Source organism: Homo sapiens, chromosome 8, assembly GCF_000001405.40.
Source record: "Homo sapiens chromosome 8, GRCh38.p14 Primary Assembly".
Lineage (NCBI taxonomy): Eukaryota > Metazoa > Chordata > Mammalia > Primates > Hominidae > Homo > Homo sapiens.
In genome coordinates this window covers 114,256,177-114,400,355 of record NC_000008.11, presented here as the reverse complement: position 1 = coordinate 114,400,355, position 144,179 = coordinate 114,256,177, and the positions used below count along the sequence as shown (strand labels likewise).

At 34.4% G+C, this 144,179-nt stretch overlaps 1 long non-coding RNA gene and 1 pseudogene across 1 annotated transcript, besides 4 other annotated features; both read left to right on the top strand.

Moving 5' to 3' along the window:
• Positions 14,085 to 14,586: an enhancer, noted in NCBI's record as "H3K27ac-H3K4me1 hESC enhancer chr8:115397999-115398500 (GRCh37/hg19 assembly coordinates)". NCBI's record gives its function as "activates a minimal SCP1, AML or CMV promoter by ChIP-STARR-seq in primed H9 embryonic stem cells {active_cell/tissue: H9 hESC(primed)}" and the evidence as "EXISTENCE:reporter gene assay evidence [ECO:0000049][PMID:30033119]".
• Positions 81,425 to 82,059, top strand: LOC100420746 (NADH:ubiquinone oxidoreductase complex assembly factor 7 pseudogene; annotated as a pseudogene).
• Positions 88,522 to 88,816: a silencer, noted in NCBI's record as "tiled region #9676; K562 Repressive non-DNase unmatched - State 24:Quies". NCBI's record gives its function as "represses a minimal TATA promoter and a strong SV40 promoter by Sharpr-MPRA in K562 cells {active_cell/tissue: K562}" and the evidence as "EXISTENCE:reporter gene assay evidence [ECO:0000049][PMID:27701403]".
• LOC105375710 (uncharacterized) lies at positions 89,000 to 109,440 on the top strand. The gene is made up of 6 exons (XR_928545.3): positions 89,000 to 89,263; positions 95,861 to 95,949; positions 97,212 to 97,305; positions 101,679 to 101,794; positions 103,870 to 103,908; positions 104,782 to 109,440. It is a non-coding gene; the product is annotated as an uncharacterized LOC105375710 (long non-coding RNA).
• Positions 117,929 to 118,851: an enhancer, noted in NCBI's record as "OCT4-NANOG-H3K27ac hESC enhancer chr8:115293734-115294656 (GRCh37/hg19 assembly coordinates)". NCBI's record gives its function as "activates a minimal SCP1, AML or CMV promoter by ChIP-STARR-seq in naive and primed H9 embryonic stem cells {active_cell/tissue: H9 hESC(naive and primed)}" and the evidence as "EXISTENCE:reporter gene assay evidence [ECO:0000049][PMID:30033119]".
• Positions 123,164 to 123,355: a silencer, noted in NCBI's record as "fragment chr8:115289230-115289421 (GRCh37/hg19 assembly coordinates)". NCBI's record gives its function as "represses an EF-1alpha promoter that drives an FKBP-Casp9 reporter gene in an ReSE screen in K562 erythroleukemia cells {active_cell/tissue: K562}" and the evidence as "EXISTENCE:reporter gene assay evidence [ECO:0000049][PMID:32094911]".

Sequence of the window (144,179 nt, the reverse complement as noted above, 5' to 3'; positions counted from 1 at the left end):
CATGTATCAGTCTTTTGTTTCCATGATTAGAGCTCCCTTAAGGATCTCTTGTAAGGCTGGTCTAGTGGTAATGAATTGTCTTAGCAATTTCTTATTTGCAAAATTTTATTTCTCCTCCACTTATGAATCTTAGTTTGGTGGGATATAAAATTCTTAGCTGGAATTTCTTTTATTTAAAAATGATGAAAATAGGCCTCCAATCTCTTCTGCCTTGTAAGCTTTCTGCTGAAAGTCTACTGTTAACCTGGTGGGATTTTCTTTGTATGTGACCTGATCTTTTTCTCTAGATGCCTTCAAAATATTTTCTTTAGCATTAACCTTGGACAATCTGATTACTATATGGCTTGCTGATGCTCATTTTGTACAGTATCTTGAATGTGCACAGCATCTTGCATCTGGATTTCTTGTATCTAAATGTCTACATCTCTAGCAAGATTAGGATTTTTAAAAAATTATTTCCTCAAATACATTTCCTAAGCTGTTTACTTTTTCTGCTTCTCTCTCCGATGTGCCACAAATGTGTAGGTTTGTTTGCTTTACATAATCCCCTATGTCTCAAAGACTTTGTTTTTACTTTTAAATTTCTTTTTCTTTAAATTTATCTGACTGGATTTCAAGCTTTGAAACTGTTATTCAGGCTTTGAAATACTTTCTGCATTGTCTGCTTTATTGACAAAACTGCAAACTGTATTTTAAAATTTCTTCAGTGAGTTTACCAATTCCAAAATCTCTGATTGATTTCTTTTTACGATGTTTATCTCTTTCTTAATTCCCTGGATTCCTTTAGAAATTTCTTTGTGTTCATTTTCAACCTTGTCTTAGATCTCATTGAGCTAACTTGTAACCCATAGTTTGAGTTCTGTATCCATTATTTCTGAGTTTCCATTTTGATTAGGGTCCATTGCTGGAGAGTTTTATGATACTTTGGTAATGTCACAACACTCACATTTTTTATGGTGCCAGAATTCTTGCACGGGTTCCTTCTCATTTAGAGAAGCTGGGACTTATCGTTGTTGTAATTTTAGTTTTGTATGGGTAGAATATTACAAAATCTCTGGAATGCAACAAAAGTTATGCTGTGAAACACCTTCATCAAGAAGTTATAAAGATCTCAAATTAACAATTTAATATCACTCCTAGAGAAACTAGAAAAACAAGAAAAAACAAGAAATAACTAACCCCAAAAATAGTAGAAGAAAAGAAATAACTAAAATCAGAACGGAATTGAATGAAATTGAGACACAAAAATCTCTACTAAGGATTGACAAAACCAAAATTAGTTCTTTGAAAAGATAAACAAGGTCAATAGACTTCTAGCTAGATTAGCAAGGAAAAAAAGAGAAGTTCCATGTAAACAAAAATCAATAACAACACAGGAGATGGAAATCAAAAGATCCTCAGGGATCATTATGAAGACCCCTATGCACACAAACTAGAAAATCTGGAGGAAATGGGTAAATTCCTGGAAACACACAACTTCCCAAGATTGAATCAGGAAGAAATTAAAAACCTAAACAGCAATATCAAGTTCTGAAACTGAAACAGAAAACAAAAACAAAAAAACAAACAAACAACAATAACAACAAAAAAGCCCTTGACCAGATGGATTCACAGTCAAACTATCATCTATACAAAGAACTGGTACAAATTCTACTGAAACTATTCCAAATAATTGAGAATGGACCCATGCCTAATTTATCCTGTGAATCCAGCATCATGCAGATATCAAAATATTGCAAAAACATAACAACAAAAAATCTTCAGGCCAATATTTCTAATCAATACAGATGCAAAAATCATCAACAGAAAACTAGCAAACTCAATCCAGTAGCGCATCAAATAGTTAATTTACCATGATCAATTAGCTTTATTCCTGGGAGGTAATTGTGGTTCAACATATGCAAATCAATAATTGTGATTCACCACATAAGCAGAATAAGAACAAAAACCACATGATGGTTTCAATATATTCAGAAAAAGCACTAAATATTACTCAGTAGGCTGAGGCAGGATAATCACTTGAACCTGGGAGGTGGAGGTTGCAGTGAGCCAAGATTGTGCCACTGCGCTGCACTCCAGCCTGGGCGACAGAGCAGGACTCCAAAAACAAAAAAAAAAAAAAAGAAAAAAGAAAAGAAAAAGCATTAAATAAAATACAATTTCCCTTCATGTTAAAAACTCATAAAAAACTAGATATTGAAAGAACATACCTCAACATAATAAAAGCAATCTATGACAAACCCACAGCCAGTATCATACTGAACAAGCAAAACTGGAAACATTCCCCTGAGAACTGGAACAAGACCTGATTACCTACTCTCACCATTACTATTTAAAATAGTACTGGAATTCCTGGCCAGGTTAATCCAGTAAGCAAAAGAAATAAAAGGCATCCAAATAGAAAAAAATGACAAACTAGCTCTATTTGGTGATGATATGACTTGATACCTAGAAAGCCCTGAAGACTCCACCAAAAGGCTACTGAAACTTATAAACAACTGCAGTAAAGTCTCAGGATACAAAACAAGTGCATAAAAAATTAGTATTATTTCTATACATCAATAACAATCAAGCTGAGAACCAAATGAAGAGCCCAATCCTATTTAAAAGAGCCACAAAAATATCTAGAACTACATGTAACGAAGGAAGTAAACAATCTCCACAAGGAAAACTACAAAACACTGCTGAAAGAAATCATAGGTCACACAAATAAATAAAAATATATTCCATGCTCATAGATTGGAAGAATCACTATCATTAAAATGGCCATGCTGCCCAAAGCAATCTTCAAATTCAACACTATTTCTGTCACAGCCCAATGTCATTTTTCACAGATTTAGGAAAAAACTATGACAAAATTCATATAGAGTCAAAAAGAGCCTGAATAACCAAAGCAATTCTAAGCAAAAAGAATAAAGTCAGAGGTGTTACATTACCTGACTTTAAACTATTCTGTAAGGCTACAATAACAAAAACAGCATGAAACTGGTACAAAAACAGACATATAGACCAGTGAAGCATAACAGAGAACCCCAGACTTAAGCTCCACACAACAACCATCTGATTTTAAACAAAGTAAAAAAAAAAATAAGCAATGAGGAAATGTCTCCCTATTTCATAAATGGCACTGGAATAGCTGGCTAGCCCTATGAGGATAAATAAAACTGGACCCTTATGTTTCACCATACACAGAAATTAACTCAAGATGGATTAAAGATTTAAATGTAAAACATAAGCATATAAAATGTAAAAATTCTAGAATAAAACCTAGGAAATACCATTCTGGACATCGGCCTCAGGAAAGGATATATGACTATGTCCTCAAAAGCAACTGCAACAACAACAAAAACATTGACAAGTGGGACATAATTAAAGAGCTTCTGTACAACCAAAGAAACTATCAACAGGCCGAGGTGGATGGATCACCTGAGGTCAGGAGTTTGAGCCAGCCATAAAAAAATGAACAAAGTAATGTTCTTTGCAGAAACATGGATGCAGCTGAAGGCCACAATCCTAAGCAAATTAATACAAGAACGGAAAACCAAATATTGTATGTTACCACTTGTAAGTGGGAGCTAAACATGGGTACACATGAACAACATGCACATGAAGACAGAAAAATAGACACTGGGACTGTTAGAGGGGAAGAAAAAGCTGAAAAACTACCTATTGGATACCACGCTCACTACCTGGATGATGAGTTCATACATATCCAAAACCTTAGCCTCATACAATATATGCATGTATCATATCTGCACATATACCTCATGAATGTAAAATAAAAGTTGAAATTATAAAAAAGCCATATTATAAAAGTGTTCATTTTTTTGTAACAAGGTTGTTCTTTTGCAAAGCCATTCTGGCAGAACATAAATATGCAATCAATGTGTTTTTTACATTTAGTTTGGCAGAGAGCAATGGTATTTTCAAGCTTTGAATCTTACTAGAATATATGGTGACAATAATAATGTTCCCAAGGCTTGTTAATATAACTGAGAAGCTTAAAATGCTCTCTTACATGGATAGTCATTTGATTAAAAATCTTGAAATTCTTTAAAGATAAAAAAAGGAATATAAAAGACCTAACTCACAGTTAACTTAAATCACTATGAATGATAAGGAAATATGAATTTAGGAGGATATTGAAGTTAACAGCTGAAAAAGAAGAGTCAGTTATAAAGGCTTAATATACAGAAGAAAAAAGTATTAATAATAAATAAAAGTAGTGTTTAAAATACTTTTGTCTCCTGAATATTCTGAGTTAGATTTCTCAGAGTTTAATCATTCTGCACAGGGAATGCAGCTTCCAATAATAAATTTTTCTTCAAACAAACAAACAAACCAAAAAACAAAACAAAACAAAAAAAACAAAAAAAACCCAGCATCACATATTATAATACTGATAACGAAAATAAAAACAAAGAAATAAAATTGTATTAAAAATAAATACTACTAAGATACAAATGAGGAGTAACATTAAATCTAATTAATTTTCAGAAATTTACAATGAAGGACAGATTCCTTCAGTAGAAATAATGGAATATTTTTATTACAGTCATTTATGTGTAAATATTTGCCTGATATTGATTAATGTTAAGTGAAGAAAAGAGTAGGCGCTAAGAATGTGATTTTGTTTCTTAGATTTTATTTTACAAAACATCAATTATTCCAACAAATTTGGGAACATATTTGTAAAATAAAAAAAGAATTAAAAGTTTAATTACATCTCACTGTGAACATAATTTCCTAATCTACTTGATTTAAGTAACTTTTATTCAAGAAATCATCTGAAAGAATACTGAGAATCTGCTCTTCTGAAAGTGTCAGCTTATGTGGTAAAATCTCCAGTGTGATGGAAAACATAAATCTTCACTTATTACTTATGATCACAGGGCTTAAAAAAGTATTTATATACTCCTTTTTACCTGGAAGATAATGTTTTATTCTTGATCCTCTTAATTTACAAGTTCACTTTTGATATTTACTTATAAAATTTTGTCATAGGGTGTAACAATGTTAACCTGATTGATCACTATTTACTTATTTTCATTTTTTAAAATGACTAGAAGTAACTGTTGTGTTAGTATCAGAGATATCATAAAAACATGATTAGCTAGACATATTTTAGTGTTAATACTAATGCAAAAATAAAATGAAGGCCAAATATTTATATCTAGAAATCTATCTATTTTTACGCACTTCATACTCCTATCAAAATATGCCATTCCTCTTAGGAAGTTAATGTTACATTCTAATTTCATAATTTATACCACAACTATGAAAATATGGACAACCATTTTATATTTTCGCTGCTATATATTTAATTTATTTTTATTCTTATTTTTTTCAACTTTTATTTTCAATTCAGGAGGTACATGTGCAGGTGTTTTACCTGGATCTATTGGATGATGCTGATGCTTGGAATACAAGTGATTCCGTCACCCAGGTATTGAGCATAATACGCAATAGTTTTTAGCACTCTCTCCTCTCCCTAACCCTCTCCTCTAGTAATCCCCAGTGTCTCTTATTGCCGTCTTTGTATTCATGAGTACCCAATGTTTAGCTCCAACTTAAAATTGAGAAGGTGCACTATATGGCTTTCTGTTCCTGCATTAATTTGCTTAGGATTATGGCCTCCAGCTGCATCCATATTGCCATAAAAGACATGATTTTGTTTTTTTTATGACTGTGTAGTATTCCGTGTTTTCTTTATTCAATCCACTGTTAATGGGCACCAAGGTTGATTCCATGTCTTTGTTATCGTAAATAACACTGAAGTGAACATACAATTGGATGTTTCTTTTTGGTATAATGATTTATTTTACTTTGACTACCTATCCAGTAATAGGATTTCGGGGTCAAATGGCAGCTCTGTTTTAAGTTATTTGAGAAATGTCTAAACTGTTTTCCATACTAGTTGAGCTAATTTACATTACTACCAAAGGTATATAAGTGTTCCCTTTTCTCTACAGCCTTGTGAGCATCTGTTGTTTTTTGACTTTTTAATAGTAGCCATTTTGACTGCTGTGAGATGGTATTTTATTATGGTTTTGACTTGCATTTTCCGATGATTAGTGATGTAGAAAATTTTTTTCATGTTGTTGGCCATGAGTTTGTCTTCTTTTGAGATAAGTCTGTTTTGTCTTTTGCCCACTTTTTAATGTGGTTCTTATTATTTTGCTTGTTGATTTAAGTTCCTCGTAGATTCTGGATATTAGATCTTGGTGTTGGATGGATAGTTTGTGAATATTTCTTCCCATTCTGTAGGTTGTCTATATACTCTATTGATAGTTTCTTTTGCTGTGCAGAAGCTCTTTAGTTTACTTAGGTCCCATGTGAATTTTCATTTTTGTTGCAATTGCTTTTCAGGACTTAGTCACAATTTCCCGAGTCCAATGTCCAGAATGGTATTTCCTAGTTATTCTTTTAGAATTCTTATAGTTTTAGATCTTACACGTAAATTTTTAATCTATCTTGAGTTAATTTTTGTATGCGGTGAAAGGTACGGGGTGCAGTTACTTTTTTCTGAGTGTTGCTAGCCAGCCATTCCAGCACCATTTATTGACCTTTTCCCATTGCTTATTTTTGTCGACTTTGTCAAAGATCAAGTGGCTGTAGGTGTACGACTTTACTTCTGAGTTCTTTATTCTTAAACTCCTTTTATAATTTACTTCAAACACCTCAGAACAACCATGTTGGTCCTATAAAAAAATACGTATTTTTTTGGTCAATTACAAGATATGCTAATCTACTAAGAGAGCTCAAATCATACTTGTCATAGAAATAACGGAAGTGTTTTTCTAGAAATTACTAAAACTCATCTTACAACCCAGTGAAAAAACGAGTGATTTTAATGTAAAAAACAAATAGTTTTTGAATTTAAGAAAATGTTAATTTTGGACGTTGCCTTCAGAGGATGAAAAATTCAGAATTTACTGGCCACTCTGAAAATATGTAAGAATTTTAGCCATTTCACTTAATATTCCTATTATATATTTATGTATATCAATGACAGCTATGTTTATTGTGATAGCAGTTGATTGTAGAATTTGCTGCTGGTGCAATGTCTTTTGTTTAACAGAAGGATTCTTACTAAACAAGTATGTCTATAATTCTTTGAATATATTGATTTGAGGTAATGTTTTATTTGGCATTCAAAAATATGTGATCTCAAATGAATGACTAAAAATTGACCAAGTGAAATGTTTCCCTGAACAATAAAAACAAGCCTAGAAAAGTTAACAATATTTGTAAATACATAAATTTGAATTAAAATGATAAAATTTGGCTGGGCGCGGTGGCTCACGCTTGTAATCCCAGCACTTTGGGAGGCCGAGGCGGGTGGCTCACCTGAGTTCGGGAGTTCGAGACCAGCCTGACCAACATGGAGAAACCCCATCTCTACTAAAAATAGAAAAATTAGCTGGGTGTGATGGCACATGCCTGTAATCCCAGCTGCTCAGGAGGCTGAGGCAGGAGAATTGCTTGAACCCAGGAGGTGGAGGTTGCTGTGAGCCGAGATAGTGCCATTGAACTCCAGCCTGGGCAACAGAGCTAGACTCCATCTCAAAAAGAAAAAAAAAGATAAAATTTGCCATACTGTTTAATATTTTTCCTGATTTCCTGTTCAGCTGATGTTCATGCTGCTGTGAATCTGTATTATGTAAGATAAATCACTCATTATCTGTTTTCTTTCTTCATCCTTCACTTTTTATTGCACTCTTTCTTTGGCATTTTTTGATAAAACTTTTGCCAATCACTTCCACATCTCTGGTGTTTAAAATTATATTGGATCCTTTAACAATGAGACCTTTCATGACTTTTGAATTTTCATTGCCTGTTACACTGCACATTTCAATTCTATGATGTTATATGTCTACACCCCTTATTAATACCTATTATATATTCCTCATAGTTTCCTTTATATCTGACACTGTGGCTGAATGATTTTACTTCATAGTTTATTTCTTGCGTTTAATGCTTAAACACAACTTTACATCCCTAAAAGGATCCATAGATTGCTACGTATGTTTCTACCTTGTTTAATATGGAATTCAGTTTGAAGCAGGTAGAAATAAGGATCTGTACCTATTTTTCGAAATAGCTAAATGTCCCAGCACCTTATTTAATGATCTTTCTTTCTCATTATTTTCCTGTGCCACTTGTTATCATATTATCTCAGAGATGTCCATAATTTTGGCTTGTTTTATCAATATGTAATCAAATGACATAACAGCTTTAATCATCATATGTTTTGTTTAACTAATATTGTCAAATATCTTGTATACATGTGCTTCCAATTATTATTTTTACATGTTTTCTTTTCAGTGCAATCTATTTATTTTTCCGGTTTCAGATGAAATTGTAAACTGCCTTATTATTTCTTGAAAGCTGGCATCTTCTAATCTCTCCCACCTGCTCAATTAAAAGAAAAATACTAGTGTTTTGAAAAACATTTTATTAGAATTACAAGTTAATTGAGAAAAATGGAAAAATTTGCATCAGTCATTAAATACCTTCAGGAACATGGCACAACCCTTGATTTCTTAAAATTGATAAATGATACGCATATGCTTCACCACAACAATGTAGATGTCGCCACATAGGTCCTATCTATGTCAAGTAATAGTATCCTTAGAATTTGTATATTGTGAAAGATGAGTATATTTATATATTACTGAAAAGTATTTTTCTGGTATAATTGTTATTTATGAATGTTGGAATATATGAAAGCTGTTGCTTTTCTAAATATTGCTTTTTAACTGACTACCTTACTGACTTCTTAGGAATAACTATTTTTATCATATTGCTTTTGTGGAACACGGCTAAATCATTCATAACTGATAATAATTTATCTTTCTTCTTAGGGTCATAATTTTCATTATATTTAATGCATTAAAAAACTCACATTTTTATGAGATGATTTAACAATTTTATATGTAGACCTGAGTAAGGAAGATGTGTAATTAATTAATACAGATTTAAACTGTTAATGATAGAAAAATATGTACAGTTTTAAGGTTCAGAAATTTTAAGGTCAATAAAGCAAAATTTTGAATTAAACTTAAAAGCATAAAAAGTTTAATGAAAACTTACAAAGCTCTAAAAGAAAAGACAATTCGAACCAGATAACATAAGGACATCATCAGAGCTGCTATTTTCTTGAAAATATTTATTAATCCCTGCAAATGCAAGCTTTTTGTTTAATATTCCCATCAGTAAAGGTGAGTAGATATATAAGCCCAAATCCACACAAGTGAAGAAATATAATAGGAAATTGTCATCATAATAAATTAAGGCCAGAGGGTGCTGTACTCTGAAAGAAAAGGTGAACCAGAAATAAACCTGAACTACAAGGCAAAATAAACAACATCATAGCATAAGATTTTAATAGATATGTCCTAACATATTTGTTGATCCTTATTTACAGGTAGAACAAGCAGGCCAAAAAATAAGTAAAGGTATACAAAATGTGAATAGCAGGATTAACAAATTTCATGTAAATGACACATGTAGAACTAGGAACACAACAAAAGCAGAACTGTATTTTATTTTATATTTTAGTTTTATAAGCCCATGTGGAACGTTTACAAAGGTTGACTGGTGCTAAGCCATAAACTTTACCTTATAAGAAATTAAAGATTAAAATCATATATCAAAGTGATATATGATTTTGATAATACAATTAACACCCAAATCAACAACAAAACAAAAACACATCCCCATATGTTTGAAAAATCAAGAATTTTAAATGTATATGAAAATTGTTTCAAAAAGGTTTCCACACAAGAAACTAGAACTATTATACGGTAATGATTATTAAAAATATTTTATATTAAAACTTGAGAGATGTAAGTAAATTGTATTTAGAGAGATATTAGAATTTATATACATATTTATATACATACATTTTGTGTGTATATACATATATACTTAATGTGACTATTAGAAAAGATGAATGGCTATATATTAAGGAGCAAGCATCCATCTCAGGACATTATTTTTAAAAATGTAAAAAATATTCTGCACAAATAAAGGGAAGAAATAATATAGTCAGAAATTAGTGAACTAGACCCAAAGTCATACAAAATTTGGCAATGTCAATGGTTGTTTTTTCAAAAAAAATTGAAACAACTTATAATGAAATTTATCAAGAAAAAAGACAGGAGACCGGGCTCGGTGGCTCACGCCTGTAATCCGCCTGTAATCCTAGCACTTCGGGAGGCCGAGGCGGTTGGACCACCTGACGTCAGGAGTTCAACACCAGCCTGGCTAACATGGTGAAACCCCATCTCTACTAAAAATACAGAAATTAGCCTGGCGTGGTGGAGACCGCCTGTAATCCCAGCTACTCCAGACGCTGAGGCAGGATAATGGCTTGAACCCAGGAGGCGGAGGTTGCAGTAAGCCGAGATCGCACCATTTCCCTCCAGCCTGGGCGACAGAGCGAAACTCTGTCCCCAAAACAAAACAAAACAAAACAAAAACAGGAAAAGAAAAATGACAGGAAATACAAACAATGTTAATAATGCAATGGTATACAAATACTGATAATAACAAATATAATAAGCATGCTTATGGCAACAACATTTAATATTTAGATGAAAAGGCCATATTCCTAGAAACAGACATAAGAAGAAATACAAAGAAAAAGCAAAACTAAAATAAAACTAAACAAAAACTGTATAAGGCAATTTAGAAAATGAAGTTTATGACCTCACAGTAGAAATTACTAGAAACAAAAATTAGAAACTACATATGTAAACTATCTTTATATTTATAGTTAACATAAATATTACCACAATAAATAATTGTGAGATTAGGTGTCTGATGGAAGTCTTCAATAAACTTAAGAACAGCATAAACCTAAAACTACACACATATATATGAAGAAAAAAAATAAATAAAATGAAAAATATATAAATATATTCTACAAATCAAGTAGAATACTAACATTAAAATTGAACAAATAGCAAATATGATTAGTAGACAAACATAAGTAAATATGTAAATAGGAATTTAAAAAAGGTGGAAACACTAAGAATCCATTAATGTATGTGATGTTGTAAAACCTTTAGTAGTCATTAGAAAATGAAACTTAGTATCAATTAAAATATCATTTCACAATCACCAGGTAGGTGGTAATTAAGAGTAGGTCTATATTAATTGTCAGGGGGTCAATTTGGAGCAAATAGAACTCTTATCCACTGCAAGGGATGTGTAGATTCATTTAATTATTTTGACAATCAGGTTACAGTTTCCTAGTGAAGCTCACCATGTGACTACCTTATGATTTATCATTTCCTCTGATTTCTTGCATGTGTGCACCAGGAAAAGTGTACTTACATGTCTATAGTAACGTTGTTCGGAATGACCAATAAAAACAGAAAGTTTTCGTGTAATCCCAGCTGCTTGGGAGGCTGAGGCAGGAGAATCACTTGAACCGGGAGGCAGAGGTTACAGTGAGCTGAGATCATGCCACTGCACTCCAGCCTGGGCAACAAGAGCAAAACTCTGTCTCAAAAAAAAAGAGATCAAGTTTTGTGGCATATTAAAAAAATAGAAAAATAGAATACACAATAAAAATATGAGTGAACCTCCAATACAATTTTGAACAACAGAAGTGAGTCACAGAAATCATTCTGTATAGCTTCATTTATTTAAAGTTTAAAAACAGACAAAACTGTACAATGTGTTGTTTAGTAACACATACGTGTTTCTGGTGATTTTCCGATATTTTCCACATATCCCTGCTTTGTGTTGTGTTGGGTAAAGGTGAGACACAATAAAACTTTTCATGAGATTTAAAATACAGCAGAAGACATTAATGGTAAAGGACATCCTGGGTGAAGGCAGTGTCGAACAGAAGCAGAGGTTCTGGCTTTCCTTATTGACGTCAACCCCACTGTGTGATAGCAACCCCAGTTCCATCCAGACATTGGCTGCAAACTCACAGAGCTGGTAATCTTCCCTTGACTGTTTACACCAGGCATTGTGCTTCCATTCCAGTGCTGGACATACCTCACTTCCTGTAAACACCAATGTGTTAATGAAGCCAGGCATGGTTAGTGATATTTTTCTGATTGTTTTTGGACCTCTCCTTCCCCACCTAATTTCACAATTACGTAAGTTCCAGTTTCCTATTATAAATTTTATATTCCTTTGCGTATAGTGGTTTTCCTTCCCTCATTGCAACCTTACTGATAAAACATACATATGTAGTTTTAAAACTATGTAGAAACAGAAAGATATTAATATAAATTCAGAATCGTGGTTACTCCTGAAGAAGGAGGAAAGAGTGTTATTGGGAAAGGCACATGGAGGGTTTTGAGAATAAATTAATATTTTATGTATTGTCCTGGAGTGTGGATATTTTGTATCATTTTTGTTTTATTATTGTTTTTAAAGCACATATATTTTTCATAAGCTTTTTATGATATATTTTACAATTCACTGCTCAGTATATTGAAAAGTAAACTTCTTATTGCTTACTGTCTTGAAAAAGTTTCTTTAAAAGGCCTAGTATGAAATAACAAAGTGCAAGAAACAACAATAAAACACACATAAACTAAATAACATTGAAGCAAGTTCGAACTTTTTTTATGACTAAAAGTATCGATTTTAACTGGCTCACCTCCAAAAGATTTGAAATATAAATACATTTGAGATAAGCCACAGTGTCTTTTACTACTAACTACGTAAACCAAATATGAAACAACAATTAGCTTTTTTGGCAGTAAAAATGTTTTATCAAAGGCCAAAATTATTTGGCTCACATCTAAGACATTTATAGAAGGCTAGAAAGTTGGGCATACATGAATGCCTTCTTATCATTTGATTAATGTACAGCTATTTGGAGGAGTAACGGGTCCATTTTACATGCAAGCAAAGAAATAATTTTGCTTTCAATTTGTTAATTTCTATTTGCTCTGACATTTGCTTTGTCTAAACAAGATGTTTCCAACGATCTGGTTTTGAGAGCTAAGATGAATTGCCTTTTGGAATGACTTTTTTATTAAACTATAAATTAAAGCAGAGAATTAAATCAATTCTTTTGCCAAAAAGGTACAACTGGTAACTGTTCCAATACATTTTCTCAGGGGCTACTTTTGCAGAATTACAAGGCAAGCAATATTGTGTCCGGAATTGGTGGGTTCTTGGTCTCACTGACTTCAAGAATGAAGCCGCGGACCCTCGCGCTGAGTGTTACAGCTCTTAAAGCGCGTGTCTGGAGTTGTTCGTTCCTCCTAGTGGGCTCATGGTCTCGCTGGCTCAGGAGTGAAGCTGCAGACCTTCGCAGTGTGCTCATAAAAGCAGTGTGGACCCAAAGAGCGAGCAGTAGCAACATTTATTGCAAAGCGTGAAAGAACAAATCTTCCACAGTATGGAAGGGGACCTGAGCAGGTTGCCACTGCTGACTGGGGCAGCCTGCTTTTATTCTCTTATCTGGCCCCACCCACATCTTGCTGATTGGTAGAGCCCAGTGGTCTGTTTTGACAGGGCGCCGATTGGTGCGTTTGCAATCCCTGAGCTAGATACAAATGTTCTCCACGTCCCCATCAGATTAGTTAGATAGAGAGTATGCACACAAAGGTTCTCCAAGACTCCACAGGAGCAGCTAGATACAGAGTGTCCATTGGTGCATCACAAACCCTGAGCTAGACACAGGGTGCTGATTAGTGTGTTTACAATCCCTGAGCTAGATATAAAGGTTCCCCACGTCCCCACCAGACTCAGGAGCCCAGCTGGCTTCACCCAGTGGATCCCGCACCAGGGCTGCAGGTGGAGCTGCCTGCCAGTCCTGAGCCATGCGCTCGTACTCTTCAGCCCTTGGGCGTCGATGGGACTGGGCGCCATGGAGCAGGGGGCGGCGCTCGTCAGGTAGGCTTGGGCTGCACAGGAACCCACGGAGGCGGGGGAAGGCTCAGGCATGGCGGGCTGCAGTCCCGAGGCCTGCCCCCGCGGGAAGGCAGCTAAGGCCCTGTGAGAAATCGAGCGCAGTGCCGGTGGGCTGGCACTGCTGGGGGACCCAGTACAACCTCCGCAGCCGCTGGCTCAGGTGCTAAGCCACTCATTGCCCGGGGTCGGCAGGGCCGGCCGGCTGCTCCGGGTGCAGGGCCCGCCAAGCCCACGCCCACCCGGAACTTCAGCTGGCCCGCAAGCGCCGCACGCAGCCCTGGTTCCCACTCGCGCCTCTCCCTCCACACCTCCCTGCAAGCTGAGGGAGTGGGCTCCAGCCTTGGCCAGCCTGGAAGGGGGCTTCTACAGTGCAGCGGTGGGCTGAAGGGCTCCTCAAGTGCCGCCAAAGTGGGAGCCCAGGCAGAGGAGGCGCCCAGAGCGAGTGAGGGCTGTGAGGACTGCCAGCACGCTGTCACCTCTCAATATGGCTGCCTTTACTCAAGCATATGGATTTAGTGGAAAGATCTGATGGAAGTCTTCAGCTTATAAAGATAATAAAAGCCATTCTCCAATTCAATCAAAAGGAAAATATGAGTATTTTATGAAAATATCCAAAATTTAATTTTCATTCTTCAAAATATCAAGTCGTGTATTATGTCTTCTGCACAAATTTGTAAGTACTGTTTATTACAGACTATTTAATTAGTTGTTTCATGGTTGAGGCTTCCAACTGTAAGCTTACATAAGAGCTGTGGCTATAGTTCTCTTTTATTCTACATATCACACTCTAATAACTTGACTGTTTACATATATGTGTTTTCATTAGTTCTACATTAGTAGGGTTTTTTTTTAATTTTGATATTTCACCCTGAATTACAGCCTTATTTCTCTTTTTCCAGAGAATAATCACCATTCATCGTCTTCTTCATTCCCCCTTGTCCCTTTCTCTTCGGAACCTAGGTTTTTTGAAGGGGAGAGGGGAGGCACTCCCACACATTCCTCGGAATTGCAACTTGGCAGTAACCTCAATGATGTTCATATTACAAAATCTAAATGCCAGTTTCTTTCCCTTATCCACCACAATTAAGTGATATTTACAGACAAGTATTTCAGACTTCCTGAAATACATTTCTGTATTTCTTTCAAGAAGTTACTCTCCTTCAATTCTGCTTCTACCTCAGGTAACCTTAGAAAGAATCGTAACTTTGGATTGCTGATCACAACAATGTGCTCTGTGCTCAGCCCTTGGATAACTTCTTGCCTCTATTTACACTCACACTCGAAGGGACCTTATGTAGTCAGCATATGTAGGCGAATGCTGACCTCTCCCAAATGCATAACTGCAATCCTGACAGCTTCTCTGAAATACAGGCTCATCTATTCAATTATGGATTCAATGTCTCTACATGAATGTCTACTAGTTTTTACAAACTTAAATTGTGCCACACAGAACTTACTATTTCTGCCCTTCCCACATGCAAATTATTTTTTCTTGACCTTTCTCATTCTTCTGTCCTTGATACACCAATAGGTGCTGGCAGCTCTACCTTCAAATACTTCTGGAATCTGACTATTCTAACAACTCCTGTCAACACAACCATCATTTCTTTCTATGAATATGAACAGTTTTTCCCAATGCTTCTGCCTCTTTTCATCATGGTCTCACCATCATATTCTACTTTATACGCACTTGTTTAGGCTATCCTTTCAAAATATAAGTCTTTGTCATTCTTTACTGAAAATCCTTGTCTTCACTAGACAACTTTGGTATTTTAGTTCTTATCATGGACTACGAGGCTCTACCTTTCCCTCCTCCTATTTTAATTTTTACTTTTTGTTATTAACATTATCATAATTTATTTTTAGCATAACAACAATTATTGTTATGATGATGATGTCTCCATCTTTCACAAAAAGAAATTGAGTTGTCTTAACTCCAAAGACATATGTATTAAAGTAAATTAAATAAAAATTGGTGATAAAAGATAAAAAGAGGAAATACCCATATTTTAATGTACATTGAATTAGGCTCTGAGCTTTGTGCCAGCCAGAGTAAATAGGGAAACATAATTGCTTTCATACTTATCAGAAATATGCTCACTTCTCAGGGAAGTACTTTTTTCCTGATACTGAAATCTGAAATAAATGTTCAATGAGATTTGTATGGATGATACTGAACTATGCATTATTATATACCTTCAACTTTAGTTTACAGAAAACACAGAAGTGTGTTCACAAGCTCATGGATTGAAACCTAGCATTTAATGCTGAAACATTCAGTCAGTGGTGGTAGCTGCCTGGACACAGCTATGATACAGGGGGGCACAGCCAGGAAGAGTCAGGAGGCCAGGTTTTCCATGTGTTCTTAGGCAGGTCATCTGGTTTTCTGGTTTCCAGTTTCATCATCTATAAATTAAAAGAGTTGTGGCTTGGTAATCTTTTGTTCCTGATGTTAAGTGCTCTTTTAATACATTCATAATTTGTTAGTCTGTTCTTCTGTTGCTATGAATACCTAAGTCTGGGTAATTTGCAAAGAAAAGAGGTTTAATTGGCTGACAATTCTGCAAATGCAAGGTGTACAGGAAGCATGGTAATGTTACCTGCTAGGCTTCCAGGGGAGGCTTCAGGAAGCTTTTACTGAAGCGAAAAGGCAAAGCAGAAGCAGGCACATCACATGGCAAAAGCAGGAGTACAAGAGAAAGCAAGGGGAAGATGCCACACACTTTTAAACAATCAGATCTCACAATAACTCACTCACTATCAGTAGGAAATCACCAAGGGGGTGGTGCCAAACCATTCATGAGAAATCCACCCCCATGATCTAGTCACCTCCCTACAGGCGCGACACCCAACACTGGAGATTACGTTTCAGTATGAGATTTGGAGGACACATCCAAGCTTTAGCATATGGTGTGATTTCAAAGCCGGCTTCCTAACCTCTCTCAATTCGTTGTCTTCTGTATGAAACACTATTTGTAAAGTGAACTAAAGTAGAAGGAAAAATAAGAATCACTTTCTGTCTTCCGGTTTTCTAAAGAAAACCAGGAGACAGAAAACTGGGTTCCAACTCCCATTTTAACTGCCGCCTGTATGTTGGCAAATCCCTTCCTCTTTCTGGGCCTCAGTGTCTGCATCAGTAAATGTTGGACATGAATTAAAGAAATTCTAGGATTTTATCCTTTTCATCTACTAACTGTCTCAGATGATCCCAGTAGTAGCGTCTGGTGCCATGACGGGCTACTTTAGCCTGTGTGTGTGACCCCGCTTAGGGCAGGATAATCTCTGCCTTTGGCCTTTTCAGCCTCAATGCCAGCCTGTCATGCTGGGCATGCTCAGTATAGAGACCCATAAGCCTCTGGGCATCTTCCTTTTGGACCCCTTCATGGAACAGGTATCCTGACTTCTTCTCAGATCTGTTAACTAGAGACATAGAAGTATATTCAAAGTCTTTTCTTCAGAAGCACATTCGAACACAAGTCTCCATCAGACACAGCCACACATATTATATTAACTCAACAAGTCCTTAACCGCCCAGGAAATAGTTTGGGCAGGACAATATGAAGTCTGACTTACTTATCATTTCCATTATGCACCAAATATTCTGCAGGTTTCTCAAAGTGACCATCTAGCCAGACAAATCAGGCAGGAGCAAGAAATAAAAGGCATTCAAATAGGAAAAGAAGTCTACTTATCTCTCTTCACTGATGTGATTCTATACCTAGAAAATCCTAAGCCTCTGTGAAAAGGCTCCTAGAACTGATAAATGACTTTAATACAGTTTCAGGATACAAAATTGATGTCAAAAATCAGTAGCATTTATATACACCAAGAATGTTCAAGCTGAGAGTCAAATTAAGAATATAATCCCATTTATAATAGCCACAAAATAAATGAGATACCTGGGAATACAGCTAACTAAGGAGGTGAAAGATCTCTACAAGAAGAACTACAAAACACTGCTGAAATATATCAGAGATGACACAAAGAAATGGAAAAATATTTCATGTTCATAGATTGGAAGAATCGATATTGTTAAAATGGCCATACTGCCCAAGGCAAGTTACAGATTCAATGCTATTCTTATCAAACTACAAATATCATTCTTCACAGAATTAAATAAAATTATTCCAAAAGTTCACATGGAACCCAAAAAAAGTCCAAATAGCCAAAGCAAGCCTAAGCAAAAAGAACAAAGCTGAAGGCATCATATTACCCAACTTCAAACTATACTTTAAGGCTACAGTAACCAAAAGAGTGTGGCACTAAAACAAGAACAGATAGAACACATGCAACACAAAAACACATAGAACAATGGAACAGCATACTGAACCCAGAAAAGCTGCACATGTACAACAATTTGATCTTTGACAAAGCTGACAAAAACAATTAATGGGGAAAGAAAAAGCTATTTAATAGATACTGCTGGGATAACTGGTCAGCTATATGCAGAAGAATGAAACGGGACCCCAACCTTGCACCATATAAAAAATTAGCTCAAAATGGATTAAAGATTTACATGTAAGACCTCAATATGTAAAATATAAAAATTCTAAAAGAAAACCTAGGAAATAGCATTTTGAACATTGACCTTGTGAAATATTTACGACAGTCTTCAAAAGCAATTACAGCAAAAACAAAAATTGACAAGCATTGCCTAATTAAATTAAAGAGCTTCTACACAGCAAAACAAAGTATCAACAGAGTAGACAGACAACCTAAAGAATGGGAGAAAATACTCCCAAACTCTGCACCTGACGAAGGTTTAATATCCAGAATCTATACGAAACAAACAAATCAATAAGCAAAAAAAAAAACCCACATTTAAAAAGTGGGCAAAGGACATGAACTCCAAAGAAGATACCCAAATGACCAGCAAACATGATAAAATGCTCATCATCACTAATCTTCAGAGAAATGTAAGTCAAAAACTACAGCTTGATACCAGTCACTGTAAATACAGTGACCCATTCTCAAACCAGTCAGAGTGGCTACTATAACAAATAAAAAAATAACAGATGCTGATGAGGCTATGGAGAAAATGGAATCCTTATACTCTCTTTTGGGGAATGTAAATTAGTTCAGCCTCTGTGGAAAGCCATTTGGACATTTCTCCAAGAGAAACAGTGCTACCATTCAACCCAGCAATGTCATTACTGGGTATATACCCAAAAGAAAATAAATTATTCTACCAAAAAGACACAGGCACTTGCATATGCATCACAGCACTATTCACAATAGCAAACACATGGAATCTACCTAGGTGCCCTTCAGTGGTGGATCGGATTGAATAAAGAGAATGTGATACATATATTCCATTGAATACTAGGCAGTTTGGAAAAGAATGAAATCATGTCTTTTGCAGCAACATATATGCAACTGGAGGCCATAATCCTTAGTGAATTAACACAGAAACAGAAAACCAAATACTACATATTCTCACTTACAAGTGGGAGATTAACACTGAGCACACATGAACATAAACATGGGAACAGTAGACAGTGGAGCTAGTAGAGGAGGGAGGGAGCGAGGGTTAAACAACTACCTATTGGGTACTATGCTTACCACCTGGGTGACAGAATCCATACCCCAAACCTCAGCATCATGCAACATATTCATGTTAACAAACTGGGACATGTACCACCTGCCCCTCCTATTTGAACACTGTCTTCCTTCATCAGGCAACTCCAGCATGATGATCCCTCTGTGATGAATCAAATATATTGTGCCCTCTTCTTGGGATATATTTCATTAGTTATTTATATGACTAGTGGTTATATATTTTTCATTTGCTATGTCTTCCTTTATTCTTTTATTTTTTGTTTTTAGCATTTTGTATTCATTTCATTTATTTATATGCTTATTTATTTACTTATTTATTTTATCATAGTCAAACATTAGTATTTTCTTTCCTTCAAAATTTAAGTAATGTACTATAAAAATAGTAATACTTAATGTATATATTTAGACATATTTGACCCTCACATATTAGTTTGCATGTGTATGTATACATACATATATATAAAATATAAATATACACATATATAAATTGTTAATTTTTAACATATTCTAGTTGCCATGATTTAGAAAATGTTTAAAATAATTATGTCACATGAACATTTTCCAGAAACATTTGGTAGATTCAGAGACTGTAATATTCTTAGTGTGGAAATCTTCAACTCCCATGTAGCTCTAGTTAAAAGTTATTTTTAATCTTATGTTTTCCACTTGATAATATTTTTGAAGTCAGAAATCTAAACGTTCTTACTTAACGTATATTTTATGCTTATTGATGTGTTGACATATATTATCTATTTACAACAAATTATCACTCATATGGTACAATACTGTCAGATGAAAAAGGATAAAACAAATTCCCTCATAGTGTAGATATTTAGATTAAAAGATTTAACCAAGATTAAAAGAAAAAGATTACATAGGTGGAAGTATAATAATCCAGCTACTAGATCAATACTTTTTCAATTGTATGATGCTGTTTCCTAGTTATCAGGATAAAAAAAATCCACAGTGACAAAGCAGGTTTTTAAAAACATATATTTGTGCTTTATTTTAAAAAGTGAGAAGGTAGGGGAAAATAGTTTTTTAAATGTAAAAAAATAATATTAATGTTATCCCTATGGATAAATACATCAAAGTTTTCTTACTATGTATTTGTTCTAACATACGAAATTTTTATCACTTGACGTATTTTAAGCATAAATATCAGTCATTAAACTCAAAATGTCATATTATACTTTTGATATAAGAACTTTTAATTTGTGAAAATATATATTTTTAGTGCCAAAATAATAGTCTAACAATAAATGTCAAAAATGTATTAAGTAGGCCTTGATCATTGAGCATTGGTGTCATTTTGAAGTTTTGATTCTGTGTTTAAATAATGTATTTTATTTTTGTCAATTTTGTTTTTCGTAAAATGCTTTTTCAAAGTATTTTAATGACTTTATAATATTCTATTATATAAAATCTAAAACAATCTCATGTCTTCTATATTTTTCATTACTATTAAGTGTGTTAGTTACCATTAAGTGTGTGTTTTTTCAATAAAGAAAGCATTCTTTACAAAGCAGGTCCCTGGCATCTGGCATTTACTACTTGTCCGTTAGCCCTACAAGTAAGGGACAACCATTATGACAAGAGTGCAATCTTTGAATATTTACATATTTCACAAATCAAAAACAATAATTTAAACATGATTAAAATTCAGATCACATATTGGGGAAATATTTTAAGAAAGGGATTTTTATTTCAAACCATTAAAATACAATAGTATACATATACACACATATACATAATATTAATTATAGATATAATAATGTGTTATATATACCTATTTATAGATAAATACCATTAAAATACAATTGTATATATACACACATAAATATATATTAAATAATTTAATATATTTTAATTTATGTAAATATGTATGTAAATACACACTTAAGATATTTACATATGATTATATAAATATATGTAAATATATATTTATATTTGTGTGTATATATACAATTATGTTTTAATGTATATTTTATACAATTATGTTTTAATGTATATTTTATACATTAAAGGATATTATATATATACCTCCTTTCAGTTTGCCTGGCTAAGATTAAATAAAATGATATAGCAACAATATATGGCAAATATATGGCAGAGTCTTAACAATAGTGGCAGAGTCTTAATGTTAGAAACTTAAAGTGGGACAGAAAGTGTGCCAATAAACTTTGCCACATAGATGTAGAGATCTTTAAAAATATCTTTATTTTTAAATCAAAACTATCTGAGGTAATTACTTGACAGGTATATTCCTGAGACTGAAACTGAATATACTGAATCAAAACCTCTGAGAATGGTATCCCTGGACATATATTTTATATAAGCTCCTAGGTTATTCTTGAACAAACTAAATTTTGAGAACTATTTTGAGTTGTATTTGCATGCTAAAATGTGTTGTAAAAAATGTTTAATTAATGTTAATTGTGATAGCATTAACTCAAAATGTTACACATCCAACCATAGAAAATTGTAGAATTCAGGCTTTTTAAAAATTTTATGTCCTTTGCCCATTTTTTAAAAACGGGGTTATTTGGTTTTTCCTTATTTGTTTAAGTTCCTCATAGGTTCTGAATATTAGACCCCTGTTGGATGCATAGTTTATGAATATTTTCTCCCATTTTGTTGATTGTCTCTTTACTCTGTTTATAGTTTCTTTTGCTGTGCAGAGGCTCTTTAATTAGGTTCCACTTGTCAATTTTTGTGTTTGTTGCAGTTGCTTTTGAGGACTCAACAAAAAATTCTTTGGCAAGGCTAATGTGAAGAAGAGTAATTCCTAGGTTTTCTTTTAAGATTTTTATAGTTTGATGTCTTGCATTTAAACCTTTAATTCATCTTTACCTAATTTTTGTATATGGCACAAGGTAAGGATCCAGTTTTCTTCTTCTGCGTGTAGCAGAAGTTTTCATAGCATCATTTATTTATGGGGAAGTCACTTCCTAATTGCTTGTTTTTGTCAACTTTTTCGAAAATCAGGTGGTTGTAGGTATACAGCTTTATTTCTGGATTCTCTATTTTGTTCCATTGGTCTTTATGTTCTAGTAGTGTGCTGTTTTGATTACTGTATCCTTATAGCATAGTTTGAAGTCAGGTAATGTGATACCTCTGGCTTTGTTCTTTTTGCTTATTATTACTTTGGCTGATCAGGCTCTTTTTTGGTTCCATATGAATTTTAAAATAGTTTTGTTTAATTCTGTGAAAAAATGATACTTGTCATTTGACAGAAGTAGTGTTGAATCTGTAAATGGCTATTTTAACAATATTGATTCTTCTAATTCATGAGCATGGAATGTTTTTCCATTTCTTTGTGTCATCTCTGATTTCTTTCAGTAGTGTTCTGTGGTTGTCCTTGTAGAGATATTTTACCTCCTTGGTTAGATGCATTCCTAGGTATTTTATTTATTTTTTGGATATTGTAAATGAAATTGTGTTCTTGATTTGACTCTCAGCTTGAACATTATTGGTGTGTAGAAATGTTACTGACTTTTGTACATTGATTTTGTATCCTAAAACTTTACTAAAGTCATTAATCAGTTCTAAAAACCTTATGGCAGAGACTTTAAGGTTTTCTCAGTACAGAATCATATCATCAGTGAGGAGAGATATTTGGACTACTTCTTTTCCTATTTGGATGTCTTTTATTTCTTTCTCTTGCCTGATTACTCTGGCTAGGAATTCCAGTGCTGTGTTGAATAGGAGAGTGAGAGTGGGTGTCCTTGTTTAGTTCCATTTCTCAAAGGGGCTGGTTCCAGCTTTTGCCCTTCAGTGTGATGTTGGCTGTGAGGTTGTCATAAACGGCTCTATTTTTTTGAGGTATGTTTGTTTGATACCTAGTCTGTGGAGGGTTTTTATCGTGAAGAAATGTTTGATTTTCTCAAAAAGATTTTTCTGTCTCTATTGGGATTATCAGATGGTTTTTGCTTTTAATTCTGTTGATGATTCACATTTATTGATTTGTGTATGTTGAACTAGCCTTGCATTCCAACAACAAAGCCAACTTGATGGTAGGGAATTAACTTTTTGATGTGCTTCTGGATTTTGTTTACTGGTATTTTGTTGAGGAGTCTTGCTTAGACTAAACAGAAATATTGGCCTAAATTTTTTTGTTGCTCTTTGCCAGATTTTGGTGTCAGTCAGATACTGGCTGCATTAAATGAGTTAGGGAGGAGCCCCTCCTCATCTATTTTTTTGAATAGTTTTAGTAGAATTGATACCAGTTCTTTATACATCTGGTAGAATTTTGCTATTAATCTATCTGGTTCCAGAGCTTTTTATTTGGTTGGTAGTTTTTAAATTACTGATTCAGGCAAAGAACATAACAGATGCTTTTCAAAAAAAGACATGCAAGCACTCAATTAATATGAAAAAATATTCAACATCAATAATCATTAGAGAAATGAAAATCAAAACTGCAGTGAGATGCCATCTCATATCAGTCACAATGACCATTATTAAAAAGTCAAATAATAACAGATACTGTCAAGTCTGTGAAAATAAAGAGAATGCTTATAAACTGTTGGTGGGAATGTAAATAAATTCAGCAACTGTGGAAAACAGTTTGGAGATTTTTCAAAGACTTAAAACTGAACTACCATTTGACCTAGCAACTTCATTACTGGGTATATACCCAAAGGAAAATAAATTATTCTGTCAAAAAGACATATGCACTCATGTGTTCATCTCAGCACTACTCACAATAGTGAATCAACCTAGGTACTTATCAATGTTGGATTGGATAAAGAGAAGGTAATATAAACATACTATGGAATACTATGCAGCCATGAAAAAAAGAATGAAATTATGTCCTTTGCAGCAATATTGATACAACCGGAGGCCATTATCATGAATGAATTAACAGGGGAATAGAAGACCAAATAGTGTGTGTTTCTACCTTTAAGTAGGAGCTGCGTGCTCATGGACATATAGAAGAGAACAGTAGACGTTGTGGTCTACTGGGAAGTGAGGGAGTGGGGGGGAGAAGGAGGGAATGGACTGGAAAACTACTTATTGGATACTATGCTCACTATTTTGGTGAGGTACCCCAAACCTCAGCTTCACACAGTATACCCATGTAACAAATATGTACATTTGCCTCCTGAATCTAAAATAAAAGTTGAAATAATAATAAGAATTAAAAAATAAAATATCCCCCTTCCTATTCTGTAAAATAGATGGAATAAAAATAGTCAAAATTGTTCAAAGTGGGAAAAAATAAAGACAGAAGATTGCATATGAAAATTCTTAACCTTTATTGCACATTAAGTGTATTATTAATAAACTCAGTATGCATGAGTTATGTTCATTACTGATTTTCTAAAGCAACTAACAATTGATGGAGGTTTTCAGTTCCACAGGTACAATCACAGAGGTCTATGGTTGCAAAGGAGTTATATAAATATAAATGAAAAGTGTTTAGAAATATATTCCAATAAATTTACATCCATTTGTATTTAAATACCCTAACTTCTGGTAAGAGTAATTGTTTCTCGTTCTCTCTCTCGCTCCCCCCTTTTCTTTCCCTCTCTGTTTGTATTTTTTCTCCTTCTACTCTTACCTTTTATGCACCTTTCTGCCAATCTTCATCTCTGCTTTGAAAAAGCAGATTTAAGGAGATATTCAGGTGTTTATTATTTTAGAATAAATTTATTTTAATTCCAGCTTTATACAGCTGTTTATGTTATATTAGTTGTTTTTCCTACTATACAGATACTTCATTTTCTCTGCTAAATACTGATTTAGGATGCCAAGTATACATTTATGTACAAAAACTAAGAGTGAGTATTAAAATCTAATTAGGTAACATGAGTTTTTAAATATTTTCTCTTACTTCTTTCCAATATTCTCATCTTAATATCATGATTTTAATATTTACCATCCTCTTACCCTGAAATGTCTTATTTTTACAACAAAGTTTTAATCAAATACAGAACTATGGCATGATTCCATAATGTCTTAGTTCATTTTGTTCTGCTATAACAGAATACTGCAGACTGGATAATTAATAATGAACAGTAATTTATTGGCTTACAATTCTGAAGACTTGGAAGTCCATCATTATGACAGCAGCCTCTGGTGGGGGCCTTTTTGCAGAGTGATCACATGGCAAAAGGCATTACATGGAAGAAGGGAAAAGAGAGAGAGGGCAATAGGGGGCTTATCTTGCCTGTCTGTGGTGGCATTAGTCCCAACCCTTAGGGCAGAGCCCTTATAGTCTAATCACCTTTTAAAGGTCCCAACCGTTAATACTTTTACAATGGCATTAAGTATATTTCAACTTGAGGGAACAGACATCCAAACCATAGCAAATGTGAATACCATAAAGCATTTAAAATTCATGCCCTGTGGATTTTAGATTTTTACAGATTACAGTTTAAATTAAAGCGAAGCCATTTACTCTCTATGAGAGGTTAACTCCCTAGGCTAAAATTTTCTCAAGATTATAAATGGAGAAAAATAATACTTGCTTCTTACATTTATACTAGGGGTAAAATAATATTTAAAGTAGGCATAATTTTTGACATAAAATTATTTTTTAAACAGACTACTCATTTTCAAATATGCAAAAATTTCACAAGTTAATTTTTTCCACTTATTTATTGCATTGGTTTTGTGTCTTTCCTCAGATGTAATAAAATCTTTGATTAAACTTTTATGGATGTTTTATATGTTCTTAAATATTGTCTCACATATACACACTTCAATCATTATTAATTGATTCAGAGATTCTTACATCTCCATACTCTCTTAATATGCATTTTCATTTTGGATCTTATTTAAATTGTGGTGCAATTCCTAGTTTATCTTTTAAATTTCTTCAACTGAATCAGTGAAGCAAGTGACTATATTTTGTTATTATTAATCATTAGATGTTAGCTCCATGCCTATCACAATAAAAGTACAGACAAAACATATTCAAATAAATGACTAATCATACATGAATTAAAATCAAAAGCATTCATTTGAATAATCTTACCCTTGAAGAACTTCATTTGACCATGAACAATATATAGTTTTTACTGAGACAGAAATTAAATACTCATTTAAATGGATTTAGGTCCAAGTTACTGAATACTTTAAGGAGTATCTGGCAAATAATACATGAACGAGTTGTGTTGAATCAATATTATTAAATATCCATTAATTAAATATTCATTAATTGAGTAATCAACAAACAATAAAAAATTCTCTATATACCATAGTTTATAATACTGATATTTGCTGATGTTTATATCACTTTTTAATTTACTTAGTTAATAATATATTCATATGGTATACCAGGTAGTCTGTAAGAGCACAAGAATGTAAAACTTTAGAGATTACAAACCTTTCTTTCTATGGGATTTACCTATCTGTTTTCTATTCTATATTCTGAAAATCTCAAAAGCTAAATTACAAGACTCTTCTCTTCGAATATCTAGGATGTAATAGAGAGCATCGTGTAGACTCTGGTATGTAAGCCAAGTCTCTACAACCCTCAGGATTAAAGCACTCCTTCTCCCAGCAACTGGGAGCATCGATAGCCAACAGCATGCAGCTAAGTTCCCTCTCCCAGACTATGTCCTTGGCTAAACAGAGTCAACTCACTTCTTAGCCCATTTGCTTTGGATGAAGGAGCCTCCTTGCCTCATCCAATGGCATGAATGCAGGGAGTATAAGCACTCTCTTACTTCATCTGGAGCAAATTTGCAGGGCTATCCCAAATCCAGAGATTTCTATCGCAGAGTCTGGGGCCTTTGACTGTGATGCTGCCCAACTGTGATGTTTAATTGTATATGTCACCTGGCCCATATATTGTGCCCAGATATTTTGTCAACCATTATTCTGGGTGTTTCTATGAGAATGTTTTTGAATGAGATTGACATTTAAACGGGTAGACTAACTAAAGCAAATTACCCTCCCTATTGTGGGTAAGGTCCTTCCAAAAAATTGAGAGCCTGGCTAGCTTTCCCTCGAGTAAGAAGGAATTTTTTCCTGCCTGATTGCCATTAGCTGAGATACTACTTTTGTTTTGCTTTGTTTTGTTTTCTGTCTTTGAACTAGAATTGAAATTATGACTCTTTCTGGGTCTCCAGCCTGCTACATTAAGACTGGAATTATACAATCAGTTGTCCTGGGTCTCCAGCTTGCCAGCTATAGATCTCAGGACTTGTCAGTCTACATAAAATTATAATAAATCTCTATGTCTATCTATCTATCTATCTATCTATCTATCTATCTATCTATCTATCTAACTATTATCCATCCATCCATCCATCTATCCATCCATCCATCTATCCATTCTTCCATCCATCCATCCATCCATCCGTCCATCTCCTATTGGTTCTGGTTCTGTTTCTCTGAAGAACCCTAATACCCTGTTTTTTACTTCTTTTAGCTCCTCAACTTTTCACAGGTGTGGTTACCAAGAGTAGTTTTCTTGGTAAGTAGTAAGAAGTAAACTTCCTGCATGTGCATGGGTCTCAGAGTTGCTTTTTGGGAACCCAATTTGTAACTGTGCTTAGCATCTAACCTTGCACTAAACATCACAGATAAATTCTTTTATCATTTTGCAATTTTTGAATGCAAAAACTATGTATTTTTTAAAAATCTCTAACATTCTTGTCATGCAAAAATATATGCAAATTATTTATCTTAAATTAGATCACTCAGTGATTGTCACTATACTAACCTATTAGCGATTTACGCCTAGTGTTCCAATAGTGGAACGCTATGCTTATGGGAGTTATTTACATCCTACTGCTCAAGGTCATCATCAAGGTCTGATTTTTCACACAAAAAAATTTGCAACCTCTGGCATAAACGGGTAAATCTCTGGTTTTTGAACACATTGTATACATTTTATACTTTACTTATTTAAAAGTTTACTTTATTCTCCTTTTTATATTTCCAATATAATTTCTTCTGCTCATTTAACTCCTACTGCTACTAAACTTTTCATCTTCTGTCATTCCAACTACATCTTATAATTCTGAGAATAAGTAAAACCACAAAAAGCAATTTGACCCTCCTATTAAATTATATTTTTAAAATGATGACTAAACAGATGATGAATATTGGGTCTCTTTATAAAATTGATGCAAAATTACCCTATAGAGGATTCTGGATTTTTGTTTTTTGAAGGGGTAGGGTGCTGACGGAGGGAGTGGGGAGGATTGGGAATATAAAAGAAGACACATGAAAGGTGAGGAGTGTTCTTTCCTTTCTTATTTTGCCAAGTATCCCCAGTGTTCTCTTGTTGACAATACATCTCCAATAGTTATACTAAAGGTGTTTAGGGCTGATAAACTATATTGTTCTTTTGCCTTGGTTTTGTTCATCATTTGCTGTCCTGGGCTTTCCAATTTTCCACAGCCAATTCCTTAATTTCTTCAGTTCTCCTCATCTGATTTCCCTAAAATTTATCTGCAAAGAGCGAGGAGGACAAGAAACAAAGAAGATGAAATACATATGAGAAACATGAAAGATGTCTTTCCCTGGCTAACTTGTTTTTAAATATTAATTAGGGATACTGATGATGACTCTCTACTAATATTTTAAAAAATCCTTTCAAACTCTGGCACCTTCCTGTCTGGTTTGACAGTCTTTTATTTTTTCTATTAAAAATTATTCTTTTAATTTTTATTTTGTGTTCAAGGGTACATGTGCAGATTTGTTATATAGCTAAATTGTATGTTGGGGGCTTTGGTGTACAGATTACTTTGTCTCCCAGGTAATAAACATAGTACCTGACAAGTAATTTTTTTTAAGACGGAATTTCGCTCTTTCACACAGGCTGGAGTTAAATGGTGCGATCTCGACTCACTGCAACCTCGGCCTCCCCAGTTCAAGTTATTCTCCTGCCTCAGCCTCACAGATAGCTGGGTTTATAGGCTCCCGCCACCATGCCTGGCTAATTTTTGTATTTTTAGTAGAGACAGGGTTTTGCCATGTTGGCCAGGCTGGTCTCGAACTCCTGACCTCAGATGACCCACCCTCCTCGGCCTCCCAAAGTGCTAGGATTACAGGCGTGAGCCACTGCACCCAGACCTGATGAGTAATTTTTTATCTTCACCTTCCTCCCACCTTCCATCCTCAAGTAGACCCCAGTGTCTGTTGTTCTCCTTCTAGTATTTATGTGTTCCCATTGCTTAGCACTTATAAGTGAGAACATGTGGTGTTTGGTTTTCTGTTCCTGTGTTAGTTTGGTTAAGATAATGGCCTCGGCCGGGCACGATGGCTCACGCCTGTAATCCCAGCACTTTGGGAGGCCAAGGCAGGCAGATCATGAGGTCAGGAGTTGGAGACCAGCCTGACCAACATGGTGAAACCCCATCTCTACTAAAAATACAAAAATTAGCTGGGCGCAGTGACGTGTGCCTGTAATCCCAACTATTCAGGAATCTCAGGCAGGAGAATTGCTTGAACCTAGGAGGTGGAGGTTGCAGTGAGCTGAGATCACACCACTGCCCTCCAGCCTGGGAGACAGAGCAAGACTCCGTCTCAAAAAAAAAAAAAAAAAAAAAAAAAAAAAAAAAAAAAAAAAAAAAAGATAATGGCCTCCAGCTCTATCCCTGTTTCTGTAAAGTACGTAATATTATTGTTTTTTATGGCTTCCTAGCATTCCATGGTGTATATGTACCACATTTTCTTTGTGCACTCATTCATTGATGAACACCTAGGTTGGTTCCATGTCTCTGGTAGTAAACTGCATGATGAAGAATATATGAGTGCATGTGTTCTTTTGGTACAATTATCTATTTTCCTTTGAGTATGTACCTAATAATGGGATTGCTGGGTCAAATGGTAATCCCGTTTTAGGTTATTTAAGTATTCATCAAACTGCTTTCCACAATGGCTGAACTAATTTATATTTCCATCAGCAGTGTATAAACATTTCCTTTTTTTCAAAATCTTTCCAGCATCTATTATTTATTTACTTTCCTTTTAATAATAGCCACTCTGACTCATGTGAGATATTATCTCATTGAGGTTTTGATTTGCATTGCTCTAATGATTGATGTCAAGCATTTTAAAATATGCTTGTTGGACATATCTATATCTTCTTTTGAAAAATGTATGTTCATGTCCTTTGCCTACTTTTTAATGGGGCTGTTGTTTTTTGCTTGTAAATATGTTTAAGTTTCTTCTAGATTCTGGATATTAGACCTTTGTCAGATGCATAAATTGCAATATTTTCTCCCATTCTGGAGATTTTCTGTTTACTCTGTTGATAATTTATTTTGCTGTACATAAGCTCTTTCATTTAATTAGATCTCATTTATTAATTTCTGTTTCTGTTGCAATTGCTTTTGGTGTCTTTGTCATGAAGTCTTTGCCAGCAAAAAATACTCAACAAATTACTAACAAACTGAATCCAATAGCACATCTGAAAGCTAGTCCACCATTACCAAGTAGGCTTTATCCCTGGGATGCAAGATTGGTTCTACATACACATATCAATAAATGTTACTCATCATATAAACAAAAAACACATGATTATCTCAGTAGATATAGAAATGGCTTTTGATAAAATTAAACATTGCTTCATGTTAAAAACCCTCAACAAACTAGGCACTGAAGGAAAATACCTTAAAATAAAAGCAGCCGTCTTTGAAAAAACCCACTGACACCATACTGAATGGACAATAGCTGGAAACATTCCCCTTAAGAACCAAAACAAGACAAGAAATTCCTCTCTCACCAGTCCTATTCAACATAGTATTGGAAGTCCTACCTACAGCAATTGGGCAAAAGAAAGAAGTAAAATGCATCCAAATAGAAAGAGAGGATGTCCAACTATCCCTGTTTGCAGACAATAAGATTGTATACCTAGAAAACCTCATAGCCTCTGCCCAAAATTTCCTTGATCTGATATGCAGCATTTGTTATTGACTGTCATTTTGATATAAGCCATTTTAACTGGAGTGAGATGACAGCTCATTGTAATTTTGATTTGCATTTCTTTGATAATCAATGATGTTGAGCAGCTTTTCATATGCCTGTTTGCCATTTGTATGTATTCTTTAGAGAAATGTCTATTCAAATATTTTTCCCATCTTTAGATCAAATAGTTAGATTTTTTTCCTATGGAGTTATTTGAAATCCTCAGATAGTCTTTTTATTAAGCCCTTGTCTGATGGTAGTTTGCAAATACTTTCTCCCATTCTGTAGGTTTTCTTGTCATTTTGTTAATTGTATCCTTTGCTGTGCAGAAGTTTTTTAACTTGATGTGATCCCATTTGTCCATTTTTGCTTTGGTTGTCTGTGCTTCTGGGGTATTGCTCAAGAAAGTTTGGCCCAGACTAATGTGCTGAACATTTGCCTTGATTTTTTATAGTAGTTTCATTGTTAGAGGATTTAGATTTAAGTTGTTAATTCATTTTGATTTTATTTTTCTATAAGGTAAGAGATAGGAATCTATTTTCATACTTCTGCATACGGATATCCAGTTTTCCCAGCACTGTTTATTGAACAGATTGTCTTCTCCTCAATGTATGGTCTTGGTACCTTTGTAAAAAATAAGTTAACTATGGGTGTATGGATCTGTTTCTGGGTTCTCTACTCTGTTCCACTGATGTATGTATCAGTGGATGTATGTATCATGCTATTTTGTTTATTATCACTTTGTAGTATAATTTGAAGTCAGGTAATATAATTCTGCCAGCTTTGTTCTTTTTGTCTTTTTGCTTAGGATAGCTTTGGTTAGTCTAGGTCTTTTGTGGTTCCATGTAAATTTTAGAATAATTTTTTTTCTTTGTCTTTGAAGACTGTCACTGGCATTTTGAGAGGGATTGCATTGAATCTGTAGATTGCTTTGAGTAGAATGGACATTTTAACAGTATTGATTCTTCAATCCATGAACATGGAATTTTTTTCCATTTTATTGTGTCTTCTTAAATTTCTTCTATCAATGTTTTATAATTCTCATTATAGAGATTTTTCACTTCTTTGGTTAAGTTTGTGTATGGGCATTTAATTTCATGTGTGGCTGTTGTAAATGGGGCTACTTTTTAATTTTTTCTTTTCACATTGTTCACTGTTGGCATATAGAAATACTACTGATCTTTGTATGTTGATTTTGTATCCTACAACTTCACTGAATTTATTTATCAGTTCTAATAGTTTTCTTGTGGAGTCTTTAGGTTTTCCAAATATAAGATTATATCATCGGCAAACAAGGATAATTTGACTTCTTTCTTTCCAGTATGGATGTCTTTGGTATATTTCTCTTGTTTCCTGCTCTAGTTAGGACTTCCAGTACTGTATTAAATATGAGTGGTGACAGTAGGCATCCCTTTCATGGTCCAGATCTTAAAGGAAAAGGCTTTCGCTTTTTTCCTATACAGTATGATATTAGATGTGGGTTTGTCATATATGACTTTTATTATGTTGAGGTAAGTTCCTTCAATCCCCAGTTTTTTGAAGGCTTTTATTATAAAGGAATGTTAAGTTTTATAAAATGATTTTCCAGCATTAATTGAAATGATCATATGATTTGTAGCCTTCCTTTGTTTGACATGATGTGTCACCTTCATTTATTTCCTTATGTTGAAGCATCTTGCATCACAGGAACAAATCCCACTTGTTCATGATAAATGATATTTCTAATGTATTGTTGAATTGAGTTTGCTAGTGTTTTGTTGAGGACTTTTGCCTCAATATTTATAAAAGGTATTGGCCTGTAGTCGTCTTCTTCTTCTTCTTCTTCTTCTTCCTCTTCCTCTTCCTCTTCCTCTTCTTCTTCTTCTTCTTCTTCTTCTTTCTTCTTCTGAAATGTCTTTTTCTGGTTTTGGTATCAGCGCAATACTGGCTTCATAGAATGAGGTTGGAAGCATTCCCTCCTCCTCTGTTTTGTGGAATAGTTGAAGTAGGATTGGTACTATTTCTTTAAGTGGTTGGCAGAATTCAGCAATAAAGCTATGAGGTTTTTCTTCTGGGAGAATTGTTTTCTTTTTTTTTTTTTAGACGGAGTCTTGTTCTGTCACCCAGGCTGGAGTGCAGTGGCGCGATCTTGGCTCACTTCAAACTCCGCCTCCCGAGTTCAAGCGATTATTCTGTCTTGGCCTCCCCAGTAGCTGGTATTATAGGCATGTACCACCACACCCAGCTAATTTTTGTATTTTTAGTAGGGACAGGGTTTCACCATGTTGGCCAGGATGGTCTCTATCTTTTGACCTCCTGATTGTCCCGTCTTGGCCTCCCAAAGTGCTGGGATTACAGGTGTGAGCCACCGTGCCCGGCCCCTGGGAGAATATTTATTATGGCTTCAATCTCGTTACTGGTTATTGATCTGTTCAGGTTTTGGATTTCTTCCTGCTTCAGTCTTGGTAGATTTTACGTGTCTAGTAATTCGTCAATTTTTTTATAGGTTTCCTAATTTATTGACATATAGTTGCTCACAGTAGGTACTAATGATCTATTGCATTTCTGCAGTATCAGTTGTAATAGCTCCTTTTCTGTTTCTGATTTTATTTATTTTGATCTCTCTTTTTAGTTGGTCTGGCTAAAGGTTTTTCAATTTTGTTTAACTTTTCAAAAAACCAAATTTTTGTTTCATTGATCTTTTGATTTTTATTTTCTTCATATCAATTTTATTTATTTCTGCTCTGATCATTATTATTTCTTCACTTCTACTAATTTTGATTTGTTTTGCTCTTTCTTATCTAGTTCTTTAAGGTGCATTGTTAGGTTGTTCATTTGAAGTTCTTTCTCTTTTTATGTAGGCACTTGTAGCTATCAACTTCCCTCTTAACACTACTTTTGCTGTATCCGTAGGTTTTGGAATATTGTATTTCCATTTTTATTTGTGTCAATAAATTGTCAATTTCCATCTTAATTTACTCATTGACCCACTGGTCATTCAGGAGCATATTGTTTAATTTCCATGTATTTGTATAGTTTCTAAAATTCCTCTTATTATTAATTTCTGGTTTTATTCCATTGTGGTCAGAGAAGATGCTTGCTATTATTTCATTTTTTTCAAATGTTTTAAGACTTGTTTTGTGACCTAACCTGTGTTCTATCCTTGAGAATAATCTATGTGTTGATGAAAAGAATGTATATTCTGCAGACTTTGGATGAAATGTTATGTAAATATTAGATCCATTTGGTCTATAGTGCAGATTAAGTCTGATGTTTGTTGATTTTCTGTCTGGAAGATCTGTCCAATGCTGAAAGTGGGGCATTGAAGTCTCCAGTTATTATTGTATAGGAGCCTATCACCCTGTTTAGCTCTGATAATATTTCCTTTATATATCTTGGTGCAACAGTGTTGGGTGCATATATATTTAAAATTTTTATATGTTCTTGCTGAATTGATCCCTTTATCATTATATAGTGATCTTTTGTGTCTCTTCTTGCAGTTTTTGTTTTGAAATCTATGTGGTTTGATATGAGTATAGTGACTTCCACTTTTTTTGTTTTCATTGTCATAGAATATTTTTACGTTTTATCATTTTCAGCCTATGTGTGTCTTCATAGGTGAAGTGTGTTTCTTGCAGGTAACAGATCAATGGGTCTTGTTTTTTCATCCATTAGGCAAGTCTATGTCTTTTGATTGGAGAGATTAATCCATTTACATTCAACGTTATTTTTGATAAATGAGGACTTATTTCTGCTATTTTCTTATTTGTTTTCTGACCTTCTATTCCTTATTTATTTCCTTCCTGTCTTCTTATAGTGAAGATGATTTTCTCTGGTGACATGATTTAGTTTCTTGCTTTTTATTTTTTGTGTATCCATTGTATGATTTGTGCTTTGGGGTTACCATAAGGCTTGCAAATACTGTCTTATACTCATTATTTTAACCTGATAACAACACTATTTGCATAAACAATCAAAAAGAAAACTAGTAAAAACTTTATGCCTTAACTTTGTCCTCCCACTTTTTAAATTTTTATCATTTCTATTTATAGCTTATTGTAATGATTATGTCTTGAAAAGCTGTTGTAGTTATCATTTCTGATTGATTCATTGTTTAGTCTTTCCGCTTAGGATGAGTAGTTTATACACCACAGTTACCGTGCTATAATATTCTATGTTTTTCTATGTACTTACTATTTCCAGTGAGTTTTATACCTTCCAGTGATTATTAATATTTATTGTTATTTTCTTTATGATTGGTATACTCCCATTAGCATTTATTGTAGGACAGGTCTGTAATTTATGAAATCCCTCAGCTTTTGTTTGTCTGGGAAAATGTTTATTTATCCTTCATGTTTGAAGGATATTTTTACTGGATATACTATTCTAGGGTAAATTTTTTTTTTTTTGTTTTTTCCTTCAGTACTTTAAATATGTCATGCCACTCTATTCTGTCCTGCAAGCTTTCCACTGAAAAGCCTGTGGCCAGACATATTGGAGCTCCATTGTTTGATATTTGTTTCTTTTTTCTTGCTGCTTTTAAGAACCTTTATTTATTCTTGACTTTTGGGAGGTTGATTATTAAATGTCTTGAAGTAGTCTCCTTTGGGTTAAATCTGCTTGGTGTTCTACAACCTTTGTGTCCTTAGATATTGATATCTTTCTCTAGGTTTTGGGAAGTTCTCTGTTATCAACCCTTTGGTGTTTTTCTTCATTTTACTTCAATAGTTTTTGAAGAACAGGTGGTTTTTTTGTTACATAGATATGTTCTTTAGTGGTGATTTCTGAGACTTTGGTGAACCCATAACCTGAGCAGTGTACACTGTACACAATGTGTAGTCTTTTATCTATCACACCCCTCCCGACCCTTCCCCCAAGTCCCTAAAGTCCATTATATCATTCTTATGCCTTTGTGTTCTCATAGCTTAGCTCCCACTTATAACTGCGAATATATGATAATTGGTTTTCTATTACTGAGTTACTTCACTTAGAAAAATGTTCTCTAATTCCACTCAGGTTATTGCAAATGCCATTATTTCATTCTTTTTTTATAGCTGTGTGTATATATGTACACATATGCATACACACACACACACACACACACTCATGGAATACTGATATGTGATATATATGTATGCATATACATCTCTCTCTCTCACATTTTCTTTATCCACTCTTTGGTTGATGGGCATTTAGGCTGGTTGGTTTCATATTTTTGCAACTGCAAATTGTGCTGCTATAAACATGTGTGTGCAAGTGTCTTTTTCATAAAATGACTTATTGCCCTCTGGGTAGATACCATAGTGCATAGTGGGAATGCTATATCAAATGGTAGTTCTACTTTTAGTTCTATAATGTATCTCCATACTGTTTTCCATAGTGGTTGTACTAGTTTATATTTCTACCAACAGTGTAAAAGTGTTGCCTTTACACCACATCATGCTAACATCTATTAGTTTTTAATTTTTTAATTAAGGCCATACTTCCAGGAGTAAAGTGGTTATCACATTGTGGTTTTGATTCACATCCCCTGATCATTAGTGATGTTGAGCATTTTTTCATAGGTTTGTTGGCCATTTTTATATCTTCTTTTGAGAGTTGTCTATTCATGTTCTTTGTCCACTTTTTGATGGGATTATTTGACTTTTTCTTGCTGATTTATTTGAGCTCCTTGTAGATTCTGGATATTAGTCCTTTGTCAGATGCATAGTTTGTGCATATTTTCTATTTTCTGTTACACTGCTGATTATTTCTTTTGCTGTGCAGAAGCTTTTTAGTTTAATTAGGTCTCATCTATTTATTTTTGGTTTTGTTCCATTTGCTTTTGGGTCATGAACTCTTTGCCCATGCCAGTGTCTAAAAGAGTTTTTTTTTATATTATCTTCTAGAATTTTTATGGTTTCAGGTCTTAGATTTAAATCTTTGATCCATCTTGACTTGATTTTTGTATTAGGTTGGTGTAAAAGTAATTGCTGTTTTGCTGTCACTTTTAATGGCAAAACTGCAGTTACTTTTGCACCAATCTAATCTAAGTTGAGAAATGAGAATCCAGTTTTATTCTTCTGCATGTGGCTTGCCAATTATCCCAGGACTATTTGTTGAATAGGGTGTCCTTTCCCCATTTTATGTTTTTGTTTGCTTTGTGAAAGATCAGCTGGATATAAGTATTTGGCTTTATTTCTGGGTTATCTTTTGTGTTCCATTGGTCTACCTGCCTATTTTTATGCCAGTACTATGCTATTTTGGTAACTATAGCCTTGTAGTATAGTTTGAAATTGGGTAATGTGTTGCCTCCAGATTTGTTCTTTTTGCTTATTCTTGCTTTGGCTATATGGGATCTTTTTTTGTTCCATATGAACTTTAGGATTGTTTTTTGTAGTTCTCTGAAGAATAATGATGATATTTTGATGGGAACTGCATTGAATCTGTAGATTGCTTTTGGCAGTATGGTGCTCATTTTCACAATTTTGATTCTACCCTTCCATGACCATGGGAAATGTTTCCATGTGTTCAAGTTGTTGATAATTTCTTTCAACAGTGTTTTGGAGTTTTCCTTGTAAAGATCTTTCACCTCCTTGGTTAGGTATGTTTCTGAGTTTTATTTTTTTACAGCGGTTGTAAAAGGTATTGTGTTCTACATTTCATTCTGGTTGTTGGTGGTGTATAGCAGTGATACCTATATGTGTGCATTAATTTTGTATCCTGAGACTTTACTGATGTCCTTTATCAGATCTAGTAGCTTTTTGTATGAGTCTTTAGTGTTTTCTAGGTATACAGTTATATAATCAGCAACAGTGACAATTTGACTTCCTCTTTACTGATTTCGATGCCCTTTGTTTCTTTCTCTTGTTTGATTGCTCTCGCTAGAACTTCTAGTAATATGTTAAATAGAAGTGGTATAAGTGGGCATCCTCCCTTTGTTCAAGTTCTCAGGGGGAATGATTTTAAGTTTTCCCTGTTTGGTATAACATTGGTCGTGGGTTTCTCATAGGTGGTTCTTATTACCTTGACATATGTACCTTCTGTGCCAATTTTGCTGAGGGTTTTAATCATAAAGTGATCCTGGATTTTGTCAGATGTTTCTTGTGCATCTATTGAGATGATCACATGAGTTTTGCTTTTAATTGTTTATGTGATGTATCAAATTTATTGACGTGCATATGTTAAACCACCCCTGCATCCTTGCTATGAAACCCACTTGATTATATCTTTCTGATATGTTATTGTATTTGGTTAACTAATATTTTGTTGAGAATTTTTGCATTGATGTTCTTCAAGGATATTGGTCAGTAGTTTCTCTCTTTTGTTATGTCCTTTCCTGGTTCTGGTATTAGGGTGATACAGGCTTCATAGGGGGATATTGGCTTCACAGAATGACCTAGGGAAGAGTCTCTCTTTCTCCATCTTTTGGAATAGTTTCAAGAAGTTTGGTACCAATTCTTTTTTGAATGTCTGATAGAATTCAGGTGTGAATCTATCTGGTCCTGGACTTTTTATGTTGACATTTTTTTAAATTACTCTCTCAATCTCACTACTCGTTGATCTATTCAGAGTTTCTATTACTTTCTGATTTAATCTATGATGGTTATATATTTCCAGAAATTTATTCATCTTCTCTAGATTTTCTAGTTTGTGTGCATAAAAGTGTTCATAGTAGCCTTGAATGATCTTTTGTATGTCTGTGGTATCAGTTGTAATACCTCCCATTTTGTTTCTAACAGAGCTTATTTGGATCTTCCATCCTCTTTTCTTGGTAATTTCATTAATGGTCTATGAATTTTGTTTATCTATTCAAATAATCAGCTTTTCTTTCATTTATCTTTTGTATTTTTTGTTCTGCTTCATTTAGTTCTGCTTTGATATTTATTATTTCTTTTCTTCTGCTGGATTTGAGTTTGGTTTGTTCGTGTTTCTCTAGTTTCTTGAGTTGTGACCTTTGATTGCCTATTGGTGTGCTTTCAGACTTTTTCATGAAGGCATTTATGCTGTGATCTTTCCTCTTAACATTGCTTTTGCTGTATCCCAGAGGTTTTGATAAGTGGTGTCACTGTTATTGTTCAGTTCAAAGAATTTTTTAAATTTCCGTCTTGATTTTATTGTTGATCCAAAGATTATTCAAGAGCAGATTATTTAATTTGCATGTATTTGTATAGTTTGAGGGTTTCTTCTGGAATTAATTTCCAGTTTTATTTCACTGTGGTTTGAGAGGATATCTGATATAATTTTGACTTTATTACATTTTTTGAGACTTGTTTTGTGACCTACCATATGGTCTGTTATGCAGAATGTTCCATGTGCTGATGAAAAAAATGTATATTCTGCAGTTGTTTGGTAGAATGCTCTGTAAATATCAGTTAAGTCCATTTGTTCTAGGATATAGTTTAAACCTATTGTTTCTTTGTTGACTTTCTTGATGACTTTCCTAGTGCTGTCAGTGGAGTATTCAAGTCCCCCACTAATTATTGTGTTGCTATCTCTTTTCTTAAGTTTAATGGTAATTATTTTATAAATTTGAGAGTTCCAATGTTAGGTGCATATATATTTAGGATTGTGATATTTTCCTGTTGGGCTAGTCTTTTAGAGTTATGTAATGTTTCTTTTTGTTTTTTTTTTACTGTTGTTGTTCTAAAGTCTGTTTGGTCTGATACAAGTATAGCTACTCTTGCTAGCTTTTGGTTTCTATTTGGAATATCTTTTTCCACCCCTTTACCTTAAGTTTATGTGGGTCCTTACGTGTTAGATGAGTTTCTCGAAGACGGTAGATACTTTGTTGGTGGATTTTTATTCATTCTGCCATTCTGTATCTTTTAAGTGGAGCATTTAGGCCATTTACATTCAACATTAGTATTGAGATGTAAGGTACAGTTCTATTCATTATGTGAGTTGTTGCCTGTATATCTTGCTTTTTTTTCTTTTTTCATTGTATTATTGTTTCATAGGCCCTGTGAGATTATTTTGTTTCACAGGCCCATTGCATTTTGTATTTCTCTAAGTGTGTCTTTCATTTCCAGAATTTGTGATTATTTTTTCTTTACGGTATCTATTTCTCTAGAAAATTTTTCATCCATACCCTATTTTTTTTATATTTCTTTAAGGTGGTTTTTAACTTTCTCTGGTATCTCCTTGAGTAACTTAATAATCAACTTTCTGAATTCTTTATCTGGCAATTCAGGGATTTCTTCTTGGTTTGAATCCATTCTTGGGTAGTTAGTATTATCTTTTGGGGATGTTATGGAACCTGCTTTGTCATATTGCCAGAATTACCTTTCTAGTTTCTTCTCATTTGGGTAGACTATTTCAGTGGAAAGATCTGGAACTTATACCTTGCTGTTCAGATTTTTTTTATCCCATCAGGTGATCTCTTGATGTGGTACCCTCCCCCTTCTTCTAGGGATGGGGCTTCCTGAGAGCCAGACTGTAGTTACTGTTATTACTCCTCTGGGTCTAGCCACCCAGCAGGGCTACCAGGCTCTGGGCTGGTGCTGGGGAATGTCTGAAAAGAGTCCTGTGATGTGTGTGATGTGATCAATCTTCAGGTCTTCCAGCCATGGATACCAGCACGTGCTCTGGTGGAGAGTGAATAGATTCTGTGAGAATCGTTGGTTATAGATATGTTTAGGATACTGGCTTTCTTGAATGCTGGTTATGTTAGCAGTGAAGTTGTCATGGTGACAGACTCAGAACCTCTGGTTAGCCAGGATGTTGCAGGCAGTGATATTAGCTGCTGTTTTCTTCTTCCTGGGAGCAAGGTTATTCTGTAATGAGCTGCTGTAATGGCCCGAGTTGGTTATCCTCCAGCCAGGAGGTGGTGCTTTCAAGAGAGGGTCAGCTATGGTAGTAGTAGGGGCATATAAGCTTGCCCTAAGTTGGCCAGGATAAGTAATCTGGTTTATCAGGCAATGGACAGAACCATAAAGCTCCCAAGAGTTTCTGTGTTTTGTGTTCAGCTACAAGGGTGGGCAGAGAAATACCATCAGATGGGGGTAGGGTTAGGTGGATCTAAGCTCAGACTCTCCTTGGGTGGGGCTTGCCAGAGCCACTGTTGGGGATGGAGGGGTGGTTCTCAGGCCAATGGGGTTATATGTTCCAGAGGGGATTATGGCTGTCTCTGCTGTGCCATAGAGTTCACCAGGGAAGTGAGGGATATCTAGTAGTGAGAGTCCTCCCCCAGGTCACATGCAGTTGGCATAGAACTTAAGGCCTGCTGTTCAGACTTAAGTCTCACTCCTGCAGTGCTCCATTAACTGTGTCAAGTTTCAATGGAGGCAGCCTGCACACAGAACTCAGACCTTGCCACTGGTCATAAGCTTCCCCACTGAGAAAGCAAGCATGGCTTTCAGGCCTTGCCCCTCCCCATTTGCCCACAATGCTTGCAGCATTCCTACAGCAGTTGCCATTCACCCCCTTGACTCTGCTCAAGAAAGTTTGTGCCTAGTCGAAATTATTACAAAATCCAGTTGGAAGCGTCTCTCACCCTGTGACCCCTCCCTAATTCTGCTGGCTGCGTTCCCCAAGGGCCACTGTGACATATAGTCAGGGTTGGCTTCCCTGGGATCAAGCTGGACACTGGGAGTGCCTACAAGGCTCTTTCTGCTGCTGCTTCTACTTATATATTTCACACAGCTCCTTAAATCCATTTCATCTCTAAGTAAGGTTAAATCCTTCTCCTGTGATCTGGATTTTCACATTCCCCAGTGGGGATGTGTGTTTGGAGGCAGGTTTTACCCTTCTCACACTTTGGGAACTCACAGTTTTTTGCCTACCCTGTGGAATTTGCAGTATCATGTCATTTCTTTCAAAGGATCTGTGAATTCGTTCAGTTTTCCTGTTAGGTTCCTGTGGTGGTCCTTGGAGCAGAAGTTCACAGTGTGAGTTTCAACACACTGCTCTTTGAATTCAAGTGGGATCTGCACATTAGCCCTGCATCCTATCCCCCACTTTCCTCCACAATCTGTTTTTAACCCTTTGAATAAACTACTCCTATCTCTTTCTCTATCTCCTCTTTAAGGCCAATAACTCTTAGATTTGCTCTTTGAGGCTATTTTCTAGATCCAATAGATGTGCGTCATTGTTTTTTATTCTTTTTTCTTTTGTCTCTTTTGACCACATATTTTCAAATAGCCTGTCCTCAAGGTCACAGATTCTTTCTTCTGCTTGATACATTCTTCAGTTTGCCAATTGAATTATTCAGCTCCAGAATTTCTGCTTGATTCTTTTTAATTACTTCATTCTCTTCATTAAATTTATCTGATAGAATTCTGTATTCCTTCTCTGTGTTATCTTGAGTTTCTTTGAGTTTCTTCAACACAGCTTTTTTTTAAAAAAAAAAATTCTCTGTCTGAAAGGCAACACATCTCTGTTTATCCAGGATTAGTTCCTGGTGCCTTATTTAGTTCATTTTCTGAGGTCATGTTTCCTGGATGGTGTTGATTCTAGTAGATGTTCTTTGGTATCTTCACATTGAAGAGTTAGATATTTATTATAGTCTTTACTGTCTGGGCTTATTTGTAGCTATCCTTCTTAGGGAGGCTTTATAGATATTTGAGTAATGCTGTGGTTCTTGCAGACTTGTAGAGGCACCACTTTGCTGTTCTTGGACAAGATCTGGAAGAATTGTCTGTATTACTAGGCAGTAACTCTTGTTCTCTTCCCTTACATTCTCCCAAACATAGAGCCTCCCTCTGTTCTGAGCTGCCTAAAGCTGGAAGTGGAGTGACACAAGCACTTCTGTGGCCAACATATAACTGTGGTGGGTCAGACTTGAAGCCAGTGCAGTCTGCCTTCATATGAATACTGCCCAGAGTGTTTTTTTGTTTTTGTTTTTGTTTTCAAGGCAGCAGGTTCCCTTCTGGTCCAAGTGAATGCTTCAAGTGAATGCTTCCAAGTGAGTGCTGGCTTCAAGTGAATGCTGCCAGGACTATGTTCTTTCTTTCAAGGCAGCAGGTTCCTTTCTGGCCCATGGTGTGTCTGGAAATGTCATCTGGAAGTTAGGTCCTGGAACCGGGGCCTCATGACTCTGGTCATTTCCCTATCCTGCCATGGCTGAGCTGGTATCCTAGATGCAAGAAAAAGTCCTGTCCACTCTTTCTTCTCTTCTCCTCAAGCAGAAGGAAAGAGCCTCTTTTGGAGCTGTGAGCTGTGTAATCTGGGGTTAGAAGAGTTTAGAGGAGGAGTGATGCCCTCCCTTAGCTGCCCCAACTTATGTCTCAATATGTTGCATGCCCACCCTCACCCCAGTCAACTGTCTCTGGCCTAGTTCAGCATTAGGACTTGCCTAAGAATTGCAGTCCTTATGGCCTGGACAGGCTTTCACATTTACCTGGAGACACAGTGCCGTATCCCTTGGTGGCAAGTTTTGCAGGTTTGGAACACTAGCATCAGTGATTCCCCTCTGGCTAGGGCTGGTTTAGATGCTTCCTCATCAGGCAGGTATCCTTTGAGTTTGGTTCCGTTTTCCTTTCTGCTTTAACAGGACAGCACTGAGTTCAATGCCTCACAATTGCTATGTTCTTCTCCCTCTGTGCCCAGAGAAGCTCTCTGCCTGTTGCTGCAGCTAGGGGTGAGGGAAGGGTGGCATTCGTGATTCAGGACTACTTTTTCTATGTCTTGAGTGACTCTTCCGGCGCTATGAAGTTAAAAGCAGGTACTATGAGTGCTCACCTGATTTTTGGTTCTTATGAAGGTGTTTTTTTTTTTCTTTTATTTCTTTTTCTCCATGTAGATAATTGTTAACTTGATGTTCTTCAAGAGATAGGGTGCAATCAGTGGAACTTTCTGTTCTGCCATCTTGCTCTGCCTCCCTCCCAAACTTTAGTTTTGATTTCAGTAAGACTTGTCTCATACCTACTTGCTTTTTATTATCCTAGGAGATTAGGAAATATGTATTGTGTTTACTTTTATTTATGAAATTGTAAAATTAGTGTGTGTGCACCTTCCTGTGTTGGGCATGTGCTCATGTGTGCTTGTTTGTGTGTGAGTGTGTCTGTGTGTACTTTACTATAAAAGTATATTTTACTAATAGCAAATAACTGGTAGAGTAAAATATATACATTGTTAGTGGAGTTTTCTTTTCTAAGTGTATTTACCTTTGGCCTTATTACAAGACATAAAATACTAGCAGTAACATCAAGTAGAAAACTGAAGTTCTTTCAATTGCCCCCGCTAACAATTTCAAATGAAATCATTACATTCTATTTCAGATTGTTTTCAAATTGAAGCATTCTGAATCAAATGACATGAAAGAAAGATGAGCAATAAATGTTCAAAGGCTTTTAAAAGTTATTGCTATTACACTATCTGACATGGATTGTCATATTGATTATAGTTGAACAATGAAACATAACCACAAGCAATCATATGTATTTTAGCTGATGATTCACTTTGTAAGCTTCTCTTCTCATTCAAAAAGTATTTGCCTTAGGAGTTTGAATTGACTTTCTATATTTTCTTCCCTCCTGTAATGACAGTCTTGGATATTACGTCTTCATTTCAAACCCCTTGATCAATATGGTGCTTGGTTAAGTGGTGGCTCTAATAAATGTTAAACTGAACCTTTGCATTTATTATAAAGTCAAAATAGATTTTAATAAAAAGCACAAAAGCACTATATAGTGCTATACAGAGTATAGGAGAACTGCAAATTTACCCTCTAGATGCTTATAACCATTTCTAAAAATTGGTTTGAACTAAAAAGTACTATGAAGCATATTATATAATATTTGAATATATTAAAGTCCATCATGTTACAAATAAACATGTTAAATCCTTACTTTTTAAAGTTTTGTTTTCATGTCACCATGTTTATTTCTACTGCTAGAGCCAATATAAAATAAACACTAATTGCATAAGCACTACATGAGCAATGGAAAACGAAATAATTTTTATGTAGTTGAGTAAAGCTTCATTTTTAAAAAATTGTTGAGTTTTTATTGGGTCTTTATCAAACAATGTAGGAAATGAGCCTTTCATAAGTGCAAGGAGCAATATTACTAGATTCTGAGAACAACAGGAAGAAATGAATGCACAGAAGTGGTGCGCAGTAGATTGCAAAGAGAAATACGGATTCTGAATGGAGAGCCTTGGTCTTATACATTTGTACATACATTAAGCAAATGTCAAAGGCACTTTACATGTTCTTTATATTCTGATTAATAAAGCAGTTACAAACATGGAGGGGATACATTGGGGTATTTCCAGAAATTGCTTCATTTAGTCCCACATGTGTACTAATCAAATCTTTCCCAAGTGAGACGCAATAATATTAACAGCATAATGTTCACTAATGAACCACCTACTTATAAAATTAGCCTCATTCCAACATGTCTCTCCTTTAAAAGTATAATCAAACCACATCTTCCGATTGTTAATTCTTTATAGGCTGCTATTTCTAAAAGTCCAGTATTTGAATGTCTCACAATATAATTCAATTACCTAAAGTAATAAAAATATAAATATTAATATCTTGTAAATAAGGCTTGATATAATGAAGTTTATGGGAATGACTTGTCCAACCTCACAGAAAGAGTTTCCCACAGATGAAAGAGTTTCTCATAGTCCTGTAAATATCTAGAATAAAAAAAAGCAAAAGTGCTATAGTCAAGAATATCATGGAATTTATTTTTAATATCAAGGTATTAAGAAAGACCTGTGGGAAAAGAATTCTTAGAATATTGGTGCAAAATGGCTTTTATATTCACTTTAAGAGAGAATTCAGTATAAAGTAAAACATGTTTGATCTTGGTATCTTTTTAAAAAAATTCCAGGAAATAGAACTAAATGAGTATTTTTTTTCTTTCTTTAATTCCTAGCCCATAGGTATGGTTTAAACAATATTTTATAATGGAAAAAAATAAACTTTAAAATATTTGCTAATGTAGTTTCATAAGAAAATGTGCAAATTAAACATTAAAGATAACTATTTAGTAGAATATTTTAAAACTTATTTCACATGCATTTGCTTTATATATATTTTACTACTATTATCCATACCAAATACTTTTTTATATTTTGTTCATATCAGCACAGCCCACAATTGAAGCCTTTTAGATACATATAACTCTAATTTGAAAAGGGTTACCAAGCTACATTTCTCTTTGCAATCTAAAAACCCATTTACTTATTTCTGTACCTGTTTGTTCAGTTTAACACCTGTATAAAAAGAATCTCTTGCTCTCAAGAAAATTTAGAATATAGTAAATTAACATCAGTACATTGTGTAAAGGACCTAGGCAGCAATACTTCAATCACAAACTGCTATGGAAAAACATCAAACAAAGAATCTTCAATATTTCCAGAGGCTGGAAAGAACTGCAACTGTGTTAATAGATAATGGTGTTAATATTTATATATAGATAGACTGTTGCTCTATTACACATTACGATAAACTTAAAAATCTTTATCTCCAAATATCCAAGTCAGCTCTTTCCCCTCTAGATTTCTCTTTTTTTAACATTCATACCAAATCTATCAATTATTGGTGCAAAGCATAACTACCTTTGGCATTTTTGCTTCTCTTTCACACCCCACCCCCTTGAATCAAGAAAGTTGAAAAAAAAGTCTTGCTTACTCTTCTTTAAGGTTTGCTGTTGACTACTTATTCAGATTTGAATTTCCAATGAGACAACATTATTGTAAGTGCTCATGGTCTCATTAATTCAGTCATCAAAATAGCTACTGAGTACCTATTAATTCATTCATACTCAAAATATCTATTGAGATTGCATGGGAATGACAGAGAATAACATGTTTGTTTCTTAATGTTTCTTGTGTATCAAAATGTGTTAGTTTGAAAAAGAGATCACTCAGAAAGTGATTAGCTATTCATGAAAAAATAAAAACCAAAGATAGGTAAAGATCATATAGGCAGAAGCTTAGATGCAGCGAAAAAGTACCAGTTAAGCAATAATCATAAGAATAAAAACCAAGGAACCATAAAGCCTCCCCTTATCTCATCTACACATATATTTTTAAATACATATCTACTACTTATTTTAACCATTAAATCATTCATCCTCCCTCTCTGTTTTCACATCACCTTTTACTTAAAATATGGCACATTCTTTTAAAGACACTGATTTGGAGCGTACTCTCTTCATATTTAAGTCTGGACTGATTGCTTGTATATCTACAGTGACCTTTGCTTGATGTTCACTGTTTTTTTGCTGAATGTGCCTTCCTAAGAAATGATGCATGGGAAAAAATTCTGTTTGCATTCTTATATATTGGAAAATGTATTTTATTTTATATTGATTCTTGAAAGATAACATTTAAGGGTATGAAATTGGTGAAACAGAATTATCTCACCTCAGAACTTAGAAGGCATTTTCAGATATCATCTGCTGTAGTTTTGCTGATGAAAAATCAGATATCAGAATATTTTTATTTTTTTCTGGAAGTTTTAGAATTACATATTTATCCTTAGAAGTCCTAGTATATAATTAAGATCTACTTATGCTTCAACATTGCTTTACTTTTGCAGATATACTGATTTTTTCATACACATGTGCACACACATATATGAAACAGTTGTGTTGTCTTATTGCACAACAAAAATCATGAAAAAAAATCAAAGAAGAGTATTCATTTAAAAATTTATAAAAATAAGACTCCTTACCTACATGAATTATATATTTATGTGCACATATATACATACATATATGTAGACTATGTCTATAGAACACATATAGACTTCAATGGATTCATGCTTTATATTCTCCACAGTTTTGAAAATAGTTATCAATGTATCATAAATACTGAATGAATCCATTTTGTGGATTTGTGACATAATGTAGCAGAGGGGAGTGAAATTTGTTCTTTATGATTTCTGAAGTACAATTTATATAATATAACTTATAAGTCAGTATTTACTATTTTCATCTGTGAAAATAGGAATCTGTATATACATATTTCATATGTTTCATATTGAGGAATTTGACTGTCATGTATTACCCCTCCTAACACATTTGCAGTGTCATTTAGAAACTCAAAATTCTTTCATCGGATATAAATATTCACATATCTAATTATACATTGGTAGGATTATATATATGAGGTTTAACTCAAGGTATTTGCACCTTAACACTTTGTTATTTTTTTCTTGATATATAAGATCAGTATGCAAGGCTATGTCACTTTTGACTGCACATTAATAATCAAAGAGTAGTTTTTCCTGCAGGAGTTGTGTCAGGGCAATTTGACAAACAGTACTTTGAAGGATCATGACCTTGGAGGTTTCTAGCAAGCCAATTTCTGAATTTGAAGAGGCTGTCAAGTTGAATTTCAAAGAACAGTATATTAACACCCATGATTAAGACTAGAGATACCCAAGCAATGGTTTTTATTTCTCAAAATTAGTCTGTAATTAGATCATAAGATCCATACACAACTAATTAGAAACAAAATTATCTAATGAAAAAAGCATAGGGTAAAGAAGAGTATTGATGCCTTTGCTTACATCTGTTTTTTTTTTTAAATGAGTGTAGGAAATGCCATAGGTGTGGCTCAGTTTTCACCTAGTTTAGCTTTACTATGTGATCAAAACACTGAATAACTATGCTATTCAAATCGTAAGTTTCATCATTGTGAAAGTAAAGCTGTGTGGCCTACAAGGTTAGAACTCCAAGTGTTAGCTTAACCTGTTAGAATGAGATCCAAGCAATTTTATTTCTTGCAGCAGAAGTGATAGTGAGCAACGTATATGGTAAAGACACCATGTTATAATTTCTCCATAAATATATGAAATAACATTTTTATGATTTATCCATTTCAGGTAACTACTATAAAAGATCTTGAATTTCTTTAAAATTACTTATTTTATTTTTAGAAAAAGATAAATATTTAGCAAAAGAAGACTTTCAAGATTTAAAGCTTCAAAATAAAAGGTATGCCTCTATGGCATTTGAAAACACTTTTATGACAAATGGGTAAATATAGCATTTATGATGAAACTTTGAAAGCCATCTTACCATTGCAATACACATACGCATACATAAACATATACATACATATATTTTACATGTACAAAACAGACCATTTTTCCTATGTAGCTGATATAAAAAATTAATGTTTTGGAAGATAATTATTGCCTAACTTTGAATTTCACAAAAACACTTTTATTAAGTGAGAATAATTTATGGAAGCTATATGTATGAAAATATTTTCCCATGTATATAGTCATAAAGTTTATATATATTCTGTTAATTGAATAACTGTTATTTGAGTTAACTGAACTGTTGTCCATGTTCATAAAATCATAAATGATTTTAGTATTTATAGATTTATAAATTTATAGTATTTATAGATTTATATTTTAGTCCAATTCATAGTTCAATATTGACACATAAAATATCAAAGTTGTACTGCTAAATATAACAATGACAATTGTTATAGTTAATCCTTAACTTGTCACAAATATAAGAACCAAAATAGTCCCCATGATACAAAGACACTAAAAGAATGTGTGAGAGGACAGTCTTAATAATAAAGTAGTATTCATGAATCATAAATGCTTTTTACTCTAAGTTGTTATTGTAATGGCATTTCTATTTAAATTTCTAAGCCATAGCTTCATTTCTATTTGTTCAATGTTTCTTATTTCTCAAAATATGAGAATTTCCACATTAAAAATACAGCCTTAACCATGGAGTTATTTCATACATATAGTCAGTTAAAGTATATATTAGGTTTATACCATGTGGCAGGATCTTTGCTATGCAGTAAGGATAGAGCACTGTATAGTTCAGTCATGTTCCATGGTTATTTGAAGCTTATAACTAGGATAGCTCATGCAGAACCTTACAGATCAGAGATAAACATTTAGATTGTATTCCAAGGGTAATGGGAAGCATTTCAAAGCTTTTAAACTTTCTAAGATTGGGATTGTATCAATAATAAAGCATTAGAATTACAATTGGAAAATTCAAAGATATGTAATAGAATCAAAATGCACACATCTTTACAGAATTGCACAGTGTAAAATATTCAGGACTGAAATATTCAGGAAGCCATGTTCTAAGCACATTCATGAATGTATAAGATAATGTCTGAAAAGTTACATTGAAAATGATGATAAGGTGGTTACATTTTCAGGTAAAAGTAGTAAGAAGGGTTGGCAGTATTTTCACATTTTAGAGTTTTAATCTTTTAAAAACTAATTAATATAATCATTATTTAATTAAAAATAAATTTAAGAAAAAATAACAAAGAAAATTACATCTGAGAATGTCTTCCAAGATGTCCATGATGTTATTTCACAATAGAAATTATTTGAGTAAATATTTGAAGAAACTTACATATTTTATTCAATCGGTTCACAAATATTCAATTTTAAATATTTTGAATACTCAAGAATAATCTAGTCAAACTCTAAGCTCATATTTTCAGAAATATTAGAGTGGTCATTGGTGTAATGAAGTATTGTTAAAATCTTTTATTTACTGTTTCCAATGAGAAACATCTATGAAACTTTCAGTGTGTACTTTTCTCTCTCCCATCTTATTTTTTAAAATTTAAAGTTACTAGTTTTTAAAATTAAAACAAACTTTTACTTTCTATCCTGTTTTTTTTCTACATCACATACATTTAATTTTCTAGGAATAAATTTATTTTTTTCTTCCAATAGAGTGGGAGAACATTTTTGCTCCCCATGTATCCTTGGTTTTTGAGGTGAACATGTTTATTTTTTTCTCACAGTCCTTTGGAAGATTCTTCTAATCCTAAATTTTGTGGTGCAGCATCATATTGCATCATAATGTATCTAAATATATAGTATATTTAGGTATCTAATATAAATACTTGATAATATTTGTGAGTAATTCATAGTTGGTAGAACTTCATTATTTAAATAATAAGCTTTTTAAGTCTCCATTTTTCATAGGCAAATCTGAAAGTATTAGTTTTATATAATTAGATGATCTTTCGAATTTTTACAGTATCTATATATGAAAATGTCTCTAAATATTGACACAGAATTCTAATATCTATGTTCTCCAAACTGTTTCAAAAACATTTTTAAAGGGGCTTTATTCTCAAATACACTTGTGAGCATTTCAAATGAACACTTTAAATGACCATTTTATTATGGGGCAATGTTATTTGTTGTTTAAGATTAATTTTACTCAGAAATCACTGCTAAAGAACTTATTCATATAACCAAACACCACCTGTTCCCCATAAACCTATTGAAATTTAAAAATAAATGAAATAAAATATAAAAAAAAATCTATTGTATAACATGGTGACTACAGATGATAACAGTGTATTGTTTACACTTGAAAATCACTGAGAGTAGATTGTGTTCTTATTTCAAAAAATAATAAATATATGAGGTTATACATATGTTAATTAGCGCGATTTAGTCATTCCACAATGTACACATATTTGAGATCATGTATCACGTTGTTTTAAATACATACAATAGGCCGGGTGCGGTGGTTCATGCCTGTAATCCCAGCACTTTGGGAGGCCGAGGAGGTAGATCAGTTGAGGTCAGGAGTTCGAGACCAGCCTAGCCAACATGGCGAAACCCTGTCTCTATAAAAAATACAAAACAAAACAAAAAAATTAGCTGAGTGCTGTGGTGTGTGCCTGTAATCCTAGCCACTTGGGAAGCTGAGGCAGGAGAATCACTTGAACCCGGGAGGTGGAGGTTGCAGTGAGCTGAGTTTGCACCACTGCACTCTAGCCTGGGTGACTGAGTGACTCTGTCTCAAAAAATAAAAATAAATATATGCAATAAATATATATAATAAAAAGATTAATTTCACTTAAGAGAAATCCAAATTTTCTAAACTGATAAATGTTCACCCAATTTAGGTCTGGTGGCATGTTATCATATTATAAATCTCTCTTCGAGGTAGGCCTTTTTAATTCACATAGGTTAATTATGTGAATTAACCCCAAAAATATTTCACTTGAGGCTTAAATGCCATTGGAAAAAGACTTGCATAAATTAACACTGGTACCTTCTTAATAATGTTTTTGCAGAAAGTTATAAATGATAATATTTAGTGTTTGTAGGCATTTTAACCTTTTGCTATTCTTGTGAATTTCAGTTTTATTGAATTCTTCCAAAATATAAGAACTAAATTCTTCTTTGCCAAAATAGTTTCTGTTGCTAACAGAGCTGTAACAGAAGCATGATGCATGATATTGACAGGACATAAAATGTGCAATAAAAAATGTTTAAAATCTCTTTAAAATTTTATTATAAGTTTAGGGGTACAAGTGCAGGTTTGTTACATAGGTGAACTTGTGTCATGGGAGTTTGCTGTGCAGATTATTTCATCACCCATTTTTTTCCTGATCCTATCCCTCCTTCCACCCTCCACCTTCCTAAAGGCCCCAGTGTGTGTTGTTCCTCTCTATGTGTCCATGTGTTCTCATCCTTTAGTTCCCACTTGTAAGTGAGAACATGAGGGATTTGGTTTTCTGCTCCTGCGTTCGTTTGCTAAGGATAATGGCCTCCAGCTCCATCCAAATCTTAATTGTTTCATTTATTTTTCAGTTGTATGGATTTGGGTACCTCATTTAAATTTCTGAATCTTAAATATTTTATCTGAAAATGTTACATTATTGAGTTTGGAGAAGTGGGAAATGTAAAAAGGAAGTGCAGGGGGAGAAGGAGGAAGGGAAGAAGGAGGAGGAAGAGGAGGTAGAAGAAGAAAAGGAAATAGAAGGAGGAGAAAGAGGAAGACGAGGAGAAAAAGAGAAAGAAAAGCAGCAGCAAGAGGGAAACAAAAGTTCCACAGTAATCCAGTTGCTAGAAACATCAACATTAAATTCTAAATTTGTAAGAGAGTTAAGGTTATGAACCCACATTTGCAAATTTTGAAGCGCTATCATCTGAAAAGATGAGGTTTCCATTAAAAAAATATATCCTAGTATCATTTTATAGTTATTTATTTACTTATGTATTTATTTATTTTTTGGAGATGGAGTCTGGCTCTGTTACCCAGGCTGAAGTGCAGCAGTTCAATCTGAGCTCACTGAAACCTGCAACTCCTGAGTTCAAGTGATTCTCCTGCCTCAGCCTCCTGAGTAGCTGAGATTACAGGCGTGTGCCACCACACCTGGCTAATTTTTTTTCTTTTTTTGAGATGGAGTCTCGCTCTGTCACCAGGCTGGAGTGCAGTGGCACAATCTCGGCTCATTGCAACCTCCACCTCCCAGGTTCAAGCGCTTCTCCTGCCTCAGCCTCCCAAGTACCTGTGACTACAGGCACACACCACCATGCCCAGCTCATTTTTGTATTTTTAGTGGAGATGGGATTTTGCCATGTTGGCCAAGATGCTCTCAATCTCTTGACCTCATGATCCGCCCACCTCAGCCTCCTATAATGTTGGTATTACAGGCGTGAGCCACTGTGCCCGGCCTAATTTTTGTATTTTTAGCAGACACGGGGTTTCACCATGTTGCCCAGCTGGTCTCCGAACTCCTGACCTCAAGTGATCCACTCGCCTTGGCCTCCCAAAGTGCTGGGATTACAGCTGTGAGCCACTGTGCCAGCCCATTTTATAGTTTTGAACTCATTGTACATAAAATGAAGAAAAGTATGCTTTTGTTTAAAAACTCAGACTGTATTTTTAAAAAATAAATCTAGCCCACACATTTAGCAATTTTTGAAGACTGTAGACATTTATATGAAGGCAAATCTATCATGTAACAGCCAGCCATCAGAGCCCCCACAGATAATAACCCTGTTGAAGAGTCATCCTACATTCCCAGGCTGTTTTCTGCTCAACTGCCTGATATGTATAGGGCTCTACATGTAAAATGAGCCCACAGACGATGTCACATTATAGAAAATGGTAGGACTCTTCCCAAGTCTGAGGTGTGAACCCATTCTTTGTTACATTTTTCTAGCTGTATACATGATTGTTTCATCATAGACCTTTTTTGGTTTCTACCTTCATTTAGTATCTGAATTACCAGGCTTTTATATCAAGTGACAAAACCCTACAATTATTTCTATCTATGATAATTCTGGTTGCACTGTAGGAAACTGACTGGATTAAAAGTATTGCTATTTATTGAGATTGAAAATCTAGGAACAAAGTATGTCTGGGTCTCATTTGAACTAGTTCAGTCTGAGATATCTACTAGGCATCCAAGTAGCAATTAAGAAAGGGGATTTTGGATATATGAAAATCAACTCCTTGAAAATTTTCTTCTTCTTTTTTTTTTAAACATGGTTTCACTCTTTTGCTTATGCTGGAATTGATCATAGATCATTGCAGTCTCAAACTCCTGGGCTCAAGCAATCCTCCTGCCTCAGCCTCCTGAGTAGCTAGGACTATAGGCACATGCCACCATCCCTGGCTATTAAAAAAAAAAAAATTATAGAGGCCAGGTGCTGTGGCTCATGCCTGTAATCCCAGCACTTTGGGAGGCTGAGGCGGCTAGATCACAAGGTCAGGATTTTGAGACTAGCCTGACCAACACGGTGAAACCCCGTCTCTACTAAAAATACAAAAATTAGCCAGGCTTGGTGGTGCACGCCTGTAATCCCAGCTACTCAGGAGGCTGAGGCAGGAGAATCGCTTGAAACCGGGAGGTGGAGGTTGCAGTGAGCCGAGATTGCACCACTGCACTCAAACCTGGGTAATAGAGAGAGACTCCACCTCAAAAAAAAAAAAAAGAAAAAAATTATACGCATAGTGTCTCGTTATGTTGCTCAGGGTGGTCTTAAACTCCTGGCCTCAACTGATCTTCCTATCTCAGGATCCCAAAGTACTGGAATTACAGGTATGAGCCACCATATCCGGCTGAAGATTTTTCTTAAAGGCAGTAAGAATATTAGGTTTAAACAATTTGTCTTTGCTTAAAGAAATATTTATTGAGGGTATTTTTTTGACAAATATCTTATTTTCTCCTCCTATTCTCCCTTAAAACTTGTTCATTTAGCCACTCTTTGAAAATGATTCTGATGAACAAGTCCCAAAGATGGTTATGTGGTTATGTAACTGTGCTGGCTTTTCAAATTAACTTTTAAAGTAATAGTTCCTTTATAAAACAAATTCTACAAAAGGGAATAGAAAGGAAAGAATCCTAAATGGTAGAGAAGAAACTATGGGAAAAGAATAAAGTTAGGTTATGATACAAAAAGTTTGAGCCAGATAGAACTGGCTTTAAATAATTACTCCACAACCAATACATGATAACAGAAAGTTCATAATCTCTTTGAGCCAAATCTTTCATTTTTAATTATTAATATGATAATCAGTTGCATTTTATTAAATTCTAATTGAGATTACATTATCAAACATGGAAAATTTTGTATGGCATAACCTACTATTTAACTTACAAGACTCAATGTTGTCAAGGTTAATGAGAAATACAATATAAATCTTTTGGTCATAATAGAAACCCATTGAATTTAATACACTCTAACACATCCAAAGACGATGTTAGCTTTCTCAAAATATCTGATGTTGGTGACTACTTCTTGCAAGACAGAAATAATTGCTTGCTCATGTTCAAGCAGTTTTACAAACATGAAAAAAGCACCATTAAGATATCAAATTGCTTTACTATTAAATGAAAAAGAAATGATTAATAAATAGAGGTAAATAAAAATGTAACTAATGTTTTAGAGAATCAAGAGAATATCAAAACAGGAAAAAACTTAGAATTTTAGGCTTGGGAAAGTTCAATAGGTCATGCAGCCCCATAATAATTCAACTGTATTTCCTAATCAATTCCCTTTTATTTGTCAATGTTTACAAACTGTACTAAAAAATAATGATGATAATAATAATGATAAAACAATTTTAGTAAGATTATATCTTAAATAGATACAATCAGTCACTTCATAAAACTCTGTACCTATGAGTCATATGTGCAAGAGATGTGAATCCAGGTATAATTAGAAAGTTGAAATCACTCTTTTGAGATTGTGTTTGAAATCATACATGCTACGCTGGATTTGTTAATCCATTCAACAGATATCAAATAAACAGTATTTTAAAGAAATTTTTTAACTATTGGAGCAATATCGGTAAAGTCTCTGCCTTTACAGACGTTTCATTCTGGAATATTGATATTTATGTTAAATTAAATTATAATGCTTAATTATATATGTCTGTAATAAGATAGGTAAGGATTGATAAACAATAATAGCTAAAATTTGATGGGTATTTGCATTGTGGCAGGCACTGAGCCAAACAGTATTCTGCATTATCTAATTTAAATCTAATAAAACCCATATAACTTGCTTAGCACATTTTTCTAAGTTTATAAATGAGAAGACAGGAACATAAAAAATTAACTAGGTTAGATAATGTCTCTCAGAAAAGAGACTATCAATAAATGAGTATGAGACAGAATTTGCTTTGCAGTATTAAAGTATTAAAGGGTTTAAAACATTAATAAAATATTTTTCAATGTTTATGCACTATAAATTGAAAAATAGTTTATAAGACCAAAAATGGCTTCTACTTTAAAACTGTTTCAAACGCAGTGAATTGTTTAATTGACTTTCTTTTCTAATCTGTTCTTCTGTGCTGTGTATTCACAGTATCCCAGTAGGCTGACAAGAGCAATATGTATTTTACGAATAAACATCTGAAGAAACCAAGATATACAGCTGTTGCACATGTCAGTTTCTATCATTTATGATTCTCACATATTGTTCATTATGTGTTTCCCTTGGAAGGTACAGGATGCAATCATTACTCTCGTGGCAATAATACAGGGACATTGTATAGGCTCCAGAGGAGGCATTCTGCTGATCACGGTGGTATCTTCTACCTTAATTATGCACTGTATTTGCATTATTGAGAGCACAATTGCTGCCAAGGAACTGTTATGATGTCAATGCAATTACACTGATATTATGCTGTCTCAGCATTTGTTCAAATGCAAAATCCTTACTATGCAAAATTTGATCAAAAAGGCAACTGGATATTTATATCATCCCTATCAAAAGATGTTTGATGTAAATCAAATGTGCATATTTAAAGTTTCCTAAAGAATTTAGTGTTTTAAAAGCTTGATAGTTAATGTATATGCAGATTTTTTCTGTACTGATATTTAGTTTAAAACGTAATTGCTTATATTCACACATTTGTGGATATTAGAAAAATGGCAATTTCACATGATTAAAACTAGTAAAAACAATGGCCACTAAATTGCCTATGTTCTTATAAATACTGTGTTTGAGAGCTGATATACTTTTTATTGAATTTATACCATTTGTTGAAAATATAGACAAAATGTATGTTTTAAAGAGACTCGAAATTTACATGTTACTTAAGTTCTTTCAAGTTTGTACATACCATGATATTACGCCTTCCAGATAAGACACCTGCCATAAAGCTAAATGATCATTTAGTTATTCACACTTTCAGCAATCATTTTAATAAATACTTCCTTATTTTAGCAACAGTATTAAATGATAGAAAAACAAACAAAAAACAAGAGTCACTGATGTTACCAGTGGAAGAGGTCCGAGTTATCCCGAGTTACTGGTATCCATGCGGGTCTGCAGCAACTTCAGTTCTTGCCTTCTCAGAATGAAGAATTCAACTGGGCGGGGGGGCATAAAGCAGAAAAAGAGACCAAGGCAAGTTTCAGAGCAGGAGTGAACATATACTTAAAAGGCTTTAGAACAGGAAAGAAAGTTAAGCTCACTTGGAAAAGATCCAAGAGGGTGCCTGAAGGTCAAAGACAGCATTTAACCTTGATTCCAGGACTTTATAGACTTGCCTGTTTCTCATGATTCTTCCCTTAGGGTGGTCTTCCCGCATGCACAGTGCGTTCCTTACCCCGGGGAACTGAGCCTGTGCAGTGTGTTTAGGAAGTTGAATGCACGTCTATCAGAAGCTTTCTTCCATTCAATGGAGTGCACCCGGAAGGTCGTACTTCGCCATTTTGTCTCAATGCGCATGTCCAGGAAGTTTCTTCTCCCTGGCATCTACATTCAATTAACACTTAAATGTTAATAACCATGGATCATCCGGAGATTGTCTCTGCCTGGTACCTTGGCACTGGCTGCCGAGTTATCACTGTTAGAGAGGCAGTGTGATAATTGTCAGAACATCATCTGACATGCCTAGTGGGTGGGGGAAGAGCCCACGCCTGTCCCTGCTCATGCCTATCTAACTACCTGTAACAACTGGTAAAATTGCAAGCTAAAAAATAAGACGAATACGTAAACTATATAGAATGCCGAAAGTCAGTAATTTACAAAGAAGAAATATTAATAAACTTTTGTGTATATACAGATAAATGTGAATAGGGAAATATAGGTAAGCTTAATTGATGAGATGACATTGAACTGAGTCTTAATGAATGATAGAAATCGAAAAGATGTTTTAGGAGAGAAAAATATGTATAAAAAGAAAAAGGCATAATTCAGGCTAGTGAGTAAGAGCAGTTAGATCCTCAATGTTGAAAGATCCTCACCCACACTGGGTACAAAAATAATGAAGTGGAAGCCATACAAGAAAGTTAAGGCCAGGCGCGATGGCTCACGCCTGTAGTCCCAGTTCTTGGGGAGGCCGAGGCCGGTGGACCACCTGAGGTCAGGAGTCCAAGACCAGCAGGGACAACATGGTGAAACCCCGTCTCTACTAAAAATACAAAAATCAGCTGGGAGTGGTGGCGCATGCCTGTAATCCCAGATATTCAGGAGGCTGAGGTAGGAGAATCGCTTGAGCCATGGAGGTTGCAGGGAGCCGAGATCACGCCATTGCACTCCAGCCTGGCAACAGAGCAATAATCTGTCTCAAACAAAACAAAACAAAACAAAACAAAACAAAACAAAACAAAAATTAAGGGTGAAAAAGTGGGATAGAAAATCACATACCTTAAATGTCGATTCAAGGAGTTTCAATTTTCTATTGTAGTCAACAGGGTTCCATGAGAGCTTTGTAAGACAAAAAGTGCTGTGATCATTTTATACAGGAAACTTTGAGCATCACGGAGAGCCTCTACAAACAGCAGTCATAAAATGCTGCTTCTTCCATTAAATGAGAACTAGAAAAATGACACCTATCTGTCTGTGGAAGGAATACATATGTGTTGATGAAGCACAAAGTTAACATTAGAAGTTAGAGTAGCAAAGATCAGGGAAATCTTGGTAATGTCCTATAAAGTAGAAAGTAGAATCACTGAAGAGAACTTCTGAGTATCTCAGCTGCCAGTAGCACAAAGGCAGGAGGTTTTCAGGCAGCAGTGTAGAGACTCACATGCTGGAAGCTGGCAAAATCTCTCATCCAACCCATAAAAGTCAGGAGGCACCCTGCTCTATGTGAAAGGGATTTCCACTTGTCTTCCACCTTCCAGTCTAAGTCCTCATTCACGAGATAACAAAATCCATATGGATAATCCTTCTAGCACTCTGATCATATCTTCACTTCCAACTACCTCTTCCTCACCCAGTCTCACCCACCAACTCCCATCAGTAATACTATTGTTGCTATCATCAGTATTAAGTATAGTGTCCAAAAATCTATATTTGAAAAGTTCAACTCTCCCCAACATCCTCTCTTTAGAGTTTACTTGCTCTAAAACTCGACTCTTTATATTATTCAATCACGTTTGTACCCTATCATCATTTTCATTTTCCACCACTACCCTTATTTGCCTTTACCCAACCTAGATAAGAAATTCTATTCACTTTTATGTGTACATCCTCAATTCTTACTTTTCTCTTATTCTACTACATTTCTCCATTAGACTTTCCACCCTAATTACAATCAGCCTTTGGTTAACTCTCTGCTTTCAACCACGCGGTTGAAAATGGCTGTAGAAAAGCACACAGGCAACTGGTCCGACAAAGAAATCTCAAGTGATCTCTCAGTGATACTCAGTAATACAACTATATTCTTCCATAGATTTACTCTCCTATCCCTCAGATAAGTATTTGTCTCCTTATTTCTCTCTTCAGATCTAATGCTTCCTGCTCCCTATAGTTTTCTCATAGAATGAACACACCTGTGAAATGACGAGTCACCAGAGAACTCACTCAACTTTACACCATTCAATAAACTAATGTTTTAAATCTGTTGCCATATACTCTGCTGATTTCTACCCAAATGGATAAGCTGTCCTAGTGAATACATAGGGTATAAACTTTCACGTTGTTTGCTGGGCAACACTGTCTCTTGCCTTCTCTAGTTCTTTTCTGCAATATTCCTTTCGATCTCTTAAATTGTCACATTTTCCCCTTCTATCGGATTGTTGCCTTTGTCATAAAGGCATGCTGTAATTTAACCCAAAAAACACTGTCTTTACTCCATAACCTAATCCAATTATTGCCTCACTTCCTCCTCTTTAGGGCAAATATCTTTAAAAATGTCTGTTGCCCAAGTCTTTGGTTTCTCATGTATCATTCTCTTCTCAATTCACTCCAACAGGTATCCATTCAATTATCATCAAGATCCTCAACTAGTATTCACTTCTCAGTCCATGATGCTCTATGCCTCTCAGCAACACTTGACCACTTCATCAGACATTTTCTTCTTAGTTTCCAGGATATAATAGCCTTCTTGCATTTCTTTTTATCTTTGCTTTTTCTCAATAGTTTTTTTCTATTTCCTCCTCTTCTTTCCAACCTTTAAATGTTTGTGTTTCCAGGCATCCAGTCCTCTGTTCTCTTCCATTCTCCCTCGACATTTAATCCCTAGATCAGTGTTTGTTTTTCAAACTGATGCCTAATACAAAACTTTATGAAATTAATTTTGTAGGCTATGACTATTACATAAATATGGCCATTATTAAATAAAATAAAGTAGAAATTCACTGAAAATATCAGTGAACACCACACATATTAAGTGTGTAAGAAAGAGCTATTTTATAGCCAGACTGGGACTGCACTAGATTAATCTCTGAGAATGTCTGAAATTTTGTATGGAATCTTGGTCAAGATAAGAATGAGTTTGAGGCCAGGCACCTGGCACGGTGGCTCACACGTGTAATCCCAGCACTTTGGGAGGCTGAGGCGAGCAGATGGCTTGAGGTCAGGAGTTCAAGACCAGCCTGGCCAACATGGCAAAACCTGGTCTCTACAAAAAGTACAATATTTAGCTGGGTGTGGTAGCGCATGCCTGTAATCCCACCTATTTGGGAGGCTGAGGCAGGAGAATAGCTTAAACATGGTAATCACTTGAACCCGGGAGGCAGAGGTTGCAGTGAGCCGAGATCATGCCATGGCACTCCATTCTGGGTGGCAGAGTGAGACACTGTCTCAAAAAAAACAAAAACAAAAACAAAAAAACAATGAGTTTGAATAACTAGTAGTATATAATGTGTACTTTAAGTGTAAAACATTTCCTGAAAGCAGCCAAGGCAAACTTATTGGCATTACTTACCAATATATAAATTGATAGCTTACACCTAATTAAACTGCTTAAACAATCTAGTTTGGGAATGTGACCAGGGAGGTAAGACAAATCCCACTGGAAACTCCTGGACTGCCCTAAGACAAAGATGCTATGTGCATGTCTGAGTGAAATACATAAAAGATGATGTGCCTTCAGTGAAACTTATAAAGAACTCTAGAAAGCTGCCTAAAAATCTCTCCACCACCGAGGATTGCTTGTACTTTCTTTCTTCTGTTGTACTGCATTATTTAACTTTGTTAAAGCTTTAGTAAGTGTATGACTTGCAAAGCCTTGTGGGTCTTTAAATATTCAATCCTGCATAATCAATGCAAGCAATTTTGTGAAACTTTTGTTTTAGTAGTTATACATGAATATGAGTTAAGAAGCAAAATGCTTTTTATTGTGGATCAAAAAAAAAAACTTGACAGACACTGCCTCAGATAATGGTATCCAGCTCCATGATTTTAATTTGTATGTGGTGACTCCCACATTTATATCTACAATTGCTTCTCTAAATTTTAGATTTGCATAATGTACTGTATACTTGACAATGAATATATAATAGCCACTTCAACTGCAACATATCCCAGAGTAAATTTTAGTTTCCCCTATCAAATGTTTTGTGGCATTTTTTCCATTATTACTACATTGAATCATGAGTTATTCAATTGTTCATGAATAAAAAGGACTTTAAACAATATAAACCAGGAGTTACCTTTGTCTCTTTGCTTTTCATTACTCATTTTCTGTACTCAAATCTATCAGCACATTAAATATAATTGGGTTCAAAATATATCTCAAATCTAACACTTCTCTCCACTGCCCCGATACTGTCCTTGGCCAGGTAACATCCCCCTCCTGCCTAGGCTAATAACAGCCTCCTGATCTCTCTATTTTTCATGTGCTTTTCCTGCTTCTTCATTTCTCCTTCTGCACATTTCCTAGGTTTTTTCAAACTGAGGCTTAAGACAAAGATTGATGATATTAATTTAATAGATTATGACCAGATTTTCTTTTAATAAAATAAAACAAAATTTCACGAAAAATATCAGTGAATATCACACATAGTAAGTGTGTAAGAAAGAGAATTTCCTGTCTAAGGCACTCATTTTCCCAGCTGCTGGGAATGTTGGCTGTTGATGGCTCACAGCTGTGTACTTCTCGCAGCACTGCCTTTACCCAAAGGGAGGTGCCTTGCCCATAGAGCAAATGACATCTAGTTACTGTCTGATGTGAGGGTATAAAGGCCCAAACACCCTTGATTCCCTTTGGGACAACTCCAGAGGGCCAGCTCCTGAGCCGCATGTGGGATTGTCTGAGCCTTCTCTTTCACCTTTATCACAGTTTGTTTTCTCCCTCTGCCCAATCCTGCTTCCCTTATTTCTGTTTGCAGGGAACCAAACCTAAGATACTGTATTGGAACCCTTTAATCACAGAATGGCTAAAATGTCTTTTCATTAAAATCAGATCAAGTAACTCCTCTGTTCAAATATCCAACGTCTTTCTACTACACACATAAAAGCACATGGTATGACTTTTAAGTCCCTGATAAATAATGACTCAGATTATCTCTCTTTTTAAAAACATTTTGCTTTTTTACTCATCCTGTTTTAAATACTCTGGCCACTTTTTATTATTTATTTCTGGCAAAATTTCTTTATGTTAGGGCTCATGCACCCACTGTCCCTGCTGGTTGGAGTGTTTTTATTCCTAATCTTCAAAGGTTTAGATTGATCCTGTCATTTTAGATCTCAACTTCAATGCAACCTAGCCCTTTGGCAGAGACCTCCTCTGACTAAAAATCTGAAGCATCATTCCAGTTCCTTTCTATGACATTCTAATTTAGCTTTTTTTTTTTGGATAGTACTCATCACTAGATTATTTTTCTGTTTTTATGATTTATTTATGTATTTATTTTTTACCCGAAGCATATATGTGTGTACACATATGTGTATATATTTACTTATTTGTATATGTCTCCAAACTGGAAGAGAAACTCTATAAAAACAGAAACTTTATCTATTGTATTTACTGTTACATCTCAAGTACATAGAACATGACCAGGGCTTTAGTAGGCTGACAATGAATATATTTGATACAAAATGATCTCGTGGCTGATTGTAACTTATATGAGTATAAAACACTCTGATTTATATTTTGTCTGGTGTCAGTACCATCACACTTGAATTCTTTAGTAAATATAAGTTGGACTTTCGGGACGTCAACAGAGAGGAACATTTATGTGGAAGTAATTTAGTCGTCCCCACAAAAAAACAGATTAGATGAAAGAAATTGGGACAAGAAAGGGAAGAAGCCAAGCAAGGGTGCAATATCAGCGAAAGTCCCAGAAAGGGTATTTCTGGCTCATGCTGGGGTGCTCTGGGGAGTGTTGGTCACACCATGGAGTTGTCTCAGTCAGCAGCAAGAGACCTGGAGAATTAATACTTCCTCACCTCTCAGGCTTTAGTTATAATCTGTCATCTGTGACATAAGGTTCTGGTCACTTGTGCAAAAAACCACAAGTACAGTGGGCATTGGCAGCCTGAGGGCAGTTCTTCTACATAGAGAAACAAGAGCAAACTGTAAGAAGTAGAAGGACACCCATGGGAAAGAGATTTGAAGAAATATGAGGGAAAGCCAAGAAGACACTTGGTATATAACAGGTTTTTGAATAGAAGCTTTAAAAAGACCTAAAGCGCTAATTTTCCTTTATTAAATAGACAAAGTCAAAATCAGAGCTTATCAAAAGTGTGGCACTAACACAAAAATAAACATTTCCATGTAAAACAGAATACTGATAAACATGGTCCCATTAGATATTGCAATTTGATTTATGGTAAAAATGGTGAAATGTAGTTGGAAACAATGAATAGCCATATGGGACAAAGCTAAACTTGATCTTCAATGGACTAAAATATTTATTTCAAGGTAGAATAAAGATAAATTAGAGTGAATCATAGTCTGAGGTTGTTTTGCCTTTACTATACATATAACAGAAAATAGAAACCATAACATATTGAGAATTTTACTATGTTACATTTTATGTAACATACATAATTAAAACCAAAACAATAACTAAAATGACAACACATTAAGGTAGTCGAAGCAATCACATTATATGCTTTTAAAAATCAATTAATCTAACATGAAATATTAATATGTATTTTGTTGTAATTTATCTTCTCTTTTCTGCTAAAAATAAGTCTATGAGTCAACATTTCACATAACTCATATTGTTTTCTCTCTGAAGATTTTAAAAGACATCAAATTTCATTTTTATTGATGTTTATTTTTAAAACGAAAGGAATCCTTTTGCCCTGTCAAAAGATGCTACAAATAGTATTCTTTTTTCTTCCTAAAAATACTTTGTCCTCAATGTTTTATTTTTCAGATTGCATAGGAGTACATAAGTATATGCATATTTTAATTTATATACATACATATGTATCACTGTAACTTGGAAATTAAGAATGTCATAGAAGAATAGTTAAAGGCAATGAGAAAGTGTTGATGAAAAAGGAGGAGCCTATGGGGAAACAAAATAATTATATGCAAATACCCGAAGGTAAGAAATATGGAAAAGGCAATTGTCTTGCTCTAGGTTGTCACAGACAAGAGAATTGTACTAATTGGGTAAGAAATAAATTGCATGTGAGTTTTTTAAAAATATTTCTATTAAAAAGTTAAAGATCATTTTTTCTATCATATCATTGACCTCCTTTTTACAATAGCTATGGATTATTATTTCACCTCTATTTTCAAGAAAAATTAGTAAAAGTTAAAGATTATATCAACAGCTTCATGGAGGTAGCTGATTTTGCTTATATACACCCTTATTACGTTACTTGTATTAATAAATGGCTTCTAGTTTTCTGAAACAGTTTACAAATATGCCCATATTAATAAATATTTTGCTATAATTCAATTAGCATTTTTCAGATATCTTTATGCAGCTAGATATCATTCATTAACCATTAATGGTGTGAATTTATCTTCTTGAAAACAAGATTCAATTGACACTATATACGTATTACTTATTGTGTATTTATGGTATTTGAAAAATAGAAAAAAAAAACCTAGTTTAAAAAAATAAGTAATTCAAAATTCAGTCCACAATTTACAATTAAAGATGGCTGTCTATGTATGACTTATGGTCTGCATCAGGTCAATTTCCTCATTCATATGGAAACTCATAAGAGGGTGAAATATATTGGGACTATTTATAATGTGGACACAGGATCTGTAAATTCCCTACTTGCATAATGATTTGTAACATTCTGAAAATTCATGTACAAGGACACATGCAAAGCACTAGTTAAAATAATAAATACTAACTCATAAACTTTGGAGTCACGGGTATTTAAAATAATTAAATATGAAAGTAGAGTTGAATAGTAGCCATTACTTAAAATTTGAATATTTCTGCACAGATATAACACAATTTTTGTATAATTAAAAGTTATAGAGAATATCAGAATACTTAATGAAAACAAAAAATTCCTGCTTCCCATTTACATTTGTCATCATCACTGGAATAAATCTGATTAATTTTTCAAGTTTTCAAGGTTGAGAACAGCAAAACAATTAAAAGTTTCACTTTTAGATATCTTAAATAAAACTAACATGAAAAATAGTTTCATTGTTAAGCATTTTTTGAAATTTCAAGATCATTTATGCATAAAAGCACAAAAGACATTATATAAGAGAATAAAAATCCCAGTCTTCAAAACAAAAAAATTTAAGCTCTCTTATCAAGGTGATAACCTTTTGATCCTTTGCCACCTAGGTAAAAGAAAGATGAAATAAAATACCATTTGTGAGAATTAAATGATATATTCGAAATTCTCTATAAACTCTAGATCGCTACATATATTAGTTAACCATAAAATTTAATATTACACAAAGTTTGAATGTTCTATGTGTCACTGACACAAAGAAGAAATTTATATGTATTTTTATCAAACATCAATAGAAACTGCATAGATGTTTTATATAAAAGTTAGTTTATGATATTTTTCAATTAAGTATTTTAATAGAATGCTGTTTTTACATTTAGAAAATTCAGAATATCCCATTCAGGTGTATATTTCAGAAAACAAAAAAAAGAAATACCAGATATTTGGTGCCATAAATATATATCACAAGGACTTTGGCAAGACAAAATTTAAAAAAAGATTTTACCTAATATCTATGCCAAATTAGAATTAGACTATTCAGTAAATTCCAAGTAATCACATTCCCTTCACAATATTATTAACAAAGTTACCACCAGAGAAAGAAGACAGCATTTGTTTAGTGAACATTCTAAAAAAATCTGAGAGAATCCCAATAGTTTAGAAATAGATGGTAGTACAATGCAATAACTCCTTATTCCTTTTCTAATAAAAAATATTTTCATCTATGAATCAAAAACAAGTTTGGAGACATAACAAGGGAAAATAAAACACTGAAAGAAAAATAAAAGAAAACTTCTACCAAAAGGTAAATAAAAATGAGGACCACAAAATCAAAATAACCAAAAAAAGATAAGAATAAGTAGAGAAAAATAATATTGTACAGATAAATTATTAAACCAGTCTATGGACTGAATTCAATCCTAATTAATATCCCAGAAGATTAGTTTTTAAGCTATAACAAAATAACTTTACATTTAACTTTGTATACGCAAAAAACATTTAAACAGAAAAGAAATTTAAAATTGAGCCTTTACTAAACAAAAAAAGACACAAAATAAATCTACAACATCGGAGCCACTTGAGTGTTAGGCATAAAATCATCATCATCATCATCATCATCATCATCATCATCACTCATTTATACACCATACATTTGAGGATCACTTGTCTTCTAACTAGGGATGATACTGTAGTTGAATAAAACAGACTTAATAAACCAGATAACTTCCACTGAATGCTTTTTACATAACAGGAACTCTATTGTCTCCCTTCTGCTTCCAAAAACATATAAGATTACAGGGTCAGAGATAAATAATTTTATTACAAAACAGCAAGCTTCATAGGTTTTCTGTTTGTGCTTGCCCACCCTGTCCACAAGGGTGGTGCAAATGTTCCTAGATGATGGTTGCACATATATTTGTTTTGTGTCACAGCTGACGAACCCTAAATTTAGAAAAACATAATCTACTATAATGAGATAACAAGTAGCCCTGCCCAACCATTGTTCCCATTGGAGACATTATCTTTGTTAAACTGGACAGAAAGCAAATACACATTTTGAGGAGACAGTATCTTTTTCTTCCAAAAATGTTATCTGTACCAACAACTTAAAAAAACTAGCCCAGAGCAAGTCTGTCAATGTCTCTGCTCACACAATATGTTTAGAAATAGAAGAGATCCATGGAGGTTCCTCCTTATAACTACAAATATTCAAAACCCCAATTCTTGGTGACTTAACACAATAGAAGTTTATATTTAAATTATATGTACACATACAGATATACATACATATATATACACACACACATATATATATACACATATATACACATATATACACATATATACACATATATATATACACATATATACACATATATATATACACACATATATATATATATATATATATATATACACTCACACATACACATTTCAATACTGCTTCACTCATTTGTTCAGGGACAAAGGCTGGTGAAAGATTGACCACTTTTCATTGTTGTGAGCTTAGGAAAGAAAGAGAAGATAGTTCACAGGATGTTTTTATAGACCAGACCTAAAGGAGATGTGCTTCATTTTATTTGTATTCTGTTGGACTAGAGCTCATACACATGGCCACACATAACTGCAAAGGAGACTAGGAAAGTTATTGTAACCCAGGAATTAAGGAAAATAATCTTTTTTTATATAGCTAGTCAGTCTCTGCTATGGGAGATAAATTTGCTTTAAGGCTTTGATCATCTTGGAAGCTAGAGTTACTATTTCTTGTGATAGGGAATACTGTAGGAAGATTACATTGGGAGGAGGTCAGAAATGTGGTTTTAGAATTTTTTTTAAAAGGAGATTCTCTTTAGGTATACAAATAGTGTTGTTTAAGAATCTATATCTATATCTATATCTATATCTATATGAAGTCATCAAGGATGTGAGTGGATAGAGAGAGGAAAAGATCAAAGTTGGAGATATTTGTCATTCCAACAATAAGAGGCATTATCTTGGTATTTATAATAAGAACCTAACAAAAGTGACTCAAAGGGGAAGTCAATCAAGCAGGAGGAAAGCCAGGAGGATTTAGGGTCCTTAAAGGTAAATGAAGAAAATGTTTTAACAACAGAGAAGTGATCGACTGTATCAAATATGGCTGAAAGCAAGGTAAGTAGGAATCATTGACTAGATTTAGAAAGATGAAGGTCATTCATGACCTTGCAAATGCAATGTTGATGTAAAAACCTTTTAAACAGAAAAAAATGTAAAGTCAGGCTTTATTAACAGAGCAAGACACAAAATAAAACTATAACATCTGAGTCAGTTAAGTGTTAGGCATAAAACCATCATTGTCATCATCATCATCATCATCATCATCATCATTCATTTGTACAGCATACATCTGAGGACTGCCTATGGAGTGCAGAATGTGTAAATCTGATTGGAGTAATTCAAAAGTAGATGGGAGAAAGGAATTAAAGACAGCAAATCTAAGTAATTATTTTTTTTAAAAAAGCCTCTCTGTGAAGGGAAAAGGAAATTTGGGGCTATAATTTGAGGAGGAAATGAGTAAAATGAGATATATTTTTAAGATTGGTGAAATAATAGCATGTTATTTGTTAAAAACAAAATGGACTAGCAAGAAGTATAAATTCATGACATTGAAGTAGGGGGAGAAAGTCTCATTGTCCATGTTACAGAATTGATTATTGTGGTACCATGTAGCTCACCTGTGTTAAATTCACCTCACACATAACACTATAATTTTTTAAAAATCGAAACTTATATGTATGTGTTCCTTTCTTAAGTACAAGTGAAATGGTTAATAAGTTAACAGATTATGTTATTATCTAGTCTAAAAAAATACAAAATTGATAGAAAACATGTTACCTTGTAGCCAGTGTTATTTTCAGATGAAAAATTATTTGTTTGTATATATTATGCTGTATTGTTTTAGATATTGTACTGCATTCATATAAGTGCTATACTAATTTATACTGAAAAAAATGCTCATATAATCAAAATAAAACACAAAAATCTAATGAAAAGACAATTGAATAAGTGATGGTAAGAACTTATTTCAGGAAAAGGGAATTGGAATACAGAGATTTTAGAAATGCAAGAGCCTAGAGGTGAATATGGTTTCTCTCCTCTGTTTGTTTTTATGAAGTGATATTTTTTTAACAAGGCTCAGAAAATAAAGAGAATTTTGATAAAAACTTTATAATGAGGATAGAAAGTTTTCGTCGTGTACCTAGATCAGAAAAAGGTGTTTAAAGTAGAAAAGGGAAAAAAAAAAAAGTGAGGTAAAATAAAAGGTAGTGGGTGGGTGGAAGGGAAGGGAAAGACAAGGATTGTAGCAACAATGTGAGATTTGTTTAAGGGGGCAGTGGCAGTGCTAAGAGTGAAAGGCCCGGGGAGGAATTCAGAGTCTGAACAGTATTAGAGATTATCCCATTCGTTGTTTACTAAAAGACTTGCAGGATATATTTCTCTTAATGTACTGTTGAGTCAACAGATATTAACTTTTTTCAGAAAAAATAAATTTACAGGACTAGTATAAATTTTCTTCATTTTTTGCTCTCTCTCAAGTTACTTTTGGACCTGCCTGGGAGTCACCTATTTTCCCCAGAAATCCTTAACTACTTTTGGTAATAAGCCAGTGTTGTGCTTTTTTATATAATCTTGGTGTGTGTGTGGTGTCATCAGTTAGAAGATTTGAACCACATTTTGGGTGGGGTTCATCTTTTTTCTGCGGGTGGCTATCATACACATATACACATTACATACCTGCATTTGAGTATGCGCATGTGTATGCTATATATCACATAGCCCCAAAACAAAATCTTTTAAATGGTAATCTATGCAAAGAGGTCTTCTCCAGTGCATTTAGGAAGGTAATATGGTTTGGGTATGTCGCCACCAAAATGTCATGTTCAATTGTAATCCTGAATGCTGGAGGTAGGGCCTGGTGGGAGGTGGTTGGATCATGGGGGTGGATCCTTCATGAATGGTTTGCTACCATCCCCTCGGTGCTGTTCTAGTAATGGTGAGTGAATTCTCATGAGATCTGGTTATTTAAAATCGTGTAGCACCTCCCCGCTCTCTCTCTTCCCCCTGCTCTGCCATGTAAGACATGCCTGCTTCCTCTTCACCTTCTACCATGATTGTAAGTTTCCTGAGGCCTCCTCAGAAGCAGAAGTCACTATGCTTCCTGTACAGCACACAGAACGATGTGCCAATTAAATCTCTTTTCTTTATAAATTACACAGTCTCAGGTATGTCCTTATATCAGTGCAAGAATGGACTAATACAGAAGAAAAATTTTATAAGCACTTGGAAAGTTTTTATTATAATCTTAGAGTGAGAAAAATATTAACTATGACATAAATTCAAAAAGCATTTAAAGAAACAATAGTAATATTAAAAATAAATGCATATGAAATTCATTGTTTCATAGTACTGAGTGTAACAAAGTAAAATAAAATTTACAAAGTGGAAATAAATAATTTCCTCATTTGTCACAGAAAAGGGCCATAAACTACTCCTAAAATTTCTGAGGGATCAACGACTGAATGAAAAAAAGAGAAACTGCTATAGACTGAATGTTTGTGCCACCCCTCATCTCCAAATTCATATGTTCAGGCCACAATCTCCAGAGTGGCTGAATTTGGAAATAAGTTCTTTATGGAGGTAATTACGATAAAGGGAGATCAGAAAGGTGGAATTCTGATTCAATAGGATTTGTGTCCCTATAAGAAAAGAGAGCTATCTCTTTCTCTTTCTCACTCTCTCTCTTTCCCTTTCCTTTTCCCTGTCTCTGTCTCTCAGTGGTGCATGTGAGGAGATAGTGAGATGACAGTTTGTCTACAAGCCAGGAACAGAGCTCACTCCAGAAACTGAATCATCTGGCACCTTGATCTTGGTCTTCCTAGCCTCCAAAACTGTAAAAAGATGCTTTTCTGTTTGTTCAACCATCCAGCAGCCTGTGATGATTTGTTACGGCAGTCTAAACAGACTATAGATCTGAAGAGACACTTCACAAAAGGGAGAAACAAATATTACAAAATAAAAAGAGATATTCAGCCTCTCACAGAAAAATCAAAATGTGACAACAGTGATAAACTACTTCCTAGTGATTAGATTAGAGAAAGTGCAAAAGTTTGGCAACATGCATTGCTGCAGAGGCTGAGGGAAGCAAGCAATCCGGTGTTCCCCACAATATTCATTGTAGGAATTGTAAAGAAAATTAGTACTATCTAGCAAATTTACCCATGAATATCCACTTTGACTTAACATTTAAATGTCAAGAAACAAGTGAAAAATATAAAATAAATTATGTATTAGCTTTATAATTTTAGCATTACTTAAAATAATACAAAGTTTGAAAATATTTTTTAAATTAGTTGGTGACTGAGTAAAGTATGCTGTGTCTACACAGTTAAGTATGTATGGGACTACAAATGGAAAGAAGGAAATGACTATATATATTTTTTTGAAATACATCCAGGATATATCAAGTACCAAAAAGCAAGCTTGTCCAGGCATGGTGGCTCACACCTGTAATCCCAGCACTTTAGGAGGCCAAGGCAAGTGGATCACTTGTGCTCAGGAATTGAAGCCCAGCCTGGCCAACATGGAGAAGCTCCATCACTACTAAAAATACAAAAAATTAGCTGGGTGTGGTGGCGTGCACCTGTTATACCAGCTACTTGGGAGGCTGAGACAGAAGAATTGCTTGAACTTGGCAGGCGGACTTTGCAGTGAGCCGAGACCAGCGACTGTACTCCAGCCTGGGTGACAGAGCAAGACTGTGTCTCAAAAACCCAAAAAAAAAAAAAAAAAAAGAAGCAAGCTGCAAATCAGTCAATATATGAAAATCCAACGTGGCATGCTACTACTTTTCATATAAAAAAGAGAGGATACTATATATATATGAAATACATGACTTTTTAATATTTATATCTTATATTAATAACACTTATTTACTACTTTTAGTTTATCTTTTATTATTTTTATATATTATATACTACATTTAATTACTTTATGTATAATATACTTTTCATGTTATATATTATAAAATGTAACTTATATAGTCGACCTTTGAATAACACAGGTTTGATTTGCATAGGTCCATTTATATGTTAATTTTTTTCAATAAACATATTGAAAAAAGGGAGAATTGGAACAATTTGAAAAAACTTACAGAAAAACCACATAGCCTAGAAATATTGCAAAAGTTTAGAAAAACCCAGATATTTTACAAATGCATAAAATATATGTTGATAATAATCTATATTATCATTTATTATAAAATATGTATAAATCTATTATAAAAGGTTAAAATTTATAAAAAGATACACACACAAACACTTATAGATGATACATTGCAAAATTCCAGGTTAATAAAAATGTAACAAGTGTAAAGATGCAGGTTTAAATTGTAACTGCATAAAATTAACTGTAGTGCATACTGTACTGCTGTAATAATTTTGTAGCTACTTTGTGTTGCTATTGCTGTGAGTGCCTGTTATGAGTATCTGTTTAAAATGCCTTGTGACACTAATCATCTCTCCTTGAGTAGTTCATCTCTTCAGTAAATTGTATATCAAAATAAAACGTGATCTCCACAGTTCTTACATATTTTTTATGTTTAGTGCAATATCATAAACCTTGAATAACACCATAAGGCCCATCCAAAGTGCCACTAGTGATGCTGGAAGTGCTCCCAAGTGGAAAAATCATCACATTATATGAAAAAGTTTAACTGCTTGATATGTACTATAGATTGAGGTCTTGGAGCCACATTTGACAGCCATTTTGTGATAAAAGAATCCAGCATAAGACCCACTATAAAATAAGAAAAAAAAAAACCTTTGATGCTGTCACTGCAGCTACACCAGCAGGTGTAAAAACTTTGCACTTTTTGTGAAATACTTTTTTATCTTGTATTCAAAATACAGCTTTTATGTGGGTGTAAGACTACTATAAGACAAGCATACCTATAGACTGTAATATGATTTGAGAAAAAGTGAATGTGAAGAATATAAGCTGAAAAATGTAATGCCAGCAAAGGATGGTTTAATAATTTTATTACAGAAAGAGTTTTGGCTTTTAAAATGTCAGGATAACAGCAGAAATAGCTCCTGCTGACCAACGGAGCAGACTAGTTCCCAGACAACATTAAGAAAATCATTGAAAAGAAATGGTACCTGCATAAACAGATTCATAATGCAGATGAAAGTGCACTATACTGTTAAAAAAAACCTGGACATTTGTTAGCAAAGAACGGAAAGCACCATGATTTAAGGCAGGAAGAGATAGTTTAAACTTTTGTTCAAATTCAGTTGGGTTTAAGGTCAAGGCTTATCTATAAAGCTGCCTTGAAGGGAAAAGATAAATACCAACTGCCAGTCTTTTGGTTGTACAACAAGAAGGCCTGGACAGTGAGAACTCTCATTCTGGATTGTTTGCATTGAAATGGAATGGATTGATGCTTTGTTCCTAAAGTCAGGAAGTCCCTTCCCAGTAAGGGATTGCATTTTGAAGCTATTTTAATATTGGACAATGAACCTGGCCACCTAAAACCCCATGGGTTCAACACAGAAGGTGTCAAGTGGTCCAACTGCCTTCAAGCACAATGTATCAAATTCACCCTCTAGATCAGGGGATCATAAAGACCTTTAAGGCTCATTACACATGATACTCTATGGAAAGGATTACCAATGCTATAGATGAGAACCCCTGTACAGATAACATCGTGAAAGTCTGGAAGGATTACACCACTGAAGATGCCATCATTGTTAGGGAAAAAGCCGTGAAAACCATCAAATCTGAAACAATAAATTCCTGCTGGAGAAAACTGTCCAGATGCTGTGCATGACCTCACAGGAATTACAACAGAGCCCACCAAGGAAATCATGAAAAAAATTGGGGATATGGCGAAAAAGGTGGGGGTTTGAGGGTTTCAAGTTATGGATCTTGGAGAAATTCTAGAGATAATAGACACCAAGCAAGAGGAATTTACAGAAGACGACTTGATGGAGATAAGTGCTCTGAACCAGTGCCAGATGATAAGGAAGATGGGGAAGAAGCAATGTCAGAAAAGAATTTGATGTTAGACAATCTTGCAGAAGTTTGCCAATTATTCAAGACTGCTTTTGACTTCTTTTATGACACAGGCCTCTCATGATTTGGGCACTTAAACAAAAGAAAATGGTGGAAGAAGGACTGGTGACACACAGAAATATTTTTAGAGAAATGAAGAAGCAAAAAGTCAGAAGTTACAATGTACAATTTAGTGTAAAACTACACTGAGTGTGCCTGACTCTCTTGCTTCCCCTTTCATCTCCTCCATCTCTTCTGACTTTGACACACCTGAGATAGCAAAACCAACAGCTCTTTTTTTCCTCCTGTTCAGACTACTCAATGTGAGGACAAGGATGAAGATCTTTTTTTTTTTTTTTTTTTACTTTAAGTTCTAGGGTACATGTGCACAATGTGCAGGTTTGTTACATATGTATACATGTGCCATGTTGGTGTGCTGCACCCATTAACTCGTCATTTACATTAGGAATATCTCCTAATGCTAACCCTCCCCCCTTCCCCCCACCCTCTGGCAGGCCCCGGTGTGTGATGTTCCCCACTCTGTGTCCATGTGTTCTCATTGTTCAATTCTCACCTATGAGTGACAACATGCGGTGTTTGGTTTTCTGTCCTTGAGATAGTTTGCTCAGAATGATGGTTTCCAGCTTCATCCATGTCCCTACAAAGGACATGAACTCAAGGATGAAGATCTTTTTGATGATCTACTTCCACTTAATGAATAGTAAACAGGTTTTCTTTTTTCAATAATTTTTAAAATAAGTTTCTTTTTTCTAGATAATTTTATTGTAAGAATACAGTAGATAGTACATATAACATACAAAACGTGTTAATTGACTGTTTATGTGCAGGTAATTGCACCACTGCACTCCAGCCAGTGGAACAAAGCGAGAATCCATCTCCAAAAAATAAAATAAAATAAATTAACCAGTGCTTTCCTCAGTTTCCTCATCAGAATAATAAATTTAAAAATTTATTTCTCATTGAAAATTTGAGCATTTTTATGTTAAGAATTGTGAAGGGTCTGAAATTTTTATTGTACTTGCAAGTTTACAACATACCCCACAGTATCACAGATGCTGGTAAAATACATGAAATTCCTAGATCAAAAACAAAAAAAATTTCTAGTAACTCAAGGCATAGCAGGCAACATCAGCTTTGTGTTTCAGTTGGTTTCTGTTGCTCTCCCATATCCCATGGGAGCTGTGTGGAGCAGCCCAGGTAGATGGTACACACAATGAGTTTATAGAACTTTCAGTCTTCTAAGGGGATTACTGGCAAGCTTGCCAAAACTTTATCTCAGAAGGAGATGTTATCTTTATTTTTTCAAGTCAAGACACAGATCTGTCCTCTGTCCCTGGGGGGATCACTGTTTTTCAACGTCATTTGCTGTATAAACTTTCTTGGAAAGATAGTCTGGAACAAAAGCTAATACAAGATATGTCGAAACATCATGGATAATTTTATCTCAAGATTTTATTATACATTCTAATAAAAAATCAAATGTCCACCTTCTTTATGCTCCCTAACTCTAAAATATGTTTACAAAATACTACATGTGGGAAAGTGAGAAGAAAATCCAGTCAAGTTAAACAATCTTGTTTCCTATTGATTGTGTTTTTCTAATATTATGTTATACATAAAATATTAAAAAGTAGGTGTTTGTGAAAAATACTGCAATTACTTTGCTTTGGAGTTTTTAATTATATTCTTACTTAATACAAATCATGTTTTCTATATTTGACCCTAATTTACCTGAGATCTTGTAAAGCATACCTGCCCCTAAAAATTTATGTAGCCAATTTTTACTGTCTTCATGCCTATGCCACTGATTTTCAAATTATTCCAGATTTTATTTCAGTTTAGCATAAATGAAATTTAGCTCTAGAGGAAATGGCAAAATATTAAATATTATAATAGAGTATTTTCAAATGAATCTGTGCCATAATAGTCACAATTATAAATCACAACTCTATTACCAAGAAAGAAAGATTAATGAGTTGAATATAGTATTTTATTTAAGATAAGCTAAATTTAATGTTCTCAGTGCTTAGTTCTCTGTGGGTGTGCGTGTGTGGGTATGCATCCACTATCGTTTATCAGTTCAAGGCATCAAAATGGGTGTGTTTCATTTCCACATTTGTTTTTCTTTTCACTTTTCTTTTTAAATAAATTTAGTCATGTAGTGAAGCTAATTGGTAAGCTCTATTTCAAACTGTATCTAAACTTTTTATGGACTTTTTTTTTTGCTTTGACTTCCTTGTTTTGTTTTTAATAAGAGTTATTTATTTCCACCTCCTCACAGTGCTTTATGCTTTTTGTTCTCTCTTTATAGAGTCATTGCAAATTATATTTCAAAGTGAGTGTCATGGTTAAAAATGAATGTAGAAATGAAAATAGTTTCATCTTTTTAATGAATAGCCTCTAGCCCCCAGCTCAGATCACTTTAACACTTGTCTTTATTGTCTCCAAATTCAGCTAACTGATGTTTTTGGTCCTGGATTGCTTCTATTTCTAATCTATGCTCTACACTTCCACTCTTTTTAACAAAGCAGAAATCTCACCTGCCTAGCGTGGCTTATAGGAAATTGAGATTGCCCTAGTTTCACTTTGGATTGCTTGTTTTTAACTATAACACTTTGCAATGATGTCACTTTTATTTCAGACACGCTCCAAACATACTCCTTAAGATTATGGTTTGTTGAACTTCAAAATATCAAAGTAATAAAGGTTACTTGTTATTTGGTTTATCATAGTGATATATTTTGTTGATGGTTCAAATGTTAACTTGCAGATTAAAGATAACGGTGAAGGAAATCCTGCAATATGAGGTAAAGCCTTACTGCTTCAAAAGAAATCTAATAAAAAGATGAATCAAGAATACCTATAGAGAGATGAAAGAGAAGAGGTGTTTATCTTAGATGAAGATGCATTAACTATTCTGCCAATCCAGGCTTCTCCTAATTATTTCACACATCACTTTATGCTTAATCAAAGGAAATAACCAAAGATGAGAAACTGAACCCAAATGGAGGCGCTTCAGAGGCAATCCATCTGAGAATTTTGGGAGAAGCTCTTACTTTTCTGTTCATTCGCTGGTCAAGATCAAGAAAGCTCTTGACTTAATATATCATCTGTCCTTGTCTCTTTATTGAAACCTGAGCCAAAAACTACATAAATGATTATTTTTCTTTTCTTCTCAAATCTCTTATTGTTTTCTGAGGAAAGACTGGCAAACAACACTTTAATAAAATTGCAGATACTTGCTTGTTTCTTGGCCCTAAGTGCACTTCAGGCACAGTTGCTTTCTAGAAAGATGTTGTTAGGGTAATTAATTTAAAGTTTTAAAAATGCCTGCCCCAAATAGTTTTTGGCTTACTTTTATGATTAGCCATTCCCTGCAGAATGTGACCCACATCACTCAAAATTACTTAACATCGTTTTTAAAAATACGGTAAAAGCTAACTTGATTGTTGTATAGACTACTTTTTTTTTTTCAATACAACCATCCTACACCATTACCATTCTGGACCATGAATAGTTTCTTAAATAAACCATGCTCTGTTATATCTCTTTGATATGGCTCACGTCATTAATTATTTTCTGAAATGTGCTTTTTCTCTTCTCCTTCTGAAAGTATTTACTAACTCTGGAAAGACCTCTCCAAATCTAACCTGAACAAAAAATCCTTCTCTAAACCACTAATTCCTGTTTTTCTAGTGTAGAACTATTAAAATAGATCACTTCATTGTGCTTTCATATAATTTTTGTAAGCATTTTCCTATAAGTATGTAAACACTGTTTTATAATTGAATAGCTTTTTGCTTCCTATATCAAAGTTTAACCCTATTAAGCTATGTACTTCAGACCCTAACACTGTAGCCAGCATGTGGTATTAAATAACTCCTAGCTAAATAAAGAGTTGAATGCATGTTGAATCTCAAATGAACTTGTATTTTGCTGACATTTATCATTTTAATATTTCTGAAGTATTTTAAACTGTGTTCCATAAATGTAGACAATCGGGATTTCATATGTGTGCATGATGTTTTAGAGTGGACAATAGGTCTTGATCTAGAAGCAAAACATACAGTCAGGTAGTCTGCATGATATGTGTGGGGTAAGATTGTAAATACTGGATATGTTCACTAGATGAAATGGAATCTGTCAACATCTCTATTACATAAAACTTTTCATTTACTTCTTACTCCATTGTTTGTTGAAGCACACAAATGTCTACATTCTGTTGTTCTCAATGCACTTGATGCCTCAGGACGAAAATACAGAATGTCTTCCGGTGACAAAGGGACAGGAAGTAACAAATGGACAGGAAGTAACAGAAAAAATTAAATACATCAAGTAATTTTATTTCTTTCTAGTATATTCTCTCCTTTTAGCAGTAGACAGTCTTCAACTACAGCAGGAGGAGCCTCAACCAATGAGGATTGATAACAAACTTCTAGGCTGTGTCTCACAAACCTTCAGCAATATGGCAGGCTGCTGTATTGAAGACAAAAATGTAGAAAGAAAACGTCATTGTAATTTTAATGGCAAGAGAATTACAATAAAAAAGGTACATTATGTCAATATTTTCCAAGAATATGAAGTTATTCAACTGCTCTTGTCATATAAGATTTTGAAATTTATAAAATCCTGTAGGCTGGGCTACCTTTGGTCATGTAACTGAATCTGCTCTGCTCTTCAAAACTGCTTTTCAAAAACAGAGTGGAATGTGGCCGGGCGTGGTGGCTCACACCTGTAATCCCAGCACTTTGGGAGGCTGAGGCGGGTGGATCACGAGGTCAGGAGATCGAGACCATCCTGGCTAACACAGTGAAACCCCGTCTCTACCAAAAAACAAAAAATTAGCCGGGTGTGGGGGCGGGCGCCTGTAGTCCCAGCTACTCGGGAAACTGAGGCAGGAGAATGGCGTGAACCCGGGAGGCAGAGCTTGCAGTGAGCCGAGAATGAGCCACTGCACTCCAGCCTGGGCTACAGGGTGAGACTCTATCTCAAAAAAAAAACAAAAACAAAAACAAAAACAAAACAAAAAAAAAACAGTGGAATGTTTTAATCCAAAATATTTAGATTTTTTAATACTCTAACATGTACAATACATTTTATTATAAAGTCACCTTTTAAATGCACATTTTAATTATAACATGTAATCGGCTGTATTTGAGCTTTATTTTCATAGAGCTATATTATTAGCTTTAATACCTGTTATTCATGTTACCAACTTTTATTCAATGAACTGACAAAAAATCTGGGTTTTAAATCAAATGCCTTAAAATAGAACTTGTGGAAAATACAAAGTTCAATTTATTGACTGTTCACTTGATGAACTGTACAGTTATTCATTGATTTTTTTTCTCAACTCAATGTTATTGATGACATGAAATTTACTGAATCAACTTTTGTCCAAAAGGATCCCAATGAGTCAGCAAATAACTGTTTTGTAATAGAAATTATGTAAAACAGACTTGTAAGTATTGAAATGTGGAGTTTGAATTGAATTTATCTAGTATTGGTAACTTTTTTCTCATCTAACGTACTATATTGTTTTTACAGTCAAAGCTAAGTATTCATTTATAGGCTGGCTAGGCATGGCTGCTGATTTTGATATTATAATCCAATGGTTGTCTATTGAAAGCAAATTTATAACAGTCCCTTTAATATCAGGAGTCTGCAATATAGAGAAAGGGACAGATATTTGCAAATATTTAAAGTAAATTAATGTAATATTTTATTACTTGTGTTATGATTAAGCAAAGTGTATCATTGGGAAAAATCAGTAAAAAATACAAAAAAGATAACTTATTTTAAAAGGAGGGATCTGGAAAATATTATAGAATAATGAAATTTAGGCTCAGTCCTTTAAATTTGACTATTATTTCAATAGGTGGAAATAGAGTATTAATTGGGGAATTCTTGGTGAGGAGAATAGTAAAAGCATAGATGGAGAAGAAAGTCAAGTTTATGCTATCCATACCACACATGGAGCAGGACTGTATGTAAATATGAACTTACAGGTGTTTTGGAGAGCAACATTTCTTTGCATGCTAAAAATTACTTCATAATTTCTTTTAAATATTAATCTTTGATTTAACATTACAACTTTTAAAAGTGAATTTTTTTCCAAATGTTTGGTATTAACTTATAAATTATTTTAATTTATAAATTTCAGCATATTTTAACTGAAATGGAGTGCAGGTGCCTGATCACAGCTCACTGCAGCCTCAAACTCCTGGGCTCGGTCAGTCTCCCAACTTTCCCTCCGGAGTAGCTCAGGCTACAGATACATACCATCATGCCCAGCTAATATTTCTATTAAATATGCCTTAATTGCCTTACTACCAAAACCTTCCCAAGTAAGTATTAACTTTATCAATATAAGGGGCCCTTATAGTCTTAAATACTGCAATAACATTATATATTTGTGAAATAAGTAGCTCCATTTTATTCACTTAATTAAAATTTTAATTCGAATCACAATTACAGTAGATTGTCGCAATGGCTGAAGTCACTAGATTAAACAAGCAATCAAGTTGAAGTGTTTCCTGAGGCTGGTGTTATCACTGAGGAACTTTCTCAATGCATTGCACTAACTGGAGGTGCTGCAGAGGTTGCTGATTATGGTCATGATGGAACAAAGACAGAGACCTTCAGAGGGTTTTGTGGCCACAAGTTTCATGATGTCTTAATTGCCCCCAGGAACAGCGGATCTAAAAGCTGATGTGGATTTCAGTTATTTGCAAAGAATGGCACAGGGAAAAGTAGCTCTCTGGGCCCAATAAAACAACCCACATTTTTTTAAAATATGGGTATCGATGTCCAGCTGAAGATTCTTTTAGATAAATCAAATGAGACATCAATGAGTCAGCAATTACTTCAAGGATATGATATGTTAATGAATCCGAAGAAGATGGGAGAAAGATTGAACATTTTTGCCTTGCTACTTCATCAGAGACTTCAAGGTGGAAGGAATCAGATGAATCTGTGTCAGTCAAAACCCTATGCATCTCCTGTAGCTGGATTTAGTGAATTTGTTTGGCAGTGATATATTTCAGCAAGGATATTTTACCCTTCAGTCTGCCCAAGAAATCAAAACAAAGGAAACACATTTCATACATTGCAGGTAAAAAAAGAAACACAAAATACACAAAATATCAAAATGTTGTTTTGATTTACTTTATTCCCTATATTTAAATTTCTTTAGGTTAGAAAGACTTTGCCTATGTTGAAGTGCTTTCCCCAGAAAACACTGACCGATAACTTCATAGTTAGTGGAAGTTTCATATGTAATCAGAGACAATCCTCAGCTCTCCATTCTGTACTCCCACCCAGATACATAATGGATTCTTACCTATATTTATGACCACTGTAACAGGAACTTCATAACTTATTTATAGGAATTAATCATAAAGCTCATATCTTCAGATCCATATTATGTAATTACTTAAGTATTCTCTACTCAAAGATGTCCAAAAACCCTTGCTGGATATTTAAATAACTAAAGGAATGAATACGATAAGGAATAAAAGATAAAAAAAATCATCAAGAAGCCAGTATCTAGACACAGATATTTCATATCAACACTTTCCTTCCTCTTTTGTGTTCCATAGTAATGAAAGCCTATTTTGTTCAATGTCTGTTATAAGATTTTGCTTTTCTTTTTACTTATGACTTTTAATATCATCTAAATTGCAATATAGTTATGTTTTTTCTTTCTGGTCCTTTTAGTTTTACCAAAGTAGTATACATAGGATTGGTGCTTAATATACACTGTTATATTGTTCATTATCTGACAATATGAACAAATTTAATGCTTTTTAAAATTGCCATTAAATAGTAATAGTTTTCTCCATGGAGATATTGTTTACATTAGGAATAAGTCATAAGTAAGTTAATCATACAGTCTGAAAAGAAGACTGTGACTTGGATTATAGAAATCTGTCAGAATTAACAATAATCTAATGCTTCCAAGAGATGTGGCATTCTACATCATTTTAATTATTCTAATATTTTTGAATTACACAATAAGAATTATGTGAGTATCATTAGAGGAGAAGCACTTAGACTGTAATAAGATTTAATTCAGTGATTTATATCTACTTTTGTTTCTTGCTGTTGTTGGACAGGCTTTATATTGGCTACACTGCACATCCTGGAAGAAGCTGTTTGATTTTTCAGTTATTTTCAACATCACCACATAACAATTAGTGAAATAAGTTCAGGCTTTTTAAAATAGCAGATGTTGAATATTTATAGAATGTTACTCTGGTTTATTTTATAAAATTTTGTACATGAATTTTAGATTCAAATGTAAAAGAATGTCTGAAATGAGTAATTGCATATGCCAAATATTTTTTTAATAGATTTCAGAGTTATGATTATTGGAAGTCACTTTTTACTTTGATAAATTGGAACTCAATATGATATAAGGCAATTTACCTCAAACGATAAAATCCAAGTGATCATACATAAACATATCATGTGTTATCAAATAAAACTTCAATAAATACAACGTGGCAGAAACAAAACTTATGTAGATTATCCATCCATAAACTCTTCATTAGCTTGTTTGTAAAGAAAATATGTTTATCCCAAATGACACTATTGCTAAGCTACATGGCGTAGATGAGGAAAATTAAATCCAGAAATCTCTCTCATAAATGTACTCAGAAATATAGCACTTTTGTAACAAGAATTGAATGTTGCTCATTTGTTTTACTCAGCAAAAAAAGAACCATTTATAATTTTACAATAATGCTGTTTTAAATTTCAGGCATTTATTTAAAAAATTAAATTACTAATCAGTGAAAACTATTTTTATGCATATATAAAAAACTAGGTTTTGTAATATTACCTCAAATTTTTATGGTAATACACAATTCATGGTATCTTTTTTCAGCTCTTGAAAACATTAAAATTACTTTGCTGTTAATATTAACAGGTGAGAATAATAACATATTTACTAGATTTAATTTGATATTTCACTGTTAAGCACCATGTCTTTTTATTTTCTAAGTTTTCAACAACAGACTCTCATTCCTCCAATAATATTTTGGCAACAGAAGTATGTTTGAAACTCCCAATATATTAGGATTTATTGAATATTCCCTTTTATGGTAAGCATGAAGACAAGTAATTATATTCTTAGGCTTATATTCATAAGGAAGTTGTGAGACTAGTTGGCTTATGTTTATTTGTTATAAATAACAATTCATTATTTGCTATATAAAGAGTGTAATTAATATCTTATTTAGTGATAGTTTCATTTTTCTCCCACTGGTTTAAATTACACATTGTAATAATTGTCAGTGAGAGGAGCTTCCTCATATCATCTCTACCTATGAAGTGTATTATTTCATGGCCAAGAGAGTCATACACAGATTTGGCCACATAATTTGTGGGGTTCAATTCAATATGAAAATGTGGGGTCTTTTTTTGCAAATTATTAAAAATTCCAAAATGTCAGCAGCACAACATTAAACCAAGAGCAGATCCATGTAAGCATGGTGCCCTGTGCAACTGGACAGGTCATAGGTCCATTAAGTCAGCCCCATAGACACACTATGACATAATCAATTGTATTGTAGCATTGGAGAATATGGCCTCCAGGGCCACATGCCTAGGTTTTAATTCTACATTATCAATTCTTTAACTGTTAGACTTTAGGCAAGTTACTTAAAAGCTCTCTGCCTCAGTGGTTTTATCTTCATTAAATAATAATTATAGTATGTAATTTATGAGATTATTTTGAGGAATGAATACTATATGTAAAAGGTCAAGGAATAATGTCTGACATAAGTAAACTATCAATAATATTAGGTAGTATTAGTTTATACGAAGCAGTTATTTTTAATAAATACAACTAGTGAATCAACTCATGTAGATCATCCTATTCCATGCTATTTCCATGAGATAACATCTTATCTTTGGCACTCTTTTTGTTGCATTTTTTTTTTTTTGAGGCAAATTATTGCTCTGTCACCCAGGCTAGAGTGCAGTGGCTCAGTCAATTATGGATAACTGCAGCCTCAACCTCCAAGATTCAAGCAATACTCGTCCCTCAGCCCCCGGAGTAGCTGGGACTACAGGCACATGCCACCATGGCCGGCTAATTTTTGCAATTTTGTAGAGACATGCATTTTTGCATGTTGTCCAACTGGTCTCGAACTCCTAGGCTGAAGCCATCCACCTGCCTTGGCCTCCCAAAGTGCTAGGATTATTCCTTACAATTTTGAAGACTTTTATTATGAAAGACGATCAGAGGATACAACTCTGGTTCCCAAATGTCATTCTCCCAGGTTTATAATACTCTGGCATTTAATTTAAAGGGCAGAATTAAGATCAATCTATTATCCATCTGATAATTCTGTAAATCCAGTGGACATACAATCTGGATTTTATAAGCCAGGTTTGACTTAATTTTGCCATTTTGAAAATATGATTAACTCCAACCTACCTCTAATGATTAACAACTACCAAAGTTTAAAAAGAAAAGCTTAAAAGTTGTGCATTATTAATTTAAAAGAATCACTTTACAACAATTACATACATACTACAAGGACATAACATTTCAACTTCCTTTTAGGATTCCATACGAATATGTTCAAAATTCAGAGAAAAAAGTAGAACACATTTCCTAAGTATTAATTAAGAAAAAAGGTAATCATATTTTTATTACTACAGATGGGAAGAGAATTAACAGGTAATTAAAATTGACAATGCTCCTAGTCCTTTACTTATATAACCTCATTTTATTTTTATATTAGCCCTAAAATATTATTTTAGTTTTATTTTATTAATGAGGGAAATGAAGCTAAGAGATGTTAAGTATCCTAGCCACAACCCTATGATCAATAAAAAATAGAACCAGGATTCAAACCTGGTATACATAACACCAAATCTATAAGCTTTATTTTTCTTTTGTTTTGTTTTCTTGTTTTTACCCACCATGTTTTACTTACCATTTCAGAGATATAAGAATAATTATGAGAATAATCATTGAAGAAATATAAGCCTTGTTATAATTAGCAGGCCAAACACATATATCAAAATCCTGAAAAGTCACTTACCATTTTTCTTTTTATTGTCTTCTTTTTGTGATTTCCATATAGATTTTTTTTGTAACTATCTTACCGTTTTTTCTCACCAATAAATTCCTCTTAGAGTACAGGTATGTATTTCTTTATTTTTTTCTTTGCTATAAATATTTCCACTTAAGAGATTCATCCCTGCCAGTCAGCCATTGTGGAAGACACTGTGGTGATTCCTCAAAAACCTAAATACAGAAATACTATTTAACCCAGCAACTCCATTGCCTGGTATGTACCCAAAGGAATATGAATCATTCTATTATAAAGATACACGCATGCGCACGTTCATTGAAGCACTTTTGACAATAGCAAATACATAGAATCAACTTAAATGTCCATCAATGATAGACTGGCTAAAGAAAATGTGGTACATACATGCCGTGTAATACTACACAGTAATTAAGAAAAATGAGATCATGTTCTTTGCAGGAACATGGATAGAGCTGGAGACCATTATCTCTAACAAACTAACACAGGAACAGACAACCAATTACCACGTGTTCTCACTCAAATTGGGAGCTAAATGTTGAGACACATAGATACACAGAGGGCAACAATGCACACTGAAGCTGTTTGGAGGGTGGAGGGTGGGAAGAGCGTCAAGAAAAATAACTAATGCATACTAAGTTTAATACCCGTTTGATGAAATAATCTGTAAAACAAACTCATGACCAAAGTTTACCTATGTAACAAACCTGCATTTGTATGCCCAAACTTAAAATAAAAGTTAAAAAAAGATAAAATATATTACATTTAAGGCCTTGACTAAATAATACATAACAAAACAGCATTTGGGTTGAAAAAAAAGTCACAGTAAATGGAATACATTAGATCTTTAATAGCCACTCTAATATGCTTTCTCATATAATGAAAACAAACTGATGAAAATAAAAGTAACATTTGGTTTAAGAAAGTTTGCACATCTGGACACCAGATCAAATTATAAATAAGTCAGTCATTGTAACTAGTAGTCTGAAAAGACAGAAAATGTGGAATCTACAAAATAGAAGTAAAAATCCAAGTTTATATTGTAACTGAAGCTCAGTTTTGTTTATAAACAGTTGCCAAATAATGCCACAGTTGACATATAATTATTTACTGTCACTAAGTTAAGACTACAAGATAAATACACTATTCACCTATGTTTCTAAATATCAAAAATATTGAATATTTTAATGGTTGAGCCATTAATGGCATAATTTTGGAAACCTAGAATAGCTAATGACTTAGAAAAAAATTCACTACTTACTCTATTTTAGAGTAGTTTCAAGCAGTGAGACTACAAATGATCTCATAAGACACTTTAAGTTTAAAGATTAACTTGGAAAAAGGCAGAGTATCGGCAGTTTTTTACATTTAACCATATTCACAGAGGGCCTAAATTTAAGAAGGATTGCCGAGATTTACAAGCAGGGGTTATGTCACGGAGTATCTTATACACCATGCTATAGTATCAAGCTTCATCTTGTAGTGCACAAGTATTTTAACAGATAGTCACTTTGTCAGGAGGCATATATTTTATCTATATTTTGGGAAGTATAATTAAGTTGCTGGTGCCCCAAATTAAAGTTCTTTCCCTAATTATTTGTCCTAAAATGAGCAGCCAAAATTGTTGGAGCACAATGGAACTGCTAAGCATCTAGAAAAAATAAAACACCAAAGACAGCTGGATACATGGCTCTCAAACTTAAGAGAGAGTGAGAAGTCATGGAGATATAGATATGGGAATAATTAAAGCTATAGATGTAGGTAGCATTGTGTCCAGAATTGGTGGGTTTTTGGTCTTACTGACTTAGAGAATGAAGCCACGGACCCTGGCGGTGAGTGTTACAGCTCTTAAGGTGGCGCGTCTGGAGTTTGTTCCTTCCGATGTTCCAATGTGTTCGGAGTTTCTTCTGGTGGGTTCGTGGTCTCGCTGGCTAAGGAGTGAGGCTGCAGACCTTCGCAATGAGCGTTACAGCTCTTAAGGCAGCGCGTCTGGAGTTGTTCGTTCCTCCCAATGGGCTCGTGATCTCGCTGGCTTCAGGAGTGAAGCTGCAGACCTTCGCGGTGAGTGTTACAGCTCATAAAAGCAGTGTGGTCCCAAAGAGTGAGCAGTAGCAAGATTTACTGCAAACAGCGAAAGAACAAAGCTTCCACAGTGTGGAAGGGGACTCGAGCGGGTTGCCACTGCGGGTTGGGGCAGCCTGCTTTTATTCTCTTATCTGGCCCCCACCCACGTCCTGCTGATTGGTAGAGCCCAGTGGTCTGTTTTGACAGGGCACTGATTGGTGCGTTTACAATCCCTGAGCTAGATACAAAGGTTCTCCACGTCCCCATCAGATTAGTTAGATACAGAGTATGGACACAAAGGTTCTCCAAGGCCCCACCAGAGAAGCTAGATACAGAGTGTGGATTGGTGCATTCACAAACCCTGAGCTAGACACAGGGTGCTGATTGGTGTGTTTACAAACCTTGAGCTAGATACAGAGTGCCAATTGGTGTATTTACAATCCCTGAGCTAGACATAAAGGTTCTCCACGTCCCCACCAGACTCAGGATCCCAGCTGGCTTCACCCAGTGGATCCCGCACCAGGGCTGCAGGTGGAGCTGCCTACCAGTCCGGCGCCGGGCGCCCGCACTCCTCAGCTCTTGGGTGGTCGATGGGACTGGGCGCCGTGGAGCAGGGGGTGGCGCTCATCAGGGAGGCTCGGGCCGCACAGGAGCCCATGGAGTGGGTGGGAGGCTCAGGCATGGCGGGCTGCAGGTCCCGAGCCCTGCCCCGCGGGAAGGCAGCTAAGGCCCTGTGAGAAATCGAGCGCAGCGCCGGTGGGCTGGCACTGCTGGGGGACCCAGTACACCCTCCGCAGCCGCTGGCCCAGGTGCTAAGCCCCTCATTTCCCGGGCCGGCAGGGCCGGTCGGCTGCTCCCAGTGCGGGGCCCGCCAAGCCCACGCCCACCCGGAACTCCAGCTGGCCCGCAAGCGCCGCGCGCAGCACCGGTTCCCGCTGGCGCCTCTCCCTCCACACCTCCCTGCAAGCTGAGGGAGCCGGCTCTGGCCTTGGCCAGCCCAGGAAGGGACTCCCACAGTACAGCAGTGGGCTGAAGGGCTCCTCAAGTGCCCCCATAGTGGAAGCCCAGGCAGAGGAGGCGCCAAGAGCGAGTGAGGGCTGTGAGGACTGCCAGCACGCTGTCACCTCTCAGCATTGCCCAAGGAGAGTGGGCTATGCGGGAGGAAAGAGAGAACTAGAAAGGATTATCTTGATTATTTATAGAAAAGGTAAGGAAATTGTCATCTTTGAAGTGGAATCTCAAATACTTTGAAGCTAACTAGATAAGGTTGTTGTCCCGTTAGAAAACATATTAGGATGAAATGAATGGCATACAGTGAAAAATAATGCAGAGATTTAAAGTAGCTTAAAGATTGAAAAGGTCAGTGGAGATCTTGGAGGACAACATTAATTTGTGTTTTGGGATGCAAACAGACAACAGTCAGTTGAAGGGTGAAAGAAAGAAATAAAATACACATAGCAAACAAGCATAGACAACTCAAGAAGCTTGAGTGGGGAGAAAAAGAGTTAAGGGTCAAGGAGAGAAAGAAAAGGAGAAAGAGAAGAGGAAGAAAGGAGGGAGGAAGAGAAAGAGAATGAGAAAGAGAGACTGAATGAAACAGATGTGATATGATACACAAGTAAAGAAAATATCATTGTACCAGAGGCAAAAGGAGACCATTTCCATTATAAGACCTGAGAGAATCAATGATGGGTGTCATTGTTTTTGGTGTCTAAGAGAAAAATAAAGAAATCAATCTAGAATGACACTATTTTATGTAAATCAGAAATGGCTTAATGGCTTATTTTTTTTAAGTAGGAGGAAAAACAATTACTACAGGCACAAGTAGAAAAGTTAATATGATTTGGAATCTATCTCTGCCTAAAAGTAGATCTTGCGCTATTTTCTTGGTTTAGCTTTTTAAAAATCCATGCTCTTAACCAGTACCCTCAGATAACTTTATTTATATTAAGTCATTTAACCTGATAAGTACTGTGTTTAGTAGCTAAACAGTATATTGTTAGTTTTTTAGTTTACAGATGAAGAAACTGAAACATGATAGGTTAAGTGAGTTGTCAAGGTCACACATTTACTAAATAATAAAGCTATAATTTGAACTTCTTCCAAAGAAGATGGGCATGAACCACAGCTTAACTTAAAATACCTCTTTAATGGCTTTATTTAAACAAAATCATCATAAAAGATACTTTCCGTCTTCTAAAATTTTCCATAGATACACAAGAAAATATATTACGAGAAGTGATATATTTGTAAAACAACAAAATGGAAATATGAATGATGATGCTAGAAGTGTTTCAGAAAGGAACTAACTTCAGAGAATGAGAGCATGTCTTAAGCTAGTTATCTAAAGAGTGTCTGACTATAAGATTTAACTTAAATTCCCTCTGAATTATGGAAATAGCGGAATAAAACTGGACTTAAAGCTGAATCTTGTTTGCCTCAGATCAAAACTTTTCTTTCTAGTTGAAAGTGTAGATGTAAAACGTGAGACAGTTTCAGAGGTTCTGAGAAATCACAGGTAAATGGGCTATTTAACTCAAAATTGAATTCAGTTCTTGGAAAAATAGAACTGAATTCACTTGCCAGCGGAACAAACTGTCTTGTAGACCATGTCATTCCAAAATCAATTCTAAAGCTTTTTTTAAATCTGAACATGTAAAGGTTCTTATCATTTTGTTTTGTTTCATCTTGTTTTTACTATCTATTCTATTCATTAATATCACTTCATGTATTATAGGAAAAGTCACTATTAATTATAAAATCCAAATTTATCCACTACATAAAATACAGTCCTTAGGATTAATCTAACACACAACACAGGATAATGGATTTTTGAAGAGACTTTCTGAAATTTCTGTGAACTTTATAGCAATCAGTAGTATAATTGTACCAGATGATAACTTCTATATTAGGAACTCAGTTACAGATGCACCAGAGACAAGAAACTATTATTAAGTGCCTGACATATGACTCAGAGAATGGGCTTAGGTAAATATGAAAGAGAAACACTTCTATAACGTTGAATAATATTTTAAAAATTCAGAAGCTTCTCGTTCAATTATTTGTGCTCTAACTCTTATTTGTTGAAGTTTTCTCTAGTGTGATGCTCCTGCATATTATTTCTATTGTTAACTGGTAGCTTGGGTAGCTGTCATTTATAGCGGAGTGAAATGATAAAATTACATACTAAATGCAAGTACCATTTGAGTATAACAACTCTAATTGGAAAGATGAAGAGTGACTTCCCTGCAGCTGTGAAAATTACTTGGTATAATGTAAAAGGTGAATAAAAGCTTTAAAGTCTCCTGGAAAACAAAGGTCAAGTTGTGTCTTTAGTAAATCTTAGACACCTTGCTGAGTACCTGGAACTCAGTGGTTGTACACCAATTTAGGTTTACTGAAGGAAGAAAGCATAGCTGACAGGTATTTGTAACCTATTGTGTAATAGGAATAAGGGAGACATTTTATGTTCTTAAAATATATAATTGTGGCCTTCTAGTTTCAGCTCTGACATTTAAAGAGCTTGGAAGTCATGACTTCTATCTTTAAAACAAGATGAATTGGAAAAACTTAAAATCAATTAATTTTCTTTGACCAACAGAGAACTGAATTTGCAAGGCAAACTTTTAATCCAATATCTGGGGTGATAGATAACTCCAGAGAGTCATGGCCAACATCTACTTACCTGGAACAGGAGCTTCTACAGCAATAAACTGGTAAAAAAAATAAAAATAAAATGTATCAAAATTTGTATGGTGTAGGAAAAACAATGCTTAGGAAAAATTTATTGAAGTAAATTAATATATTAGAAAATATGGTAGATCTACAATCAATAACCCAAGTCTCTAAGAAACTAGAAAATAAAGACTGAGTTAGGCAGTCAGAAAGTAGAATAAAATTAAAATTAATATTAGAGAAATATCAAGAATATTGAAATACAAAACAAATAAAATGAAACCAAAATCTTGTTCTTTAAAACAAAGGATAAATGCTTGAGGGGATGGATACCCCATTCTCCATAATGTGATGATTACATAATGCATGTATGTATCAAAACATCTCATGTATCTCATAAATATATATATCAACTATGTACTCACAAAAATCAAAATTAAAATTAAAAAAAAATTTAAAGCTTTTTCTCTAAGAAGATTGATATGATTCAAAAACCTCTATCCAGACTAATCAAGAAAAAAAGAGAGATGACCCAAATTACAACATCAGAGTGAGTGGGGTCCATCACTACCAACTGTCGGGCAGTAAAATTTAAATAAAAAATACAACAAACATCTCAAAGGCACCAATTTTCTGCCTTAGGTAAAATGAAACAATTTCTTAAAAGACTACCAAAAATGAAAAATGGAGAAATAATGCTTGAATATTTCAAAATATATTAAACAAATTAAATAATTACAAATTTTCTAAAAGAGAGAGCACTAGACATATGGTTTTACTAGAGAATTTTAACAAACATTTAAAGAAAAATAATACCAATTTTTACAAAATCTCCCAGAAAGTAGAGGCAGAGGGAAGTTCTAATCTTTACATAATTTAATAGAATATCTCCAGAATCTGTTTGTAGAAAACTACAAAATATGGTGAAAAAAATCAACAAATAATTAAATAAATGGAGAAATATTCCATGTTCACGGATTGAAAGATTTAATATTATTAAAATGTCACTTCTTTCCAGCTTGGTCTGTGCATTTCATGCAATCGTAATCAAAATCCCAGCAAACTATTATTGATGTTAATAAAAAGGTTCTAAAATTTATATAGAAAGGCAAAATGCCTAGAATAGCTATGCAATATTGCTGAAAAATATAAGAGCACTCACACTACTCAATTTCTACATTAATTACAGTTATAAGAATCAAAACAGGATATTATTGACAAAAGAATAGAAACATAGGTAAATTGGACAAAATTGATTTCCAGCAATAAACCAATAAAATACAATCAATTAATTTTTGACAATGATTGAAAGCCAATTTAATTAAGAAAGAATAGACTATAACAAATGTTTCTGGAACAATGGGATATCCATGTGCAAAAAGGAAAAATAAATACCTGTGCAAAGACCCAACACATTTTATATTCTTAATAATTGTCTCAAAATGGCTCATAGACCTAAATGTAAAATGTAAAACTATAATACTTATAAAATAAAACATAAGGGAAAATCTATATGACCTTGGTTTTGGTGACAAGTTTTTCAATGCAACACCAAAAGAACAATCCTGAGAGAAAAAAAAAGAAAAAAAATTGATAAGTTGGACTTTGTTGAAATTAATAACTATGTTTCCCTGAAATGCACTGTAAAGAGAAAGGAAAACCTAGCATCAGGAGGCTCCAATTAAAGCAAGTGTTGGAGGATCCAATTAAAGCAACAAGTTAAAAATAAAGGAGTTAAGCCTTTATTCACATACTGTGATGGCATAAGCAGGAGTCTAAAACCAAAGGAAGCCCCAACTCTCTGTCTCATCCCTCCCATGGAAGGGCACACAGGTGGAGGGGTTTCTGTTGCACAGAGAGGTGGATCATTTCCCTGTTGAGGAAGCCGCAAACAATAGAGTCAGGCAGCTTTATAGACCCTGGTGTCAGGGGCAGGATGAGGAGGAAGAGCTGGGAGTGACAAATTACTGGGTGCTGAGTCAAAGTGGGAAAAAAAGCATATCTTGAAGTTTTCCCACCTTTTTCTCCTCCAGGAGGTCTCAGCAGAGATACTTGAAGAAGATCTCTCTGTCCTAGACCTCAGATAAAGAGATCTAGGAATGAAGGCACTAGGAATTTAAATACCGTAAGAGCCTGACCAGTCAAGAGGCCCTGAGTTCTCAACTGCAACTCCCTTCAGAGACTGTAATGAACTGTCTGTGTACCCAGTCTGGTCTGTGGGAGTGCAGTTTATTCCCATGAGTCCTGCCAGGTAAAGCCTTTGTAGTTGCCTGTGGTCAGGTCTAAAAAATCACATATAGGTTTTGAACCAGGAGTTAATCTCCTCAACCAGACACAGTCATTTTTTTTTTCAAAATGACTTGTATCTAAAATACACAAAGAACACCTAAAACTAAACAATAAAAAATACACAAAGAACACCTAAAACTAAACAAATGACACAATTACAAAATAGGCAAAAGATCTAAATAGACACCTCAGGTAAGAGGATACACAGATGAAAAGATGATCAACATTATTTGCTATTTGAAATGCAAATTCAATCTGTAAGGTATAACATCACACCTATTAGAATAGCTAAAGTAAAAATAAATAAATTAAACAATATCAACTGCTGTAGATTCAGAACAACTAGTGCTCCGTTTGTTGCTGGTGGGGATGTAAACTGCTACATTCACTTTTGGAAATGGTTTGACAGTTTATTTCAAAGCTGAACATAGGCTTATTTTACAATCAGGCCATTGTGATCCTAGTTACTTAACCAGTGATTTGAAAAATTGTCCCCACACAAATCTTTATGTAGATATTAACAACAGCTTTATACATCATCACAATAAACTGGAAACAACCAATATATTCTTAAATATGGAACAGAAAAATATATTGTATAATATTATTCAGCAATAAATAGATATAACCCATCAAGCTATTCCAAGTCATGATGAATCTTAAATGAATATTGCTAAATGAAGAAAGGCATTCTGTAAAGACTATCTAATACATGATTGCAATTTATCGGCAAAACTGTAGAAACTATAAAGAAAGCAGTGTTTGTCAAGGGTTTGGGCAGAGGTTGAATTCATGAAGCACATGCATTTTCTTAGGGCATTGAAATTATTCTGTATAACATCATAATGGTGGATTCATACTACTTTGCAGTTGTCAAAACCTATTGCACTTGCAGCACAGGACATGAAAGCTGATATATGCAAATTATTAAGAAATAGGAAGTCAAGGAATCCCAGGATGAAATGTTGAGTGTGATAAAAGAATCTAACTGTATTTACCAATGTATGAAGCAACCTACCTGAAGGCAATGCACAAATGGTGCTGACCTAAGTAACTTTGGAGAAGGGTGGATTCTGTTAAGACTGAAGGCAATGTAATCTTTACATAAACTCTGCACTGTACAAGTTCATATCTTGTCCCGACAGGGCATATGTTAACAATCCTGTACATGTACATTTGAGTTGAATAATTGAGTAAATTGTATACTTGGTACATCCACTTTGGAAAATGGTTTTACAGTTTCTTTCAAAGCTGAACAGAGTCTTCTTATACAATGCAGGTTTCTCACTTTTACAGTGGAAGGTAACAAACCAGCAAGATGAGACTACTAGAATGATATATGTGGTATTCAATTAGAGTTGGAGAAATCGGTATCAATTCGTGTTTCATCTTATGTAAATTTAGATAGATGATAGATAATGTGTAGTGTATACATGAGTTAGTGTTTGCGTATGTATTTCCTTACTTTGTCAGTTAACAGAGCCTAGAAACATTGACTTTCTTGTAACAATAGCACACCTAGCACCCAGATTTTTGTTTAACATTTATTTTAGGTTTGGGAATACATGGGAAGGTTTGCTGTATAGGTAAATTCCATGTCACGGGGGTTTGGTGTACAAATTATTTTGTCACCCAGTAATAAGCATAGTGCCCAATAGGTAGTTTTTCGATCCTCATCCTCCTCTCGCTCTTCACCCTCAAGCAGGCCTCTGTGTCTGTTGTTCCCTTCTTTGTGTCCATGTGTACTCAGTATTTAAGCTCCGACTTAAAACTGAAAACACTTTAAAGAAATTGAGAACACAACTAAATCTTGATTTCTGATGTTATTCTCCAATACAAGGTACAAGTGCTCCATGGAGAAAATGGTGATTCAGCGCCTGAGCCATGAAATATACAAGATGAGCCTGGAGAATCCTGCAGTTCTAGAAAGTAAGAAAGTATTTAAAAAAATCAAAACAAAAACCGAACCGAAACAAAAACCTTCACACAATAATGGTGGTATATCAAAGGCACATAGAAACAAAGGGAAAGGGTTCCCAATGATAAAAACTATCGCAATTTGAGTAGCAAAATGAATAATGTCATAATAGATTATTTCCCAAAGTGTAAAATTAATGGTGTAAAATATGTTTATAGTATTGTAAATAAATAATTGAGTAAATAAATATAAGTGGAGAAAATAAATATCTCATCAAGAAAAATACCAGTCACGTTAGGTAGAAACTCATATTCAGGTGGTGGTTGTAATGCCTTCCCTTTAAAGTGGGCTGCACACAGTGACTTTCTTCCAAAGAGTACAATATAAAAAGATGGGAAAATAATAACTTTCCAGTGAAGAAAACTAAGAAACACTATCTCAACAGCTGATAGATCAACAGCATCAGCGATCAATCATGTTGACAGTATATATCTGATATGATGGAATGAAAATGTCATTTTACCTCCATGATCTTCCTTAAAAAAAAATACGTAAAAAGTCAGTTTAAACATGAGAAGGTATCCATAAAGGGTATTCTCCAAATACATGACTGGTCGTCCTCAAAACTGTCAAAGTTATCAAAAACAAGAATGTCTAAAAAAGTGTTGTGGCCAATCCTAAAGAGAAAAATAACTAAATATAATATGGCATTCTAGGTGAGATCCTGGAAAATACAAATGACATTAGATAAAAACTAAGGAAATATGAATATAGTATGGACTTTCATTAATAATAATGTATCAATATTGGTTTATTAATTATAACAAATCATATTAATTTAAAATGCTAATAATAAGGAAACTGGGTGTTGAGCATATGAGAGCTCTCTGCAGTATCTCTGCCAATTTTCTGTGAATTAAAAAAAACATTTTAAACTTAAAAACATAGTAAATGTTTTAAAAATGGTCTGAGAAACCCAGTGTGGTAGGTACAACACTTATTTTAAAAGAAAAGTCTAAATTTCATCAATATTAACAGTAACTCAATTTGCCCCAAGAGTAAAACATAGCATTAGAAATTTTATTTAATATTTCTGATTACAATTTTTTTATTTGTGTTTTTAAAAAATGAAATAGGGTTTTGAAACATTATCCAAGCTCAAGCCTACCCCAGCCTGCTCCAAAATATATCATGGAAATTGTAATTGAAGTTTTTATGGGGTGGTAACTTTCCTCCAAAAGGAAGCATAAAGTTACATCTTGTGTTTTTTCAGGGTGCTCCTTGACATCCTATGAAAGAATGTCCTTGAAGAAAGATGCTAAAATGTTCAACGATTTTTTTAAAGCAGAAAGTCTGAAGTAGCTGCGGTGAGTGACAGCTGAACACAAATTTCTGACTACTAGAAGAGGAGTCATGTTAACAGTACATAAATATTCACAGAGATGGTATCTTTAAATATAACTTGCAAATAATCTCACAGTAAAAATGTATTTTTATATTACCCAGTGGAATTAAAGTGAACTTTTCTTCTTTCCATTTTCTTTGATGAATTTTAACAAAGTTGCTCCCAATTTCAGCATGTGCACATTGGTTTATGTTTTCAAAGAAAAATGTTGTTAGTTTCAATTGGCTTTATATTGATGTTTACCAGGTGATTAAATTTCTGATATATTTTTAAATCATAAAATATTTTATTTATCCTTTACATCTTAACATAAATACTTCTGAATCCAGTGACATTGGTTAAATAGTAATATATAAAAAATCCACTAAATTATAACACTGTATGTGGAATATTGTACATCAATGGTATAGTAAGCATGAAATATTATCAATAGTTTTACTCTATTACTTTCCTCATTAATACAACACGTCTGAAACAACTGATACCTCTACATTTTGTTTTTAAAATTACAAGTCAAAGCCCGGGCACAGAGGCTCTCGCCTATAATCCCAGCACTTTGGGAGGCCGAGTTGGGTGGATCATGAGGTCAGGAGTTCGAGACCAGCCTGGCCAATATGGTGAAACCCCGTCTCCACTAAAAATACAAAAATTAGCTGGGCATTGTGGCACGCGCCTGTAGTCCCATCTACTCAGGAGGCTGAGGCAGAAGAGTTACTTGACCCAGGAGGCGGAGGTTGCAGTGAGCCGAGATCACGCCACTGCACTCCAGCCTGGGTGACAGAGCTAGACTCTGTCTCAAAAAAAAAAAAAAAAAATTACAAGTCAAAAAGTGATTTTTTTTTTCAGGGCAAGGTAGAATAACAGGGATGGGATATGGGATATACTCTACTGCTTGAAAGAGTCAAATATTCTGGAAAAATAATAAAAGAATAAACCTTTAGTTTTCAGACTTTAGATATTAAGAATTGCAAGAGAGATTTCCTGAAAAAGAGGAAAGAAATGGTCTTATGATCCCCCAGCATACTAACTGCAATGTGGTTTGACGCTGCAGTACAGGAAGATAAAATAAAGTTGGAGCCTAGGAATCTTCCTAGTTCAGGAGGCACAAAGAGTTTGCAGGAAAACACACTAGAAGAAAGAGGGAGAGAGAGAGATCCAGATGTCTCTGTCAAGATTTTACTTGAAGACTAAGCAGCATATGAGTGTATATATAAAAAAAAAGCCAGAGAAAGCACCACCCAAAAAAAGCAGAAAAAATAATCCCCAATGCTAATAAAAATGGGATAATATTTTCTATTCTTATTTGGAAGGATATTGACTCAGTAGTGGCAAAAATAAATTAGCAACAGATTGTTAGGTTATTGGGTCCTGTGTACAAAGACTAGAATAAGCCTTAGAGGAAACAAACTATTTCCAAGAAATTTATCTGTGTCTTAGAACAAAGCTCAATAACATTTTTGTGAATACACAAATATATGGGAGCTAGCAGGATAAAGGTAAAAAATTCACAGTATATAAACTCTAGTCAAAATTAATCAGGCATTCAGAAAGCATAGAAATCTGATCACTAATTGGGAGAATAATAAACCAAATCACACATAGAAATAATATGATAGACTCAGTAGACAAAGACATTGAAATTATTTTTGTCAATCAAATTTATATATTCAACGAGGTATATAAAAATTGATGGTATTAATAAATATAGAAAATATAAAAAAGTTCAAATTTAACTTCCAGACATAAAAAAGAAAGCTCTGAAAAACACAATCTATGAAATAAAAGATTAGAAACTGCAGAAAACCAAGCAAAACATAAAACTATATTAATTAACTTAAAGTCCAACAATAGAAACTATATAAGTAAAATATGGATTAAAAAGGGTCTTAAAAGTAGTAAATAGCTTATGTGAATTATGGGATATGTTTAAGTGATCAAATACATGCACAATTTGGGTCTAGAAGGATAATAAGAGAGGCAGAAAAATATTTGAGAAAAAATGATGGGAATGTTTCCATGTTTTATTAAAAAACATCAACCAACAGAGCCAAGAAGTTCAGCAAAGCCCAAGTACTAGAAATATGAAGAAAACTACATCAAGTCATATAAAAGTTAAGTTCCTTAAAGCCAATGATAAATAGAAAATGTTAATAAAGATAAGAATTATCAACAAAATAAAAAATAGAAAAACAATAAATCGAATCAATGAATCAAAAGTTGTTTTTTTAAGAAAATCAAGTGTTAATATAACCTGACAAAGTGAATCAGAAAAGTGAAAGTATTCTAACCTTTGAGAATTAGTATGTCATCATATTTAACAAACTCACAGAAGGGAAATACTATGATAATTTCAATAAATGCAGAAAAAAACATTTGATAAATCCAAAAATTCATCCCTGATAAATACTGTCATCAATCTAGGAATCATTTGGAAGTTCCTCAATCTAAAAAAGGGCATTTCAGAGAAACCTCTTGCTGACATCATAGTTTATCGTAAACTATACATTTCCCCTTTAATGGTAGCAGAAAGTCAAGGTCATCTGCTCTTACAACTTCTATTCATCGTTATAATGGAAGCTCTAGTCTGTGTAATAAATGCAAGAAAAATACAAAAGGCATTCAGATTACAGAGGAAGAAGTAAAACTATCACAATGATGTTATCATACATGTAAAATCCTATAATTTACATAAAGACCTAGAACTAATTAATTTGGTCACAAGATACAAAACCCATAAAATTCCATTGTACTTTTATATTCAAAAACAATAATCAGAATTAAAATAAAATATCATTTTCTATAATATACAAGTATAATTTTATTAGTGCTTAAACCATGAAAAATGTGAAAGACCTATATATTAAAAACTACAAAAATTTAACTGACACAAATACAAGAGACAAAAATCAATGGAGAGATGAACTGTGTTTATGAATCCAAGGACTCAATATTAGGAAAATTTTAATACTCCTGAAATTGATCAACAAAATTTTAACAGAAACTCATTTGAAATTATAGTAGGCTTGTTTGAAAACATTCATAGGTTAATTTGAATGAAAATGTTAAAGAGTTAGAATAGCCAAAACAATTAAAAGTAAAAATAAATTTGAACTGTATATCCTATCTGACCTCAAGACTTACCATGAAGCTACAGTGTATTCAAGACAGTATGGCATTGGTGTGAAGACAGTTCAATGGACCAGAATGGACTGTACATAAATAGTCTCATATATTTCACTGATTTTTATCAAAGGTACAAAGGAATTCAATGGACATAAGATAATGCTTCTTCACAGGAACAGGTGGATAACCATTTGTCAACAAAAATAAACTTCCATCCATACCTCACATCATATATAAAGTTAACTCAAAATGACAATTGTCCCAAAATATAAAAATGAAAATTCTTAAATTACTAGAAGGAGAGGAGAAATTCTTTATGAATGCGTTCCAAGCAAATATTTCTTATAGATGGCATCAAAATTATGATTCATGAAAAAGAAAAGTTAAAAATTTTGACTTTATCAAAATTAGCAATTTTTTTCTTCTATTAAGACTTTTCAGGGAATGAAAATACAATACACAGTCTTGGAGAATATATTTAAAATTTCATGACTGATACAAGACATGTATCTATAATATATAAAAAAGTTTTCAAAATCCAATTATAAGAAACAGGCTGGGCACAGTGGCTTACACCTGTAATCCCAGGACTTTAGGAGGCCAATGCGGGTGGATCACTTGAGGGCAGGAGTTTGAGACCAGCGTGGCCAACATGGTGAAACCCACCCTGTCTCTATTAAAAATACAAAAAAAAAAAAAAAAAAATAGCTGGGCATGGTGGTGCATGCCTGTAATCCCAGCTACCGGAGAGGCTGAGGCACAAGAATTGCTTGAACCTGGGAGATGGAGGTTGCAGTGAGCCGGGATCGCACCACTGCACTCCAGTGTGGGTGACAGAGTGAGACTCCATCTCAACGAAAAAAAAAAAATTATAAGAAAGAAACAATACTTTTTTTTAAAAAGGGTAAAAATTGCTAAAGACACTTCACAAACTAAAATGCACAAAGGATAAAATAGCACATGAAAACATGGTTAAACATCATTAGTAACTAAGGAACTGGAAACGAAAGCACATTGAGATACTACTACACATCCTGTAGAATATCTGAAGTTAGAGAGAACAAGGCCAAGTGCTGGAGAACTGGAACTCTCACTCTCTGATGCTGGACATGTAATATGACACAAATACTTTGAAGAATAGCATGGCGGTTTCTTTTTCTGTTTCCTTTTTTTTTTTTCAGCTACAGCTAAAAATATATTTTTTTCTTTCAGTTTTTATTTTAGGTTCAGTGGGTACATGTGCAGGTTTGTTACATGGATGAATTGCGTCACTGAGGTTTGGAGTACAAATGTTTGTGTCACCCAGTAGTGAGCATAGTAACCAACAGGTAATTTTTCAACCCTTGTCCTCTTCCCACGCTCCCCCTTCTGGAAGTCCCCAGTGACCAGTGTCTATTGTTTCCATTTTTATGTCTATGTGTAAACTAAACTCAATGTTTAGCTCCCACTTATAAGTGAGAACATGTAGTATTTGGTTTTCTGTTCCTCTGTTAATTTGCTTAGGATAATGGCCTTTAGCTGCATCCATGTTGCTGCAAAGACATGACTTTGTTCATTTTTATGGCTGCATAGTATCCTATGGTGGATGTGTACCATGTTTTCTTTATCCAGTCTAACACTGATATACATCTAGGTAGATTCCATGTCTTCCCTATTGTCAATAGTGCTGTAATGAACATTCAAGTGCACATGTCTTTTTGAAAAAACAATTTATTTTCCTTTGGGTATATACCCAGCAATGGGGTTGCTGGGTTGAACAGTAGTTCTGTTTTTTTAGTTATTTGAGAAATCTCAAAACTGCTTTCCACAGTGGCCGAACTAATTTACATTCCCACTGACAGTGTGAAAGCATTTCCTTTTCTCTGAAACCTCACCAACACCTGTAATTTTTTATTTTTTTAACAATAGCCATTTTGACTGATATGAGATGGTATCCCATTGTAGTTTTGATTTGCATTTCTCTAATAATTAGTGATATTGAGAATTTTTTCATGTTTGTTGGCTGCATGTAGGTATTCTTTTGAGAAATGTCTGTTTATGTCCTTTGCCCATTGTTTTAAATGAGATTTTCATTTTTTGCTTTTTGAATTATTTAGGTTTTATAAAAGCTAAACACACTTATAGCCCAGCCACTCTTTTTTTTAGTATTTATGCAAAAGAAATAAAAGCATATGTCCTTACAAATACTTGTACATGAATGTTCAAAACAACTTTATTTCTCAGGCCCCAAACTGGAAACAACCTAATGTCTATTGTCATGAAGGTGAATATAGTCATATAATAAAATAAGACTCAGCCATAAAAATATACTATTGATAGATAAAACATATAGGAATCTCAAACTATGCTAGTTGAAAGAAGTCAGACAAAAAGTGCATAGTGTATGGTGACATTTATATAAAATCTCAGACACAACAAACCAATCATAGTGACAAAAAGCATAGGTGCAGTTTCCTAGAATTGAAGGTGGTAAAGAGGGCAAGAAGGGGTGGGATTAAGGAATTATAAAATAGTTTGAGGAAATTTTTCGGGGTAATCTATATGTTAATTTTCCTTAATGTGGTGACAACTATATGTAAATGTGCAGATATATTCAAATGTATCCGTGGTAGACAGAATTCTAAAGTGACCTCCAAAATTCGCAGTCCGTGGTGTATATACCTTCTCTCAGTTAGTCTATCAATCATGAATGTAGGTGTTGCTAGAAAGGATTTTAAAGATGGAATTAAGGTACCAAATCAGGTTATCTGCAGAGTATTCAGGTGGGCCTCACCTATTCATACAGGCCCTTTAAATCTGAGCATGAACTTCAGTGCTAAAGAAGTCAGACACTGAAAGTGCATGAAAGATTTGACATAATATAGATATGTTTAAGGCAATTAGGATATTCATCATTGCTGGTAGGCATGCAAATTGTACAAAGTAACTAGGGAGTTGGGAGCATCAATATTGTTTTACATTAAACAAAAGTTTATTTTAATCTATGTGAATGAAATAATTAAAAATATAGTGTGTAGTGTGTGTGTATACATGGAAAAGCTTTTGCCTACATTTGCATTATTTATTACACTGAATACTCTAAATAATCTTAAATGCAAATCATAATGGGTTGTTAATACCATGGAGCATTAAAATATGTGTTGTCAAAATTAATTGACTATAACAGGAAATTTACTAGATTGAATTTTAGTGCAAAAAATTAATGTGAATTATAAAGAAAATACATTCCAGGCTTGTTATGTATTTTACTCACAAACTTATAGATACATAATTATCACATCAATAAAGATACAAATCACAAGAAACAAATATTTAACATCTTAGTATTTATAGGTCAATGTTTCTTAAAGGTCAGCATTGTTTTGTATTTTATCATTTCTGTATATTTGATTTTTTTCTTTAGATAATGAATATCACTTTGGAATAAAACAGCAAATGAAATGTAAGTTACCCCAGGGTTCTAATCTCTCAGGTCATCTCTCCAATGACTTTACATCACAGCAATAGTCCTAACTCTCTATATTCTTCACCCTCTTTAATGAATCCTCATTTATTTTTAGCCATTATGGCCTTCTTGCTTTTAGTTCAAAATCTGTGTAATGCATAAGATTCCCTCTTGGCCTCCATTTTTTTTTTTTTTTTTGCTTATTATATTCTTTTTCCATGTACATACATGTATCACGTTTTCTCACTTTCTTTAGGTCTCTGCTCAAATGTCACCTTATAAATGGTTTTCTCCTAGGCCTCATTAAAATAGCAGCTCCCTACTTGGCATGCCCTATTCCCCTCACCTTCATTTTCTTTTGCTTATACCATTTATTATGCCCTTTTAAAAATCATTTATTTAGTTAGACTAAGTCTACTAAAGGAAGGAATTTATCTGTTTTAATTTCTCTAATGTTTCCAACACCTAGGCAGTGCTAGGCATATTTTGAGTTCTTGATAAATATCTATTGAAATTGCATGGAGAAAGGAAAATAATGAAGATCATATATTTATGTATGTTTTCTTCCTAAAACTGAATGCCTTAATAATCAATATTCATTTTCAGATAGTTTTGAAATACTTCCATGATAAACGTGTCATATATATATGAATAAATAAGCAGCTGAGAGTATATAGTATTCAAACAGAATCTTGATATCGGAACAGTCTCCCTAAGCTGACTTAAGGGCACCATTTGTCCAGAAGGCAGAACAAGCTACCTTGATCTGCTAGATGTGCAAGGGAGTTTTCAAATTACAGGCTATTCAAACTTGCTAGGTTCAAATGTCAAGTATGAAGAAGAAAAAGTATAACCTATGAATTTGCTTAGAGTTGCAGATTGTACCATCAGTTTATGTGGCCTCTAAGGGAGAAGATTTCATTTAAGATACAAAGTCCGAAGAACAAATCACTCCAACAGGATTCAGCCTCGTCGTTTCCTGTGGAAAAAGAAAGAAAGAAAGAAAAAAGTTTGCCTACCTATTTTGTGTTTTTCCTATTTAAACAGAGTTTCATGAGAACAGAAAAGTAGTCTTAGAGATTTTGCCAAAATTGCAGCAATTACCTTTGAAGACTTGGCAATGCTTAGTGGACAAGAATCTGAAAGGTAGCTAAAAAGGTGCATTCTAAGCGATAGTACTTATATTGGTATAAGCACTTTGTAGAATTTTGTGTTCATATACATATGCACATATACATATATACAAGCCTCTATAGTCTCTTTCTGCATATATACATATAAAATCCTTATCAACCCCATGATACAGAAATGTAGCGTGTTGGTACACTCAGTTTGTCAACTGAGAAAACACTGTCTCAATAAGGTTTAGCAATTTACCACATGGTACATTTGGAAAAAAGACAAAGCAGACAGAGCTATTTAGGTTCTTGGTGAATTTCCCCTTTCCCTAAACCCACAGGCTTCTATAACATCAATTACTAATTTTGAGCCAAATCAGTTGGCAAAAGGAATTTTGTAAATGAGTTAATGAAAAGGGAGATTATTTAGATGGACCTGACCAAGTCACATGAACTTTCACATAAGGTTCTACAGGTCAGAGACAGAGGAAAAAATCGTAACTCAAAATACAGAAAGTATTCAACTTCTCTTTGAAGATTTAGGGGTCCATGTAACAGAAAACAGTGGGCCCAACCCAAAGGGGCTCAAAGTGGATTCTTCTCCAGAGCCTCTATACCTTGAGTGAAACTCCTTTAGCAGAGAATCCAGTAAAATCAAACCTGGAGTTGTAACATATAGAAATGTAAGATCATAAATGGATGTTGTTTAAGTTACTAAGTTTTTGGTATTTTTATATAGTAATATAAAATTAATTCAAGTAGGACTATAATTTTCAAATTCTCAAACTTCATGATACAGGTAGAAGGGATCATGTTCCTCCATAACTCAAAGTGTTAGTGTGAAGTATCTGGCACAGTCCTCTCCAATAAGAATAAAATATGAATCACAAATGTAATTTTAATCTCCTAAAAAACAAAATTAATAAGTGAAAATAAACAGGTATAATTAATCATAATATATCTTAATATATCAAAAATATTATCATCTCAAAATGGGATAAATACAAGATACCAGTATTATTCATTGTCTGTCTGTTTCTTGTATTGTCTTCAAAATCCAATGTGTATACTGCACCTTCCGCACTTCACTATTTCCACTGGCTACATTTCAAGTGTTCAATAGTTTCAAGAGATTAGTTGCTACACTACTGGGTATTGCAGTTCTGGGACTTAGTAGTTTTTTTATATACTATAGTTTCCTTTTCTCCCTGCCCTACTTCCCCTCCGATTAACACAGTGCATAATATGAAAAGACCATCTTACTCATGACAAAAATATGTTTTGACTTTTATAAACATAAATTAAGATAATGAGAAAGCGTGTTACAATAGTAGTACATAGAAATAGAAATAGGGATCTATATGAAAAGTTTGATTGTTTACATCAGGCAGCAGTCAAAATAAGAAGAAAAAAAGAGTTTGAGTTTTTTACAATTTTTTTATACTCTAGTAGACATTTTTCAATATATAAAAAGTATTGCATAAGTTGATTAATGTTAATGATAAGATAGTATATTACTTGGTAGTATTCATGTACTTAGTTTATAAATGATATAGTTGGTAAGAAAGGACTCATAACTCATGGAATGATAGAGTGGAGACATTTGCATATTACATTGGTTTTTCTTACTGAATCTGACAAGTTTGAAAAGAGGAATTAAAGAAAAATATTACTGCCAGTAAATTATGATAATTAATAAATTGTCATACGATAGAATGATAGCTAGGAATGCTGTGTTACCACAAAGGGTTGAATTGCCTAGGCACACACACACATCACAGATATTCCCCAGCATTAAACTTTCCTAAAGACTCAAAAATACAGAAAGCACAAGCTATAGAGGAGCTATTTTATAGAACTCTTTCAATCCATCAGATGCAACATCTGACAAAACATTCCTTTTTGTTCTCTGCATTTGAACACATGTTGGTTTAGGTTTAATAGAATGTATTATAGTAATCACTTTGGTTTTTGAAGTATCTTGTATAAAACAGATGTTACATGTATGTAGTTTTAAACACTCTGAACAAATTCTAAAAACTCAAGAGCAGTGCATTAATATGCTTAGGACTCCTGAGAAGATAGTGATAGAGGATCTGGGTCTAGGTAATCTACCAACAAAACAGTTGATTAAGTGGAGCCATTTTGGTTTAGGTATTCTTTCATTTTACATACTGTTAATTACTAAATAGAACACATTCATGTGGCTACCTTCTGTTCTTCAAACAGCCATGCCCCTTGAATACATCAGTTCTAGTTTATTTATGGTAATCAACTTAATCTGTGCAGAAAGATCCTATTAAATTATCTTATAGATAGAAACCCTTCTTTGTATTAGTAAATGCCAGTAATATGTTTATTTAAAAATTATTTGAAGACGATTGTGTGATTGTATTGTTGACACACCTATTCAGCTAGTCATCCCTTAACAAGTCTGCATTGAGCTATTTATTAACCCATCACCGTTCTTAAGTCTTCCTTTTTCAGATTTTATAGTCCATTTTTTTATTAGTTAATATATTTTTGTGTAGCTTTAAATATATGTGTATAAATTGTAGACCAACTGAACAAAAATATTCTGCACCATTAAAATGAAGGTTAACGATCTGGAAACTATGATTATATATATAGTTCATTTTTAGAAAATACTGTGCAAGCCTAGGTAACATGCACTTACAGATATGCCCTCATTAGATACTCACAGGAACAATATAAGATAAGCGTTTTTATCCCTAATTCACAGATGCGGAAAATGAGCCTCAGAGTTATTGAATAATTTATCCGTAGTGTCAAAAACAGTGACTGGCAAAACTGTAATTTAAACTGATTTATGTCAGACTCTGCTATTACTTACATTTTATGTGTGTATTGAGGGTGCAGAGAGAAAGTAGATTAGAGTAAGAGAGTTGAGAGAGAAAAAGTGTAATTAATGAGCAAAAATTAATGAGCTAGCGAGCTACAAACTGCTTGAAATATCAGCTGTATTATTTTGTAATCAAACTGCATACAACTATTAATTTCTGTAAAACATGTGTTTTGTTCACTTTGGAAAAATATAAATTAAAATGATGCTATCCATTTACTTACTCAATTGATGTTAATATGTGTATAATTACAGAATTGTATAAGAAGACTCAGGTGGCAGAAATGAGTGGAGGCCTTAATGATAAGAGAGAAAACCAATCTGGCTCAGGGTAATCTTTTGCTTATTTATATGATCAAAATAAGATGTTTCAAAATGGAAACAGCCAGAGTCTATATTCTTTTCTTACGACATGCTTAAAATGTAGAAAGTACAAGATTTTGGCTTAAAAATGCCTAGTTGATTAAATTTTATAACCTTGAAATAGGATTTTATAAGATTTTGCAGTGAATACTGCAAAAAAATGGGTTTGCATGCTGCATAAGATCTTATCTATTGGTTTATTTCACAGATTCTGTGTAATCAAATATCTGACATCTAGTTGTTATCCTGAATATGTGCTAAATTTAATCTATAAAAAGGGACAGGGAGGAAGGAATATCAAATCATCTAGTCATTTTACCATGAAAATAAGTAATATATACATGTTATTGACTAAAGGGTACTTATTACTTACACCCTAAAAAATTGCTTGAGCATGTAACTGAATAGTGCCCATGGACCCATCTTACTTATTTTGAAATACAGCAAATATACAGATGTATTACTCATGTAGAGGTATTTATATCAAAAGTAAAAAACAATTAAATTTCTCACAACTTATAAGAGCAGCAATCTCCATAGGAACCAGTGTCAAAATAGGAAAAACTTAAGGGTTCTTGACAAATTGCTGGAGGCTCATTATGGAAGAGTCTGAAAGATTAAAAACTCCTGTGCTACAGTCTTTGGGACCCCCCCCCCCATTTGTTTCTGAGTTTTGCCTTCAGGAGCTCTGCCAGGTTCTCATAATGAATATCAGAGAAAATTACCCTCAAGCTTTCAGCAGTGGGTGGGTAAAGGAACCATTTTGAAATTTTCCAGAACAGTCTTTTCTTTACAAGATTTACCTACAGGAGAAACCAGTTAAAGAAAGCCTAAACTGCTGGGGTTTTATCTGAGCCTACATGACCTTGGGGAAGGGAAACACAGAACTCCAGCCCCTCCTTTCTTTACGTGGAAAATGCCGAAACCCAGCTCACTCTAGCCATTGTGTCCCACCTAAAGGGGTGGGAAAACAAAGCAAAAAAAAAAGTTGAGAAGCAGATTCGAAGTTCACAACTCAGGCACAGGCTCACGAAAAGACTAGAGCTACTAACAGGATTAAAGAAAACCCCCTTTCTCCTAGTACACCATATCGTCGCATTACTAAAGGCCTATTTACAATTCCTTTTAACCAGCCCATTTCCAACTATCAAGAAAACAATTTACAATACATAACAAAAGACAAAATAATAATAATTCCAAGAGACAGGGCAAGCATCAGAACCAGACTCAGACATAGCAGGCATGCTGGAATTAACAGAGAGAAAGAGGAAATTGAACCATAAGAAATGCTCTATTAAACCACAAAAGACAGAAAAAGAGTGAAAAATAAAAATAGAAGCAAAAAATAATGGCAGCAATTAGAAAACTGAAACAAATATAGTAGATATTAATCCAGCTTTGTCAGGAGAGAATCAGAAAACAAAGCCCAACTATGTGTTGCCTACAGAAAACGCACTTTCTTATAGGCACTTATAGATTCAAACTAAATAAATCGAGAAAGATATATCATGTTGATACCAATAAAAAGAAACCAGAATTAGCACTATATTAATTTCAGACACAGCAAATTTCAGAGTAAGGAAAGTTGTCAGGAATAAAAAGGAGCATGATGTAATAATGAAGGACTCATTCGATGAGACATAACAATATTTAATGTGTATGTGCCTGACAACAGAGTATAAAAATATGTGAGGCAAAACCCATAGAAATATGAGGAGAAATAAATGCATACAGTATCATAATTGACTTCAACACTCCAACAGAAATGGACAGATCCAGTAGGCAGAAAATCTGTAAGTGCATAGCTAAAATTAACCATACCATCAATCAAATAGATATAATGGACATCTACTGACTACTTCATCCAACAACAGCAGAATACATATTTTTCTCAAGCTCACATGAAACATTCAACAAAATAGACTGTATTTTGGGCCTTCAGAATCACCTTAAACACATTTTAAACATAAAAATTACATAATGTCTGGTGTCTGACCACAATGGACTTGAACTAGAAATCAATAACAGAAAAATAGCTGAGAAATTACAAAATATTTGGAGATTTAACAACATACCTCAAAATAACACATGGGTTGGAGAAAGAGTAGAAATTTTAAAAATATTGTGAGCTAAATCAACATAAAAGCACTAGTTCTCAAGATGTGTGAGATTCAGTGAAGGCAGTGTTTAGAGTAAAATGTATAGCATTAACATTAGAATACAAGAAGAACTCAAGCAATTATCTAAGCTTCCACCTTAGGAAGATAAAGGTAAAGCAAATTAAATCTCAAGAAAGAATAAAAGAAGTCAATCTGAAAAGGGTACATATTGTATTATTCCAGCTAGATGACATTTCAGAAAAGGAAAAATTATGAAGATAGTAAAAATATCAATAGTTGCAGGGGTTGGTCCAGAGAGATTGATGAATAGGCAGAGGATAGCGTTATTTTCAGTGCCCTGAAAGTAACCTGTGTGATACTATAATGATGGATACATGTCATTATTAATTGTCCAGCCCGGGAATGCAAAGCATCAAGAGTGAAGACTTGTATGAACTGTGGATTTGGGGTGATAATGATGTCTCAGTGTAGGTTCACCAATTGTTACACATGCACCACTTCAGTAAGGGACGTTGATAATAGGGGAGAATATGCATGTGTGGAGGCAGAAGGTTCATAGGATGTCTCGGTACCTTCCCATCCGTTTTGATGTAAACTTAAAACTGTTTTTTTAAAAAAATAACCTCTCTTAGGCCGGGAGCGGTGGCACATGCCTGTAATCTCAGAACTCTGGGAGATCAAGGCCAGCAGATCACTTGAGGTCAGGAGATCAAGAACAGCCTAGCCAACATGGTGAAACTCCGTCTTTACTAAAAATACAAAAAAATCAGCTGGGTGTGGTGGCGCACACCTGTAACCCCAGCTACTTGGAAGGCCAAGGCAGGAGAATCACTTAAACCTGGGAGGCAGAGGTTGCAGTGAGCTGAGATCGCACCACTGCACTCTAGCCCGGGCAACAGAGCAAGACTCAGTCTCAAAACATAAATAAATAAATAAATAAATACGTAAACAAATAAGTAAATAAAATCTCTTAACTATTTTTTTAAATTATATTGCAATAATTATAAATATAAAATAATTGAATAACATTTGAACTATACAGTTAAGTGTAAATATATTTTATATTTGTGTAACTGCCAAAATGGAAAATTGTATTTTCTATTAAAACAAAAATATTTCTACATAGAAAATTCAACCAACACCATATTAATTTAGGACAAAATATAAATTACTTTGGATATACACTAATGCGGTATGGGTACTTTCAAGATACGAACAATATAGCCAAAATAACCTTTTTGCTCGCCAGCGATTATTTTTAATTAAAAATAATATATTTTAAAAACCTTGCAGTTGATTCATGTAAATATTTCATTTTTATCGAAATTAGCTTTTCTAGTTGTAAGAAATTGGAATACACCCACTTTGATTTACTACATTAAAAAATATAGCTTAGAAATCTCATGGGTAATACACTATCCCTAGGATTTTTATAGGCATGCTATCTTACTTAAGAAATTAATTTACATAAGCATTAAGCATGAAAAAGTTGGCAAAAATCTTTATACTGTATTCTTAAAATGTCTTAACAAATAGTACCTAGTAAGAGTTAAAAAGAACACAACTTTTAGATTTATATTTTAGTGCTAATTCAGCATATAGTGGTTAAAAGTTTCTGATCAAATCATCTGAGATCAGAATCTGTCTCTTACATTTATTAGCTGTCTAGCCATGGACACCTCATTTCACCTTCCTGTATGTCAGTGAGTATGTTTTTGTTATTGAGTGCTTCTCAAGCTTTTTAACACATCATCAGAATTTAAGACATATTTGTTGTTGTGACCTCTTACAGTATTTTTACATAGAGGCCCAACCTTTCTTAAAATTAACACCGTTTCCAGATAGCATTTCAAAAGTAAATTGCTCAAATTAAGAGAATAAAACAATTAATGGTAAATAATGCCAGACATGTGATGCAAACCATATACATACTGTCTCTCATGTCGTTTTCATAAAATACTTCTAAGAAGACTTTTTTTTCTAATTCCATATTATACAAAGGCTTACCATGCTTAAGTAAATTAATCAAGTCACACAGCAAGTGTGTCTTCTTGATAAAATTTCAGGCCCAGGGGAAGGAGAAAGAAATGGCATGATGAAGATGAAATGAAAGATGGATGAAGAATATGATGATAATTAAAGTAAAGCAAAATATTTTAATCTTGACATGTAAATCACTTAAGCAGTACTTAGTATATATTCAGTGTCCAGTAAATTTACATTTTTTTGTTTTTCTTAATCTTCCTTTCATGCGCGTATCTGTGAAGAGACCAGCAAACAGGCTTTGTGTGAGCAACATGGCTGTTTATTTCACCTGGGTGCAGGTGGGCTGAGTCCAAAAAGAGTCAGCGAAGGGAGATAGGGGTGGGGCCGTTTTATAGGATTTGGGTAGGTAAAGGAAAATTACAGTCAAAGGGGGTTTGTTCTCTGGCGGGCAGGAGTGGGGGTTGCAAGGTGCTCAGTGGGGGTGCTTTTTGAGCCAGGATGAGCCAGGAAAAGGACTTTCCCAAGGTAATGTCATCTCTTGAGGCAAGGACCGGCCATTTACACTTCTTTTGTGGTGGAATGTCATCAGTTAAGGTGGGGCAGGTCACATTCACTTCTTTTGTGATTCTTTAGTTACTTCAGGCCATCTGGGCATATACATGCAAGTCACAGGGGATGTGATGGCTTGGCTTGGGCTCAGAGGCCTGACATTCCTGCCTTCTTATATTAATAAGAAAAATAAAATAGTGTTGAGGTTTTGGGGCGGCAAAAATTTTTGGGGCGTGGTATGGAGAGAGAATGGGCGATGTTTCTCAGGGCTGCTTCAAGCGGGATTAGGGGCAGCGTGGGAACCTAGAGTGGGAGAGATTAAGCTGAGGGGAGGTCTTGTGGTAAGGGGTGATATTGTGGGGATGTTAGAAGAAACATTTGTCCTATAGAATGATTGCTGATGGCCTAGATACGGTTTTGGATGAATTGAGAAACTAAATGGAATAACAGAAGGAGAAAAACAGGTATAAAAAGTCTTAAGAATTGGGACGACTCAGGATATCTGATTAGAGAGTGCCTAAGGAGATTCAGCATAGTCCTGCCAGCAAAGATTATTTATTTACTTCAAGAGTTAAGAGTGGCAGTTTGGGGATAGCACCAGGAGATATCAGCTGTGATGGCTTGGAAAAACAGTGTAAACCAGCAGTGTAAACAAGAGCAGGGCATGTATGAGTAGTTAGGAACGGTGAATAGGAGTATGACTAGACAGAAGATAGCAGGGAAGACAAGTTTTTTAGGGGCACAGTCTAAGTTGGTCTGGTGTCTGGAATGAGACCGGGGCCTAATAAAAAGGAGCATCTATACAGGAGCTCCAATGGGCTGTACCCTGTAGCATTCCGAGGACAGGCCTGAATTCTGAGAAGGGAAAGTGGTAAAAGTATTGTCCAGTCCTTTTTAAGTTGGTGGCTGAGCTTGGTGAGGTGTGTTTTTAAAAGACCTTTAGTCCATTCTACTTTTCTTGAAGACGGAGGACCATAAGGGATATAAAGGTTTCACTGAATACTAAGAGCCTGAAAAACTGCTTGGCTGTTTTGACTAATAAAGGCCCTTCTGTTATCAGACTGTATTGAGGTGGGAAGGCTAAACTGAGGAATTATGTCTGACAGAAGGGAAGAAATGACTGCGGTGGCCTTCTCAGACCCTGTAGGAAAGGCCTCTACCTATCCAGTGAAAGTATCTACCTAGACTAAGAGGTATTTTAGTTATCTGACTCAGGGCATGTTGAGTAAAGCTAATTTGCCAGTCCTGGGTGGGGCAAATCCTCGAGCTTGATGTGTGGGAAAGGGAGGGGGCCTGAATTATCCCTGAGGAGTAGTAGAATAGCAGATGGAACACTGAGAAGTTATTTCCTTGAGGATAAATTTCCACAATGGAAAGGAAATGAGAGGTTCTAAGAGGCGGGCTAGTGGCTTGTACTATAGTATAACCTGCCTTTGCTGGTGGTGTGTGGCGATTAGGCCTGGTGGAACCGCCATCAATAAATCAAGCGTGATCAGGGTGAGGAACAGGAAAGAAGGAAATTTGGGGAAATGGGGTGAATATCAGGTGGATCAGAGAGATACAGTCATGGGGGTCAGGTGTGGTATCAGGAACAATGTGGCAGGCCGGATTGAAGTCTGGGCCAGGAACAACGGTAATTGTGGGAGACTCAACAAAGAGTGAGTACAGCTGAAGGAGCCGGGGAGCAGAAAGTATATGCATCAGGTATGAGGAAGAAAATAGATTTTGGAAGTTATGAGAACTGCAGAGAGTGAGTTGAGCATAGTTTGTGATTTTGAGGGCCTCTAAAAGTATTAAAGCAGCGGCAGCTGCTGCACACAGACATGAGGGCTAGGCTAAAACAGTAAGGTCAAGTTGTTTGCACAGAAAGGCTACAGGGTGCGGTCCTGGCTCTTGTGTAAGAATTCTGACCTCACTAACTATGCCTAGGAAGGAAAGGAGTTGTTGTTTTGTAAAGGATTGAGGTTTGGGAGATTAGTCGGACAGGATCAGCAGGGAAAGCACGTATGTTTTTATGAGAATTATGCCGAGATAGGTAACAGATGAGGATGAAATTTGGGCTTGATTGAAGTAATGGGGGCTGTCTGTGAAGCCTTGCGGCAGTACAGCCTAGGTTATTTGCTGAGCTTAATGGGTGTCAGGGTCAGTCCAAGTGAAAGCGAAGAGAGGCTGGGATTAAGGGTGCAAAGGAATAGTAAAGAAAGCATGTTTGAGATCCAGAACAGAATAATGGGTTATAGAGGCAGGTATTGAGGATAGGAGAGTATATGGGTTTGGCACCACGGGGGGGATAGGAAAAACAATTTGGTTGATAAGGCGCAGATCCTGAACTAACTTGTAAGGCTTGTCTGGTTTTAGGACAGGTAAAATGGGGGAATTGTAAGGAGAGTTTATAGGCTTTAAAAGGCCATGCTGTAGCAGGCGAGTGATAACAGGCTTTAATCTTTTTAAAGCGTGCTGTGGGATGGGATATTGGCGTTGAGTGGGGTAAGGGTGATTAGGTTTTAATGAGATGGTAAGGGGTGCATGATCGGTCGCCAAGGAGGGAGTAGAGGTATCTTATACTTGTGGGTTAAGGTGGGGGGATACAAGAGGAGGATGCAAAGGAGGCTTTGGATAGGGAAGAAGGGCGGCAATGAGATATAGCTGTAGTCCAGGAATAGTCAGGGAAGCAGATAATTTAGTTAAAGTGTCTCAGCCTAATAAGGGAACTGGGCAGGTGGGGATAACTAAAAAGGAGTGCTTAAAAGAGTATTGTCTAAGTTGGCAGCAGAATTGGGCAGTTTTAAGAGGTTTAGAAGCCTGGCCGTCAATACCCACAACAGTTATGGAGGCAAGGGAAACAGGCCCTTGAAAAGGAAGTAATGTGGAGTGGGTAGCCTCTGTATTGATTAAGAAGGGGACGGGCTTACCTTCCACTGTGAGAGTTACCTGAAGCTCGGCGTCCGTGATGGTCTAGGGGGCTTCCGAGGTGATTGGGCAGTGTCAGTCTTCAACCGCTAGGCCGAGAAGATCTGGGAAGGAGTCAGAGAGCCTTGGGCCAGAGTTCCAGGGGCTCTGGGAGTGGCTGCCAGGTGAGTTGAACAGTCCGATTTTCCGTGGGGTCCCACACAGATGGGATGCGGCTTAGGAATCCCGGGCTGCGGGCATTCCTTGGTCCAGTTGCCAGATTTCCAGCACGTGTAGCAAGTTCCTGTGGGAGGAGGTTCTGGAGGAACGCCTGGCCGCTGCAGTTGAGACATTTGGAAGTTCTTATGTGCTGGAGATGTGGCTGGGGTTTGTCTCAAAGTGGAGGTAAGGAATTGCAACTTTTTTCTATTATTGTACACCTTGAAGGCAAGGTTAATTAAATCCTGTTGTGGGGTTTGAGGGCCGGAATTTAATTTTTGGAGTTTTATTTAATGTCGGGAGCAGATTGGGTAATAAAATGTATTTTGAGAATAAGACGGCCTTTTGACCTTTTAGGGTCTAGGTCTGTAAAGTGTCTCAGGGTTGCTGCCAAACAAGTCATGAACTGGGCTGGATTTTTATGTTCGATGAAAAAGAGCCTAAATGCTATCTGATTTGGGATAAAGAAAAAGGAGCATTAACCTTGACTATACCTTTAGCTCCAGCCACCTTTTTAAGAGTAAATTGCTGGGCAGGAGGGAGAGGGCTAGTCACGAACAAAACTGTAAGCCAGACCAGGTGTGAGGAGGGGAGGCGATAAAAAGATTATAGGGTGGAGGAGCAGAGGCTGAGGAAGAATTGGGACCTAGCTCGGCCTGGCGAGGAGCAGCCTGGGGAGGAAGGGAGAGGTCAGATGGGTCTGTAGAAAAGGAAGATTAGAAAGACTCAGCGACGCTTGGGGTTGGTACTGAGGGGACAGGTGGGAGGGAAAGAAGAAAGATTTGGGACGAGTTGCACTGGGCACAGAGACTAGGAAGGAACTGATGTGTAAAAGAATGCCTGGATGTCAGGCACCTCAGACCGTTTGCCTATTTTACGACAATAATTATTTAGATCTTGCAGGATGGGAAAATTCAAAGTGCCATTTTCTGGCTATTTGGAACTACTGTCGAGTTTGTATTGGGGTCAAGCGGCATTGCAGAAGAAAATAAGGCATTTAGGTTTTAGGTCAAGTGTGAGTTGAAGAGGTTTTAAATTTTTGAGAACACAGGCCAAGGGAGTAGAAGGAGGAATGGAGGGTGGAAGGTTTCCTATAATGAAGGAAGCAAGCCTAGAGAAAAGAGAGAGTAGAGAAATGGAGGGAAGGGGTTCGGGGGTTCTTACCTTCCAGAAAAGTGGGAAAAGGGGTTCGGGCTGAGAGATAAGAGGTCAGGGTGCAGAAATAAGGGATTGGGGAACAGAGATATGAGGTTGGGACACGGAAATAAGGGATTTGGGCGCAGAGATACGAGGTTGGGGCACAGAAATAAGGGATTGGGGCACAGAGATAAGAGGTCGGGGTGCAGAAATAAGGGATTGGGGCGCAGAGATAAGAGGTTGGGGCACGGAAATAAGGGATTGGGGCACAGAGATAAGAGGTTGGGGCACGGAAATAAGGGATTGGGGCACAGAGATAAGAGGTGGGACATGGAAATAAGGGATTGGGGTGCAGAGATAAGAGGTTGGGGCACGGAAATAAGGGATTGGGGGTTCTTGCCCCGTAGAAAAGCAGGACTTGCCACTAAGGGTGAAGGAGAAGGGGTTGAGGGGTACTTGCCCCTCTCCCAGAAAAGTGGGACTTGCCGCTAAGGGTGAAGGCGAAGGGGTTGAGGGGTACTTGCCCCTCTCCCAGAAAGGCAGAGAAGGGGTAGAGACAAGGAGAGAAGGGGTTGGGGTACTTGCCCCTTCCCCAGAAAAGCGGGACTTGCCGCTAAGGGTGAAGGACCAAGGCAGGCGTCCCTGCGTGGTCTGACACCCTTGAAACGTGGGTGTATAATCAGAAAGGTGCCCCTGCAATGATTAAACACCAAGGGAAGGCTGCCTTCCCAGTCTGTGACCTGCGCCGGAGTTTTGGGTCCACGGATAAAACGTGTCTCCTTTGTCTCTCCCAGAAAATGAAAGGAATTGAAATTAAGAGAAGGGAGAGATTGAAGAGTGGAAAGGAGAAAGTGGTTGAGGGACAGTGAGAGAGGTTGGAGAAGAGAGTAAGAAGAGGCTGCTTACCTGATTTAAAATTGGTGAGATGTTCCTTGGGCTGGTCAGTCTGAGGACCTGAAGTCATAGGTGGATCTTTCTCAGGGAGCAAAGAACAGGAGGACAGGGGATTGATCTCCCAAGGGAGGTCCCCCGATCCGAGTCAGGGCACCAAATTTCATGTGCGTCCGTGTGAAGAGACCACCAAACAGGCGTTGTGTGAGCTACATGGCTGTTTATTTCACCTGGGTGCAGGTGGGCTGAGTCTGAAAAGAGTCAGCAAAGGAAGATAAGGGTGGGGCCGTTTTATAGGATTTGGGTAGGTAAAGGAAAATTACAGTCAAAGGGGGTTTGTTCTCTGGCGGGCAAGAGTGGGGGTCGCAAGGTGCTCAGTGGGGGTGCTTTCTGAGCCAGGATGAGCCAGGAAAAGGACTTTCACAAGGTAATGTCATCAGTTAAGGCAAGGAATGGCCATTTACACTTCTTTTGTGGTGGAATGTCATCAGTTAAGGTGGGGCAGGGCATATTCACTTCTTTTGTGATTCTTCAGTTACTTCAGGCCATCTGGGCGTATACGTGCAAGTCACAGGGGATGCAATGGCTTGGCTTGGGCCCAGAGGCCCGACACTTCTCACTGATCATATGCCAGTGTCTTTACTTATCTCTCCTTATGCAGATACCGTGCAATTTACCTCATGTTTTCTGCTATCCACAGGAAAACTCACACAGTCATTTCAGAAGCTACTATTCAGATGACATAGATATTATATTAGAGTAACAAATATAATGAAATAACGTTATTTAGTGGCCCATATTATCAATTTAGTATTTTGGAAAATATCACCTTGTGAATATAAAAGTCTCATTGTTATATGGATAACACTTCAACAAATATAGATGATGTACATGATCATGAGGATCATGATAAACTCTTCTGCCACTGGGGAGTGGGGAAGGTGGAATTTATATATATATACACATATACATATATATATACACGTATACACATATATATATATATACATATACACATATACATATATATACGTATACACATATACATATATATACATATACACATATACATATATATATACATACATACATATATATAACAGATATAACTCTGTATAGAGCTTTAAACTTGAGGGAGGAAAAAATGAATGTGGGGTTTGAAGAAGAATTAAAAGTTGTGCAAGGGCTAACTTTTCTTTCACATCAGAGTTTTCAGAATGTTCTTTTCTTTCATGCATCATCTTTTCTCAGTGTTACAGTTGTCACTGCATATTGATCTCTATTGTAAAAGCTTGCTAGTTTCTTTTCTTTTCTTAAGCTGTGTTCCCCTCCACTGTATCCTGCAGCAACCCTTTCTACTCATCATAGCATTGGTTATTTAATTGCTAGGATCAAACTTCTTAGTTTTGATCCACTAAGAAAAATATATTTTTGCCTTTCATAGTAATATTCTTCTGTGACACTTAAGTCACATTTCTAAATGTATTTAGCCTCAGATACATGCCAATAAAATAATTTATTGATTATGGTTAAAATTGACAGTAACCTAATGACAAGCTGATTTTAATACTTTATCTTAAAGCAAAAATAAAATTGTTTAATTTCCTTACATGGCAAGTGTAATGAAATTGAACAATAGAAGGTCCTATTTGCCCACCAGATACTATCAATAACAATAATAATTTTAATAGCTAACTTTATTAAGTATTTCTCATTCTAGGTATTATTATCATTTTGTGTGCATTATCTCACATTTTTTGTTTTCATTTTTACACATAAATAAAATGTGGCTTAGAAAAGTTGACATTTGCATTAAGTCAAATAGGTTTAAATGACTGAGTAGAATTAACCATGCCACAAGTTTACCTCTACTTAAGAAAAGCCTTACAATGATATAGAATGTGACATGCAGAAATAACTAATATAGAAAAGAATACACACGTAGAGAGAGCAAATAGTCTGAAGAGACCATAATCTAGACATTTGACTAACAAAAAAACTCAGTAGTTGGTTTTTTAAAATTATTAAATGAAAAACTAGTGCGACCTGCAGAATAATGGCTCTACAAAATATACACACCCTAATCCTCAAAATCTCTGAATATATTACTGTCTTGTCAAAAAGACTTTGCACATGAGATTAAGTTAAAATGTTTGAGATAGGGAGATTATTAGATTTGCCAGATTGGCACAATGTAATCACAATGATCCTTATAACTGTAAAAGGGAGGAAGGAGTGTCAGAGATAGAGAGAGGTTTGAAGACCTTGCACTGCTAGGTTGAGGAAAGGGCCATGGATGGAGTACTGGGGTCATTATTCAAGGAATACCGATGGTCTCTAGAAGCTGAAAAGCACAAGGAAACTGATTCCCCATAAAGCCTGCAGAAGGGAATGCAGCCCTGTCAACACCTTGATATTAGCTCAATAAAACCCATTTCAGACATCTGATTGCCAGAACTATAAGATAAAATACTGTGTTGTTTTAAGCTGCTAAATTTGGGGATGGTTTGTTAAAACCGCAATATAAAATGAATAAACCAGTCTCTGTAAGGATTGCAAGTCTAGAAGAACATTGGGCATTTACAGAAGTGCATATTAAAGACAAATGCTAATGAACAACAACAACAATAACAGCCACAATTTATTGAGCATGCTCCTGTCAATTCATTGATGAGGAGACCAGAATTAATTCTGCCTTACAGAAGATGAAATAGCTTCAAGAAGTTGTATGTATGTCCAAGGGATAGAAGGTTGGTGGTGAAAAAGAAAGTAACATAGCAAGAAAGAAATGGCACACTCAGGAAAAAAAAAACAAAACAAAACCAAAAAACAGAATTTTGATGTCATTCAATTAATGACATCTATAATCAATAAAAACAACTGTCAGTTTCTGTTACAACAGTGTACTTAGGGTGACTGAACAGTCAAACTTCCATGGCTCAGACTTGGTCAAAAATCTTTATAGAATATTCTGTTATCAACTTGTCTATGTAAAATACATATTAAATTACCACAGAGTATAAATACAAAGTCAAAAAATGTTTAAATTGATTCAAGTACGTTTAGTGACATTTATTGAAATTTGTATTAAAGTGCTACCCTTTGGAGCATCTTAAAATTTATGTTGTCTCTGACCTTAAAAGAAAGAATACTTAAATTTTTGACTTACCATTTCTAAAATCACAGCAGAATTCTTTATCTGAGTTAGCATAAAACCAGTAAGTTGATACTAGAAAGATCTTAATTTTTTCAAGAGGGGAAATTGTTCCACAGCTTAGAAATCTGTTGGTATAAAGATTGATGACTTTCATAAATTAATGAATGGCTATTGTCTGGAAAAATCCAAAGAAAAAACATTTTTAACCATAATCAATAAATTATTTTATTGGCATGTATCTGAGGCTAAATACATTTAGAAATGTGACTTAAGTGTCACAGAATAATATTACTATGAAAGGCAAAAATATATTTTTCTTAGTGGATCAAAACTAAGAAGTTTGATCCTAGCAATTAAATAACCAATGCTATGATGAGTAGAAAGGGTTGCTGCAGGATACAGTGGAGGGGAACACAGCTTAAGAAAAGAAAAGAAACTAGCAAGCTTTTACAATAGAGATCAATATGCAGTGACAACTGTAACACTGAGAAAAGATGATGCATGAAAGAAAAGAACATTCTGAAAACTCTGATGTGAAAGAAAAGTTAGCCCTTGCACAACTTTAAACTTGAGGGAGGAAAAAATGAATGTGGGGTTTGAAGAAGAATTAGAAATACAAGACTATGACAAAAATGTGTTATTATGTGATTGGGAAGATTGTGTTAATAATAAAAATAAGCAAGTCGTCAATCATTTCAATATTGTCAAGTTCATTGAACTATAGCTTGCCATATTTTACTTGATTTTATATAGCTTTGCTTATCTTGAAACTCTTTACTTTGGATTATGTTTTGTGTCATACCTTTATTTCTCTAGAAAGGATGATTCTTTGATATTTGTTTTAATTTTTATTTTAAACATATTACATTAAACATGCATCACATATATCTGTTAAGTATATGAAATATACATTAACCAAATGTAAACATATGCACAAATCTGCAATAGTGTAATTGTTCCTCCTCTATAACAACATCCAGCTTGCACAGTCATCAACTCACACCAATCTTATTTCATGATATCCACCACATTCCTTGCAGCTATTATTTTAAAGCAAATCTCACAGAAAAATGTATTGGAGAGTGTTTCATCAGGATGTATCTTTAAAACATAAATGTTATTTAAAAAATAAAAGACAGGCCAGGCGGTGGCTTACACCTGTAATCCCAGCACTTTGGGAGGCCGAGGTGGGTGGATCACCAGGTCATGAGTTCGAGAACAGCCTGGCTAACATGGTGAAACCCCGTCTCTAGTAAATATGAAAAATGAGCTGGGCATGGCGGCACATGCCTGTAATCCCAGCTACTTTGGAGGCTGAGGCAGGAGAACCGCTTGAACCTGGGAAGCAAGGTTGCAGTGGGCCGACGTTGAGTCATTGCACTCCAGCCTAGGCAACAAGAGCAAAACTACATCTCAAAAAAATAAAATAAAAATAAAACACAATGGCAAGGCATTCATACATCTATAAATTGACAACTATTTAATATCAGTATCTTTGGTTAGTAATCAAATTTCTAATTGTCCTACAAATTTCATTATGTAAATTACAAAATATTTGCTGGAAACTGGAGCCAAAAAAAGGTTCATAATTTGTAATCAGTTATGGAGTCTTTAAGATTCTTTTAATCTATAGGCTTTCTGTTCCATATCTTGCTCTCTCTGTCACCATACCAACACTGCCAATTAATTTGGAAAAGTGAATTGGAAAATTTGTCATTAGAAGTTTCCAGAGGCTCAGTTTTGCTAATGGCATTTTCTATCTCTGTATTTCTTTTCTTTTTCCTTTTTTTCCTCTGAAATGGAGTCTCGCTCTGTCACCCAGGCTGGAGTACAATGGTGTAATCTTGGCTCACTGCAACCTCCACCTCCCTGGTTCAAGCAATTCCATTGATTCAGTCTCCTGAGTAGCTGGGATTACAGGCAAGTGCCACCATGCCTGGCTAATTTTTTTTTTTTTTTTTTTTTTGTATTTTTGGTAGAGACGGGTTTCACCATGTTGGCCAGACTGGTCTCGAACTCCTGACCGCAGGCAATCCACCCACCTCGGCTTCCCAAAGTCCTGGGATTACAGGCGTGAGCCACTGCTCTTGGGCATATCTCTGTATTTCTTTTAAATGGGTGGTTGAATTTGGAGACAGAGTCAAACTCAGACTATTTAATAAGACTACTTCGAAGATGAAGGGCATTTCTTCTTGGGCTTTTAATGGATGTCTTTTCTTCCTTTCAATATATTGACATTCCATAAGCCTCCATTTCTGACCTAATTCTCATTAGTGCTACATAAAGTATGAGGTCAAGCTTGCCCAGAAAATAGCTTCAATAACTGCCAACCGTACACTGACAAAATCTCTAGTCACGTATTAGATTACTGTCCTGAGTAGAAGCCCTGAATACCTACCTTTCTACTGCAAGAAGTATCTCATAATTACTGTGTCCAAAATTAAGTAATATGTATTTCCTTGGAAACCTGCTTTTTATATGAATTTCAAATATCAAGAATATAAACATTGAGACTAGACTTGCTCTCTTATTCATGCTCTGCCAACTACTCACTAAATAAATTTCACGAGTCAATTGATTAATATAAGCAATTAATTTATAAAAGTGGAGATGTATAATAGTAAATATTTTCGTGCTATTACATAAATGCTTTTCCAAGTCCTCTCCATACATATTTATTAAATAAATCTTACACCAACTTTATGAAGTTGATATACTATTTTAGTTTTACAGATGAGAAAATAGTCACTGAGAGGTTAAGTAATTTGTCCAGGCAGTCAGTTTTCAGAGTTCATATTCTTAACATTCATTATATAATATTTTTATAAAAGAATAAATGGCTTAGTTAAAAAATTAAAATAGTGTCTGAAGCAATTTAACTATAGTTGACTGAAACTAACTTTTTTTAAAATTAAGTTTAAAGTATCTTAGAAAGTTACATATAAGACCATTTACAAATTGGCTCTTCATTTTCTTTCCAGCTTCATTTATATCTTCATAAAGAATTTGTCCTTCTTTGCTCTACTGTAATTTCTCAGTGATGTCTTACGTTTTTGCCCTTTTGTTCTAGAATGCATTCTGATTGCTCTTGGCATCTTATAAAAAATATGTCCTTGAAGACACAACTCACATTCCATCTCTTAAGAAGCCTTTTGAGGTGTAAGGTTGAATTTGATGTTCCTCTTTGATATTTTTGTTTGTAATTGTATCAAAGACATCCTGAAATCCAAACTTTCAGATGAATAGATATGTTATCTGTCTCCCAGATGGACAAATAAATGGACATCTTCCCATCCACTTATTTCATAGCTTGACAAATACTGATTCCATATTTACCAATTCTTGTTTAGAAGTTTTCCTCAAGGTCTCAGATAACATACTAAAAATAATAATTAATGAACATTATTCTTGATTCAAAAATAGATTAGATAGATGATAGATAGATAGATAGATGATAGATAATAGATAGATAGAAGGTAGGTAGCACTTTCACTTTCTGTTTTTGTTCCATGATATGACTCCCCAGGTTTTCCATACTATTCTTTATTTGTTCAATTTTAGTTCATTTCCAGTCTCCACTTTCCCTAAATGTAAATGTTGATAATCCTCAGAATTCTAGCTTCAGTCATTTTCTAGTTGTATTCTACATATTCTTTCTGGGACCTTCATTTTTTTTAATCACTTCATTTTAACACAATGGCATTTTATTTAGGTAGAAATATCTACTGATCATTTTGAAACTCATGACTAAAGTTTTAAAATGACATCAGAAATTTAAATAAGAAGAGATCATGTCCCAGAGTTGACAGCGGGACTAGTAGCAATGAATAAAATGAAATTAGAGATGGGTTTTAGAAGAGAGAGAGAGAAAAGGTGGCATACACATATCTACTCAAAGATAGCAAACATAGTCTGAAATTTGTCTAGAGATGTCCGCATTTTTAAGATCAGAATAAGAGAAGTGACAGAAGAAACAGAGAAGTAGAACACATTATTATTAGGTTAGGCAGGACGGAAAAATTACAGAAGAAAATATTCACTTAAATTTAGTCATGCAAATTCAACTTCTGTGATTCCATGTAATTCTAGAGGCCTTTAGAATTATCTTTAAGACTTTGATTTTAGGTGGCTTCCAAATGGTGGACTAAAGATTCTTGAGAAGGCAGGACAAAGAAATAATAAAGAAGTCTTCATATTCTTAATCATAGTATATGAATCACATAAATAATATATTTTATGCACAGTCATTATATCATAAATATATATATTAATATGTACATAGACACAGATATGTACATACACGTACATACACATACGTACAGGCTGTAGTGATTCAAAAATTATCGAATGCATCATAGCTCCCTTAGCCTAGAATGCCCTTTTCTACACTTCAATAATCTCTGGTTTCATAGCCAATCCATATTTAAACTTCATATCTCAGTTTAAGTGTGAGTTCCTATAGGTCCACCTTTATTCACTGCTTACATTTCTTCTTTATAACACTCAGCATTTTTATAATCGCTTAACAGGTCCATCCATTTAAAACATATTTTATGTCTGTTTTTTGTATGTTGACGTTGGCTTATGCTCAGGATAAATTCGTGTTCCAGATGGACAGTGACCTTTATGGAATTTAGTGTCTAGTGGCAAAATTCTCACTAAGTGTTCTCTGAAAAGTACTAAGAAGAGGTTCAGAGTGCTATGAAGGCTCAAAAATTTGAAACTTTTCAAGTCTAGAAGGAGGGAAAAATATATTCTCAGTAGAGAATATAATTTTAGGATATAAAACTTACTCAATAATCCACATACTTATAAGCAAGAAAGGGAAGATTTCTAAGGGCTTAGCCTTTAGATATAACCTATGACTCAGCACATGATGATAATTTGAACTTTTTAAGCTTTTGTTCATCATCTGTTTTCCAAATCTCTTCATATGCTATAACAGCTTTATAAAATTTGCTTTTATACAACAGATGACCTAAATTAATATGAGGAAATCATATAAAATTTGTCTCCCTTGATTTCACCCTTAATTGTATTATTAATTTAGTTTTTACTTTTTTCAGTATGAGTAATTATCACTAATTTTGTAACACACCATGCAATGGCCCTCAGATCAAATTATTTGGAGATAAAAAGACGAAAAAAGAAAACCAATACTGTGCACTCATATTCAAATCAATGCAGTAGCTAATTTTTGCACTAAGGTTTTCAGTGAGTTCAAGACTGCTTTAGGATGTTCAGATGCAGATGTCCTCAGCATGGAATCTGGACTTGCTATGACTTTCACCAAAATACTAATGGCTTGAAAAGATGAGAATGGTTATATTTTACAGCAACTACTGAAACCTTCCCCAGCTGGTGAAGCAGAACCATTAAAAAATACAGCACCAGAAAGACTTTTAGTAGAGCTGTCAGATTTTAACATTCCAGGGTTGCATAATTACTGTATTCTCTAATGCATGCCAGAAAAGAATAGTTGGGAATTAATGAGTGAATCCAATTGCTTAGTTTCTCTGGTTATGAGCAGCTCTACCAACAGAGTTAGGCTGTGCTCTTCCTCTGTTCATTCACCAGAAGAAATGAGACCTCTGAACATTTTACCCACAATATCATAATTTGAACATCATTTTGTGTTGGAGTGTCTTAAACAGAAGAACTCCCCGTATACCATTCACTGTTCTTAGTTTCATCCAATTCTGTGTAATCTCTGTTTCCCAAGCATGCTACAGGTACACCTGCTTCCACTCTTCTGTTAGGCTGTTTTATTCTGTGAATGCTTTCTTACTTATCCTGTATTTTTTTTCTTCCCAGCGATACCCAGTCCACATGTCCTAGTTCAAGTTCCTATAGTAAGCTTTTATCATTTTCCCTCTTGCTATCTTTCCTCTATCATTGTCATTATTATTGAGCAATTATACAACAAACATCATACAGAGTATATGGTGTATTAAATCGATGCCAACTATCTACAAAGAAGTTCCAAAATCAAATATTCATGTATATATGTATGTGTCAACCTATTTATCTGTCAGATATAACTTAGAGACAAATAATACAGAAAAGGTACAATAAAGGGTTATAGTAATTCCAAGAAAGCAGAATTTACTTCAGTCTGAGTCATATAACACAAACTAGATTATATCAGTAATTATTTTTAATTTATCATTTGCTTTATCAATTAATTTGCTGTCTCCCACGTAAAAGAGAAGAAGTACTAGGCTGGGCGCTGTGGCTCATGTCTGTAATCCCAGCACTTTGGGAGGCCGAGGCAGGAGGATCACCTGAGGTCAGGAGTTCGAGACCAGCCAGGCCAACATGGTCAAACCCCCTCTCTACGAAAAATACAAAAATTAGCTGGGTGTGGTGGCAGGCACCTGTAATCCCAGCTACTCGGGAGGCTGAGGCAGGAGAATCACTGGAACCCGGGAGGTGGAGGTTGCAGTGAGCCGAGATCGCGCCATTGCACTCCAGCCTGGGAGACAAGAGTGAGATTTTGTCGCAAAAAAAAAAAGAACAAGTACTCTATACTTTCTGACCTTAATTTCGAGGAAAAATTTTATTGCAGAATCAAATAAACCTTATTATACACCTAGCATGAGCAGGGCATTATTCTAGATAATTTTACTGACATTATTTATTGTTTATCTTTTCACAGTTAATAAATATTTGATTACAATAAAGAATAGCAAATCACATTTGTATACTGCTTTTAAGATATCAATGCAGATTCCCTGTTTGATGTTACCTTTTAATATGCTATTTCATTTATCTTACAAGGAAATGCATCACATTAAGCATATTGTCCTCAGGATGATGAAAGTTCAGTAATATTATTACATTATAAAGTTTTATTTTCCAAATATTTAGAAAACTGCTTACTTATCCAGGTAAAAAGTAATTGACTGGGACTGTGAGGCTGAAAACTCAATGGTGGGAAAATTTCTGAAGCAAATGTAAATTCATAGAATGTGTATAACAGACTTCTGGGAAGAAAAGTTTGTAGAAACTTATCAACATGACAATCCAAAAAATAAACTTTAGACATTTCCTTTGTATTCACTACATGATTAATTTTCAGCTTGGATTAAAAAAAGTAGATATAGTCCACTTTCAAAATAGAATGAGGAATTTTAGAAGTATATTACAATGACTTACATTTTATGTTAGCATTTTGTGATTGACCATGTATTATTGGCTACTTCTCAGATGCATATATGTCAGACTTAAACACTGTGTTCTTAGCATTTTCATATATAATTCCCCAATACTGCTGTTTTATTCAGTCTTTGCACAGGAGTTGATAATTTTATATTCATACAGGAAGTTTTCATATGTATAAATTTAAATATATACATATATATATAAAATTCTTTTTTTTTTTTTTTGAGACAGAGTCTTGCTCTGTTGCCCAGGCTAGATGCAATGGCAGGATCTCAGCTCACTGCAACCTCTGCTTCCTGGGTTCAAGCGATTCTCATGCCTAATCCTCCAGAGTAGCTGGAATTACAGGGGTGTGCCAGCACATCTAGTTAATATTTTCATTTTTAGTAGAGACAGGGTTTCATTATGTTGGCCAGGCTGGTCTCAAACTCCTGGCCTCAAGTGATTTGCCCACCTGGGTCTCCCAAAGTGCTGGAATTACAGGTGTGAGCCAGGGTGCCTGGCCTCATATATTTTGTAAAATGTAATTGGAGTCACTATTTGCTATGAATCCCAATGTGTTTTAAACAAGTGTAAATGTAATAACATTACTTAAAATGAATTGTTATGAAGAAATCTTCACAAATAATGTACTTCATTTTGAGCCTGTGTGTCATACAATGTATTCTGAACACAACAACAAAACAATCATAGATTTTAAAATGGCTAAGTAGCCCATAAAAATGCTTAATAATACTAAATTACTCAATTCCTATTAGAGTGATTCTGCTTTGTTTTAAACTTTAATCATTTAATTTTAGATCATTAAGCTTTCCCCAGTTCACTTGAAATCAGCTGATATAACTTGTTAAAATTTTTATAATACAATAATGACTAAGTATAAAGTTGAAGAATTATAATGTAATGAATATTACAATTCTGAAGTTGCACCCATTAACTGTGGGGTATAGTTGGTTCCAAACAAGAAGAAAATGCTTGAAGCATGTTACATTTAATTTTTAACTTTTGAAATATTTAGACTCTAGAGAATGTGTGGCCTAAAAAGTCTTTTGAGACATTGATACGGTTGGGCTGTGTCCCCACCCAAATTACATCTTGAATTTTAGTTCCCATAATCCTCACATGTTGTGGGAGGGAGTGGGTGGGAGGTAATTGAATCCTGGGGCTGGTTAACCTCATGCTGTTCTCATGATATTGAGTGAGTTCTCACAAGATCTGATGGTTTTAAAAGGGGTGTTTCCCCCTTTGCCAGGCACTTCTCCTTGCTGCTGCCACGTGAAGAAGGATGTGTTTACTTCCCCTTCCACCATGACTGTAAGTTTCCTGAGGCCTCCTCAGTCATGTGCAACTGTGAGTCAATTAAACCTCTTTCCTTTGTAGATTATCCAGTCTTTGGCAGTCCTTTATAGCAGCATGAGAATGGACTAATACAGACATTACATTTTGTTTGACTTTATTGATAATAAAAAACATTTTTTAAAAATTCTGTCACCCCAAAGCTAAAGATAAATATATATTACATATATTTTGCATATATGAGTAGTGCTCTTACTGATTTATTTATTATATATGTATTTATTTCAGCATAGCAATGATAGTAAACATTTAATGTTTTTGTAATGACATCTCAGTGCAACTAGTTACCTGCTCTTTTAGTCAAGGACATTGAGTTAGTGACCCTTATGCCTCAACCAGTCAGCATCCTCCTATCCATCAGTGAAGACAATCAGATTATTGATGATGAATGTTCTCACTGGGTTACCTCATTGAGAATTCTTATCTACTGTTGGTGAATATTTATATAAACGTAAAGACCAAATTTGGGTATATCTATGTTTTCTTTAGTCCTTAGGAAATGGGCAGATATTTAATGCTGCTCCGTATGGCTAATGATTAATGCAGAAAACTTTCTATGTATGACAATGATTCTAACTTTAAATCAATTTGTATCCATGGAGACATGGGTATTGTATAGCCTGTATAAAAATCTGATGACAATAATATATAACAGTTTTTTCAACATTTTCAAAATGTTGACAAATATAGAATCTGATAACATTTATAGAGCTCAATCTAAAAAACAAACAAACAAACAAACTGAGACTGCACTTGAGTAGAGACAACTCATGCAGGGGATCTTACTGAAAAGGATGAGATAATCAGTATCTCAGCACACTGTAACACAACTGTGATAAAGCAGTAAAATGCCAAACACCTATTGGAAGCTTCAAATTAAGAAATTAAACATCAGTGTCATAACTTTTAGTCTAAACTCTACTTGCATTTATTAGTCACATTGGCTGAGGCATGAAAAGCTGGAACAATCAAATTCTATTGCTGATGATTAAATGTTAACAGTGAACTATGATGAGAATCCCAGTTGCTGTGTCAAATTGAAAGTTAGCAATGAAATGAGATTTCTCCACGATGTGGGAAATTTTCTGCTATTGTGAAAGAGAGTCACACCTGATAAAGAGACTGGACATAATTTGCTTCAAAAGTTACAATGAACGGTTATACTGAAATTAAATTCCGCAAGTGAGATTATGTATAATTCCAGATTTGCCCCCATTTATTTCAGGAACAGCTAGCAGGTAATACTCATTATATGAAATGAATGCTCAAGTTAAAAATTAGAAAGAAAGCTTTGAATAGCTATCTGGAACTAAATGAAGGAAATAAAGAAGAATCTTGATCAATTTACAGGCTAACTAGAAGCCTGAAACACCATTCACAATTGACTAAATAAGAAAAAAAATAATTTGTATGTATCTTCAAATAATCGTATAAGGTGGTAAACAAAATGCAGTTAGGAAAATTAGCTAAAAAATGTGTTGAAATTCTATTTTAAGTCTCAGTAAATTTAAGATGACATGAATTTGAAAAATAACCAGAGGTAAAATAATAAAATAAACAAATGAAAGGAGAGCTGTTTGGAGAATTAGGAGAAAGGGAAATAATGGAAATAGACAAGTACCTTAGAAGAATATAAGCTCTCAAAGAAGGAACAAAAAGCAGAAGTAATGGTGCAGAAAATAGAATTGGTGATATGGAATGTGAAGTTCAGTTTCTACCTTTTTATAGACTTAAATATATTATTTAGTGTTGACTCTGCCCTTGAATTTTGTAAATGAAAAATATTTAATACTTTGATTCCATTGTTTGTGTAAATCTTTATAAAAATGTTCCAAATATTAAATGTAGAAGAAAATATATTAGGTTGGATTATAATTTTAATTGTGGTGTAATTGTTTATGGCATTATGATTCTTAATGACTTTAAAGGTCCGTATTTATTTTCTAGTGTTTTAGCATAATTTATTTATGAATATTTTAAGAAACAATACATATAGAAGTAGTCTATGATGTTGAGAATCAAAGGCAAAATGTCAATTTTATAACTTCATAATTTACTTTAATGAGGAGAAAATAAAAGTACAACAAATCATCTTCATTTTAGACATAATATATTTACTTCAGAATACAGAGTATAAAAAAAGAAGAAAATTATTAGAAAAACAAGAGATAGTCAAAATACATTTTTTCATCCTATTTGAAACTATAAATTCTAAAAATACAGAAAAATGAACCCTTACAGTTTTTAATAGATAGCAAGCAAAATATTTTTTAAAAAGCTTTCATGTTACACTTAAAATAGGTGAGTTTTGGCTGGGCGTGGTGGCTCACGCCTGTAATCCCAGCACTTTAGGAGGAAGAGGCGGACAGATCACGAGGTCAGGAGATTGAGACCATCCTGGCTAACACAGTGAAGCCCTGTCTCTACTAAAAATACAAAAAAACTAACCAGGCGTGGTGGCGGGCGCCTGTAGTCCCAGCTACTCGGGAGGCTGAGACAGGAGAATGGCGTGAACCCGGGAGGTGGAGCTTGCAGTGAGCGGAGATCGCACCACTGCACTCCAGCCTGGGCGACAGAGCAAGACTCCGTCTCAAAAAAAAAGTAAAATAAAGTAAATAAACAGGTGAGTTTTATATACATTATACTTTGGTAAAGCTATTTTCAAAATGACAACTACACAATACCAACTGTTGAAGTTAAAATATTTTAAAAGATTTGACAAGCACCAATCATAGTTTTAAACTTTCTTAAAGGAAAAAGGAAAATATGGAATTTTTTTTCTTGATGAAAATGATATAGTTGAACAAACACAAAGGAATCAGCTATTTAGAGTACTGATAAATTATTTTCTTGCAACATAATATAAAAGTAGAAATTCTTTACTACTAAATTTTGGTGATGATACTTTTATATTACATTTTGTAATGATAACATTATCATACAAATAAAAAATATGTATTTTAAAATCTCATTTATTTCTCTATCCCAGTGATACAAAAATCACAGAGATAATCTAATTCAGCCAAATGTATATTTAACATCATGTAAATTAAATGTTAATTTGATTCACATATAATTCATATTAACATATATTTGGCATAATTATAGCATAAATGGAATGATCAAATTGTGCTATAAAAGCTTTTTATCAAGTTGCTATATCCAGGTGTTGGTGTTTCTATCTGTTTCCTTCATATGCAACTTTTAGTTTTAAATTCAGGGAATAAAGTTATTGCATTCTCTTTCTTTTCTCAGAGAACCCAAATAACTTAGAAGCTCTAAAAATGAACAGAATCACAAGTACGAATGTCATTTTTAACAAAGCTAAGGAAATAACATACACATGAAGCATTGGGTTATTAGACTTAATGATCTCTTAAATTTATTTTCCTCTTCCCACTATCACTTGTTACATTTTGGTTCCTTGGTGGAAAAAAAAATTTTTAAGAAAGTAGTTACCTGTACCCCTCTCACCACTTCATCACCTCCTATTCTCTCAGGGGCCTATACAAATTGATCAAAAGTATCTTTATAGGTGAATTCAAAAATCAAGTTCCCTCCTCTCACTTGACTACAGGAAATGGTTTGCCATAGTCGATCATGCCCCCTTCTTGGTTTTTTTAACTTAGCTTTCCAGATGGCACACTTTCTTGGTTTTCCTCCTATTATATACAGCTTCTTCTTCTGAGTTCCTTCTTAGTTCCTTGACTTATTTAAATTCTCTCTGTATGTACTCTGTGGTCTTATTCAATCCATTGGCTTTACATATCTTTTGTACATATTTAGCACTGAAAATTACAGCTGTATTCTAGGTCTCTTTCCTGAATAATGGTCTCATATATACAAGTGTCTCCTTGACTTTTTCATTTGGATATGAAGTCGGTTTCTCAGACTGAACAGGTTCAAAACATAACTTTTAAAATTTTAAAGCCATATCTACTCATCCCACACAAGACCAAAAACATGAGTCCTCTTTAATGTCCGTCTTTCCCTTGAACTCCATAATCAGTCAATCTAGAAGTACAATCAACTTTAACTTCTAAAATTGATTAAAAGAATCTGACATTGCCAACTGCCTCTTAGTTCAAGCAACCACCATTGATTACTACAATTGTTGTAATAGTTTCCTAAGGTTTCTTTTTACCTCCATGTTGCCTACATTTAGGCAAAATTAGTCTATTTCTTTAAATAAGTATAAAAAGATAAAACAATGCATAGATTCTTTTTCTTTTTTGTGCCTAAATACATTGTAGGTTTTCATTATTTAATAAGTTCATGGCATATTTCCAAGTAACTGCTGAAAGAAAGGTAATAATTTAAAAACCAGTATAAAAATAAGAAATAAAGAAATTATAATAATTCAATGTAAGACAAGAAAGAAACAAGGCAAAAAATAAGGAAATAATCTTTAAATCTATGTATAACAGAAAAATTTGAATAATTGAAATAAAAACTACTAAAATATTTTAAATATGGAAATCTTGAATCTAATATCAAATATAATATAAAGGCAAAGTTTTAAAAATATTAGGCAAATACAAGCCAAATAACTTGATGTAGACATTTTTATAAGGGTCAAACTAGGCCAAGTGCAGTGGCTCATGCCTGTAATCCTAGCACTTTGGGGAATTTGAGGCAGGAGGATCCCTTGCGGCCAGGGTTTCAAGACCAGCTTGGGCAACATAGTGAGACTCTATCTCTACAAAATACACATAAAAAGGTTAGCCAGTTGTAGTGGTGTGCACCATATTTCTAGCTACTTTGGAGGCTGAGGTGAGAGGATAGCTTGAGCCCAGATGGTTGAGGCTACATTGAGCCATGATGCGCCAATGCACTCCAGCCTGGGTGACAGAGTAAGACTCTTGTTTCAATAAATAAATAAATAAATAAATAAATAAATAAATAAATAAATAAGTAAACCTTACACCAAAAAAAAAAAAAAAAAAAATGGGGGCAGTATACAAATTGAATCAACCCAAAATGATAAGGAAGTTCATCAAGAAGATCAATCAATTATAAACATATAGACATTTTTAACATACCCACAAGTATATAAAACAAAAATGGTAACATTATAGGAGTAATTGATCAGCTGAAAATTTGGCCAGTAATATGTCAAACAATTATAAGATTTAAACAATACAATGTTTTATCTTGTTCAGTATAATTCTATTTCTGCTATTATAGGAATAGTTCATTTTTGATTGAATTAAAAATTATTTCCTCCCGTTTTTCATACTTCAATTTCTTCAATATTTGCAAAATACACTATTTCAGTTTCAGTTTTATCTAACAATAATTCAAAATCAAAATAGTCCTCATTTCACACAAACTCTAATTGTATACTTAAATTAGGTTATACTCTCTTTTCTCCAGCTATCTCTTCTTTCTAAAGTTTGAATTCATTCTTTTCTACTAGATGAACTTCCACAAATTTATGAGAAACCTGGCTCCAGGTTTCTATAATCACAACAGAGTAAAGCCTCTATGCTTTACTGACTACTTCAATATCAAGGATCCCAGGGAAGAATTCTGATTGATTTTATTTGGGTCACAACTTGTCTCTTCATCCATCGCTATAGTCAGAGGTAGAGGCTTTATGATTTAACCAGATTTTTTAAAGGTATAATCATTGTGTAGCAGAAAGAGAGTAGATTAACTATTAGCCAGCCCCAACATTCATTAATATAAGAGAGGAAAACATTGGAAGAATGCCCAGAGGAGCATTTTGAACATGTTAAAAATAGTTCCCAAAACCCTCACTACACAGTAATGTAGAATTTTCATTATCAATTTGTGTGCTGAATATGAAAGTATATGTAGAATTTTATGTTTTCATTGAAATAAATTAAAGATATAATTTGTATTTTTTTATCTTTTGTAAAACTATTCAGAAAAGGTGACAGCATATAATAATGAAATTTACTTTCTTACCTGGAGAAAACAAGATATTTTAATGACAATGCTAACAACAACTTTTTTAGTATATTAATAAAAGTGAGAGAATGGTAGTAAAATACAAACAGATACACACAAACATATATGTAATGTTGTCACTGGATAAAGTTTTAGGGCACACAGAATTAACTAATATTAAGCTGTATTTCAAATATGTTCATGGAAAACTCAAATTTTCCAAAATTTTAGAAAGTTCAAACCTAAGTTAAAACACATCATTCGGAACATAAAATTGTTTTATGATTGCAGCAAAAGTGGTAGTACATCGTCTCCGCCGATGTTCAGACTGGATGTCAACTGAACACTCTTTATGTGTAAAGAAACGTAATGGATCAGTCTCTGTTTTCTCTATTAAAGATAATAAACACTGCCTGGTAAGAGCTACAAAATTTTGTGATTATCTAATAATCTAAAAATGATGGCTATAAATTTAGGGTTCAAGTCTTAAAGGTTCGAAATTGATTTTATCATTACCAGAGGCAATGACAGAAATGAACATGATTTACTCACAGAACCTAGCTGTTACTGCCATAAAATCACATATAAATATTAAAGTTCCTTGGACATTTGTAGACTAGAAAGCCACTGAATTGTTTATAATTTTATAATTATAAATTTATAATTTATCTTTTTTCTTCCAAATTCAGCCTGACTTAAAAATTGCAACATGTCAAAAATATTTAAAAATATCTATTTTCATATTATCTTGTGAAAATTTATTTGGGAAAAGTTTAACAATATCTTCTGTTCATATTTGTTAATTTTGTTATTCACAGTTAAAGAAATATTTATTTGTAACTATACCAAAGAATAAATTTCACTATTATTTTGCTATGAAAGACAAGAAAAACCAACATTGGTATTTGCATTGAGTTTGATTTCTAGCTTTAAAATTTATTTATATTTGAAATAAACGATCTGTGATTATTCACATTGTATTAATTAGCATAGGCAAAATTACCATGATGAAACTGAATCTCAATGTGTTAGTGGTTTACAACAAAGAATTTGATTCATGCTAGGTATTTATGACAAGTTGAATTTTAACATTTATCTATGTTTTCATAAGGCAGGGATTTAAGCTAAGTGGCAAAGCCTAACTAGTACGTTGCTGATATTATAACACAAAAAATTATAAATCAGGGTGGAACCATATAATGATTCTTAAAATTTATTCTTTTGACACACATTTCTTTAACTCACACTTCATTGGTTTGAACACATTATATGGCTAATTGTTACTTAAAATGGACAGAGTACTATGAGCTCCCCAGTAAGGGGCAGTGTATGTCAGTTCTGATGAACATATAATGCTGAACAAATATTTTGAATAAGAGTAAAAGCAACTACAGTTTTCCCCTTAGCCACAGATACTCATTTATTTTAATTTCACATGTAAAACAAGCCCAAGGATGGAACTGGAGGTCATTATCTTAAGTGAAACAACTCAGAAACAGAAAGCCAAATACAGCATGTTCTATTTAGTGGGAACTAAATAATGCATACACATGGACATAGAATATGTAATAATAGTCACTGGAGATTTGGATCATTGGGAGGGTGGGAGGAGGGTAGGGGATGAGAAATTACTTAATGGGTAGAATGTATGCTACTCAGGTGATGGCTACACTCAAAGCCCAGACTTCATTAATACGTGTATTAGTTCATTCTTATGCTGCTATGAAGAAATACCTGAGACTGGGTAATTTATTTAAAAAAAAGGGGTTTAATTGACTCACAGTTCTGCATGACTGGGGAGGCCTCGGGAGACATACAATCATGGTGGAAGGCGGCTCTTCACAGGGTAACAGTAGGGAGAATGAGTGCCAAAAGAAGGGAGAATCTCCTTTTAAAACCGTTAGATATCATGAGAACTCACTCACTGTCAGGAGAACAGCATGGGAAACAATCCCACCATTATTCAGTTATCTTCACCTGGTCCTGCCCTTGACACCATGGGGATTATTACAATTCAAGGTGAGAGCTGGGTGGGAACATAGACTCAAACCATATCACTACCCAACATATTCGTATAACAAAACTGCACTGGTTTCCCTTAAATTTTTTAAAACAAAACAAAACTCAACCATTCTCAAAGAAAGGTAACATAAATATTTCATACAATATCTACAGTAAACTTATATCCAGGATCTCATTATCTCTAAATTACATCTGTCGTGACTCCTTTTGCTCTGGGGCCTGTAAACTAAAAAGACGAATGACTTCTCCATGTCAACTAAACCTAAATGAAGAACAGTAAAGGGATAACTGTAATAAACATCACATCTGGAGAGGAAACAATGGGAGACATAAATTATGTACTGTACCAATACATAACAATTCTGAAATCCACCTGGGCAGATGTTTCAAGACTCTCTTACCATTAGGGTTGAGGATTCTTGATTAGACTCTCTTTTCTGTCTCCAAATAATATGTTTAATCAATAATTTAGGTTTCTATATTAATCAGTACAAAATTCTCGAAAATTTGGTTGGCTTTCTATATTATGCAATTTTAGTCTGTTACCTGTACTGATACCCACACCCACACATTTTTCTAAAAATTTATTTCTCTAGACCTCATTGTGGTCAACTTGAAACCACACAAAAAAGGGAGAGCCACACTGTTACCCTCTTTTACTTGAGTAATTTTGTCCAACTTTAGTAAACTCACTATTGGACAAATTAATCTACTCAGAGGTTTTTATCAATAGTCAAATATTTGAAGTGTGCCTGGTCAAGAGGCTGAGTTGTAATAAGCCCTTATCTTCTCCAGATATTCTTATTTTATATTGATTGTGTTAGATATAAGGTCTAAATTTCTCTTCAAAGAATCAATATGTCAGTATGTTCAATTCTTTGCCTTCTACTTTTAAACTTAACTTTAAGCAACCTTTTTTGATTACCTCCTCCACCATGACTCATTCTGATTACCTACTCCAACCTGACTCATTCAGATTACCTGCTACCTGCTCTGCCCTGACACATTCTCCACCCTGCATAACCATTTTTTTTCTCCCACCAAAGTACTCACCTCCTTGCTCTCTTTAGACAATCGGAATTAGTTTAGCCTGTGCAGTCTAACCCTAGCCAGCTGGGGGAAAGACACAGCAGCAGGGGCCACATGCGTCAGAGATAAGAACCCCTTCCCCTCCTTTGTCCGAGTGTGCGCTCACCATTGCTCCATCTGTAAGGGTGCACCCTTCTGTAGAAATGTCTTGCCTTGCTGAGAATTAGAAAATTTTATATCCGAGTGCTATTTCTTTTGTGGCACCGGAACTTTATATATAACAACTGGAAACAATAAATAGTTCTAACTTTAAAACTATTATATAATTCCTGGTTTCTCTTTGGGGAGATTCTTTGTCTTCCAAGTTATCATAAGGAAGAGTTTTACCAAATATTTTCAGATTATGTAATATGAATAGTCATCTTACCAGTCTAAAATACGAGTGTTCTTCCCAATGACTCCACTGCCTCTTTATTCTTGCTATATTTGTTAGGTGTATTTTATGACAGTTATTTTTATTATTTTATTATTATTATTATTTGCCAGGAATCTCAGTGGTTGAAAAACAAGGACCTGTTTCTTACCCCTGCTTCATGAACATCTTGAGTCACATGTGGACACTACTTACCTCAAGTTAGAGGGGAAGAAAAAATGGTAAAATCAATTTTTTATGATAGTAAAATGGTAAAATCAATTTTGTTCTTGCTTCTCAGAGCCATAAGTCATTTACGCACATTTTAAAAATATCATAACTTCCCCATTATTAAAATCCTATTTTATTTTTGTACTTCCAAGGCAATATTTATTTTGCTTTCTTTTGTTTTCATATCCAAGGATGACATGATATTTAAAACTACATTCTGAGGTCATTCTTGCCATATTCTTATTTACTTTATTTTCATTTGTTTATTACACTGTACATGAACACCAGTTACCTTCATATGCATATACGTGAGTCTGTTCTGAAGAGCTTAAGCATAAGTCACAGATGTCATCTAGTCCCTGTAGTTCTGCAGCCTAATAGTTTACTCTCATCTAGTGTTTCATTTTATATTTGTGATTTACAGCCTCCACTTTGTGAAAAAAAAATCTGCAGATAGATCATCCAGGAATTATTTCTTGTCTTAAAATTGTACTTGTTAGGAAGAACATATAGCCAATTGACCAGGCACCCTCCAGGGGTTTCCTAACGTAAGCTAGGTATGTGGAATTTTCTGTTGTATTTTTAAATTATCTTATATTTGTATTTTTAAAAAGATAACTGAAGTAAAAAATAGAGCTGAATTTTCAAAATAAAAATGTATTCATGAAAAGGATAAATTCATTAGATAATAAACACTTTTCTGTTTCATATTTATAGTTTCAACCTGAATCAATTAAAGTTTAATTGACAAACATATTTTTGATAGACCAATACATTCTTTAGTTAAGTTAAAAATATATAATTGGATAAGAAGGTGTGGAATTTAATTTTATGTTCTTAAATGTTATGAACAAAATGAGGAATATTGTATGGTTTATGCTATATATCTGACATTAATTATATATTTTCATAATAGTACATGCCTTTCACAAATTGCTGTGTATTTGGGAAATTATTGTGCATTGATTGCATTTCCTGAGAAATGGCTGCTGCTAAACACATTTATTTAATTCAAATTTCAGTTTTATTTCTGTTAAAGAAGAATATGTTAGAATATAATGAGAAACACAATAGTTAAGTTTGATAGCTTTAATGAAATCATTCTCTTTCTTAGTGACCTTGAGGGTGTCCTAAATTACTCTTCTTGATGGTGCATGTCAATAGGAATAAGAGTAATAATTGTGCCTGATGGTCCATTTCTAGTGTAGCTTTAACAACTATATCCCGTAAGGTTTGAAGGTCTTTTTATTACTCTAAGTGAAATCAATAAACAAATTAATCCTTCTTTTTTCTATCTTAATTTACTTTCAGAAGTAGGTTGCACTTGCTGATTTCCCTCTGAAAAGTGTGGACTAATAAAATAGCATTTTTAAAATGCCAAGCACAGTACCTAACATGTATTATGTACTCTATAAACATCTTTTTCTTTTTACTAATTTCTCCTTTTTCCCCTGACAATAATGATCAAAGACGTTTTAGTGACTTATGTTTCTAGTATGCCTCTGAGAAAGAAACACATGTTTATCCACAGAATGAGTAATATTAATATAAAGTCCACTGTAGACTCTATTTACTGATTGTTAGATTTTCATACACTCCCTTTGGAATCTGTTAGGAGCATTGCTGGAAATGAAATATAAGAAACAAAGAAGACAGCTAATAGATTTTCAATAATAGACTTTATTTTTCTTCTTTTTATAACCATGTATAGCTGTTAAACAAAAAAGTAATACATCATTCAATTGTTAATGAAGATATCAGTTCAAATCCAGGCAGGAAACAGAAGGCATGGTCAAAAGTGGTGATTGAGAACAATTTAACCCATTTATACCAGAGGTTGCAAAACTTTTTGTGAAAAATCAGACGTTGGTGATGACCTTGAGCAGTAGGATGTAAATAACTCCCACAAGCTTGGCATTCCAATAATGGAACACTAGGCATAAATATGTTAATAAAGTATCATTATACAAATATGTGGGCAGGATGGAGGGAAATTACTAACATGAGGTCATGGAGGACCCCAGGACTAGTCACAGCTAGTAGGCATTATAGCCACTATGCCAGAATTTGCAAGAGGGCTTGAGCCCTCACATGAATTTACAATTTTGCTTCTGCTCTTGAGGAACCTCCACACAGTTCTTCATAGTGATTTTACTAATTCATATTTCCACCAACATTGTTTGTTTTCTTTTCTCCACATAATTGTAACTCTATTTTTTTCTTTTTAATAATAGCCATTCTAAGTGGGGTAAGAAAATTTCTCATTGTGATTATGATTTGCATTTCCCTGATGATTAGAGATGCTGAGCATTTTTAAATATACTTGTTGGCCATCTGTGTATCTTTTCTGGAGAAGTGTCTATTCATGTCCTTTGTCCATTTTTAATAAGATTATTTTGTGTTTACTGTTGACTTACCTGACTTCCTTGTATATTTTGGATATTAGTACCCTGTAAGATGATTAAGTAGTTTGCAAATATGTTTCCCCATTTTATTTATTTATTTATTTATTTTTTGAGATGGCGTCCCATTCTGTTGCCCAGAGTGGAGTGCAGTGGCGCAATCTCAGCTCACTGCAGCCTCTGACTCCTGGGTTCAAGTGATTCTCCTGCCTCAACCTCCCAAGTAGCTGGAATTACAGGCACCCACCACTATGCCTGGCTAATTTTTGAATCTTTAGTAGAGATGTGGTTTCACCATGTTGGCCAGGCAGGTCTCAAACTCCTAACTTCGGGTGATCCACCTGCCGTGGCCTCCCAAAGTGCTGGGATTATAGGCGTCAGCAACCTTGCCCGGTTTGCTTCCCCATTTTAGAGTTTGTCTCTTCACCATGTTGATTGTTTCTTTTGCTGTGTAGAAGCTTTGTAGTTTAATATAGTCCCATTTATCCCATTGTGTTTTAGTGGCTTAAGCTTTGGAGGTTTTAGCCATAAATTCTTTGCCTAGACCAATTTCTGAAGAGTTGTCCTTATCTTTTCTTCTAGTAGTTTCATAGTGTCAGGTTTAATCTATCCTGAGTTGATTTTGTATTTGATGAGGGATGGGAGTCAAGTTTCATTCTTCTTTCAGTTGACTTTTCCCAGCTCAATTTATAGGAGAGAGTGTTCTTTCCCCATTGTATGTTCTTGACAGCTGTGTGGAAGAGCAGTTGGCTGTAAATATATGAATTCATTTCTGGGTTTTTAATTCTATTTCATTGGTCTGTGTTGTTTGTATATAAATATTATGCTGTGTTGGTTACTATAGACTTGTACTATATTTTGAAGTCAGTGTGACACCTCCAGCTTTGTTCTTTTTGCTCAGTAATGCTTTGGCTAGTTATGCTCTTTTTTGATTCTATACAAATTTTAGATTTTTTTTTCTAATTCTGTGAAAAATGATAGTATTTTGGTAAGGATTGCACTGGATCTGTAGATTGTTTTGAGTAGTATGGTTATTTTAATGAAATTCATTTTTCTGATCCAGGAGCTTAGAATGAATTTCCATTTGTCTATGGCCTCTTCAATTTCTTTTATTACTGTTTTGTAGTTTTTCTTGTAGATATATTTTACTCCCTTGTATAAATTTATTCCTAGGTATTTTCATATGTATATGGGTGAAAAAAATATATTTATATATTTACTGGTAGCTACTTTAAGTGGAATCGTTTTCTTGATTTCTTTTTTGACTATTTCATTATTGGTATATAGAAATGTTACTAATTTTTATATTTTGATTTTGAATCCTTCATCTTTATTCAATTTGCTTATAATAATTTTTTGGTAGAATTTTTTGTTTTTTCTAAATATAAAATCATATAGTCTATAAAAGGGGACAATTTGACTATCTCTTTTCACATTTTGATGCCTTTTCTTTCTTTCTATTGTAAGATTTCTCTGGTTAGGACTTCCAGTTAAATATTAGTAGTGAAAGTATACATCCTTTTTTTTTTTGTTCCAGTTATAAGATAAAAAGCTTTCAAATTTTTCCCATTTAGTATGATGTTAGCTGTGGGTTTGTCATATATGTCTTTATTAATTCGAAGTATAATATGTTCCTTCTATGCCTAATTTGTTGAGAGTTTTTATCATGAAAGGACATTGCATATTATGATTTTTTTTCTGAGTCTCTTGAGATGATCATGGGTTTATTGTCCTTCATTGCTCTGCATATGTTAAACCATCCTTAAATCTATGGAATAAATCCAACTTGATCATTCTTTATGATGTACTGTTCAATTAGGTTTTCTAGTATTTTGTTAAGGATTTTAGCATCTATGTTCATCAGGGATATTGGCGTGTCTTTTTTGTTGTGGTTTTCTTGTATCTTTGTCTGGTTTTGCTATGAAGGTAATGCTAGTCTCATAGAATACATTAGCAAGAATTCGTCCGTCTTCAAATTTTTGGAATAGTTTGAGAAGGATTGGCATTTGTTCTTCTTTATATATTTGGCAGAATTTGGTATGAATCCATCTGGTCATGAGCTTTCATTTGTTGGGAGAATTTTTACTACTGCTTCAATTTCATCTCATTCTCAGCCAGGAAAGAATAGAATTAGTTAGATTGAAGCAGTAATACAAATTATCTCTTCTGCTGAAAAATCCACTGTTAGTGGAATGGGGATTCCTTTCGAGGTGACTAAATGCTTTTTTCTTACTGCTTTTAGGATTATCTCTTTGTGTTTAGACAGTTTGACTACAATCTGCAGTATAGAAGATGTTTTTGCATTGTATCTGTTTAAAGATCTCTGAAAGCTTCCTGCATCTGGATGTCTAAATCTCTTCCTAGGAAGTTTCCCACACTATTTTACTAAGTAGGTTTTCTAACTCTTTTGTTATTTCTTTGCCTTTTGGGACTTTGATAATTTG